Below are 144,179 nucleotides of genomic sequence, written 5' to 3'. Positions count from 1 at the left end.
ACATTCTAGCAACCTTTTATTCGATCAAGATTGGAATTCAGCGTTGTCCCGTTTAGGCGAGAGTCAAGGCAATTCTATCTTATGAGCTTCTACCATTGTTTCGCATTCTTATAAGTCTTACATAGTCGCCACCATTAGGGTGGTCATGAACCATATAAATAAACCTATAAGAATACTTATCTTTCGAGATTAAACGGCGCTAACTTGCTAATGAACGTTCCTCTATTAGGGAGGATTACTCACTAAAACAATAGCTATGTAAAACCAACAATGGAGATCAAATTTCTCTTGATTAAAGCTCATTATTTAAACATGTATTTTGTTTAATCATTTATATTCCATATCTCAATAATGAAATATTACAAATTAAAGTAAAAACTTTAATTAAATTTCAAAATGGAATAATTTTGAAAAATATCTTATTTAAGTTGTTTAGAAAAAATCTAAATACCCAACTTAAAATATTCTTCAAACAATGACTTAATTAAATATTACCAATTAAGTAGTAACCACTTAATTTAGAAGATATTCCATTTTAAGTTCCCATATTTAGAAAATATCAACTTAAAAAATATCTAAAGAATCTTAATAACCAATTCCCAAAATTCCTCAACTTAATTTATAATAGGAAATTCAAAAATATTCAAATCTAAGTTGATTTGATAGATTTAACTAAATCTCAACTTAAATAGGAATATTTAATGAAATTATAAAATTAAGATTCAGAAAGAATTTATATGGTTATAATTCCATATTTAATTAAAAACAAGAAAAATACATATAGCTTTCCAGAATATAACTATTCAAACTATGTTTTTCTTAAATTAATTTCAAGGAAGAATGAAATTAATTATGTTGCTAATCAATCTTTTATTAGGTCAAACTAATATAATTAACCTAGCACAGTTATCCAAATCAGGCAAATGGGCCTTCACAATTGGGGTTGTTCATGTGAGGGGGGGCTGGGTCCAGTATGTCGCACCCACTTCTAAGGCTCCCAACTCTCACACAAGGCCCAAAAGAGAGGAATTTAACCTTAAAATGAATAACTGTTATTAATTGAATAGGCTCACAACTAAATGAGCCTAAATAAAATCTATCAGTTATGATATTTTATTTAGCAACAACCACCTATATGTATCTATAATAGAAATTAAACATATAGGCTCACACAGGCATACACATTTGGATGGATCCTATCATGTTGCTAGGTCATACACAGATGAAAGAAGTTTGTAAAAATTACCTGTTACAAATTATTTACTTGATCTATCGTCAATTGAACCTTTGGTTAAAACTAGATCATCTGATCTATCATCAAGTTAACCAAGGCAATTTAGATCAAGCAATAATAGGTTTTAGAAAACTTACAAACAATCTAAAACACATACTCCTGCAACAAGGTTAGATTTGGATAGTTGGATGTAAGATTTATTTAATTTTAAACATTTATTTCGAAAATAAAATTAAAATTAAACCTACCATTTTGAAAAATTAGGTTTTGGGTAACCTAAATGTCATTTCAAAATAAATTGCTAACTTTCCTTTTAAATTTCATGTTATTTAATAAATTAAATAATAAAATAGAAAATGGTAAATACATACCATTTTCTTGTTTTACAATTTAATTTAATTAAAAAAATAACAAAATTTAAAAGTTAACAAAAATACCTTATTTCCTCTTTTAAAATTATCATGATTATTATGATCTTATTTTAATTAAGGTCAAGTTACCAAAAAAAATTAATATCTGACCTTAAAAAAAAAAAAATAATCAAATTTTAAAGGAAATAAGAAAAAGGTAAGCAAAACATGATTTTTTCCTATTTTCAAAATCAAATTACACTAATATCTAAAATTAATTTTAAAAAATAAAATTAATTTATTTCTGATAATTAGATTTGAAATTTGAAAAACAAAAATCAACATACAAAACTATACAAAAAATCGGAATTTAATTCCATGAAATAGCATGAAAAATCGAAAAAATTGGAAAATTGGATGAACTGTACGGATGGCATGCAGTGCATGGCCATCCGCGCGCGGATCCTGGGTGCTTGACCGAGAAATCACGGCGCAGGAAGGCTGCAAGCAGCCATTCCGCGCGCGTGATGATGTTGCTCGTCACCCCGATTTTTCCAATTTTCAAAAATTCATAACTAATTCAAATTAAATCGAAATCGAGTTCTGTAAAAAAGTAAATTGCTTAGAATTTTCCAAACTATCCAACAAAAATAATTACAGAATAAGAACAGTAACCATTTTTCGCAGAATTCACAAACAACAATCAAACATCAATATGACACTCAAAGCAACATGATACCATCCAAAAAACAAGCAAATCGTTTTAAGTCCAAATTTCTTGCAAGCAAATCAATTACCATGGCTCTGGTGCCAGTTGTTGGAAGTTATTTTACCAGGATCTTAGATCTACTCACAAGTATGTTGATTTAACAACCTAAATATGAACTTCTAAAACGATAGGAAATTAAACACATAAGAGTATCAGAAATCTTACAGTGATTGCAGCGGAATATATGTCTCCTCCCACTCAGATCTCTAACCCTTGATTCCTTTCTGTAGCAGAGTATAATCAAGATCTGAGCCCGATAGTCCTTCTTTGTTGTTTCTGAATTCTACACAGCCTTCCTCACTATGATTGAGGTATTACTTGATGTGTGTGGGCACTACTCTAGCACTTATACATTTTGAAACAGTGAAGGAAGAGAGAGAGAGGGTGGCGGCTCAGAGAGAATTTTCTGAGAGAAAATTCTTTCAGAATAATACTGTGAAAAGGTTGTACAGTTGTGTGCAACTCTGAAGCCTTTGCCTTCTATTTATAGAAGACCACCAAGGGCTATGATTGACATTTGGAATTGAAAAAATCAAAGAGAAAAGGAAGCTAAGTGGCCGGCCTAGGCATTGTGGAAACAAGGCTTGCCACTTTTCCAACTTTCCTTTTCCTACACTGATAGTTTCCTGTTTTGTGAAAAACTGCCAATTCCATTGTTCAACCACATTAATGACAAATCTAATTATTTAATAATTAAAATTAATTATCAAATAATATATTATCATTTATTTTATTAATAATGAAACTAATTAAAGTTTCCTAATTAATAAATATGCCCTTCAAAATCTCTATTTACTGTTTTGCCCTTAATAAGTGATAAATTCTCAAATAGACAAGTCCATCTTGAGAATTTTTAATTGATTAATTAAAATCAATTAAATGAGTCTTGCAAGTAATATCATCTCAACTAGTGAGGGGACCATGGGTCTATATATCCGAGCTTCCAATAAGCAGATCTAGAATTTACCACTTAAATTCACTGACTTATTAATTCTTCGTTGAATCCACACATAGAACTCAGAATTGCACTCTCAGTATATAGAATGCTCTATATGTTCCACCATATAGACACATTATTAGTTATCCATTGTTATAATCCTAATGTGATCAATGATCCTCTATATGGATGATTTACACTGTAAAGGGACTTAAATTACCGTAACACCATACAATGTATTTTATCCTTAAAACACTTAACCCTGTATAAATGATATTTCAACTAAGTGAAATGAGTACTCAATCATTTATCTCGTTTGGTTAAGCTCGAAGGAAATCACCCTTTGCTTACTATTCGCCAGATAGAAGCTATAGATTCCATATTTATGTTAGCACTCCCACTCAATCGCACTACCGTGTTCCCAAAATGTATGTATTGCCCAGACTAAAGATTAAGCTTAACTAACAAATCAAAGAACACGAATAATACTCTTGAAATTAAGCCTAACCATATCAGGATTTCGATCATGTGATCTAGGATCAACTTATGATATTGAATTGAATAGATGTTTACGGTAAGTTTCAAAATCTAATTCAAAGTTCAATATCGGTTTATTCCAATGCATACTCCATGCATCCAACCTGAGCTTTACTTTAACCTATGTTCTGGAAAGAACTTAACATTTCTCCAAATGTAAGTAAACTCTGTTGTAGATTGTCATATCAGTGAAACCTAGTGTTCTGATAAATCTAGGAATACTTTATTCACATAGTCATGTTTATTTTCCACTGTGTTGACAACACAATAAACATGTTCAAGTATGTGAAAGGGGTTTGGATGAATTTATAAATCAAATAGACAAGCAATTGATTAAGTGAACCAAAACATACACAAGTGAATGAAAAATTACTTCTGTTACTTCATTGATATTGAATAATCTAGATTACATTGAAACAGAGTTTTATTTAGGGCATAAAACCCAACAATGATATCACCAACTGGACTACGACTCCAGGCGGCCCTACCGTTTGACTTCGCAGCTTCAAACAATGAGGCCGAATATGAAGCCCTAATAGCAGGACTGAAATTAGCGAAAGCTGTAGGAGCCAAAAGAGTGGAAGTCTATAGTGATTCCTAATTGGCCGTAAACCAGGTATCCAGAGAATACCAAACACGCGGCGAGCGAATGGCCGCGTACGTAACAATAGTCCGGGAACTACTCCACAAGTTCAAGGACTACAAAATAGAAAGAATCCCCCGGGAAAAGAACGCTCACGCGGACTGTTTGGCTAAGTTAGCCTCAGATAGCGAAATCGAAGAGTTGGGGGTAGTACCAGTAGAACGCTTGGCAGAGCCAAGCATCAAAATAAAAGAGATCACAATAACGGTTGGGCAAGAACCCAGCTGGATGGTCCCCATCATAAAATACATAACAAAAGGTGAGTTGCCCCAAGAAAGGGCACTGTCTCGGAAGATTCAGTATCAGGCTCATCGTTATGTAATGATGGATCAAATTCTCTACCGAAGAGGACTCAGCATGCCTTATTTAAGGTGTGTATCGGACCCTGAAGCTAGACAAATCATGCTTGAGGTCCACGAAGGGTTCTGTGGAGATCATACGGGAGGACCCAGTCTCTCAAAGAAAATATTGAGACAAGGGTACTTCTGGCCAACAATGAAAAAAGATTGCATAGACTACGTCCAAAAGTGTGATTCGTGTCAAAGGTTCGTGAACATACCGAGAGCTCCTCCAAATGAAATCACCCTGATGACTAGCCCCTTGCCCTTTGCGGTATGGGGAATAGATCTTATTGGGTCCCTGCCAACAGGAAAAGGAGGAGTAAAGTATGCAATAGTAGCAGTAGACTACTTCACCAAATGGACGGAGGCTGAGCCCATGAAGACAATAACTGCTAAAAAAGCACTGGAGTTTGTTATCAAAAACATAGTGTGTCGATATGGCTTGCCTCACAAAATAGTCTCTAACAATGGAAATCAATTCGATTGTGAGGAATTTACTGACTTCTGCAACCAACACGGAGTAGTGAAAAGCTTCTCCGCGGTGGCCAGACCTCAAACAAACGGTCAAGCGGAAGCAGTCAATAAAATCCTAAAGGTCACCCTGAAGAAAAAGTTGTTGGCCTGCAAAAACAACTGGCCTGAAGAGTTTCCAAGAGTGTTATGGGCCTACCGGACGACCCCCAGAACCACGACCGGTCACTCGCCTTTTTCAATGGCGTACGGTTGTGAAGCGATGGTCCCGATAGAAACGTTATTCCCATCCCACAGAAGAACGACTTACGATCCAGCCACGAATCAAGCTTTGCTTCAAGAAGCTTTGGATCAGGTCGAAGAACTCCGGGATGAGTCTCAAATACGAATGGCAGCTTATCAAAAGAAGGTGACCAAGTATTTTAACTCTAAGGTTAAAAACAGAAAAATTGCTATTGGGGATATGGTCCTAAGAAGAGTCTTCCCAGCCACCCAGGAACCCGGAGTGGGGGTACTTGGGCCAAATTGGGAAGGACCATATGAAATCGAGGACGAAATCGACTCAGGCACTTACAAGCTAAAAAGAATGGATGGAACCATTGTGCCAAGAGCCTGGAATGCCGATCACCTCAGAAAATATTACCAATAGCCAAGATGTAACTTAGACTTTGTTTAAAGAGTTTGTACCGTCCAAATGTATACCTCCTCCACATGTTGAATAAAACTGAGTGCCTTAAAAACAAAGTTTCTATGCCACTCAGGGGGGTACTAGGGTATACCGCACGGACAGACAGAAAACAAACTAAGTAAAATATCCTGACCCAAAGGGCAGGTCAAAAAAAAAGAAAAGTATGCACAAAAATAAAAAGCATAAGTATGAAAATCCTGATCCAAAGGACAGGTCAAAAAAGAGAAATATGTGCGTCAAAAAAGATCACATATAAATATCCTAGTCCCGAAGGGCAGGTCAAAATATATACATATGGCCCGGGGACCGGCCTTAAAAATTGTCTCCCCTTTAAATAAAAAACAGCTACATAAATGTATTGTCTCAAAGTAGCTGTATGTAAACAAATATATATATATAAAATAATAATAATAAGAGAAGTGGGGTGAAATCCTGGTTGTACTGGGTTAATCTCGAAGCGGCTTAATCAATACGCGGAGGGAGACGAGGTCCGATGCGTGCTTCCACCATGGCATCAAGCTTCTTCTTCTTCTCCCGAAATTTGGCGATCATCTCCTCAGGTTTGGGGTAGAAGGTGAGCTTGATATTTTGGTCATTGGTAGACCAAGCCATGAAGACTCCATCATCGAAGCGCTTAGGGCACCGGCCGCAGGAAACGGGAGAAAGAAGTTCAGCTCTTTTTGCCTTCTTTGAGGCTTGTTCCTTGAAGTCCCTGAGCTCCTTCAGCTCCGCGGCTAGAGCGGCCCTGGACTCTAAGTTTGCCTAGTGAGTTTCCTCTAAGGATCTCACCTTGGCAACCATCTCGTCCAAGGCTTCCCTGGCCTCCCGGAGCTCCCGCTTGGCCTTTGTAGTGGCCTCACCTTCCGCCCTCAGCTCCTCTTGGTGCTTGGCCTCCAGCCTGTCTCTCCGCATGGCCTCATCCCGGATCATCGCCTCCGCCTGGGCTTCCCTCTGCTTAGCCTCCTCCTCATTGGCTTTGGCAGCAGCCTCCCGGCGCTCAGCAGCCTCCTGGTAAAGCTGCCTCTCTGTAGTAAGGTCCTGAAGAACCTTCCTGACTTCGCTCATGTCCCCAAAATCAGACAGAACGAAGCCATGGTTGATTATGTTCTTGGAGAGGCGGCCAGCTTCAGCAGCAAGCTAAACAACAATGCAAGTGTAAGAAAGAATCTCCAAAAAAGAATAAGGGGAAAAACAAAGCACTTACTACAGAGAGGGAGTGGCTGAGATCCTAGACTTGGAAGATGGAGTTCAGGGAGGCACAAGTGGCGAACCGTTTAGGCGCGCACCGGGTAAGCTGAGACGCAAACTCGCCAGTCATCTCCGTAGCAAAGGGAGCCAAGGTGGGCCCAAGGAAGCGGCGGAACCAGTCCGATAGGGGGTCCAAATTTAGGTCCCACGGATCCTGGTACTCCGGGTTGTTGATGGTGTCTTGCACCTCAACCCGCAGAACCCTCCTAAGGGCTTCCACCTCAGCAAACCCCCGAGAGTATTCATCCATGGCATAGTTGTGCCTAGCTATCCGGAGCTCCTGTCTCGCCTCGTCTCCAGGAACCAGAGTCAGCACAATGTTGGGAGGGGCAGTATGCTCTTCCATGGGAGAGACCCCACCATCAAGACCGTGGGCCGGAGTATCAGCCCTCCGAGGCCGCTTGGGCTCCTCCTGGGCAATCATTTTGCCTTTACGCTTGCGAATCAGAGCAACTTCTGGCTCTTCTTCACCTTCTTCAACTTCCTCAGGAAGAGCCCGGAGCCCTCCTGCACCTTCTTTAACTTCCTCAGAAAAGCCCCATTGCTTTTCTTGACTTTCTCCCGGCAGCACCTCCTCGTCATCCACTAAATCAATAGTGTCGGGAGGAGCGCTGGAAGAAATCTTTAGAGCAGGGGCCATCGGGGAAGAAGTAAAGGCAGGAGGAGCCTCAGGAGTGTGAACCCCAGCAAGTTCAGCCAAAATGGCGTCCATAGAAGCACCTACTACAACAAAAGAAAGCAAGTGTTAGAACATCCGTGGGAAACCACCAACACAAGATATGGCAAGCAAGCTAGTCCTACCCTGACTCTCTAGTTCGGCCCTAGCAAAGTTTCGAATTTTTACGCTGGCAGCATCATCTCCAAGATAGCTGTCCGAAGGCCGGAACCAGCTGGATGTAATGTAAGCTGAATGACCTAAGGGAACGGGCTCCGGAGGACCAGAACCCATCCGGGACCGACCTAGGAAATCTCCTAGGTTTGAAAAATAAAATTCCTTCAAATGATCCCCCCACCGGGTCGAGGGCATCCTAAACCTATAAAGACGCTCGTCGAACCCTACGGGCCTAAGACTGGCATACTCGCCAACAGAAGGAACATAATGAACTACCAAAGGAGACTTACCGCCGGCGCCGGAAGTGCTGGCACCAGGAGCCCCAGTATTCGGCTCTTGAACCAAAGGCTGTGGCCTGGGAGCCCTTCTCTCCGTTGAATCCCCAATGTGAAGGGGCTTCCCGGCAATCGCCTGACTCCTTCTCTCTACCGGGCTCCCCACGCGAAGTGTCTTCCCGGAAGCCGCCTGGGCCTTAGAGTACGCCTTCTCCTGGGCCTTCCGGTAGAGATACTCCTAGTACTTCCTCTCTGTCGTGGCAATGATCTCGTCCCGGAAGGTCTTCTCCGCGACCGGCGCCCTTACATTGGGACAGATAACCCGGGAAAGGTTAGAGTCCTCCACGGATTGATGCGGAAGGATGAGTTTTGCCTTCCTACAGTTCTCCGTAGTGACCAGACCCCCGACGTCAAGATCGGCCCGGTCGTAAGAGGCAAAGGCCTGGGCTCTCCGAAGAAAGGCCTGAGTAGGTGCAGTCCGTTCATAGGGAGGAATCCTCACCCACTCAGTAAGGAGCTCCGGATGGTCCACTGCCCGGAATCCGGAGGAGAAGAAAAAACGATGGCGATACTCCTTAACGTGAGTTTGCCTGTTATACGGGACCACCCCTTCGTTAGCAGGGTGGGCCCGGAACCCATAAAAACCGTCCTTAAGTTTGTCCCCCCTTCTTGGGGACGGGAACAAGTTCATAAAAATACAAAATTTACGCCGGGCGAGGAGATCCCCATCCCCGGGCGGAATAAAAAATAAATAAGCCTGAAAGCAGGCGGTATGCTTGGGGAATAAGTTGGTATGGCGCAAGGCCGACAAAAACTAAAAAATTAACAAAATAATCCTGAAAGAGGAAGCATGGCCCCAGCCATGAGATGTGTTTGGCTCCAGGCCCGAAGCCGCCGTAGTTGTGGTTGGGCGTCTCCGCGTCGCGAGGTGGCCGATGGTAGGTGCCTAAGGTGGAAGGCTTGATTCCAGCAACCTCCACAATGTTCTCCAACTGGTGGGGACAAGTCAGGGTGGAGTAAAGCTCGGCCGCCTCCCATCCGGTCGCCCGAGACTTACACCCCTCCTGGGCAACGGGTCCCAGGGAGACCTCCTCAAGAGTAGCCATGCACTTACCACTTTTCTTTGATGACTTTGAGCCAGAAGCAGACATTTTTCTATTTTGTAAAAAGAGTAAGATTCCAACAGTTAGGCCCCATACCAAACCCTAAATTAAGAAAAAGGGAATGGGGGTCCCCTAACCGCTGGAAAGAGGCCCCCTCCGGACACGTGTCACACAGGAAACCCTGGAAGGATTCCCTGGACAAGAGTCGGGTGCAATAAATTCACAGAAGACGGCTTTACGCGTTAAAGAAAACAGAAAGGAAAAATTCTGTCCTATGCCCTAAGCAACCACCATACGAAGAACGTATGGCCTTCTACAAAGAAAATGATAACAACAGAGGCGTGACAATAGCAATCCTATCACTAGAGCAGTAAACTCAAACAGACTATATGAAGGATTTAAACACTTGCATACCCAGAAACTTCGAATGCAAACCCAGAAAAGAACAAACAGATAAGTAATAGCATGCCATTCAATAAAGTAAAGGGTGCAAAGAACTTACAATGAAGTGTTGAAACTGGGGGTCCTGCTGAGAGTCGAGTAAAGACAAGAAAGACTGGTAGCAACGAGCGAAGAAGAACTGGGAAAATCGCAAAGTGTTTAAAGGCCTTGTTCTAGGTCTAAGAATTTTCTCTCTAGAAAATTCGAGCAAAGTTGGCAAGAAATGGGAAGTAACCGAAATGAAGAAAAGGTGGTGGCTTTTATAGGCAAAAATACATGAGGAACATGCGTCATCACCTACCAATCGGACGCGCGGGGGGGGGGGGGGGGAAGCGCACGATTCAAATGCTCAAAGATCAACGGACCAGATTGATTTACAATAAAGGGCGGTGGAAACGCTTGAGTATCCGTCTGACACCATTAATGCGCTGTATCAATCAATGGGCGCGAAACGAATCGACCTCTACAAAAAGTGAATCGCTGCATTAAAAGCCATCATTAAATACACCCTCACGCGCTCAAAGCTCGTGCCAGGAAACCGAGGAGTCAACCGGAGGCACTTGAGCAAGCCTTGTTTCATTTTTCAAATAAACAAGGCTTGGGGGGTAAATGTTGCCCCTGATTTTGCCCAATATACGTGGACCAACCAGACAAGGACACGTGGATCAAGCAATTCACAATATTTGCTAAGTGTTCATGCCATAAGGTAGCATCCGGGACGTGGCCCCGGAGAAGGCATATGGAACTCCATATGCTCCTGGAAGCTCATATAACGCTAAGGCATCTCCGCGAGGTGTCAGGCTTCTCCTGAGTAATCAAGTCGCATTAAATGCCGCATGGGAGGAAGCGTGTTGGGACTGCTACACGCAATAAAGTCTGACGGCACAACCTCCAACCAGCAGCGGTACAGTAATGATCATTTAAGTCTAGCGACGGCTACACTGTGAAGAGTCACGTCAATCAAAAGGCAAAAAGGACATTCCACATAAAAACCCTACAGCACCTAGGGATTTGACCATGCATTACCCATGGTATATTCATTGGGAATACCCAACTTTATGGATACTTACAGATACACTTGTAAGGACAATTCTAGGGATTACCCCACCAAAAACACTATAAATACCCCCCTCAAAGCTCATTAAATGGGATCGAGAATCTTAGGCTGCATATAAGCAAGTAGAGTAAATACTCACCAAGAACATTCTCTGTATTTATAAGGGTGAAATTCTCCCAGATATATTCTTTGCATTAAAGACATCCACAAATAACAAAGACTCGTGGACTAAGGCTCATTAACGCTCCAACCACGTAAAAATCTTTCTCTCACTTTCTTACAGCTCAGTAATTTTATAATATTTTATTAGTTGCCGAAAATCTCGATCAACAGAAACAAATATCATAAAAAATGGAAACAACTCACATTGAGAAAAGGAAACACCAAAATTGAAACAATGTAACCTCTAAATGTGAAATAGAAACAACTAGCCTTTAACCTCAAAAATTGAAACAACTAACATTAAAAATGGAAATAATTTAAACTCGAAATAGAAATAATTAGCATTTAATCTCATATATATATATATATATATGTGTGTGTAAAATAGAAACAAATATCATAAAAAATAGAAACAACTCACATTAAAAAATGTAAACAATTCAATCTCGAAAAAAAAAATTCATTTAACCTCGAAATAGAAACTATAGTATATGAAATAGAAAAAACTACCATTTAACTTCATATATTTGAAATGAAAACAAATATAATAAAAAGTGAAAACAACTCACATTGAAAATGGAAACAATTTAACCTTGAAAAATAGAAATAATTTAACCACGAAATGGTTATTATAGTTTATGAAATGGAAACAAGTAACATATAACCCTATATATGTGAAATGAAAACAAATATCATAACAAATGAAAACAACTCACATTAAAAATAGAAACAATAATAATAATAATAATAATAATAATAATAATAATAATAATAATAATAATAATAATAATAATAATAAGTTGTACAAAATGAGATTCAAATTAAAATTTGGCTGAAGCGGATTTCATTGCTTTTGCTGAGAATGTGGGTGGCATGCTAGAGTTTCAAGAGCCTAACAACTACAATATAATATGGAAGCAAGGAAAAGCAATCTTTAGCCATGAATGGGACGGATTTGTTTTAGTTGATATGTAAACCAAGAAATAAAAAAGAATTATTGGGTTCAAGTGGGTTTTGGTATTCATTCCCATATAAACTCTAATCCACTTGTCAAACCAAACTGAGACAAATGCTTTGTCCCATCATCACATATAACTCAGTAAATTTTCAAATCTAATGGCATATATGAGCACAAGTCTTATTCATGACTTTGGAATGAATGAATGATCATAACATTTCTATATGAGCATACTAACAATTTGCATTTGATCTTACATATATAAATATAAAAAACAAATATCATTAAAAAAATATATGTAAAATAAAAACAAATATCATAAAAAATGGAAACAACTTATATTAAAAACGGAAATAATTTAACCTACAAAATGGACACAGCATAATCTTAAAATGGAAACAACTAGCATTATGTGTGTATGAAATGGAAACAAATAGCATTATGTGTGTGAGAGTGTTTAATGGAAGCAATAAAATAGAAAAAATTTAACCTTGAAATATGGAAACCATTTAACCTCAAAATTATTTAACATTGAAATGAAAACTATAGTTTGTGAAATGGAAACATTTTAAACTGAAAAAATAGAAACAATTAAACATCAAAATGGAAACAATTCAATATCAAAATAGAAATTATATGAAATGGAAAACAATGTCATTGAAATAAAACCATTTAATCATGAAATGGAAACAACTAACCAACCAAATAGAAACAACTTTCATTAATGGAAACTATTAACCAACCAAATGAAAACCAATTCTTAATTCTGTTAAGTCGCATTTGATTGGAAGGAATGAAATAGAATGAAAAGTAAACAAGTTTTATTCTATTCCTTTATTTGATTTTATTTTAAAGTATTGAAATGTCGTTTTTATTCTAGTTATATTTTTACTTCTTGCAACCAAACATCACCAAATGAGTATTTGTTATAAGAATTTAACTTAGAGAGAGTAAAGTTAAAATAAAGACTTGGAAGAAATATGAAACTCATACGTTTGAGAGAATTAACATTACTACCTTATTAATTTAAAAAGTGAAACTTAATTGAAAACACAAATTCATCAATTCCAAGTATCATACCAAACGCCCCATTAGTCTATTCTTATGTATTTAATTTCCTTAACTTGTTAGCTAGTCTTACGTGCAAGAGTTTTACTCTCCAAAATCTGTTGCAAAGATTCTTATATTGCCTATATAAAGACTGTACATAATCAATGAAAAAATCGAATCACTTTTCCAAATCTTATATATTACGTTAAACTTTTTAGGATTTAGGGAAAATCCAGAGCACTGCCTGCACTAGACCTTGTCACTTGTTTACAAATAACAAATGCTAATTAGTGATTTCGTTCATTTTAATTAGCGAAACATAATAATAATCCATACGTATTGGGAAAGAAAAACAATCAAGAATGTAAGTTTTACACATCATGTATGATGGAATTTTGGGTCTTTCTACAAGCAACAGGTTTCTTTTCAAAATATGGTTGTAACTTGTACTGTGAATAACTAAATTAGCTGATATACATAGTACATAAACTGGAAACGATCATTCAGTTGATAATCAATTTGTTGTTCTGGAACCACACATGACAGACAAACTGTGTCATTTATACAAATGATCTTCTATACTGCAAAAACAATAACCATAGGCACCTGGCTTTCCTATTTATTTTGAAGGACCACATAATATTAATATGAACAAATGTCAAATATTTAAGACCATCATTGCCCCACCCACTTATGCATATATACCATTCTGCTCATCAAAGTCTTAAGCATCCACCTTGTTTCTAGTCCTTCTATAATGCATGTAAACATATTTTAACTAGATGGATCATGTTCCTCCTCACTAGTTAGCACTTCCACAAATCTATTACAGACTAACCTGAACAAATAATAGATTAAATCCAGAAGCTCATATTGTCAAAAAGCCTTCTTTTCATGGTTCAATATTTCATCTTTCATCAAATGAATATTTCAGAATCCTGCAGTTGAGGAAAAGAAGGGATCAGGGAACATTATATGGATGCTAAAAACTAATAAAGCAGAGTCACTTCTACAATTATATATATAGCTAAAAATGTTTAAACCAATGATATAAGAAAATAGGCAACTTACTAGGGATTGGTCACTGGAGTTAATAACGGTTCATTGAAGAAGAAAGCCTCCAGGTTGGCAATCATAACTGAAGCAGCCTTCTCAAAAGACTCTGGAGTAAGTACAGCAGCGTGTGGAGAAAGAACACAACATTATCCAATTGGAACAGCTCTTCAGGAACATTTGAGGCATTATCATTTTCAAACACATCCAAACCAGCTCCTTTGATATATTCTCCTACCAAACACCTCACCAATTCCTTCTCATTAATAAGAGCACCACGCCCAACGTTAACAATCACTCCCTCCTTTCCCAAAGTAGAAAGAACTTCCTTGTTAACCATATGGTATGTTTCATCTGTCAAACTACAGCACAAGATGATAATAACGTTATTTTCAGCAAGTTCTTTAACATTAGAATAAAAAGAGTATGTAATGGAGGGTTTTTTGCTCTTTGAGTTGTAAGAGATTGTGCAACCAAATGTCTCAAGCCCTTTACCAACTTCACAGCCTATGCTCCCCAATCCAACAATTCCAACACGCTTTCCTCCCAGCTGAAATTTATAACCCTGATTCTTCTTATTAAATTATTATTTTGCAATGATAAAAAAACATAATGTGATACAACCTACAAAATCTAAATATGCCTAAAAGAAAAAGTGGGATTTTATCTAAATATCTTATTCTTGGCTAATCAGAGACTTAATTCTAAGCAATTGTAAATAGTAATTTGAATTGACAAAGTGGAGTTAGCAAAATTCGGTTTGAAAAATCCTTAAATAGTTTGATAAATTCTTAGCTTTTGTTAAATTACAGTAATAAAATATATGGAATATTCTTAACTATTGCATTTTTCCCCCAAAAAAAAAAAAAGTAGTAGTGCTTACCTTGTGACTTGTGAGGAAGAGGAAAATCCCCTTTGACTTTCCAGAACCCATGTCTGATGTAGCAATCGGAGGCAGCTTTCCTAAGCACATCAATCAATAAACCCACGACCATATTAGCCACATCTTTCGAGTAAGCGTTCCCAACATTGGCCACCGAAACCACTCGGGCAAGTCGACCTGATTGACGCCCGCACTGGAAGTCACCACCATTCGCAGTGCTCGAAGCAGTTGGAGTAGGTCGGCGTTGACGGAGGTGGCGTGGCTGGCAATCATCGCTCGGACTGAGATTGCATTTCTCTTCAGAAACTGGTCCAGAGGTAGCTCCGACTCCAACACTTTCACCAATCGAAACTTTTGATCAAACAATGGCAATAAAATAATGGGTAGCGTCTTTACAATCAGTAGGAGTTGGGGCTGATCGTTTGGAAGAGCCATTGAATTTGAAGAGGAAAGAGGAGAGTAAAAACCATAAATTTAGCAACAAAAGCGAAGAGGAAGGAGGAGAGTAAAAATGAATTTGAAAAGTCAATATTTATGTAAATAAAGATTTATAGAATTAAAAATTTTAAAAAGAGAACGTAAAAATGGAAAAAAGTGGTACGTAATTTCCCTAAATTTTATATTTTTTAACAATTAACTACGTGTCAAGTTTTTAATAGTTCACGTGATATTAAAATTATTTTACAATATAAAAAATAATTTAAAAATTATCAAAATAAAAAATATATATCTTATTTATATTTTTCTTTTCTTTTCCTTTTTTTTCTTTTTCATCTGAACTAATTAAGAAAATATATATTCTTGACACTCTCTCTCTCTCCCGATTTCTGATCATCTTCATCTTCTCCATGAAGCGTAGCTAGCTGCCGCCATTGCAATATCTTCTCCTTGAAACCCCGCACCAGTCCCTTGGTTCTGACGGAGAAGGGTTCGTGACATTGGCAGCAAGTTCGTAACGACGAAAGCTTATCGATGATATGGAGAGAACTTTCTGAATCAGATCTGAAGGTAGAAGATAAAGATATATGTTTACGTGTATTTTGCCGTAATTAATTCTTTTTTCTTTATTTATTTATTTATTTTTTTATAAAAATGTAAAAAGTAGAAAGATGTGCAAAAATAAAAACTTATATTTTAAGTCATTTTTGTTGGTGTAATCCTGAGACACAGAAGAGATCATTTGTCTTTTTGGTGAGTGGAGATGGCAGAAGCAAGAGCAACAGGCATGAGACAGTCAGAGGCCTAATTTGCTTTGAAGAAATTGCAGAATGGCTTTGAGGACTCCATCACCTTCACTAGCTCTCCTCTCCTTCGAACAACACGATTTCATCATATGGGAAAACAACCTCACCTAATGTTATTCAGATCGTTTCATCAATCAAAACAAAAGAAAAAGAAAAGTATATCATTTGTTATGAAGCAATTAATAAGTAAGTATTAATGGGGTTTAACAAGACCATACCTCAGTCTGACCATCTGTAAGAATGTATATAACATATGCCTAATCAACATGTAAAGAGTAATGTAAAATGCATTATAAGTAACTACATAGAATGTATATAACACAATACTGTACATACTAATAATATATATACCTTTAATGCTGATAAGTTACTTGAATGGCTTTCCATTCCATAGCAAATAAATGGTTATGAATAGCATATTGTTCATTCCCCTTGCATTGCATACCAAGGCCTCCAATTCCATGTTGCCCCATATCAGGAGACATTAATGAAGAGACAGCCTCAAAAGATGGATGAGGAATTGGAGAAATGGTTTTAAACTCTTTATCCAATTAAACACTGTAAAACAGATATATGGTTCAAGACAAGAGTATTGGATTGCATATCTCCAACCTCAAAGTAATTAATTAGGAAGAGTAGAATAGAGCTTGAATCAGACGACCATAATCTGAGTCTGAATCAACAACATATGAAGAGGCATCTTGAGTACTGCCATTTGAAGCAATTAAAGTTGTATGTGAATTGTTGTTGTTATCATCATTCACTACTAGTCAGTGGAAGACAAGCCTCTTCTTTCTCTCTTCAAGTTGGAAACAATTAGCTCATACTCAATAGTATCTCAAAACTTGAGTTGAGGTGTTCATAGCTAAGCTATATAAAAGTAAGGAACATAAAAAATCATTAGCTTATGTAGTCTTTAAAATATCACTATGGGAATTCCAATTCTGAAAGCACATGAAGGGATTTTAATATGAAAAAAAAATATATAATGTTCAAAAGTGATCAGAGAGAAAAAAAATTCTATAAACAGAATTACAACAGTAAATATTTGATTATTTTACCTATGCCACCATGGAACATGAAATTATAAGAAATCCCAACATAAGATATAGATTTTGTAAAACAACAAATACTTGTATTAAAGTTAAAAGGTACTTGAAAAAACACAATCAGAAACCAATAATCCCAACTAAGCAAGAACTTAATAATTTATTATGGGATAATTGCGGCAAAAGTCCCCAAAAACTTGAGGTTGATGACTAATCGGCATCAACCTCGTCATATTTGTAAGTCCGTTGATACCCAATTTAACAGACTTGTTAAATACTGACAATAATGCCACGTGTTTAAAGATTATTGGGCCAACTCATAATTTTAATTAAAAAATAATTTAAAATTAAAAAAACTAAAATAAATTATTTAAAAAATAATTATTATTTTTTTCTTTTTTTCTTTTTTCTCAATTCTTCTCCGACTATTTTTCCTTTTTCCAGATGGTTTTTCTTAAACTTTTTTTTCCTTCAGTCTTCTTCACACACTATATCACCATGACCATCATAGTACCACCACAACCACGAGTTACGAATTCAATCATCAATTTTTTTTTATAACCCATCAAGAAAGCTGGGTAAAAACTCAGATCTGAAACTGAATCTGTACCAATTTTTTTCAGGAATAAAAATAATTCACATATCTGATAAAATAACATACAATCGAATTCAAAAGCCCAAATCTGTTTTTGGATTCTGCAACTTATATAGAGAAGATTGAATATTTACTTTCATAATTCCAACAACACAATGAATTGTATATCATTCAACCATAGCTATATTTGTTATCTTATTAGCCTTATTCAATCTTTTTTTTATTCAAGTTATCAACCTTATCATGAGTGTGGGTGAATGTGTGTAGTGAAATCAGTTTGCTTCTATATCAGAGCTTAGAAAAAAAACTATTGAAAAAACACAAGAATGACATAGCAAAATCTACTCTATTAATGATAATTCCCTCAGAGCTACTAGATACAGAAACCTTGGGATTCCTTATACAAGAAATCAACATCCCACTTTCTAATTAATCGAAAAGAGAAGATTGAAGATCTAATATTTTTTTTTTCAAAACCCAGAAAATAACCCAGAAAATAAAAAAAAAAAAACCAAACCTGAAATTACACAAATTTGGTACTCACTACCCAGCCCCAATTTCTTCATCCCTCTTCTTGGTGCGGTGGACGTCGACGATGGTGTGGGAGTGGGCTTTAGAGAGTGGTTTATGTTGGTTACAAAGAGCTCATCACTTTCGTCATCCATGGCACTCTCTGTCGACGAGATCTGACCAAAAAAAGTGGACTACCTCCGCTCGCCGTCGATAAGATCTGAACAAATCTACCGCTTCTCTCTCCCGGTGATGTTTGGGCCTTGTGTGTAGCTAAGTCTCACCCGCCATGGCTTCGACTTGGGCGTTTTCAAAGTCCGGCAAGCCAACCTTTAGTGGTGGTGGAAGGCAAGAAAGAAAAAAGATATGAAATAGAGCTTGCAAAAAAAAAAATTTGTTGGTTGAACAAATTTTGGGTTTGTGCCTGCTCAAGGATGATGAAGAAGACTGAGTCAAAGAGAAAATAAATGAAAAAGAAAAAAGAAATAAAAAAAATATTAAAGTTTTTTATTTATTAATTTTTTTTAACTTATTACTTTTATATTTTAGGGGAAAATTAAAAAGAAAAAGGGGATTAAATCTGGTGCGTCCACGTGTCACGTTAGTCATACTAACGGACTGAGTATGAACGGACAAACAACTTTGTCAACCTTGAGTATTTTCACCGTCAATTTTTGAGGTTAATGACTAATCGGCATGAACCTCAAGTTTTTGGGGACTTTTGCCGCAATAATCCCATTTATTATTAATAACTCCTAACTAGCTAACTTGAGTTGAATGAGAAGATAAATTTAAAAGTACTATGCATAATTAAAATGAGAGAGACTACATTATTTAGCCTAAATGATTTTGGTTTCAGTTTTAGCCTTAACGTATGTATCTCAATTGCCTTCATTATTGTTTTTTTGTATTGTTGTGGCCTTTGCTATTTTCTTTTTTATATTTTATCTATTATTTTTATTATATATAGCGTATATTATATTCATTTATTACTTAATTAATGGTAAAAAATTCTTAGACATTTATTACTTATTCTTGCCAGGTAATAATATTTGATGTATACAGGTAATAGTAGAAGAAAAAAAAAATCTCTAAAAAAGAAATAGTAGAAAAGAAAGAAAAAAAAAAAGAAAAATAAATATATATTTTTATGTTTTTTTTTTTGTAATTTTAAAATTTAATTTATTTATAAACATTTATTTACGTATAGCAATTAAATTGTATCATGGTTACACCAAAAATACATAAATAGTCCACCATGACAGTTTGCGTTCCAAAAAATAGATAAAAATATGAAGATGCTAATAGAACCCGAGTTTTGTTGCCAAAAAATAAATTTTGATAGTTAATTACTAGTTAAGATAGAACTTTTAAAAATCTGTTCTCTTTCACCTATTTGGTTCTTCTTCTCTACTACCTTGGCTTTGTCTTTCCTCCAAGCTTGTTGCAAGGTGACGGAACACATTGTTATAATAAACCCGATCACTTTGTGGCATCTATGTTCAAAATAAAATTGTGTCAAAAATTTACTAACAAATGAATCAAATACTTTACAAAAATCTATGTTTTTTATATAATTTTGTTCTTTTAAACAATCTTTTCTTAAAAAAAATAATAAATAAAGAAAATAGTAATAACCTGATTCACCATTGCTTTAAAGTTTTCTAATACTGCTTCTGCATTATTGATTGACAGATCCATCTGAAGAGCCTTAAAAAAACAAAATTTATTCATCAATAATATTTTAAATCTAGAATTATTTCCTTCAAGTAGAGCTTATAATAACAAATGCAAAAGAATAAAATTTCGACTTTAATTATATACATGTATATCTACTAAACAACTTTTCAATTTCGTGATTGAATTGATTATATGATTTAATTTCTTAGAGAATCTATTGGGATTAAATTTAATAACTATAAATACGTGGAACTCTATTCTTAAACAGAGTTCTAATCTCCAATTTTTAAAGCTCATACTTGAGATTCATAGTTAAGTTTAGAGAGAGAGTTCAAGATCATAATGAGTGTGTGTAAAGGAATATAATAGGAGTATCACTCTAGAAGTGATTTTCTATTTCTTTGTAATTATGCACTGTGTTGAGTTGTAATCTTAAGCTTATTCAATTGTATACTATATATTGACTATTCCTAATCAATAAAAGATACATGATTCATTTATTCCCGAGCTAAGTTTTTCTTGTCTAATTTTAATTTTGTGATTGGTTTTAGTTTTGTTTATGCATTCTTGAATATTGTTACTGTTGTAACAATCGATTTTGAAGGTGATCATTCACTACAAAATCTCCAAGGTACCCTATTTCCTTTTAGTTAAGGAATATGTTTAGAGAGCATGATTAAATAATTCTGACTGTCAACTAGCAAACAAACTATTCAAAATTGACAAACCAAACCAACTCAACAAAACTCAAATTATGTCTAAATTTTCTTACAAAATTGATTTTTATTATCAAAACTCAAAACAGGCTGAAGAAGAGATGGATCATGAAGAAAGAGAGTTCACTTTTTTCTTATGTAATTCTAATAATTTTAAAGATCTTTTCATGTATATATATTGAAGATAAGATTATAATATAATTTTACCTGATTTTGTATTAGTGGCCGGAAGGGCATTGAATTTGAAGCAAATGGGTCTTCATTATTCATCAAGAATGGTACTTGAGTTTCATTAGTCACATGATCATCACTAGTATCATATATCAAACCACAAAATCAATATACATATATCATAAAATTATATAATGAGAGAAATTAATTAATAAAATAAACTTACATATTGAGTTGTTGCATGGAATTTGAGATGCCAAGTTGATCAGGATTGTTATTATTAGGAGAATTATTAGAGTCTTCAAATATGTGTTGCATAGTATCACCAACAGCCTCCTCATCAAAAAAAAATAGTTCCTTTAAGAATAATGGTACTTATTAAATCATCATCTTCTGATATTGGCAATAGTTAAAAAGAAACAAAAAATATATTTTTTTATGTCAATTAAATGTGTCATGTGTACACCATAAATACATGAGTAGTCCACCATGGCCGTTAATAGCAAAAAATAAATAAATATATCAAACTGCTAACAGAATACGAGTTTTGTGCCAAAAAATAAATTTTGAGAATTAATTACTAGCAAGGTAGAACTTTTAAAAATCAATTCTCTTTCACCTATTGGGTTCTTCTTCTCTACCACCTTGGCTTTGTCTTTCCTCCAAGCTTATTGCAAGGTGACGGAACACATTGTTATAATAAACCCGATCACTTTGTGGCATCTATGTTAAAAATAAAATTGTGTTAAAAATTTACTAACAAATGAATCAAATACTTACAAAAATCTATGTTTTATATAATTTTGTTCTTTTAAGCAATCTTTTCTTTTAAAAAAATAATAAATAAAGAAAATAATAATAACCTGATTCACCACTGCTTTAAACCTTTCTAATACTGCTTCTGTATTATTGATTGACAGATCCATCTGAGGAGCCTTAAAAAAAAATTATTCATCAATAATCTTTTAAATTCAGAATTTTTTGCTTCAAGTAGAGCTTATAATAACAAATGCAAAAGAATAAAATTTCGACTTTAATTATATATATATTTATATCTACTAAACACCTTTTTAATTTCGGGATTGAATCGGATTTAATTTCTTAGAGAATCTATTGAGATTAAATGTAACAACTATAAATAGGTGTTTTTCTATTCTAAAAGGGAGTTCTGATCTCCAATCTTTAAAGCTCATGAGATTCAGAGTCAAGTTTAGAGAGAGAGTCCAAGATCATAATGAGTGTGTGTAAAGGAATGTAATAGGAGTATCACTCTAGAAGTGATTTTCTATTTCTTTGTAATTATTCACTGTGTTGAGTTTTAATCTTAGGCTTATTCAATTGTGTACTATTGACTATTCCTAATTGATAAAAGATCCATGATTCATTCATTCTCGAGCTAAGTTTTTCTTGTCTAATTTTAATTAAGTTCTAATTTTAATTTTGTGATTGGTTTTAGTTTTGTTTATGCATTCTTGAATATTGTTATTGTTGTAACAATCGGTTTTGAAGGTGATCATTCACCACAAAATCTCCAAGGTACTCTATTTCCTTTTAGTTAAGGATTATGTTTCGAGAGCATGATTAAATAATTCTGACTATCAACTCAGCAAACAAACTATTCAAAATTGACAAATCAAACCAACTCAACAAAACTTAAATTATGTCTAAATTTTCTTATAAAATTAATCTTTATTATCAAAACTCAAAACAGGCAAAAGAAGAGATGGATCGTGAAGAAAGAGAATTCACTTTTTTCTTATGTAATACTAGTAATTTTAAATATCTTTTCAAATATATATATATATTGAAGATAAGATTATAATATAATTTTACCTGATTTTGTATTAGTGGCCGGAAGGGCATTGAATTTGAAGCAAAGGGATCTTCATTATTCATCAAGAATGGTACTTGAGTTTCATTAGTCACATGATCATCACTAGTATCATATATTAAAACACAAAATTAATATATATATATCATAAAATTATATAATGAGATAAATTAATTAATAAAATAAACTTACATATTGAGTTGTTGCATGAAATTTGAGATGCCAAGTTGATGAGGATTGTTATTATTAGGAGAAGTACTAGAGTCTTTAAATATGTGTTGCATAATATCACCAACAGCCTCCTCATCAAAAAAAATAGTTCCTTTAAGAATAATGGTACTTATTAAATCATCATCTTCTGATATTGGTAATAATTGGAAGTTTAATTGCATCGAATTATTATTACTTATTAAATCATCTTCGTAATATAACTCTTCAATTAAACCATCAACATCCTCATAAGGAATAACTTCATTATTTTCCTTATTATCTCATGTTGTTGATGGAAATTGGAAGTTTAATAATTGTTTTTGAAATTCTTCCATATTCATCGTACTGTTAATATACAGATTTGTCTATTTATATACGTAGACTTATTATTGATTTTATTTATAACATAGAGTAATGAGCAAATTCCTAATATACATGATTTGTCTATTTATATACGTAGGCTTATTATTTCTAATTAGTTTTTAAAAGAAGGGTAAATACTATTTTGGACCCTGTGTTTTGCAAAAGTTACAGATTGGACCCTGTGTTAAATGACAAAATGGATCCTGTATTTTCTAAAATAGTAAAAATAGGACCCTGAGCTTAATTTTTGACAGCTTTTTTTTTTAATACAACCAACTTGAAGACAATGCTTAATACGAATAGATACAAAAAATGTAAACAGTTTTGTCATAACACTTTTAGATCGGATTATAATTAAATTTTATTTTGACAAAAAATCAATTCAGGGTCCTATTTATACTATTTTAGAAAATACAAGGTCCATTTTGTCATTTAACAAAACACAGGGTCCAATTGGTAACTTTTGCAAAAGTCCAAAATGGTATTTACCCTTAAAAGAATTATGTTATCTTTTTTGACAAAAAAAAGATTATTATTTTTGAACTAATTAAATGTAAATAAATAAACTAACTCAACATATGCTCAAAAAATAAGAGGGTAGTTTTGTGGGATGAGGAGATCAAGGAGGAAGAAGGTAGTGCAAGAATGCTTGATCGGTGGTTCGAGAGGTAAGACCCACTGTGGTGTTGTGCCATCGTCGGCAAAGCACATAACGAAAGAGAAATTAGTTGTTTCATCGGGTTGTGTTTTGGATCTCCACAGATCACTCCTCAGCGTCTATTATTATTATTATTATTATTATTATTATTATTATTATTATTATTATTATTATTATTGATTTTCTTCATGCTTCTGTCGTTGATTTTCTTTTTTTCATTATCATATGTTGATTTATTTGGATATATTAAAATTTTATTTGGTATCATTAGCAAATGATTTTTTTTCCATGCATATTTTCTTTGATCTCCTAGTTGGAGTCTTTAATTTCGTGTTGCAGAAGTTTAAGCCTTGATCTGATTGGTTTTATTTCCTTATGGATACATTCCAAAGGAAGGGCTTATCGGATTCGGTGATGTATTGGACTTGTGGAGACTCTCAAGCCCCCCGTTGTTGCCGATGATTAAAGGTGGTAGTGAGAGTGGCGGCTTGAGTTGGGGTGTGAATGCGGTGGCGCAAATTATGATTTTGGCAGTAATGGCTGAGATTTTTGCGGCATTGTCATTTAACGTGTATTAATGGCAAAGATTTTTGGAGTTTTAGTTTTTGGGATTGCTTTAATTAATTATTCTTTTTAATTACACGTAATAAATATATATTATTATTTTAGTTTATATTAAATTAAAAAAAATATTAATATGGGAGCTATAGATTCTGAGATATTTTTGGGCTTATTTTGCATTGATTATGTTTTTTTAGTAATGTTTGTTGAGGAGTCAATGATCTTTTTCTAGCATATTTGCATTATTTTTGTTTTTTAATGCATTAAGATTGATTCTAAATTTAAGTTTTGAATCCAATATATTTAAAGAAATGCATTTTTTATATTAATTTTAAATTAATTAATTGTAGTAATAATTATTTATAACATTATTAAATATATGGTAATTGTGGGAGATGTTTAAGAAAATCCTTTACATTTGTTGCATTATTATTTTTCATTTTAGTGATATTAAATGAGACTATTTTCGGCCGTCTCACTGGAGGTAAGGTTCATTCTGGCATTCTTTTATCTTGTTCTCTCTTTAATAAGATTAGAATCAAGTTCTCTTTAGTGTTTTTGTCATTTTTTTCATCAATGAATTCGTGTAGGTTTGTTCTGTTCTAATCAATGTCAAAATATATGGAAAAAATCTTTAAAGTTTTATATGGTGTCGTTTTCTTATAAGATCTACCATCAAGTTTTTTCTTTTGTATTTTAAATTTTGCATATTCTGTTTTTAATTTTATTATTTTTCTTGTATAATCTTGTTTTGATAGTTGTAAGAGGAAAGAGTACGGAGCAAACTATAAAGTTTTCTTCAAAGAATTTGTTGTCCGAAAATTTCTTGTTTCTATAATGTTGAATTGTTATAATGGGATATATTGTAATCTTTTTGTTATTGATTTGTTCTACATTTGCGCCATTTTTATGGCTTTGGCGCCTTAGAAGGCTATAGCGCCTATTATATGGTTGACCCCTAATTATTTAGGGTAGTTGTTTAAAATTTTACGGCTTCTTGTATTGAAAATATAACAAAATGTTGGCACAATAAAATTGCAAAATAAACAAGTTATGCACTAGACAAATTTTAAGTTAAGGTATGATGTAAAGAAATTTTAAAGTGATATTTTAAAAATATTTTCAAGTGAAATAAGGTTTAAGAACGATTAAGTTTAAACGATAATAGTTTTTAGCTATGGTTGGTTCATATTTTTAGGAATTATTAGCAAAAAGGGAAAGTGGTGGAATTTAGTATTCAGATTCTAATATTATTATTTAAAATTAATCAAGTAATTTGAAGAATAATAAATACGAAGATATTGTAATAAAAGGAGGTGGGAATACTAATTGTCAAATGCGAATTTATTGTGTTCAGATATATTTGGGAAGTCAAATTTTATGGAATTTGGTTTGTAATCTATGTCGTATAAGAAGGTATCATTATAAATGTTTTATGGTGATACAATTTTTGGAAGTTTTACAACTTGTCTTTTGGAAATTAAAATAGGAATAATTATATCATAATAACTGAATTGGATTATTTTAAGTAATTTCAATTCAATATAGATTGATTTGATTATAATAAAGTTTTACCATAAATAAATATGTATAATTTTTTTTGGGGGGGATAAGTACAATAAAGAAAATTGTAATATTTTGGAAATACGAACATTAATAATGAATTAATATGGTTGATTTTATTTATTTTGGGAAGGATTATGAAATTAATGGGTCATTAATGCTTAATAATCAAGGTTATTTTGTTTCATTGTATTGAATTACACTAATTATTGATAATCAAGGTAATTGAATACATTATTCGTTGCTTACTTTATTATTGCGATAATTTTCAAAGTAAACTTTTGATATCCTATGGATGGGAGCATTGCAGGTTTTTGTTATTACTAGATTACATATCAAAATTTTTTAGGTTTTAGGGTCTTAGTAAGGGATAGTAATCCTAAGATGATGATGAAGTAAAATACAAGAGTTAAGTTGCCACTAGCCAAAGGGATAGTATTTTATATGGGGATCTAGTTTTTCAATTTTGAGTTTTGAGTGTTTTGATCGGATTGATTATTTTCTAATAAAATTTTTTGGTTTTTTGATTTGTTTTCAGTTTATTCAGATTCGTTAGCTTTGGTGACGGCTATCAACAATGGGGAAATGTATTTCAACAAGTTAGGAGTGTTGTTTGAAGATGTTATAGCTTTATTGTCTAAATTACCGGGGGCAGTTTTGTCCCATGTGGCTCGCTTTGAGAATTTAGCGGCCCATGTGTTGGCAAAGCATGCTCTGCGGTTAGACGATGAGCTATCCTGGTTCGAGGAGGTTCTAGCGCCGGTGGCAGACGTGGGCGTCGTAAATTCATGAGTGATTCTAATCACTTTGTCAAAAAAAAATGTAAATAAATAAAAAATGGGATTTATTTTTTTTTTTAAAATAGATAGGGATTTAAATCCGTTAAGTTTGACTGTTAATTGGGTTTGCCACTATAAATGCACATATGTACACGTATCATATTTTGATTGGTCCTAATAATTTTAATAATTTAAATATTACAAAAATTGTTTTAAAATTAAAAATAAATAAAATAAAATAAGTTATTTCTCTTCTTCTTGGATCTGTGGTTCATCCACCATTACTATCCATGATCGACCCACAATCTATTCCTTTAATCCAAATCAACACCAAAATAAAATTAGAAAACAATTACATTTTCATATCTAACCTAAAAAACCCAAATCAAATAAATAAAACTCTAGATCTCAGAGATCAAAATGGGGACGATTAGTATTGTAGTGTGGTGCTTTGGTTTATCGCAGAGAGAAAGAGTGAAATCAGATTGGTGAGAGAAAAGGGGTTCATCCATGGATTTGGATTTTAGGATATTTTTTTGTTTCTTTTTTATTTATTTATTTAAAAATAAATTTTTATATTGTTTAAATTAAGGAAATTTGCGACAAAAGTCCTCAAAATGTTCACTTTATTACAGATTAGTTTCCAAGCTCGAAAAATAGCGGTTATAGTACTCAAGCTCATGATTTTTATTTGTCCGTTAGTCCCAATTTTAACTGAGCCGTTTATTTTTTAAAAATTGACACGTGTCAAAATATTATTGGTCAAAATGATTATTTTAATTTTAAAAAATAAAAATAAAAATAAAAATAAATGAATTATTTAAAAATAATTTTTTTCTTTTTCTTTTTCTTTCTTTTCTTCTTCTTCGTCTTCTTCTTCTTCTCACTCTGCCAGAAAACCTACCAACCCCCAGCCCTTTCTCTTGGCGTGGAGAAACCCGCCAACCCCCAACCCACATTCAGACCGGTTCCATCGATCCGTTCTACCATGTCTGCTTCGGTGGAATGATCTTCTCCTACCTCGTCGCTCTGCCCGTAAAGCATCACCATCTCGAGCACCAGCAGCACACCAAGGAACACGACCATTGATTCATTCCTCAGGTTTGGGCTTTCTCTTTTTTATTATCAATTCATTATTTGGATGTCTGAATTGGGAAGATTCCATTTTGTTTAGTTTTGTTCGTTTTTAGGGTTTAAGTTTTACTTTATGTGATTTGGAATTTTTTTTTAACTGATGAGATATTCAACAGAAAGGAAGAAGATGACTAAGAAAAAATAAATCAAATAAGATAAATTTATAATTTTAAAATATTTTTTATTTTTTATTTTATTTTAATTATTTTTAATTAAAATTATTATTTGGACCAATAAGGCTTCAACACGTGGCACTCTTGAATAAATTAACAGAGCAGTTAAATTTAGGACTAATGGACTTACAAAGGGTGCGACCTTGAGGACTATTGCCGCTATTTCTCGAGCTTGAGGACTAATCTGTAACAAAGTGAACATTTTGAGGACTTTTGCTGCAAATTTTTCTTTAAATTATTAAAATTGTTAAGGCCAATGAAAACACGTGTACATATCGGTGAACTCAATTGGTATTTAATGGCCAAATTTAACGATGCAGAATTAAAGACAAGAGGGTTTTACAAAAAAAAAAAAAAAGTTAAGTGTATAACAATTAAAAATAGGAAAATTCTACAATGCACCCCTTTAAAATAGATATATTGATGCACTCCTATCTGTTTTAGCTTCTGAAATAATTTTTTATTTAAATTTTTTTTTCTTATGGTCATGTACGTTATAGTTATTTAAGATATCCTGCAAAATTTTAAGAAATTTGAAAAAGTTTAACACGCCGAAAACTATGTTCAAACAGTGTATTGCACTCGTGACTATTTTATTTTATATGCGTGTAAAATCGACTGTTTGAACATTGTTCTCTATATTGTAAATTATTCCGAATTTCTTAAAATTATATAGGATATCTTAAATAGCTATAACATACATGAATATGAAAAAAAATTAGACTAATTTTTTTTTTTCTAAATGCTGAAATAAGTTAAGGGTGCATCAATACATCATTTTTAAGGGGGTGCATTGTAGAATCACCCTTAAAAATATATGGGGGTTTAGCCGCAAATTTCTTTATTTTTTTTTTTAATTTATGTTCACAATAAATTTTAGCTTATGATTAGTATTTAGTGGCCAATAAAAAATTGAGTTGATGACATTATGAGTGTTGATGTACATTGTCACTAGTAAAAATACATATAGAAATTTCCCATACCACATCGTCAAGGTTACAAATTTTAAAAGAGAATCTCAAGTATAAAGGGCGACTTTTGTAATTCCCAATATGAAAAGGAATAATATATATATATTTTTTGAATGGAAAAGTATTTCATTAGATAAAAAGGAAAAAAAAAAAAAAAACTCATCATTCTCTTCTAAAAGACTGAATAAAAGACATGAGTGGTTAAAGTTTGTCGTCGATGAACAACAGTGATATAAGTCTTGTGTCAATATAATTAGTGAATATCTCTTCCACTGCGTCTGTCCTGAAATTATTAGAAGTGTAAATTAAAAAAAAAACAAAATTATAATTTTTATGGAAGCAATAAAAAGGTACACTTTTTTTGTTAGAATTATAAAAAACTATATGTAATATTACCTTATTGTTTATCCATATTGGTTTTGTCTCTGCAATATTCTTGCACGGCGATACAATACATTTTTGTAGTAATCTCGAACACGTTTTGGGACCTATTTTAGAATTGTGTCAAATATTTACTAAGAAATACATCTAGTATTTTATCGAATCTCTATTATATAATTTTTTTCTTTTAAAAGAAAATTAAAAAATAAATAAAATTACCTGATTCAGCACTAATTGAAAGTTCTGTAATACTGCTTCTGCAAAATCGATTGATATTTCCATCTCAGGAGCCTTAAAATAAAACAAATTATTCATCAATAAAATTTCACCTTTTAAATTAAGTGTTTAAAGTAGAGCTTAATAATAAACGCAAGAGAAGGCAATTTCAACTTTTGTTATATTATATAGTATTAGGCATTAGTAACATGTAATGCATGTTTGCTTAAAATTGTATCAAAGTTGTTAACCTTAATTATTAATTTAAATAATAATAATAAAAAGTAAATTTAATACAACTCTTATATTTTTTTAAATATATAAAAGACGATTTTAAATTTATTTATAAAAAATTGTATCTAACTAATTAATTTTATTAAATAATAAATTAAGTAAATAACTAAAATTTTTTGATATAAAGTATGATTAATTATTTGAATAATGTCTAATTTAAATTTATATTAAGATTTATATATAAAAAAATATTTATCTAATTTTGTTGATACTTTTAAATAATTATCTAAATTATATTTTAATAAATAAATTAAATTTAGTCTTAATTTTTTTAAAAAAGAAATAATTAGTTGATTGATTTAACTGTGTTAGTTTTAACCGATTAACGAAAAATAAAAAAATCGTTAAACTAATCATTTTCGTTAAATATTCACATTTAATATAAGACAAATATAATATAATAGTAATAAGTTTAAATAATAATAATAATAATAATAATAATAATAATAATAATAATAATAATAATAATAATAATAATAATATATTTTTAGATATATGCAGTATGTTTAAATTTGAATCACAATATTAAATATTTTTAGATATGTACAGTAAATTTAAATTTGAATCACAATGTTTAAAAAAAGAGCAATTACATAAGCACATTTAAGAGGTTTAGGACTAAACCCTCTCAACTATCATTCCACTTACACTTAATTTTCTAAATTCAAATTTTAGTGGTAAAACCCTCCAAACTATTAAACGGTTAATAAATTTAAAGTGTCATCTATTTTTCACAGTTAATTGCGAACTTGAGGTTGAAATGTTAAGTGTAAGTAAAATGATAACTGGAAGGGTTTAACCGCTAAAAACTCGCACATTTAATATAATAGAGATATAAAGAAGACATGACAACCAAATAATTAGGGTTTTTAATTCCAAAAATACATCTCACCTGATGTTCTATTGGTGGGAAGGACATTAAAGCAGGGGATCATCTTTATTAATTGTTGGAATTTCAGTCCCATGATCATTACTAGTATGAAACCAAAACATTAGTACTATAATTGAAAAAAAATGAATTATATATCATAATTATGAGATAACTAATTAATTAAGAAACTTACTTGTTGAGATTTTGAATGGAATTTGAGAGGCTATGTTGAGAATAATGTGGAGGAAGAGGAGATTCTTTAAAGATGTCTTCCATAATACGACCAACATCATTATTTTCAAGAAAATACTTTGATATATCATCTTCTTCAATATTTGATGTTGGGTATTTGAAGTTTAATAAATCTTCATTTTCTATATCTTTAACATTCTTCCCCTTATTATTATTATTATCATCATTACGAGAAGAATCATTCATCTTCATCCTGATATATAACTAAATGTATCAAGCAATAATAATGTGTTTCGAATAATTAAACACAAACTAAGTTTGTATGTATTTAATTATCTATCGTAAAGTAAAGAAAGAATACAAAAAGTTTAGGTATACTAGTAATTACGTTCTTATATATATATATATATATAGACATTATTATCACTTCCTAATTACATTAGAATTTATATATATACCTGTTCTTTTTTAAGTTAGTTTAAAAATTATTATGTTATCTTTTTTTTTTCTTATGTTACTTTAAGTTAATTAAAATTATTATATGAGGTATATGCGTGAAAGCAATTTACAAAGTAATGATAATTTATTTATTTTTTTTTACGGTAAAATTATTTAAATTTTATATTTTTTAACAATTAATTACATAAACTAATTTTTTAACGGTAAAACTTATCAAACTCACGTGATGGACCACCCACGTATACTCTCATTTACACGTGTCAAGTTTTTAATAGTCCACGTGATATTAAAATTATTTTACAATATAAAAATAATTTAAAAATTATCAAAATTAAAAATATATATCTTATTCATATATATATATATATTTTTTTTTTTCATCTGAACTAATTAAAAAAACATATATTCTTGACACTCTCTCTCTCTCTCTCTCTCTCTCTCTCTCTCTCTCTCTCCCGATTTTTGATCATCTTCATCTTCTCCATGAAGCGTAGCTAGCTGCCGCCATTGCAATATCTTCTCCTTGAAACCCCGCACCAGTCCCTTGGTTCTGACGGAGAAGGCTTCATGACATTGGCAGCAAGTTCCTAATGACGAAAGCTTATGGATGATATGGGGAGAACTTTCTGAATCAGATCTGAAGGTAGAAGATGAAGATGATGAAGATATATGTTTACGTGTATTTTGCCGTAATTAATTATTTTTTCTTTATTTATTTATTTTTATAAAAATGTAAAAAGTAGAAAGATGTGCAAAAATAAAAACTTACTGTTAGAAACTAGTTGCTGCAGAAAATAAAAGGAACGAAGTTACCGAAATAGAATCTGAGTTGAGTCGCGGACTAGGTCGCTCTCTTTAAGTCATTTTTGTTGGTGTAATCTTGAGAGACACAGAAGAGATCATTTGTCTTTTTTTGGTGAGTGGATGGCAGAAGCAAGAGCAACAGGCATGAGACAGAGGCCTAATTTGCTTTGAAGAAATTGCAGCATGGCTTTGGTCACAGTGACTAGCTCTCGTTCGAACAACACGATTTCATCACATGGGAAAACAACCTCACTAATGTTATTCAGATCAATCAAAACAAAAGAGAAAGAAAAGTATATATATCATTTGTTATGAAGCAATTAATAAGTATTAATGGGGTTTAACAAGACCATACCTCAGCCTGACCATCTGTGATGCTAAGAATGTATATAACATGCCTAATCAACATGTTAAGAGCAATGTAAATGGCATTATAAGTAACTACATAGAATTAATGTATATAACACAATACTGTACATACTAATAATATATATACCTTTGATGTTGATAAGTTACTTGAATGGCTTTCCATTCCATAGCAAATAAATGGTTATGAATAGCATATTGTTCATTCCCCTTGCATTGCATACCAAGGCTTCCAATTCCATGTTGCCTCATATCAGGAGACATTAATGAAGAGACAGCCTCAAAAGATGGATGAGGAATTGGAGAAATGGTTTTAAACTCTTTATCCAATTAAACACTGTAAAACAGATATATGGTTCAAGACAAGAGTATTGGATTGCATATCTCCAACCTCAAAGTAATTAATTAGGAAGAGTAGAATAGAGCTTGAATCAGACGACCATAATCTGAGTCTGAATCAACAACATATGAAGAGGCATCTTCAGTACTGCCATTTGAAGCAATTAAAGTTGTATGTGAATTGTTGTTGTTGTCATCATTCACTACTAGTCAGTGGAAGACAAGCCTCTTCTTTCTCTCTTCAAGTTGGAAACAATTAGCTCATACTCAATAGTATTTCAAGTACTATTTGAAGTAAGTTCAAAACTTGAGTTGAGGTGTTCATAGCTAAGCTATATAAAAAATGATTAGCTTATGTAGTCTTTAGAGTAAACGGTACTTCAACTGTACTATGAATGCAGTAATCTCCAAGTAAAGGCATACTGGAAAATGGATTCAGTGTTATTTTGGATGAGTGGCGCTTTGAGCGGGTGGTGTGGTGCCAATAAGATGGCCTAAATTGCCATCTTAACCACAATTATGGTCCAAATCGTCGCTTCAAAGCTATTTACTGTATCTCAATTGTCTTCATTACTGTTTTTTTATTTTTTGTTCTGTTTTTTTATTTTTACACTTCAAAATAGTAATTTTTGCATTTTTACAGAATTTTACATAGAAACTCCTATTGCAACTAGCGCTGTAACCTAAATTGCAACAAAAAATCGTATAGAAATGGCCGCTATTGCAACTAGCGCTGCAACCACTTTAGACACCCAAACTGTAAATTTAAAAAAAATAGTATATGGAGTAATTCTTTTTTTTTTTTTTACTATTTTCCTTTTTATATTTTATATATTCTTTTTAATTATTTTTATTATATATACCCTATATTATATTCATTTATTACTTAATTAATGGTGAAAAATTCTTAGACATTTATAACTTATTCTTGCCAGGTAATAATACTTGATATATACAGGTAATAGTAGAAGAAAAAAAAATCTCCAAAAAAGAAATAGTAAAAAAGAAACAAAAAATATATTTTTTTAATGTCAATTAAATGTGCCATGTGTACACCATAAATGCATGAGCAGTCCACCATGGCCGTTAATAGCAAAAAATAAATAAATATATCAAACTGCTAACAGAATACGAGTTTTGTGCCAAAAAATAAATTTTGAGAATTAATTACTAGCAAGGTAGAACTTTTAAAAATCAATTCTCTTTCACCTATTTGGTTCTTCTTCTCTACCACCTTGGCTTTGTCTTTCCTCCAAGCTTGTTGCAAGGTGACGGAACACATTGTTATAATAAACCCGATCACTTTGTGGCATCTATGTTAAAAATAAAATTGTGTTAAAATTTACTAACAAATGAATCAAATACTTACAAAAATCTATGTTTTATATAATTTTGTTCTTTTAAACAATCTTTTCTTTAAAAAAAATAATAATAACCTGATTCACCACTGCTTTAAACCTTTCTAATACTGCTTCTGCATTATTGATTGACAGATCCATCTGAGGAGCCTTAAAAAAAAATTTATTCATCAATAATCTTTTAAATTCAGAATTTTTTGCTTCAAGTAGAGCTTATAATAACAAATGCAAAAGAATAAAATTTCGACTTTAATTATATATATATGTATATCTACTAAACACCTTTTTAATTTCGGGATTGAATCGGATTTAATTTCTTAGAGAATCTATTGAGATTAAATGTAACAACTATAAATAGGTGTTTTTCTATTCTAAAAGGGAGTTCTGATCTCCAATCTTTAAAGCTCATGAGATTCAGAGTCAAGTTTAGAGAGAGAGTCCAAGATCATAATGAGTGTGTGTAAAGGAATGTAATAGGAGTATCACTCTAGAAGTGATTTTCTATTTCTTTGTAATTATTCACTGTGTTGAGTTTTATTCTTAGGCTTATTCAATTGTGTACTATTGACTATTCAAGCAATAAAGACCCATGATTTATTCATTCTTGAGCTAAGTTTTTCTTGTCTAATTTCAATTAAGTTCTAGTTCTAATTTTGTGATTGGTTTTAGTTTTGTTTGTGCATTCTTAAATATTGTTATTGTTGTAACAATCAGTTTTGAAGGTGATCATTCACCACAAAATCTCCAAGGTACTCTATTTCCTTTTAGTTAAGGATTATGTTTCGAGAGCATGATTAAATAATTCTGACTATCAACTCAGCAAACAAACTATTCAAAATTGACAAATCAAACCAACTCAACAAAACTTAAATTATGTCCAAATTTTCTTACAAAATTAATCTTTATTATCAAAACTCAAAACAGGCAGAAGAAGAGATGGATAATGAAGAAAGAGAATTCACTTTTTTCTTATGTAATTCTAGTAATTTTAAAGATATTTTTAAATATATATATATATATATATATTGAAGATAAGATTATAATATAATTTTACCTGATTTTGTATTAGTGGCCGGAAGGGCATTGAATTTGAAGCAAAGGGATCTTCATTATTCATCAAGAATGGTACTTGAGTTTCATTAGTCACATGATCATCACTAGTATCATATATTAAAACACAAAATTAATATATATATCATAAAATTATATAATGAGAGAAATTAATTAATAAAATAAACTTACATATTGAGTTGTTGCATGAAATTTGAGATGCCAAGTTGATGAGGATTGTTATTATTAGGAGAAGTACTAGAGTCTTTAAATATGTGTTGCATAATATCACCAACAGCCTCCTCATCAAAAAAAATAGTTCCTTTAAGAATAATGGTACTTATTAAATCATCATCTTCTGATATTGGTAATAATTGGAAGTTTAATTGCATCGAATTATTATTACTTATTAAATCATCTTCGTAATATAACTCTTCAATTAAACCACTAATATCCTCATCAGGAATAACTTCCTTGTTTTCCTTATTATCCAATGTTGATGGAAATTGGAAGTTTAATAATTGTTTTTGAAATTCTTCCATATTCATCACCTTAGTAATAGTGTACTAATAAGTTTTACTATATATTTTATTTACGAAAGGTAACTATTATTGATTTTATTTATAATATAGAGTAATTAGCAAATTTCTAATATACAAGATTTGTCTCACTACAACAAATTTATTAATTACCGGTGGAGCCAAACCGCCGGTATTAATTGGTTATTACCGGCGAAATTGGTCATCCGCCGGTATTTTTTTTGAAAATTAAAAAAAAAATTAATATTTAAAAAACAAGGTAATACCGGCGGATCACACTATTACCGGCGAAAATTCCGCCTCTGATTCCTTGGGCGAGAATTTGACCGCCCAAAATTTAAAACAACTATTACCGGCGGATTAGTAGAGGCGGGTTCCGCCGATAATAGTCAGGGGAGTCTGACCGTTGTATTATTACCGGCGAAACCCTTTTATTACCGGCGGGTCCCACCGTTAATTAAATTCTATAAAATATCCCCCCAAGGTTGAAAACATTTTCCATTTTCCTTCAAAAAAAAACCCCACGACTCCTTCAAAGAAAACCCATCCAGCCTTCGGCGCATCCCCCTTCTGCTCCGCCTCCATCTCCGACGCCCATCCCCCTTCTCCTCCTCCATCTCCGGCGCCCATTCCAGCCATTGCAAAGGTAAAGTTTTTGTTATAACATTTTTTTTTTTGCTATATTATTTCGGTTTTAAAATTTTTTTTGTAATTATTTTTTTTGTTATCTTTGGTTTAAGTTTTGGGTAGGAGTATAACAGTTAACGGAGATTTGCAACATCGGAGGAAGAATACAAATTTCTACCAGAAATTAAAGAGGTTGGTGCTTTTAGTTTTCTGTTGGTATTTTATTTTTTGTGTTGTGATTTTTTTTGTAAATGGTATATAAATATATATAAATCTTTGTGTATTGTTGATAGTGTAAGTATAAGTGTATGATTTTTTTTATATAAAATATGCATGGATATCAATTGTATGTTAATATATAATATATGTAATATATACATTATACTTGGAAATATGTGTTTGGAAATATTGTATTTTGTGTTTTGTATATTGTATATTGGATATTGTATTTTGAATATTGTATATACAGTGTATATACTGTATATAATGTATATATACTGTATATATAATATATATAAACAACTTATATAACTTATATATATATAGGAAATTATAAAATTGATATATAATTGATTATTTTTAAAAAAATGTAGTTAAAAAATTAGAATAAATCTTTATTATTGGAAAAAATACTTAGAAGTATAATATTTTTTAACATTAAGTATATAAATGTAAATAAATATAATTAATTTTTATGTATATACAACATAAAAAATAAACTTTTTCATGTAAATTATTAAATAAGATTTTAAAATCTAAATTATAATTTTTTAATAATAAAAATTTAACAACAAAAATTTTATGAAATATATACTTAATAATTAAATATTAAAAATTAATTAAATAATGAAATTTTAACATTAAAATATGTAAAGAATAAATATTAATAAAATAATAATTTTTTTAATTTTAAAAAAATTTAATAAATGAAAATTTTATTATAATATATACTTGAAAAATAAATATAAAAGCAAAAAAAAAATATTTTGATGTAAAGAATTAAATTTTTTTTTTACGATTTTAATTATAATTTTTTTTAAGAAAAAGATTCAATATAGAAAAATATTTTTAAATAATATTTCTTTAAAAAATTAATTAAATAATATAATTTTAACATTAAAATATGTAAAAAAAATATTAATAAAATAAAAATTTTTTAAATATAAAAAAAAATTAATAAATGAAAATTTTATTGTAATATATACTTGAAAAAAAAATATAAAAGCAAAAAAAAATATTTAGATGTAAAAAATTAAAATTTCTTTTACGATTTTAATTATAATTTTTTTTAAGAAAAAGATTCAATATAGGAAAATATTTTTAAATAATATTTTTTTAAAAAAATTAAAAATAGAAAATATATTTAATAAGGAATGTTTTTTTAATAATATATAAATAATTGTGTAAGTATTAAAATAATAATGAAATTTTTTTAATAAAATAGCATAAAATATCATAAAATAGCTTAAAATAGCATAACATTTTATCATTCAATTTTTCTTTATACTATTAAATCTTATGTCTTCATAAAATTTTAGATGACAATCGACAAGTCTTGGACCACTTTGCGAAATCGTAAATGTCCACAATATTGGGATGGTCTAAATGCATTTTTAGAGATGGCCTCGAAATGTAAAGATTGTGATGGTAGAATTAGGTGCCCATGTGTAAGATGTGTGAACAATAGGCTTCAAACTTTACCTGTTGTGAAAGCACATATATTCGATTGGGGTTTTTTTACTGGTTACGAGAAGTGGACTTACCACGGGGAAGCATAATCTAGTGCCACTAATGCAATGAATGACCATGATGCCGCTGATGATGATACTGAAATTGACGAGATGATTCCGATAGTGGATGACTTCCTTCAGCCGTCATTCGAAATGGATGATAATCCAGATGCAAATCAATGGCGCGACGAATTATTTGAAGAAATTGAGGCCGAGTTGTATCCTGGTTGTGATTGGATATGTTCTCTTAACTTTTTGGCAAAGTTATTGCATTTGAAAGTTAGGGGAAAGATTCCTAACAACATATTTGATGAATTACTGAAGTTATTAAAATTTGCTTTTCCAAAGGAAAAGAAAATTCCATCAAACTATTATGATGCCAAGGAAAAATTGAAAAAATTAGGGTTGGGGTATGAGTCAATTCATGTGTGCAAGCACAATTGCTGTTTATTTTACAATGAACATGCAAATGAAGATTCATGTCCAGTCTGTGGCACTAGTAGATGGATAACTTCAGAAAATTTAGGAGCAAAAAAGGTGCCTCATAAGGTGATGCGTTACTTTCCGTTAATTCCACGACTGAAGAGACTGTATACTTCAAGGCATACGAAAAAATACATGGTATGGCACCACAGTGGTAAATCAAAAGATGAGGGTGTGATGCGACACCCTGTGGATGGTGCAGCATGGAAGGACTTTGATGCCAAACATCCTGATTTTGCTAGTGAACCTCGAAATGTTTGTCTCGGTTTAGCTGCCGATGGCTTTAATTCGTTTGGCAACATGAGCCAAGCTTACAGTATGTGGCCTGTAGTTTTGGCGAACTATAATTGTAACGCCCTAATGCTAAGGCACGCTACAGTACTTTTTCAATTATTGTGCAATCTTTGCTAATCAAAGAAATTTCTCAAAAAACGTGTCAAATTAAAACTTTTGTTTTAAATATTAAACTTTGCAATATAATATAATATTTACAGATTCCGAGATCCCGTTTTTAAACTTTGTAAAATTTACTTTTCAAACTATACATTTCAAAATACATAACTTTCAGGTCGCACAGCGACTTTCAAAATACAACTCCCAGATGTCCCGAGACCGAACACTCCAGGTCGCGCTGCTTGACATGTACAATCTCACCCGAGCTCAGGTTCATTCTTGTTCAGCCTTCGCCTTTCCTTTACCTACACATGGAAGCAGAAACTGTGAGTCAACAGACTCAATAAGAAATGCATATAACATACCATATAATTTCAGACCTGTAAATAGGCGCCCATACACCTATTTACAGAGCTTAACAGATGAGTATGAACGTTCAATACCAGGGTACAACCACTATACCACATACACATCGTACCTCACTGTACGAGTGTTGGTAGGGTTTACCCCGAACACTGAGTAACACTGAGTGATGTACCACACACCTTAGCATTTTCCCGTGCCCGTGTTGGTATCACTGTATCGTACTCACAGCCACAATAATCACTATACCAATGCACTCTATAGCTTATTCATACAAGTGTTGGTAGTGCTTAACATAATTCAAGCATGCATATATAAACACATATACACACATTCAGATAATCATATCATACATTATACACAGTTCTTACCTGTTTTCCGAATTCAAGTGTGCTGGCCGACCTGAACGGAATTCACGTGCTAGATGGATGCCCTGATCACAATAATTGCAACACAGATGAGTGACTCGCTAAATCACTTTCCGGGATTTAAACTTGAAACTAAAAGTTTTCCTATCGATAAACTTCATGGCAATACCATAAATATCTCAAAATTGGCCAAAACTAGGGTTCTGGAATTTCCCCCAACAGGCACACCGGTTCCCAACCGGAAATTCGGTTCTGGGTCACCATCCGGTCGACCGGTTGGTACTAGTCCCCCAGAACCGGAATTCCGGTTCTGTGCTGGGAACCCAAAAATCATCCCCCTTAACTCAATTCAATCCCAAATTTTACCAAACTCTCCAGTACACCTATACAATGTATAAACAACCATTTCCAACCAATAAATCACAGAACAAACCAACAAATCAAATCATGCCATTAAAGCTCAAAGCTTGAGTTTCAAAACTCAAGCTTGCTTAAAACTAACATCAAGCAATAAAATCAGCTGCTAGGGACTTCAATCAACTCAAACCAACCCTAGAATTCAAACCCTAGGCACTTCAAACCTTAACAGCCCCTAATTTACAATATCACCATTTCAACCTAACTTAAAAAACTTGAAAACTAAGAAGGGTTCATTGGAACTTACCTTAGATTGATTTTCTTCTTTGAAATCCTTGCTGAAATCCAACAATCAACAACAAACTCCTTTGATTTTGGTCCCAAATTTCTATAGAGAGAAAGAGAGAGGGTTCAAGAGAGTGAAATTCCAATTTTTTTGATTTTTCTTCCAAAGAGAAATGGATTTTCTCTAACTAAACCCTTGCTGAAATTAAAAGCCACTTGTCACCTCCCTAGGCAGCCACTACACTATACCTCAAAAAGACTTAAATGCCCTTAAGGTTAAAATTAAATATTTTCCAAGATTAGGGGTAAAATGGTCAATTCCATAACCCCGCTCAATCCCGATAATTTATTTTCTCTAAAATATTTCCCACTATGAAATAAGGTTCTAAACTTACCCATGTGATCAATCTAGCCATCCATCGCATTTTCCGTTGTCGCCGAACAAAAATTACAAAAATAACATATTTCACATATAAGCTAAATAATACCCCTAGAGTTTAATAAAATCTCTGGAATTGAGAAATTATAACTCTAATATTTATTTCTAAATATTGGGGTCCACAATTAAATTAATTCACAAATAATAATAAAATAATAAAAATTAGTGCTAATTGCCTTTACTAATCCACATTACTAGAGCGGTCATTACAATTATCCCCCCGTTAATGGGATTTCGTCCTCGAAATCTAACCTGAATAGCTCTGGATGTTTAGTCCTCATATCTGACTCCAATTCCCAGGTGGCTTCTTCCACCTTACTGTTCCTCCAGAGCACCTTAACCAGTGCAATAGTCTTGTTCCGAAGAACTTTTTCCTTTCTATCTAAAATCTGTACAGGTTGTTCTTCATAGGTTAAGTCCGGTTGCAGTTCAAGGGCTTCATAACTCAAGACATGAGTCGGGTCCGACACGTATTTCCTTAACATAGAAATGTGAAATACGTCATGAACAGCCGATAATGCTGGTGGTAAGGCTAGCCGATATGCTACCTGCCCGACCTTCTCGAGTATCTGAAATGGCCCAATGAACCTAGGGCTTAGCTTACCCTTCTTCCCGAAGCGCCTAATACCCTTCATTGGTGAAACCCGCAGGAAAACATGTTCCCCTGCCTGAAATGTAACATCTCTGCGCTTCGGATCAGCATAACTTTTCTGCCTGCTTTGAGCAGCAAGCATCCGAGCCTTGATCTTATCAATAGCTTCATTGGTCCTCTGCACTAACTCTGAACCCAAGTACTTCATTTCTCCTGTCTCGTCCCAATGAATAGGAGAACGACATTTTCTACCGTATAACATCTCATAGGGAGCCATCCCTATTGTACTCTGGTAGCTGTTATTGTAGGAGAATTCAATTAAAGGCAAGTACTTACTCCATGAACCCTCAAAGTCCATGACACAAGCTCGCAGTAAGTCTTCCAAGATCTGGATAGTTCTTTCTGACTGACCATCAGTCTGAGGGTGAAAGGCTGTACTAAACTTTAACTTGGTACCCATAGCCTTCTGAAGACTCACCCAAAACTTCGATGTGAACTTTGGATCCCTATCTGACACAATAGATTTAGGGCCTCCATGGAGACGAACTATCTCCTTCACATACAATTCAGCGTACTGATCCACTGAATATGTAACTTTCACTGGTAGAAAGTGAGCTGATTTTGTAAATCTGTCCACAATAACCCATACTGAATCATACATCTCCGTAGTTCTAGGCAAACCAGTTACGAAGTCCATTGCAATGTCCTCCCACTTCCATTCTGGAAGGACTAAAGGTTGCAACAACCCTGCCGGCCTCTGATGTTCAGCTTTAATTTGCTGGCAGGTTAAGCACTTGGACACGTAGTCCACCACATCTCTTTTCATCCCATACCACCAGAAGTAGGGTTTCAAATCTTGATACATTTTGGTGGTTCCCTGATGCAACGAATAAGGCATGGTGTGAGCTTCATCAAGTATCTCTTTCTTAAGCTCACCAACATTAGGAACACAAACTCGAGCTTTGTATAATAACATTCCACTGTTCGAGACTGAAAAGCCTCTAGGCCGACTAGCCATTACTTCGTCTCGAACCTTAACTAGCTCGGGATCTTCCAGCTGTGCCTTTTTGATTCTTTCCAACAGATCAGATTGGAGTGTTAGATTATGTAATTTCCCGACCACAAATTCAATCCCTGCACTAACCATTTTCGAAGCTAGTTGAGGGGCTATCATAACTGTGGTACAAACTTGCCCGGGACCTTTTCTGCTTAAAGCATCGGCCACAACATTGGCTTTCCCGGGGTGATACAGTATTTCGCAATTGTAGTCTTTAACCAACTCAAACCACCTTCTTTGCCTCATATTCAGATCTTTCTGGGTGAAAAAGTATTTAAGGCTTTTATGATCAGTATAAATCTCACACTTTTCACCGTAAAGATAATGTCGCCATATCTTTAAAGCAAAAACCACAGCAGCGAGCTCTAAATCATGAGTTGGGTAACGCTGTTCATAATCTTTCAATTGACGAGAGGCATAGGCTATGACTCTGTCAGCTTGCATCAGAACACATCTCAGACCCTGTCTGGATGCATCACAATAAACCACAAATTTTTCTTGATCTGATGGCAAAGCTAACACCGGAGCTGTTATCAAACGTTGCTTCAACTCCTGAAAGCTTGTCTCACACTTATCTGACCACACAAATCTCTGATTTTTCTTGGTCAATTCGGTTAGGGGCATAGAAAGTTTAGAAAATCCTTCAACGAAACGCCGATAATACCCTGCTAATCCGAGAAAACTTTGAATTTCCGTCACAGACTTGGGCCTCGGCCAATTCTTCACTGATTCTATCTTATTTGGATCAACCATAATTCCATTCTTTCCAACAATATGTCCCAGAAAGGACACCTCAGACAACCAGAATTCACACTTTTTAAACTTGGCATACAGCTTGTGATCCCTAAGTTGCTGTAACACCATTCGAAGATGATGCTCGTGCTCCTCTTCTGACTGAGAGTATACAAGAATGTCATCGATAAACACTATAACGCAGTTATCGAGGAAATCCTTGAATACCCTATTCATGAGATCCATAAAGGCCGCAGGGGCATTTGTCAATCCGAACGACATTACCAGAAACTCATAGTGCCCATATCTGGTTCTAAAAGCAATCTTCGGTATGTCCTCCTCCCGAATTCTAAGTTGATGATAACCAGACCGTAAATCAATCTTCGAAAACACTGTCTTTCCCTGAAGCTGATCGAACAGATCGTCGATCCTGGGCAACGGGTACTTGTTCTTAATCGTCAACTTGTTTAGTTCCCGATAATCAATACACATTCTGAGGGAACCATCTTTCTTTTTCACAAAAAGAACCGGAGCTCCCCAGGGCGATACACTGGGTCGAATAAACCCAATATCAAGCATCCCCTGGAGCCGCAACTTAAGCTCCTTGAGTTCCGCTGGAGCCATCCTATATGGAGCTTTAGAAACAGGTTCGACTCCAGGTGCCAAATCAATTATAAAATCAATCTCTCGCTGTGGTGGCAATCCCTGCAACTCCTCGGGAAATACGTCAAGAAAATCTTTCACCACCCGGACTACCTCAGGCCCAAATGTTTCAGGTCTGCTGGAGTCAAATACAACCGCTAGAAATCCTACACAACCATTGCATAGTAAATCCCCAGCTCCTCAAGCACGTAAAATAACCGGGATTCGAGACCACGAATCCGATCCAACATAAACAAATGGATCTTCACCTTCCGGCTGAAAAGTCACCATTTTACGCCTACAATCTATACTGGCCGAATACTTGGATAGGAAATCCATTCCCAGTATAATATCAAACTCAGTTAGTTTCAATTCTATGAGGTCAGTACTCAATTCCCTATCTTCGATCCTAATTGGCATAGACCTAATGCGCCTATTAGAGATAACCAATTCTCCGCTAGGCATTAGGGTTCTAAACCCTCTTTCTAAAATATCACAAGGCCTACCCAAAAGATCAATTACTCTTGTAGCCACATATGAACGTGTAGCTCCCGAGTCAAATAATACTGTAAATAACAAGTTGTTGATGGGAAGCTGACCTGTCACAACAGAAGGACTGGCTGCAGCATCAGCTTGGGTAATGGCAAACACTCGAGCAGGAACCGGTTTCACTTCAGCTTTCGGCTCCTCTTTCTTTGCCTGGGGGCAATCTTTCTTAAAATGCCCCACCATGCCACACAGGAAGCATGTCTTCCGGTTACACTCTCCCGGATGATGTTTCTTGCACCGTGGACACTCAGGGTAAGAGTAACCCTGGCGTCCTCCTCTGCCTTGGTTCCCACGGAACCGCTTACTTTGCCCCGAACCACCAGAAGCCAGAAAAACTTTTCTTTTCTGCTCAGTGGTGGAATCACCACCATCCCTACCATAAACAGGAGTAGGAACAGTGGGGGTTCCACCAACACTCGGAGTCACTCGGGGCTCCTGAAGGAATTTCACTGCACCCTCGGCTCTCAAAGCCTTTTCAACCATCTCTGCATTCGTGGTTGCTTCAGTGGTAGTAATCACTAGATCATGCCGAATCTTTGCACTCAAACCCGCCAAATATTTTTCTTTCTTACTGAAGTCGGTTGGGACAATCCCAACTGCAAGCTTGGCCAAACGGTCAAACTATGTCGTATACTCTGTAACCGGCATTCCCTCAGTTTGAACCAATTCGGTGAACTCTTTCCGCTTTGCATTGCGGACTGCTTCATTGTAATACTTGGAGTTAAATAATTCCTTGAATTCTTCCCAGGTCATCAGTGTGACGTCTCGAGTGAGGGTTATCAGCTCCCACCACACGAGAGCGTCTTCCTGAAACTGAAAAGTGGCGCAGGTCACCCGGTCATTTCCAACCACTCCCATAAAATTAAGGATGCGTTCAATCACTGAAAGCCACTGCTCGGCCTTCATCACATCAGGGCCTCCTAGAAACACTGGAGGTGCCTGTTTCCGAAATCTTTCATACAACGGCTCCATACGGCTGCCAGCAACAGGTTGTTCTGCTGGCACCGCAGGAACTGCAACGGCCTGAACCACTTGAGGAGGCATGGTAGGAGGACCCTGCTGCCTCAATCTTTGGATCTCTTCATCTTGCTGGCGGATTCTATCTTGCATTTCAGTGAATCTTTGCTCCCAATCAGGAGGAGCTTGAGGTGGATTTATAGGGCGACCACCCTGAGCTCTGCCACGGCCACGGCCGCGACCACGAGGATTTTGACGATTCCCCTGACCGCCTCCGGTCTCAACCATGCCACCCTGACTTCTTGTATTTTGCGGGGTGTCCATTTTATAGGACTTAACCTGCGAATCCATAAGCCAGGCAGGTTAGACATCGATCAAAACTTAACACCGCTCTTAAAGACTTAAAGGCAACACACTTTTATAATTAATTAATTAAAATCTAATATGCTTCCTAACATGCTTTCACATTCATATTTATTTTAAGTACTAAACAAGTACAGGCTTACTGAACCGTGAACCGAGCTTTCTCTGATGAAGATTGTACATGTCTTAGCAAGCTTCGGTAGACAAACCTGGCGGCTCTGATACCAAAATTGTAACGCCCTAATGCTAAGGCACGCTACAGTGCTTTTTTAATTATTGTGCAATCTTTGCTAATCAAAGAAAGTTCTCGAAAAACGTGTCAAATTAAAACTTTTGTTTTAAATATTAAACTTTGCAATATAATATAATATTTACAGATTCTGGGATCCCGTTTTTTAAACTTTGTAAAATTTACTTTTCAAACTATACATTTCAAAATACATAACTTTCAGGTCGCACAACGACTTTCAAAATACAACTCCCAGATGTCCCAAGACCGAACACTCCATGTCGCGCTGCTTGACATGTACAATCTCTCCCGAGCTCAGGTTCATTCTTGTTCACCCTTCGCCTTTCCTTTACCTACACATGGAAGCAGAAACTGTGAGTCAACATACTCAATAAGAAATGCATATAACAGACCATATAATTTCTGACCTGTAAATAGGCGCCCATACTCCTATTTACAGAGCTTAACAGATGAGTATGAACGTTCAATACCAGGGTACAACAACTATACCACATACACATCGTACCTCACTGTACGAGTGTTGGTAGGGTTTACCCCGAACACTGAGTAACACTGAGTGATGTACCACACACCTTAGCATTTTCCCGTGCCCGTGTTGGTATCACTGTATCGTACTCACAGCCACAATAATCACTATACCAATGCACTCTATAGCTTATTCATACAAGTGTTGGTAGTGCTTAACATAATTCAAGCATGCATATATAAACACATATACACACATTCAGATAATCATATCATACATTATACACAGTTCTTACCTGTTTTCCGAATTCAAGTGTGCTGGCCGACCTGAACGGAATTCACGTGCTAGATGGATGCCCTAATCACAATAATTGCAACACAGATGAGTGACTCGCTAAATCACTTTACGGGATTTAAACTTGAAACTAAAAGTTTCCCTATCAATAAAATTCATGGCAATACCCTAAATATCTCAAAATTGGCCAAAACTAGGGTTCTGGAATTTCCCCCAACAGGCAGACCGGTTCCCAACCGGAAATCCGGTTCTGGGTCACCATCAGGTCGACCGGTTGGTACTGGTCCCCCAGAACCGGAATTCCGGTTCTGTGCTGGGAACCCAAAAATCATCCCCCTTAACTCAATTCAATCCCAAACCTTACCAAACTCTCCAGTACACCTATACAATGTATAAACAACCATTTCCAACCAATAAATCACAGAACAAACCAACAAATCAAATCATGCCATTAAAGCTCAAAGCTTGAGTTTCAAAACTCAAGCTTGCTTAAAACTAACATCAAGCAATAAAGTCAGCTGCTAGGGACTTCAATCAACTCAAACCAACCCTAGAATTCAAACCCTAGGCACTTCAAACCTTAACAGCCCCTAATTTACAATATCACCATTTCAACCTAACTTAAAAAACTTGAAAACTAAGAAGGGTTCATTGGAACTTACCTTAGATTGATTTTCTTCTTTGAAATCCTTGCTGAAATCCAACAATCAACAACAAACTCCTTTGATTTTGGTCCCAGCCGAGAGAGAGAAAGAGAGAGGGTTCAAGAGAGTGAAATTCCAATTTTTTTGATTTTTCTTCCAAAGAGAAATGGATTTTCTCTAACTAAACCCTTGCTGAAATTAAAAGCCACTTGTCACCTCCCTAGGCAGCCACTACACTATACCTCAAAAAGACTTAAATGCCCTTAAGGTTAAAATTAAATATTTTCCAAGATTAGGGGTAAAATGGTCAATTCCATAACCCCGCTCAATCCCGATAATTTATTTTCTCTAAAATATTTCCCACTATGAAATAAGGTTCTAAACTTACCCATGTGATCAATCTAGCCATCCATCGCATTTTCCGTTGTCGCCGAACAAAAATTACAAAAATAACATATTTCACATATAAGCTAAATAATACCCCTAGAGTTTAATAAAATCTCCAGAATTGAGAAATTATAACTCTAATATTTATTTCTAAATATTGGAGTCCACAATTAAATTAATTCGCAAATAATAATAAAATAATAAAAATTAGTGCTAATTGCCTTTACTAATCTACATTACTAGAGCGGTCATTACAATAATCTTCCACCTTGGTTATGTATGAAAGACAATAATTTTATGTTGACCATTCTTATTCCTGGAGATAAATCACCCGGAATGGACATAGACGTATTTTTAAGACCCTTGGTGGATGAGTTGAAGGAGTTGTGGGTTAACGGAGTAGATACGAGAGATTGTCGAACCAACACTGTCTTCAAGTTGCGTGCAGCTCTTTTGTGGACAGTGAATGATTTTCCTGCTCGTAGTTATTTGTCTGGTTGGAGTGGTCAGGGATATAAAGCTTGTCCTACTTGCAATGAAGATACATCTTCTATTCGAGTAATTGGTAAGACATCTTACGTGGGTCATAGAAGATTTTTGCCAAATAACCATCGAATGAGAAGGGATACTCAATTTGACGGACAAATTGAGAGAAGACCTCCTCCAAGACGTTTTACTTGTGAAGAAGTATTAGAATAAGTAAACGAACTCCCACCCCACCTCCCTGGAAATCATGAGCTCTTTGGTGGTGTGAAGCGTAGGCGAGTTGCAAAAAATCATAATTGGCGGAAAAAAAGCATCTTCTACGAGCTTGACTATTGGTGTTCAAATATTCTTAAACACAATATGATGTCATGCATGTTGAGAATAATGTTTGTGATAGTTTATTGGGCACAATATTGGACAATGAGAAATCCAAGGACACTACCAATGCAAGACACGATTTAAAGAAGCTAGGCGTCAGAGAATCGTTGTGGATTTATGAAGATGAGAGGGGGAAGCTGTTGAAACCTCATGCACCTTACATGCTTAAACCTGATGACATGATCCAATTTTGTAAATTTATTAAGGATGTGAAATTTCCCGATGGCTTTTGTTCGAATTTGAGAAAAAAAGTAAATGAAAATTTAACAAATGTCATCGGATTGAAGTCACACGACTGCCATGTAATAATGCAACGATTACTGTCTGTTGGTGTTCGCAAGTTTCTCCTGAACGCTATATCGACCACCATCTCTGAACTGTGCAACTTTTCAGGCAAATTTGTTCAAGGACTATAAATGTTAAAGACATGGAGGTTGCTCAACAAGATCTTATTTTAATCTTGTGTAAAAGGGAGTCCATATTTCCTCCTGCATTTTTTGACATAATGATTCATTTGGTCCTTCATTTGCCTGAAGAAGCAATTTTGGGTGGACCTGTTTTTATGAGGTGGATGTATCCATTTGAAAGATACATGAAAAAATTTAAGAACTACGTAGGAAATAAAGCACGTCCTGAAGGGTCGATAGCAGAAAGTTACGTTATTGATGAGGCTTTGACATTTTGTTCAATGTATTTCAAGGGGGTTGAAACAAGGTTTAACCGTCTTGATCGTAATGAAGATGAGGTTGTCCCACGAAAGCTTTCTGTGTTTCAATCTCAATGTCGACCCATTACAAAAGGTAATCTCCGACCACTTGATCGCGCATCTCGTGAACAAATAGAGTGGTATATAATCAACAATTCACCTGAAATTCAAGCTTACTTAGAGTGAGTTTTTTTCTTTATTAATTTTTTTTTCACCTTAACTTTCAATCAATTAATTCAAATCTATTTTATTTTACAGTGAACACTTGGAAGTGATCCGACAAAATTACCCGAATGGAGATCATAATGTTCTACACAAAAAACATTTTCGTCTGTGGTTTCACAAGAAGGTGAATATATATGTGTAGTAAACGTTTATTATCTTAAGTGGTCTTTGTCATTTTCTAATGAGGTACTTATTTTTATAGATATATGACTTGCACAAGTCTGGATCATTAGAGAATGGCAAAGAGTTGCTAGCTTTCGCATTCGGGTCTGATCACTTAGGTACTTACTATGAAGGTTGTATTGTGAATGGAGTTCGATTTATGGCTACCAAAAGAGATGAGAAGAGGAGCACACAAAATAGTGGAGTGTTTGTGGCAGGAACAGAAGGTTTTAATTATTACGGTACACTCACTGAAGTGCTAAAGTTAACCTTCACTGGTGTTTACTCTGTCACATTATTTAAGTGCAAGTGGTACAATACAAATCCAAGACGAAAAAAAACAATCGTCGAGAACCTTATCACTAGTATTAATGTCAGTGGTGTATGGTATAAAGATGACCCATACATACTTGCTAGCCAAGCAAAGCAAGTGTTTTATCTCGATGATTTGTTGAGAGGAAAAAATTGGAAAATAGTTGAGAATGTAAATCACCGACAAATTTGGGACATCGTGGATGATGATGCTAATGTCAAAATTGATTTGGTACACGACACGAACTCATCCAATTTTGTGTTAACAGTTGATCTTGGGGAGTTAATTTTGCTACCTAATCAACGTCCGATGGACATTGGCACTGAACCATGTTCGCCTGTCAACGAAGATGACCGCAACATGGACGACGAAGATGCTACTGAAGAATCTGACGAAGAAATTTTAGTTGACTTTTGTGAAGATGGTGTGAATGATCATTTAGTTAATAATGATAGTGATATGGATGATTAATTTTCAATCATTTTATATTGTAATACATACAATTATTAATTTCAAGTTAATATTTCTTATTTCAAGTTAACTTTATTAGTTTTAAATTATTGTTACTATTACTTATAAATGAAATATTTTTTTTTTCAAAAAAAAGTAATGTCAGCTGATGTATCCACTTATCATGGTGGAGACGGGGGTGGTACCGATCCACCAGACCCTAGTAGGGTACCGCCGACTTGTCAGAGGGCTCCACCGCCAAGAAGAAAGGGTCGTGGGCTTGCTACCAACTTGGATGTTGAACAAAGAAGGCGGGTTCCAGGAAAACCATTACCACTAAAACTTGATGCCGTGACAGGCAAAGTGGTTGGTAAGGAAAATTCAGGTTTTGTACGTCAAATGGGTGTTGAGGTCACAATTACGTTGTCAGGACACTACTTGAATTTTAGTGAAATCCCTCAACACTTTAAAGACCAAATTGTACAAAAAATGAAGGTAAAACACATTAACAAGTTTAATGTTTCAAATATTTAATTTCAATTAATACGTAATTTTTTAACAAATACTATTTGTTTGTAGTATTTGTATGATATTGATCGCCATCCCGAGCCTAAAAGAGTGATGACAACTCTTTATCATGAGATGCAGAGAAGATATTCTGAGAGAAAGAATATCAGGCACACGTGGTTTCAGGAACATTATTCTGGGGATCCAAATGATTTGGCAAGTGTTATTGAAGCAGTTGCTGATCATTGCACTACAGAGAGTTGGAAGCAAATCATTGACTTATTTTTGAGCCCAAAATTCATTGCGCGTTCAAATCAAAACAAGAAAAATAGAGGGGAAATGCAGTATTTGTCAACGCAAGGCTCGAGGTCGATGGCAGCGTCTCGTAATGAACATGTAAGTAAAGTTATCAACTTTCTATTAGCAATTTCTTTTACTAAACACAAACTAACTCTATTTTTAAACAGGACGTCCCTGAAGGCTACGCAATTCATACTTGGAAGAGAGGCCACGCCAGAAAACAAACAGAAGACACTTGGATTACCGAGACATGCAAAGAACTACATGTAAGTTTCAATATGTTTTTTAATAATTTTCTTACAACTAATGCATGATGTTGTTATTGTATTTCTAATATTTTATTTGATCAGGAGAAAATGCTTGAAGAGGTTGCTAGCATGATCGATACAGAAGATGATTCCAGCGATGGGTCTGTTAGCAAATACAAGCAATTGAAAGCTATGAATAAAGTTCTTGGGAGCCGGTCGGACTATCTAAGAGGACTGGGTTATAAATTGAAAGGCAGCTCGACTACAAGTTCTAGTACTCAAAGTTGAACTCAATCACAAGTACCGACTTCATCCGTTACTCTGGAAGATATGGGAGTCTTCGCCGAGTTTATGTTAAAAATGCGTGATAAGATTGATCGATCGGCACCTCCAGTGACGCGTCTCTGCATGACCCGCGGTTTGATAATTTTTTACAAAATTTTTCACCATCACAACCGCAAGGTAGCGCGTCCAATTCAGCCTCCCCTCCAACAACAACAACAACAACCACGATCGCCTCAGCTGCCTCAGTTTTTTCAACAACAACAACAAAATTCTCCCAACATGTCTGCTGGCTCTTCACAATCGCCTCAGTTGCATTACATGTTCGGGCTTCCCTCACAGTCTCCTCCTATTTTTTTTCGGATGCCGCTGGAGGATCTCAGACACAACCTATGGTTGGCAATATTGGAGGCTCACCCCAACAACAATACCCTGTGTACGGTCAATTTGGGTCATTGTTGCAGCAACAACCTGTGTATGGTCAAATGGGAGGATCTCCACAACAGCCTATGTATGGTCGGGCTTTTCGGTGCTCGAGCCGCAACATGAACAAAGAACAACCAATTTTAGTTCGCCCGCATTCTCGACAATATGTGGAGATCTTACCTACGCCGCAGACTGGACAACCTTATTACCCTACCCCGCCTGCTCAATCCCGTGAGAATCTTGATGGTTCAAGACTTAGCTCGAATGCAGATGAATTTTTAGAGTATACTGATTTGAACAATGATAGTTAGGTTTTTTTTAATTATGTCAAGTTTTATGTTTTAAAGTTTATTTAAAGACAATTTCCTAATTTTATTTAAGATAGTATATTTTTTATTGTAATGGACAAATTAATTTTAATGCTTAATTTCTTAATTTTAATGTTTAATGCTTAATTTCTTAATTTTGATGTTTTATTTCTAATTAATAATATATTTATTTATGAAATAATTATTATATATAAAATAATTATTATAATTAATTTAATTATATTAAATAATCAGAATAATATTTTTTTTTAATATTTAAAAATATTATTGCCGGCGGAACAATGATTGGGGTCTGCCGGTATTAATCCATCTGCGTGTAAAAGTGCAGACATTAATACCGGCGGACCCGACCGCTATTAATCCGTCGGTATTAATATTATTACCTTCGAAATACCATTTTTGTCGCCAATAACCACTTATAGCGACCAATTATTACCGGCGGATAATTACCGGTGGAATCCGCCGGTTCTAATTATTACCGGCGGTCTGGCCATTTAATACCGGCGGAGGCATCCGCCGGTAATAGACAAAACTGTTGTAGTGTCTATTTATATACGTACTCTTATTATTTCTAGTTAGTTTTTTAAAAAAATTATGTTATCTTTTCTTTGACAAAAAAAAAAAGATTATTATTTTTGAACTAATTAAATGCAAATGTAGTTATAAAATTAATAAAAAAAATAGGATTTAAATCTCTTTTTTTTTTTAAATGGATAGGGATTTAAATCCGTTTGACTGGAACTGCCAATTGGGTTTGCCACCATATATGCACATATGTACACGTGTCATATTTTGATTGGCCCAAATAATTTTAATTAAATTGTTTTATTCTATATTATTTAGGACATAGTTTATTCAACACTGCATTAGTTCTAAAGCTGATTCAGTAACATTTCATATTTACTTGTTTACTTTAAAATTGAGTTTGTGCCATCTAATAATAGCCTGTACCGGTATGCAGGTGTATTGCTGGAAAGGTCTACGGTTTTCAGCTAGATAGGACTTGGAGGGATTTTCTAAGGTAGGACTAGTTTAACAATTGATCACCGACACATCATCATGTTCAATTAATTTCCCACAAGCCTAAGAAAAAAAAAAGACCCAACTGGATTTCATTACAGTTTACTGACCATGGCGTTGAGGGAGTAGTGCCTGTAGAACTTTTACCACCCGATTTTCGTTTCAAATACCAGTCTAAACCAAATGACAGGGCTAAACGTGCTAAAAAGGAAGAAGCAAAGGGTTCTGCACAGCAAGGGGAAGAAAATGAGGTATAATGGACCCCCATCTTGTTCTTCCCTTGCTTTCTATAATAAGTTTTTTTGCTTAATTTTGTTCTCTCTCACCGGTACAGATCTCAACTCCTGCGAGTGAAAATGATGAAGGAATCAGAGGTGATCTCGAGGCCTCTACAACCCCAATGGATGCTAAACTCCGAAATCGCCGGTGTGACCGACATGGTGTCCCATGGTGCCGGTCCAATGCGGACGAAAACCGAAGCAAAGGTCGACACGGATGCCGATCCAGAGATGGGCCAATTGGAAGCAGATTCTGAGGCAGAGGCGGGGATCATTGAGGGTGAGGTTGATTTAGATGTAGCTTCCTGACTATGCCAACAACAAGTTCGATTTGGAAGAGAACGAACTCATCTTCATTTCCGGAATACCAAGCAAACTTTTACAGCCTTGTAATGCTCCATTCTTAAAGGTATTATAACCAGCTTAGTGAAACTTTAGTGGCTCATTCCTTCAAAGCTGCAAAAATATTTATTTCTTATAGGATCAAATCATTACTTCTTTATACTCTTAGTCAAAACAGTTTTGCTCTTTTTTTTATTTGTGAATTTTGTAGGCTAAAAATGAAATGACCCCTTTTAGTTTTATACATTAGTTATATATAAATATATATTTTAAGAAGAAAAAATCAAGAACTCATCATTAATTTTATAAAAAACTAATTGTGAATTAAATAATAAATTAATAACTAGAAAATAAAAAACTGTATAAAAAAGAAAATAAAACTCATCATTTTTTTTATAGAATAACTGATGAGTGGTTAAAGCTTGTCGTCGATGAACAACAATGATATAAGTCTTGTGTCAATATAATTAGTGAATATCTCTTCCACTGTGTCTATCCTGAAATCATTAGAAGTGTAAATTAAAAAAAAAATAAAATTATAATTTTTATAGAAGCAATAAAAAGGTACACTTTTTCTGTTAGAATTATAAAAAATTATATGTAATATTACCTTATTGTTTCTCCATATTGGTTTTGTCTATGCAATTTTTTTGCACGGCGATACAATACATTTTTGTAGTAATCTCGAACACGTTTTGGGACCTATTTTAGAATTGTGTCAAATATTTACTAAGAAATAAATTTAGTATTTTATCGAATCTTTATTATAAAATTTTGTTCTTTTAAAAGAAATTAAAAAATAAAAAAAAATTACTTGATTCAGCACTAATTGAAAGTTCTGTAATACTGCTTCTGCAGAATCGATTGATATTTCCATCTCAGGAGCCTTAAAATAAAACAAATTATTCATCAATAAAAATTCACCTTTTAAATTAAGTGTTTCAAGTAGAGCTTAATAATAAACGCAAGAGAAGACAATTTCAACTTTTGTTATATTATATAGTATTAGGCAGTATTAGGCATTAGTAACATTGTTTGCTTAAAGTTGTATCAGTTGCTAACTTTAAATATTAATTTAAATAATAATAAAAGGTAAATTTAATACAATTCTTAATTCTTATATTTTGTTAAATATATAAAATACAATTTTAAATTTATTTATAAGAAATTGTATCTAACTAATTAATTTTATTAAATAGTAAATTAAGTAAATAACTAAAAAAAATTTGATATAAAGTATGATTAATTATTTGCATTAATGTCGAATTTAAATTTAAATTAAAATTTATATAAAAAAATAATTATCTAATTTTGTTGATACTTTTAAATAATTATTTAAATTATATTTTAATAAATAAATTAAATTTAGTCTTAATTTTTTTTAAAAAAAAAAAATAATTAATTAATTGATTTAACTGGGTTAGTTTTAACCAGTTAACGAAAAATAAAAAAAAATCGTTAAACTAACAATTTTCTTTAGATATTCACATTTAATGTAAGACAAATATAATATAATAGAGATAAGTTTAAATAATAATAATAATATATTTTTAAATATATGCAGGTTTAAATAAATTTAAATTTGAATCACAATATTTAAAACAAGAGCAATTACATAAGCACATTTAAGAGTTTTTTGTGGCTAAACCCTGTCAACTATCATTCCACTTATACTTAACTCTCTAAATTCAAATTTTAGTGGTAAAACCCTCCAAACTATTCAACTCTTAATAAATTTAAGGTGTTATCTATTTTTCACAGTTAATTGCGAACTTGAGGTTGAAATGTTAAGTGTAAGTAAAATGATAATTGGAAGGATTTAACCGCTAAAAGCTCGCACATTTAATATAATAGAGATATAAAGAAGAGATGACAACCAAATAATTAGGGTTTTTAATTCCAAAAATACATCTCACCTGATGTTGTATTGGTGGGAAGGACATTAAAGCAGGGGATCATCTTTATTAATTGTTGGAATTTCAGTCTCATGATCATTACTAGTATGAAACCAAAAAATTAGTACTATAATTGAAAAAAAATGAATTATATATCATAATTATGAGATAACTAATTAATTAAGAAACTTACTTGTTGAGATTTTGAATGGAATTTGAGAGGCCATGTTGAGAATAATGTGGAGGAAGAGGAGATTCTTTAAGGATGTTTTTCATAATACGACCAACATCATTATTTTCAAGAAAATACTTTGATATATCATCTTCTTCAATATTTGATGTTGGGTATTTGAAGTTTAATAAATCTTCATTTTCTATATCTTTAACATTCTTCCCCTTATTATTATTATTATCATCATTACGAGAAGAATCATTCATCTTCATCATGATAACTAAATGTATCAAGCAATAATAATGTGTTTCGAATAATTAAACACAAACTAAGTTTGTATGTATTTAATTATCTATCGTAAAGTAAAGAAAGAATACAAAAAGTTTAGGTATACTAGTAATTACGTTCTTATATATATATATATATATATAGACATTATTATCACTTCCTAATTACATTAGAATTTGTATATATACATGCTCTTTTTTAAGTTAGTTTAAAAATTATTATGTTATCTTTTTTTTTCTTATGTTACTTTAAGTTAATTAAAATTATTATATGAGGTATATGCGTGAAAGCAATTTACAAAGTAATGATCATTTTTTTTTACGGTAAAATTATTTAAATTTTATATTTTTTAACAATTAATTACATAAACTAATTTTTTAACGGTAAAACTTATCAAACTCACGTGATGGACCACCCACGTATACTCTCATTTACACGTGTCAAGTTTTTAATAGTCCACGTGATATTAAAATTATTTTACAATATAAAAAATAATTTAAAAATTATCAAAATTAAAAATATATATCTTATTTATATTTTTCTTTTATTTTCTTTTTTTTTTCTTTTTTATCTGAACTAATTAAAAAAACATATATTCTTGACACTCTCTCTCTCCTTGAAACCCCGCACCAGTCCCTTGGTTCTGACGGAGAAGGCTTCGTGACATTGGCAGCAAGTTCGTAACGACGAAAGCTTATGGATGATATGGGGAGAACTTTCTGAATCAGATCTAAAGGTAGAAGATGAAGATATATGTTTACGTGTAACATTAATGAAGAGACAGCCTCAAAAGATGGATGAGGAATTGGAGAAATGGTTTTAGTATTGGATTGCATATCTCCAACCTCAAAGCAATTAATTAGGAAGAGTAGAATAGAGCTTGAATCAGACGACCATAATCTGAGTCTGAATCAACAACATATGAAGAGGCATCTTCAGTACTGCCATTTGAAGCAATTAATAAAGTTGTATGTAAATTGTTGTTGTCATCATTCACTACTAGTCAGTGGAAGACAAGCCTCTTCTTTCTTTCTTCAAGTTGGAAACAATTAATTAGCTCATAGTGAATAGTATCTCAAGTAGTGTTTGAAGTAACAGATCCTGTAACTTCAAAACTTTAGGTGTTCATAGCTATATAAAAAATGATTAGCTTATTAGAGCAAACGGTACTTCAACTGTACAATGAATGCAGTAATCTCCAAGTAAAGCCATACTGGATTCAGTGTTATTTTGGATGAGTGGTGTGGTGCGAATAAGATGGCCTAAATTGCCATCTTAACAACATGCTCCAAATCGTCGCTTCAAAGCTATTTACTGTATCTCAATTCCCTTCATTAACTTTTTCTTTTGTCTTGTTTTGGCCCTTTGCTATTTTTCTTTTGGACTTTTTCATCTTTACGTTTCAAAATAGTTTTTTTTTTTTTGGAATTCTACATAGAAATCTCTATTTTAACTAGCGCTGCAACCTAAATCGCAACAAAAAATAGTATAGCAACTCACATAGAAACTACCGGAGAAATCACTTTAAAAATCCAAACCGTAAATTTTAAAAAAAAAAAATTAAAAAAACAGTACATGGAATAATTTCCTTTTTCCTTTTTATATTTTATACATTCTTTTTAATTATTTTTATTATATATACCTAGGGATGCACACGGGGCGGGGAATTAGCGGGGAGTGCTCTCCCCGTCCCCATCCCCGTTAAGGATTTTAATCCCCATCCCCGATTATTCCCCATCGGGGACGGGGCGGGGAATCCCCTAATGGGGCGGGGACGGGACGGGGAATCCCCTATTGTAAAATAAATTTTATTTTAAAAATTTAAATGTATAAAATTATTAAATTACATAAAATATAAAATATTACATATTATTTACTATTCAATATAGTAATTATTATATAAAAACACAACTTCAAAAATTGTAAAAATGATATTAATATACTAAAAAAATACAAACGCATATATAAAATATAAACTATTAATAAAAAAAATAATTAATAAATTAAACGGGTCCCCGTCGGGGCGGGGAGTGTCATCCCCGTCCCCACCCCGTTTAACATTCGGGGACAAAATTTAATCCCCGTCCCCGCCCCGTTCCCCATTTAGACGGGGAATCCCCGCCCCATTAGGGGCGGGTCCCCGTGGGGCCCCATCCTCACGGGGAAAATGTGCATTAATATACCGTATATTATATTCATTCATTACTTAATTAATGGTTAAAAATTCTTAGACATTTATTACTTATGATTGGTAGGTAATAATATTTGATATATATATACAGGTAATAGTAGAGGAAAAAAAATCTCAAAAAAAGAAATAGTAGAAAAAAAAGAAAAAAAAATATTTTTTTATGTTATTTTAAATTTAATTTATTTATAAATATTTATTTACGTTGTTACGAAAATTTTGATTACTACGTAAGTATACGCAATCAAGTAGTATCTCACGCAAGTGAGGTCGAACCACAGGGAATTGGATTAAGTACTACTAAAATATACTTATGATTCTATTTGGTAAAACAATACTTTTTGCAATTTAAAGAAAATAATTCAGAAAATTAAAAAGAATAGATGAAGATTAATCAAGATGAAAGATTAGGGAGGTGAATCATGTTGTTAAGTTACCAACGTTAATACTTAATTGTTATCCTTGTCTTCGTGTGAATGACAGATTATGAATTAACCTAACTCTTTTCAGATCTTTTAGGTTCTAAATCTCATGTTCTCTAATTAACTTCTTAATTAAATCAACATGAAATCAGCATTAAGCAATAATCTAATTGTCACTAAGGCTATGTAAATACTTTCGTTTCACATCAAAACCTAGACTATCCAATTTTAGCATTCTCAATTCTCACTTTTCAGATTTTGAATTGAGATCATTAAACATGTAAAAGGTGATCAAACTTGCACATGGAATTAAACACAAATATAGATAGTATTCACAAACAAGATGGAGGAATGGCAATTATTTATTAACTAGGCATAAACTTAAACAACATTCATCATCCTCCCTTAATGGGAAATTAAGCTCATAAAAACAATAAAAACATCCATGATTAAATCTGAAACAAAACTAAACATAAAAGAAAGAAATAAGGGTAAAAGAAAGAAACTAGAAGGTGATATCGCTCCGGGTCTTCAAGATAGCTTCCTCTCCCCCTTCATCCACTTTTTAGGTCTTTTTCTGCTTAGGGTGACCTTCTGAGTCGTATTCCTTATATAGGGATGAGAGGTGTGCCTCCAATTGAGAGAAAAATCAAAATTAGGTCAAAACCACGACGTCCGTACCTAGTCGCGACTAGCCTTTAAGCTGGTCGCGACTACAGGCAAACCTCGAAAATCAGAGGTTCTGCCGAAATCTCAAAGTCGCGACCAGAGTCGCGACCACAAAAAAGGGTCGCGACCTGGCTCATTGGTGGTCGCGACTACTGATGCCTCTCGAGCAGATTTTTCCAATTTTTTGCCAGTTTGTCCCGTTTTTTCACCATTTGACTGAATTTGAACATTGACACCCCGGAAACCTGAAACAATGAAAATCAAGCGTAAAACCGCTCCAAAAGACACCAATAGACGAGAAAATTCTTACTTTTCAAACCCAAAACATAGGCTAAATATAACCTAACAAAATTCCCCCAAACTAGATTCTTACTCGCCCCCGAGTAAGATAAAAAAAAAAAACTAACTACGCTATCAGATAATCACTACACTGCTGACTCATGCTCTGCTTTCTTCCTTGCAAAAACTAGAATTTCGATCCTACTAACTCTAACAATTAACTCAGATGCTCAATTCATAAGACTATGTATAACCACAAAATTTATTCATATGTGAAACATTGTTATAAAAGTTTTACTCTTTCCAACGATTCCGCCGGCTTAGATAACTCATAAGCTTGCATGCTTACCTTTCTCCACTAATGTTGACAATATCCTTTGGAATCATTAGGTCTTTTCAAGGTTTAGGCATTATGGCTCAGATATTCAGAAATAGACAAAAGACGGTTTTGGCTCAAGATATCATAAGCACACAAACAGAACCCACAAGCTTCTTACTTTTCTTTTTCAAAACCTCATAATGTTCCCGCATTTACCAAGATTGAGAGAAGATATCTCTATTATTTTTCCCAACATCACTGAATTTTTTTTTCAAACACATTCTTACTTTTTATTGTGTTTTTTTTTCATCATTCATATTTCATTTTTTTTTCAGTGACATCGAATTACACATTTTTTTTTCTTTTCTCAATCTTACAAGTTCTTCTCCCTCTAACTATTTTCTCACACTAAATATTTCTCCTCCCCCAAACTAATTATTTAGCTTATGATATCATGCATATAATGGTGAAGAAAAATCAGTAGTATGGTTACAATTTTTTGAAATTTTTCGGATCAATGGGTGAAATTAAAAACATAACGGGTTTAGGCTCAATAGGGTTAACTAGGGATGTATTAATCCGATATGGTAGGCTTGAAAGGCTCAAACTATCCAACAAATGCCTAAGTCATATTCCAATTGAATACTATCAAGGATTTCCTCTCAAAAGAATAAACATACAAGTTCTAAGCTATCCCGTCAATCTTACCACAAACCATAGTAAAATAATTATAACAATTTTCACAGATTGAGTAATTGCAATTATACACAGGTTTCTAAGCATCCAAACTAATCCAAAGAGTTAACAGAATCAAGCACACAGTTATTTTACAATTTCAGATCACATTACACTAATCAGCAGTATACAACTATCCTCTAGCTTATTGTCATTCCTTAACTAAAACAGAAAATTAAAGTGCAGAAAATAAAAAATTTTAAATCTCTCCCCCCAAACTAAATATGACATTGTCCCCAATGTATACAATAAAATGCAGAGAGAAGAGACTTACCTGAGACCCTTTCAGAAAGGGTTAGGTGGACCCTTTTCATCCAAAAGAGCCCTCGTACTAAATGAAGAAAATTGACCACCACTAGTGTTGATTTCAGAGTTTTGCACAAGAGTAAGCTCACCTTCAGAACTACCACACATCAATCTTTTCCAACGACGCTGAATCGTTCGAAGTCACTCTTTAGGCTTTGCTTTCTTCTTATCAGCTTTGACAAAAGACCCCTTCACCATCTCAATCTTGCAACAGGTAGGAATGTCGGTTGGGGCAAAAACATTAAAACTGACCTCTTCATCTTGCACTCGCAACTTTAACTCTCCCTTTTGAACATCTATTAATGCTCAGCCCGTGGCTAAGAATGGTCTTCCCAAAATAATGGGAATAGTTGAATCTTCCTCCATATCAAGGATTAGGAAATCTGCAGGGAAGATAAACTTACCAACCTTCACCAGTACATCTTCAATTATCCCACGAGGATGAGTCAAAGAACGATGCCGGTTGTAAAGTCAACATTTGTAGGCTTTACTTTTCCCAATCCTAGCCTTTTGAAGACAGACAATGGCATTAGATTAATGCTTGCTCCCAGATCACATAGAGCTTTAGTTTCCACCGAACCCCCTATAGAGCATGGAATATTGAAACTACCCGGATCTTTAAGCTTGGGCGGTAGTTTCTTTTGCAAAATGGCGCTACACTCTTCAGTTAATGCCACTGTTTCATAGTCCTCCATTTTTCTCTTCTTAGACAATATCTCCTTCATGAACTTCACATAACGGGGCATTTGTTTCAAGGCTTCAGCAAAAGGAATGTTGATGTGTAGTCTTTTGAAGACCTCTAGAAATTTTGTAAACTGCTTGTCTAGATTGGTCTTTCGAAGTCTCTGAGGATAAGGTATCTTCACATGATGATCAATACTGATTGGTGGAGACTGTTGTGGTGGTGCTGGGCTATCAGTAATCTTCTTATCTGATGATGTTTGAGTTGGTGCTGTTTGATCTTTAATCTCCTCATCCACTGGTTGTATCATCTCAGGCCCGTCATATTTTTTCCACTCCTTAAGGAAATTGCTTTACATTGCTCTTTTCCTTTTGCATCACTAGTGCTAGGAGAATTTCCTTGAGCTTGTTTTGCCACTTGAGTAGCCAATTGTTCCATTTGAGTTTTTAGAGTTTTAATAGAGGCTCTAGTTTCCATCATGAATTGGAGCAATAAATCAGCTTGGATAGTGGAGCCTCCACTAGGACTTTGTTGTTGAAGCTGTTGTTGGTTTTGTTGGGGCTGGTTTCTCTGCTGGTAGAACCCATGTTGGTTGTGCCCATAATTATTGTTTTGGGAATAGTTTCCAATGGCCTTTGCTTGATCCATTGGCAAATCATCCACATCTGCCTGACACTCTGAAAAGTGATGATTGCCTCCACATATCTCACAAACAACTTGGGCTTGTTTAGCTTGCTCTGCGATTAGCTTTGTCAAGGCCTCAACCTGAGCTGTCAGCTTTGTAATGGCATCCACCTCTAGCACGCCAGCTACCTTCTTAGTTTGACTCCTTTCAGTTGGCCACTGTTGATTGTTTAGAGCCATCTCCTCCAATAGATCGTAAGCCTCATTTGCACTCTTTCTCATAAAAGCTCCACCAGCTGCTGCATCTATAAGAGTTCTAGTGTTACCAACTAGCCCGTTGTAGAAGTTATGAACCAACATCCACTTCTCAATACCATGATGAGGGCACTTTCTGATCAGATCTTTAAACCTCTCCCAAGACTCATGGAGAGATTCATTGTCTTGTTGATAGAAGTTGTTGATTTCTCCTCGCAGCTTGGCAGACTTTGCTGGAGGAAAGAACTTTGACAAAAATTTCGTTGCCAGATCATTCCAGGTAGCAATAGAATTGGGTGGTAAGGAGATTAACCAGCTCTTGGCTCTTTCTCTGAGCGAGAATGGAAACAATCTCAGACGAATGGCATCATCACTAACTCCATTAACTTTAAAAGTCTCACAAAGTTCCATGAAGTTCGAGAGATGCAGATTAGGATCTTCAGAAGGGAGGCCACCAAACTGAATTGAGGACTGCACCATTTGAAGTATGGCAGGTTTGATTTCAAAATTATTAGCATGCACTGTCGGTGGCCTGATACATGACTGCACCCCCGTAAGAGTAGGGAGAATGTAATCTCTCAAGCTATGGCCATTAGCTTGATCTTCAACGGCACCACCATTATTACCGTTGTTGCGTCCATTGTTTGCAGCATTAGCGTTGTCAGCCATGATTTCTGATGTTTCAGCAGTTGCTGAAACTCTTTCCTGCCTCTTGTTCCTTCGGTTTCTTCTACAAGTTTTCTCAATTTTAGGGTCAACGGGTAATATAACTGCTTGCCCTTGGCGGCGCATGCACTCAAAATACCTGAAATAGATAAGAACAGTTTTGCAAGAGAAACCTTAGAAATTCAGCAAGAGAAAATATACCAAACTAGAAGTTAGTATAATTTTGTGTAATATTAATCTTTAAACAATTCCCCAGTAACGGCGCCAAAAACTTGTTACGAAAATTATGATTACTACTCAAGTATACGCAATCAAGTAGTATCTCACGCAAGTGAGGTCGAACCACAAGGAATTGGATTAAGTACTACTAAACTATACTTATGATTCTATCTGGTAAAACAATACTTTTTGCAATTTAAAGAAAATAATTCAGAAAATTAAAAAGAATAGATGAAGATTAATCAAGATGAGAGATTAGGGAGGTGAATCCTGTTGTTAAGTTACCAACGTTAATACCTAATTGTTATCCTTATCTTAATGTGAATGACAGATTATGAATTAACCTAACTCTTTTCAGATCTTTTAGGTTCTAAATCTCATGTTCTCTAATTAACTTCTTAATTAAATCAACATGAAATCAGCATTAAGCAATAATCTAATTGTGACTAAGGCTATGTAAATACTTTCGTTTCACATCAAAACCTAGACTATCCAATTTTAGCATTCTCAATTCTCACTTTTCAGATTTCGAATTGAGATCATTAAACATGTAAAAGGTGATCAAACTTGCACATGGAATTAAACACAAATATAGATAGTATTCACAAACAAGATGGAGGAATGGCAATTATTTATTAACTAGGCATAAACTTAAACAACATTCATCATCCTCCCTTAATGGGAAATTTAGCTCATAAAAACAATAAAAACATCCATGATTAAATCTGAAACAAAACTAAACATAAAAGAAAGAAATAAGGGTAAAAGAAAGAAACTAGAAGGTGATATCGCTCCGGGTCTTCAAGATAGCTTCCTCTCCCCCTTCATCCACTTTTTAGGTCTTTTTCTGCTTAGGGTGACCTTTTGAGTCGTATTCCTTATATAGGGATGAGAGGTGTGCCTCCAATTGAGAGAAACATTAAAATTAGCTCAAAACCACGACGTCCGTACCTAGTCGCGACTAGCCTTTAAGCTGGTCGCGACTACAGGCAAACCTCGAAAATCAGAGGTTCTGCCAAAATCTCGAAGTCGCGACCAGAGTCTCGACCACAAAAAAGGGTCGCGACCTGGCTCATTGGTAGTCGCGACTACTGATGCCTCTTGAGCAGACTTTTCCAATTTTTTTGCCAATTTGTCCCGTTTTTTCACCATTTGACTGAATTTGAACTTTGACACCCCGGGAACCTGAAATAATGAAAATCAAACGTAAAATCGCTCCAAAAGATACTAATAGACGAGAAAATGCTTATTTTTCAGACCCGAAACATAGGCTAAATATAACCTAACATACGTATGCCAATTAAATTGTGTCATGTGTACACCATAAATATATAAACAGTCCACCATAACAGTGAACAACAAAAAATAAAAAAAAAATATCAAAATGCTAACAGAACCCGAGTTTTGTCGCCAAAAAGTAAATTTTGAGAGTTAATTAGTAGCAAGGTAGAACTTTTAAAAACCAGTTCTCTTTCACCTAATTGGTTCTTCTTCTCTACCACCTTGGCTTTGTTTTTCCTCGAAGCTTGTTGCAAGGTGACGGAACACATTGTTATAATAAACCCGATCACTTTGTGGCATCTATGTTAAAAATAAAATTGTCTCAAAAATTTACTAACAAATGAATCAAATACTTTACAAAAATCTATGTTTTATATAATTTTGTTCTTTTAAACAATCTTTCCTTTAAATAAATAATAAATAAAGAAAATAATAATAACCTGATTCACCACTGCTTTAAAACTTTCTAATACTGCTTCTGCATTATTGATTGACAGATCCATCTGAGGAGCCTTAAAAAAAACAAAATTTATTCATCAATAATCTTTTAAATTCAGAATTTTTCTTTTCTTTTCAATCTTGCAGGATTTTCTTCCATCTATTTTTCTTCTCACACTAGGTATCTTGGCTCCCCCAAACTAATTGTGTAGCTTATGATATCATAGATAAAATGGTGAAGACAAAATTAGCAGTGTGGACATATATTTTTCGGTTCAATAGATGAGAAAAAAACAGGTTTAGGCTCAAGAGGGTCAACTAGGGATAAAAATTTAATGGTAGGCTAGAAAGGCTCAAACTATCCAACAAATGCCTAAATCATATTCCTATTGAACATTGTCAAAGATTTCGCCTCAAAAGAACAAAACATGCAAGTTCTAAGCTATCTTGTCTGTCAATCTTACCACAAACCATAGTAAAACAATTATAATAATTTTCACAGATTAACAAAATTGCATTTACACACAGGTTTTTAAGCATCCAAACTAATTCAAAGAGTTAACAGAATTGATCACACAGTTATTTTACAATTTCAGAGACACTTTACCATCAACAGCAGCATACAACTATCTTTAGCTTAATTAATCGACTAACAACTAAATAAAAAGACTAAACTAAAACAAAATAACTAAAAAGAACAGAATAACTAAAACAATTAAATTTTTTTTTAATTTCGTGATTGAATCGATTATATGATTTAATTTCTTAGAGAATCTTTTGGGATTAAATGTAACAACTATAAATAAGTGTTTCTCTATTCTAAAAGGGAGTTCTGATCTCCAATCTTTAAAGCTCATACTTGAGATTCAGAGTCAAGTTTAGAGAGAGAGTCCAAGATCATAATGAGTGTGCGTAAAGGAATGTAATAGGAGTATCACTCTAGAAGTGATTTTCTATTTCTTTGTAATTATTCACTGTGTTGAGCATGTAATCTTAGGCTTATTCAATTGTATACTATTGACTATTCCTAATCAATAAAAGATCCATAATTCATTCATTCTCGAGCTAAGTTTTTCTTGTCTAATTTTAATTTTGTGATTGGTTTTAGTTTTGTTTATGCATTCTTGAATATTGTTACTGTTGTAACAATCGGTTTTGAAGGTGATCATTCACCACAAAATCTCCAAGGTACTTTATTTTCTTTTAATTAAGGATTATGTTTTGAGAGCATGATTAAATAATTCTGACTATCAATTCAGCAAACAAACTATTCAAAATTGACAAATCAAACCAACTCAACAAAACTTAAATTATGTCTAAATTTTCTTACAAAATTTTATTATCAAAACTCAAAACAAGCAGAAGAAGACATGGATCATGAAGAAAGAGTTCACTTTTTTCTTATGTAGTTCTAATTATTTTAAAGATCTTTTCAAATATATATATATATATGGGTGACTATTCAATGGTTACATTTTTATTGTAACCATATGGTTACATTTTTTTTTTTAACCTGTAATAGCAGGTTACTAATAGGTAGACTTTCCTTTTTTAGATTTAATTAATTATAATTAACTATTTTCTTAAAATAATTAATTAAATAGTAGACATTCCTTTTTTAGAATTATTTAATTATAATTAATTATTTTCTTAAAATAATTAATTAAATATTTAACAAGACCTCTTTTAGCAATTAATATTTATATTTAAATCCTTACTTGACACAAATTAAAATTCTCTTCTTATAATAAATTTTCACATGATTAATTATTTTTAAATGATATTTAATTATTTTGTAACAATTATATGAACTAAGTATGAGGCCTCAAGCTAATCAATCGATAACAAGCGCAACCATTTTTTTTCTAAAAAATCCTTCAACTTATTTCATTTTTTACTTTTTAAATATTTAAATAAAAAAATTAAATAATTAAGTGTAATAATTTAAAATTAAGATTACAAGTATAATAAAATTTAAATTATGAAATTATATGTATATAATTTTAAATTATAAAAAGTTTTGCTATAAAATTTTAAATAATTTAAGTATAAAAAAATAAATTGCTAAAAGATCCTTATATAGTAATAAATTGCAAAAAATTAATTAATAATTATAATTAATTTAATTTTAAAATATAATTAATCTTAATTAAAGTTTTATAAGAAAATAAATGATTAGGTCACTTTCAGGTTACAAGTTATTTATTATTTATTTTTATTTAATTTTCAAATTAATCACAACCATTTAATAGTAATTCAATAGCTTAAAAAAATGTAACCATGATGGTTACAATAAAAATGTAACCATTGAAACTTCTTCCATATATATATATATTGAAGATAGGATAATAATATAATTTTACCTGATTTTGTATTAGTGGCCGGAAGGGCATTGAATTTGAAGCAAAAGAGTCTTCATTATTCATCAAGAATGGTACTTGAGTTTCATTAGTCACATGATCATCACTAGTATCATATATCAAACCACAAAATCAATAAATATATATATATATCATAAAATTATATAATGAGAGAAATTAACTAATAAAATAAACTTACATATTGAGTTGTTGCATGAAATTTGAGATGCCAAGTTGATGAGGATTGTTATTATTAGGAGAAGTATTAGAGTCTTTAAATGTGTGTTTCATAGTATCACCAACAGGCTCCTTATCATAAAAAATAGTTCATTTAAGAATAATGGTACTTATTAAATCATAATCTTATGATATTGGCAATAATTGGAAGTTTAATTGCATCCAATTATTATGACTTATTAAATCATTATCTTCATGATATAATTCTTCAATTAAACCACCAACATCCTCATCAATAATTACTTCATTATTTTCCTTATTATCCCATGTTGATGGAAATTGGAAGTTTAATAATTATTTTTGAAATTCTTCCATATTCATCATACTGTTAATATACAGATTTATCTATTTATATACGTATGCTTATTATTGATTTTATTTATAACATAGAGTAATTAGCAAATTCCTAATATACATGATTTGTCTATTTATATACGTAGGCTTATTATTTCTAATTAGTTTTTTAAAAAAATTATGTTATCTTTTTTTTTTTTTTTGACAAAAAAAAAAGATTATTATTTTTGAACTAATTAAATGTAAATAAATAAAAAATGGAATTTAATTTTTTTTATTTTAAAAAAAAATAGATAGGGATTTAAATCCGTTAAGTTTGACTGTTAATTGGGTTTGCCACTATATATGCACATGTACACGTATCGTATTTTAATTGGTCCAAATAATTTCAATAATTTAAATATTACAAAAAATTGTTTTAAAATTAAAAATAAATAAAATAAAATAAGTTATTTCTCTTCTTCTTGGATCTCTGGTTCATCCATCATTACTATCCATGATGACCAGCAGCCACAATCTATTACTTTAATCCAAATCAACACCAAAAAAAATTAGAAAACAATTCCATTTTCATATCTATCCTAAAAAAACCCAAATCAAATAAATAAAACTCCAATCCCTCATCTACCTTTCTCTAGCACCGGCAAAGCCCCCACCTTGCGATTAGATCTCTTCCTCGACGATTGCAGATGGTAGGGGACGATTAGTATTGTAGTGTGGTGCTTTGGTTTATCGCACAGAGAAAGAGTGAAATCAGATTGGTGAGAGAAAAGGGGTTCATCCATGGATTTGGATTTTAGGATTTTTTTTTTGTTTCTTTTTTATTTATTTATTTTAAAATAAATTTTTATATTGTTTAAATTAGGAAAATTTGCGACAAAAGTCCTCAAAATGTTCACTTTGTTATAGATTAGTCCCAAGCTCGAAAAATAGCGGTGATAGTCCTCAAGCTCATGATTTTTATTTGTCCGTTAGTCTTAATTTTAACTGAGCCGCTTATTTTTTAAAAATTGACATGTGTCAAAATATTATTGGTCCAAATTATTATTGTAATTTTAAAAATAAAAATAAATAAATAAATAAATCGTTTAAAAAATAATTTCTTTTTTCTTTTTCTTTTTTTTTTTCCTTTTTCTTTCTTTTCTTCTTCTCCGTCTTCTTCTTCTTCTCACTCTGCCAGAAAACCTACCAACCCCCAGCCCTTTCTCTTGGCGTGGAGAAACCCACCAACCCCCAACCCACATTCAGACCAGTTTTATCGATCCGTTCTACCATGTCTGCTTCGGTGGAATGATCTTCTCCTACCTCGCCGCTCTGCCCGTAGAGCATCGCCATCTCGAGCACCAGCAGCACACCAAAGGAACACGACCATTGATTCATTCCTCAGGTTTGGGCTTTCTCTTTTTTTATTATCAATTCATTATTTGGATGTCTGAATTGGGAAGATTCCATTTTGTTTAGTTTTGTTCGTTTTTAGGGTTTAAGTTTTACTTTATGTGATTTGGAATTTTTTTTGAACTGATGAGATATTCAACTGAGGAGATTTTTCTAGGTTCATTTCAAGCTTGAAGGACCGAGAATGGCCGACATCAGGTTTGGGTGTGGCTGTTCGACGAGAGAGAGAGAGAGAGAGAGAGAGAGAGAGAGAGAGAGAGAGAGAGAGAGAGAGAGAGAGAGAGAGAGAGAGAGAGAGAGAGAGAGAGAGAGAGAGAGAGAGGGAGAGGGAGAGAGAGAGAGAGAGAGAGAGAGAGAGAGAGAGAGAGAGAGAGAGAGAGAGAGAGAGAGAGAGAGGGTGGGCTCACGAGATCGGTCAGAAGGGAAAATTGGGTTTTGGGACCTAGGGATCATGAAATTTTGGTCTGGTACAAGTTGGTGTTACATGTTTGTTTTTGGTAGAAAGAAACCCCAAAATAGGTGGGTGACGGCTGGAAAGTTATGAGTTTTTTAGGTATGGGATTCAATCGATTCTGGCCATGGTGGTTGTGGATGTGCGTAGAAGGAAGAAGACGAAGGGAAAAGAGAAGAGAAAGGGTCAGGGTAATTTCTGGGTATTGAAAAGAAGAAAAGAAGAAGATGACAGAAAAAATAAATAAAATAAAATAAATTTATAATTTTAAAATATTTTTTAGTTTTTATTTTATTTTAATTATTTTTAATTAAAATTATTATTTGGACCAATAAGGTTTCAACACGTGGCACTCTTGAATAAATTCACGAAGCAGTTAAATTTAGGACTAACGGACTTACAAATGGTGCGACCTTGAGGACTATTGCTGATATTTCTCGAGCTTGAGAACTAATCTGTAACAAAGTGACATTTTGAGGACTTTTACCGCAAATTTTCCTTTAAATTATTAAAATTGTTAAGGCCAATGAAAACACGTGTACATATCGGTAAACTCAATTGGTATTTAATGGCCAAATTTAACGATGCAGAATTAAAGACAAGAGGGTTTTACAAAAAAAAAAAAAATTAAGTGTATAACAATTAAAAATAGGGAAATTCTACCATGTATCTTTTTAAAATAGATATATTGATGCACCCCTATCTGTTTTAGCATCCGAAATAATTTTTTATTCAAATTTTTTCTCATGGTCATGTACGTTATAGTTATTTAAGACATCCTGCAAAATTTTAAGAAATTTCAAAAAGTTTAACACGCCGAAAACTATGTTCAAACAGTGTATTGCACGCGTGACTATTTTATTTTATATGCGTGTAAAATCAACTGTTTGAACATTGTTCTCTATATTGTAAATTATTCTGAATTTCTCAAAATTTTATAGGATATCTTAAATAGCTATAACATACATGAATATGAAAAAAAATTAGACTAAATAATTTTTCTGAATGCCGAAATAAATTAAGGGTGCATCAATACATCCCTTTTAAGGGGGTGCATTGTAGAATCACCTTTAAAAATATATGGGGATTTAGTCGCAAATTTCTCTATTTTTTTAATTTATGTTCAGAATAAATTTTAGCTTATGATTAGTATTTAGTGGCCAATAAAAAGTTGAGTTGATGACATTATGTTATGAGTGTTGATGTACATTTTCACTAGTAATAATACATATAGAAAATTTCCATACCACATCGTCAAGGTTACAAATTTTAAAAGAGAATCTCAAGTATAAAGGGTGACTTTTGTAATTCCCAACATGAAAAGGAATAATATATATTTTTTTGAATGGAAAAGTATTTCATAAGATAAAAAAGAAAATAAAACTCATCATTCTCTTCTAAAAGACATGAGTGGTAAAAGCTTGTCGTCAATGAACAACAGTGATATAAGTCTTGTATCAATATAATTAGTGAATATCTCTTCCACTGTGTCTGTACTGAAATCATTAGAAGTGTAAATTAAAAAAAACAAAATTATAATTATAATTAGTGATATAAGTCTTGTGTCAATATAGTTTTCGGCGACATATTCTTGTCCAGTGCCTTGTACTATTCAACTATCTTAAGGTAATAGCAATTTTTGCAATGATCTATTTCAGTTCTTATATGCACTTAGTAGTAGACACTAACTCTCATTTGCCACTAGGCCCCAGGTAAAAGTGAAAAAGATTTGCCCTCTGAGAGTATGGTAAATACTATAATGCATTTGTTTTAGCAAGTTATACAAGCATTTATTTTTTGTTCAGTTCATTTTGTTCATGCTGCATCGAAGAAAGAAAATGAGTTAAATTGAGAGTTTTGTGTCATTAATACTTTTTTACTGTACAAGTTAGGTATCTTTTTATGAAGCTATCTTACTGTGCACTAGGCTAAACTATGATATTTATCACTTATTTTATTTGAGCATGAAGGTTCGATTAGTTTCTTTCCCTTAATAGGAAAGTTTATGCCTATTGAAAGGTCATTTTTATTTGGAGTTTTATGCCTATGAATACAGATTTATGTGAAGACACAACTGTAAAGATTAATTTTAACAACTTGACGTTGCTTCCAGAAAGAGGAAATAAAATGATCATACGAGGAGCATGTTAAAAAGCTGCTTGAGATGACTCCACCAAACCAAAGGGTAAAGATTTTCTTCATAAAGTTGATCGAGCATATACTCAGAACGTGAAAAGAATTGGGTGAGAATGTCTCAGATGCCTCATTTTCTCTTGCTTAGACTTTTAGAAAGAAAATTGATTGTTGTTATGAAGCTTAATTTATTTACGAGTTATCTTTTTGTGCTTATTAGGAAGCGTGATGGCTGTCCCCCATTTGAAAAACAACCTATAGAGAAGAAAGTTGTCCAAGATGGAGCTAAGAAACGGTATGCAAGTCCACAAATTTCAGTCCTTAATTATCCTATAAAGCACTTGTCTATTTGTTACTAGCTAAGGAGTTTTTTATTTTTATTTTATAATATAATGTATATACAGTACATAGTATATATCCTATCCTATTAAGGCATTCTGTGTTGGAGAGACTCTTTAGCTATTTACTTACGAGTAGTGATCATTTTATTTGAGATGGGTATGTCTTATATGTTATTTGAGAGACTCTTTAGCTTTGTAGGTGACAGAACTGGGGAATATCCCTCCTACTGGAGTATATGGAATGAATGGAATTGTGGGTCTCTTCGTGGCTAAAATTAAAAATGAATATATTCCTAGTCCCTAGCCTTGTGTTTTACTTCTCTGTACTTCTGTATAATTTGTTTTGTCTCCTCATAAGTCATAAATTGGTTTATTTATTTTTATATCCATCTAAAATTGATAAACCAACATGCTTCTTGATTATATTTCTTTCTTTCTTATGTGTTTGAAATATGTTTGTTTATATATTCTTCAGTAGGCCAAGGTGGAGACTTGGAAATAAAGAACTTATTAAGTTTCTGGTATACTGTTGTATTAGTGTAACTTGTTTCCCTGTATGCTATCTTACATTAGTCTTGGTGTTCTTCAACTCTGTTGTACTACTTCTAGTATTTTCGGTTATTTGTGTCAGGTGTATATGCAGAAGTTAGTTAATAGGTTTGATCAGTTAAGTCTGTTAGAGTCTTGTTTTCTTTACTCGGTTTGTAATGAGGTCCAGTATATATAATGCTGGCCTCTACCCTGTTTCTTTTCAATTCAATTTTTCTTTCTTCTTCTGTCTAAACATTCTTTTTACATTTCTCAATATGGTATCAGAGCGGGAAAGATAGGCTTTCCCGTCCGATCCTCCCAGCTGCTGTGTCTTCTTCTCCGGCATCGTTGTGTACCTCCCGATCTTCTTCTCCGATCGTGTTCTTTCTCTGAACATTGATTCCGCACAATGGCTACAGATGAAAATCAAACCAGTATTCCCTCTGATGTTACAGATCTTGGAAATCCCTCAAATCGAGCTAATCAAGGTCTTCAAATCACTTCCAGCAAGAATCCATTGGAGGATCCAGCCAGCCCTTTCTTTCTTCACCATGGTGACAATCCAGGGAACGCTTTGGTGTCTCAACCACTTACTGGACAGGACAACTACGTCTCATGGAGCAGGGCAATGCAGCTCGCGATTTCTGTCAAAAACAAAATCGGATTTCTCGACGGTTCAATTCCTAAACCTTCTATTTCTGATCAAAGTCTTTATAATGCTTGGTATCATAATAATAACATTGTGATATCTTGGATCTTAAATTCGGTTTCCAAAGAAATCTCATCAAGTATTCTTTATGATGAATGTGCATCGAGTATTTGGAATGATCTAAAGACTCGTTTTCATCAGAAAAATGGTCTTCATATATACAATTTGAGAAAAGATCTCATGAATCTTAAACAAGAAAATCAGACCATAAGCATTTACTTTACTAGGCTTAAAACAATATGGTATAAGAACTAACAAATTACAGGCCTTCATGCACTTGCAATGGATGCACTTGTGGAGGAGTCAAGAGACTTCAAGATCATTATCACATGGAGTACATCATGTCGTTCTTGATGGGACTCTCGGATTCATTCTCTCAAGTTAGGGGCAGCATACTTCTCATGGATCCTCTACCCGAAGTGAATCGTGTGTTTCATCTTGTTACTCAAGAAGAACAACAAAGAGGAACAGCCTCAAATATCAACAACAATAACTCGGCCATGGCGTTTGCATTCCAAGGGGACAAAAGAGGGAACCAAAAGGATGATAGTCAAGTTGGAAAATCACATCCATCCAAAAGAAATCGTCCCTACTGTACTCACTGCAACATACATGGTCATACCATCGAAAAGTGCTATAAAATCCATGGATATCCCCCGGGTTTCAACAAGCAAAACAAATCTAAGGAGGCAGCTACGAACCAAGTGCAAACTGGGGAAGAAAACATCTCTGCTGCAACTGAAAATCACGCTATTCTCCCCCAACTCTCCTCGGCACAGTACCAGCAACTTCTGAACTTACTCGCCTCTCAAACTAATGGTATGAATGGTAGTGATCCTAGTACTTCAACAGGTAATACAGGTATCATTCTATCACACCATTCAAGTTCCCCTTTTCTAAATTCCTGGATAGTTGACACGGGAGCTACTAGACATATATGTTCTGATATCAAAATGTTTCAATGTATATGTAAGACAACACCAACTAAAATAATTCTTCCAAATAATGATAGTGTTAATGCGAATCAAAGTGGATCTGTTGTTCTAGGAAACAACATTGTCTTGACCAATGTTTTATATGCCCCACTTTTCAAATACAATATCATCTCTGTAAGTTACCTCACTAAGAATTCTCCAATTTCTTTTTATTTCACTGCTGATGAGTTTACAATGCATGACAAAACCAGCAAGAGGACGATTGGAAGAGGTAGTAATGTCAAAGATCTATACATTCTTGATACTACACCAAGTCCATCTCAAGTCTTCTCTGTCTCAGATGAAGTTTGGCACTCGCGGCTTGGACACTTATCAAATAAACGACTGAATCTACTTAAAAATACTCTCAATTGTAACATGTCCGATTTGCATAAAACTTCTCCTTGCTATATTTGTCCTATTGCTAAACAAAGAAAACTCCCTTTTCCAAATAGCAATACGGTTTCTAATAAAATCTTTGATATTGTTCATTGTGATGTTTGGGGACCATATCATGTTGTATCACACACTAATCACAGATATTTTTTGACTTTAGTTGATGATTTTTCCAGATTCACATGGATATTTTTGATGCAACACAAATCTGATGTTAACTTCATTTTGCCTCAATTTCTGACCTATGTTCAAACCCAATTTAAGCAGGTTTTTAAGGTGTTTCGTTCTGATAATGCACCAGAACTGGTGTTTAAGGATTTATTTTCTAAACATGGCATTCTACATGAGTTCTCATGTGTTGAAACACCTGAGCAAAATGCAATTGCTGAAAGAAAACATCAGCACCTTCTCAATGTTGCACGATCTCTCTATTTTCAGTCTCGAGTTCCTATTAAATTCTGGAATGAATGTGTATTGACAGCAGCTTATATAATAAATCGAACTCCTACACCCTTGTTGAACAACAAAACTCCATATGAATTGCTTTTTGATAAGTTGCCTAGCTACCAACATCTCAGATCTTTCGGATGTCTGGTTTTTGCTTCAACTTTATTAAATCAGAGAAACAAATTCTCTCCAAGAGCCCGTACTTGTGTCTTTATGGGATACCCTCAAGGTGTAAAAGGTTACAAGCTCTATGATATAAATAATAAACAAATGTTTGTGTCTCGAAACGTTGTGTTTCATGAAAACATTTATCCTTTTCAAAAACTAAATAATGAGAATACTAATATTGATCCTTTTTCTCTTAATATAATTCCTCTTTCTGTAACAAATGACATGTCTGGTTGTGAGTACCCCACAGGTTCTAACAATGCTTCAAATGGTGCAAATCGCATAGAAGATATCAGCAATAATTCAGATCAAACTGAGGCAGAACCCACTCCCATTGGTACACCAGCAGTTCCACCACATCAAGTTACTGTCCCCACGATTACACCAGAATTTTCACCTGCACCAGAAGCTTCATCACCACAAATATCTCAGGACCTTCCAAGAAGATCGAGTAGACAATCCAAACCACCTGGCTACTTAAAAGATTTTGAATGCTACTCACTCATCCAAGATCATTCTTCAACTCCACATAAGATTGATAAATTCATTTCATATTCTAATTTATCTGAAACTCACAAAGCTTTCATCCTTGCAGTTTCGTTCAACAAAGAGCCAAGATCTTACTTTGAAGCCATACAAACCTTGGCTTGGTTGGAAGCAATGCAATGCGAGTTGAAAGCACTTTCAGACAACAAAACCTGGTCTATAGTTCCTCTTCCAGCCAACAAAAGAGCTATAGGATGTCGCTGGATTTATAAGATTAAATACCATAGTGATGGGAGCATAGAAAGGCTAAAGGCTCGTCTTTTTGCCCAAGGTTACACGCAACAAGAAGGGCTAGATTTCTTTGATACTTTCTCTCCTGTTGCAAAGATGGTCACCCTTAAATTACTCCTTGCTATATCTACCATTAAGAACTGGCACATTTTACAACTCGATGTTAATAACGCCTTTCTTAATGGAGATCTTAACGAGAAAGTTTACATGGAAATACCACAAGGTCTGACCCTACCTTCTTCTCTTAATGCAGGAACAAAAATGGTATGCAAATTACACAAATCGATCTATGGCCTGAAGCAATCTTCCAGACAATGGTACAAGAAGCTATCCGATGCTCTTCTCCAAGAAGGATTCAAGCAATCTCAAGCCGATTATACTTTATTCACTAAAGGATCCGAAGACTCTTTCATAGCTCTTCTGGTGTACGTAGATGATAGCATCATTATCGGTCCCAATATATCCAATCTACACCAGCTACAGAATTCTCTACATCAAAAATTCAAACTCAAAGCTCTTGGAGACCTCAAGTACCTCCTCGGTTTTGAAATTGCCCGTGCTAAGGAAGGATTATTTCTTTGCCAAAGAAAATACACACTCCAATTACTTGAGGATTCAGGTTTCATAGGCAGCAAACCCAGCAAAACACCCATGGATCCTAAGCAAAAACTTAACAATGATGAAGGAGAAAGTTTGACCAATCCTTCTCATTATCGACAACTTGTTGGGAAGCTTCTCTACCTAACCTTGTCAAAACCTGATATTACTTATGTTGTAAACACTCTCAGCCAATTCATGGCGAACCCTCGCACCACTCATCTTCAAGCAGTTCATCACCTCCTAAGATACATCAAAGGCAATCCTGGACAGGGGCTGCTCTATTCAAGAAATTCTTCACTACATCTTCGTGGCTTCTCCGACTCAGATTGGGCATCTTGCCCCATCACAAGACGATCTACAACTGGTTTTTGCATCTTCCTTGGAGATTGCCTCGTTTCTTGGCGCACAAAGAAACAACCAACTATTTCAAAAAGTTCAGCTGAAGCTGAATACCGAGCGTTGGCTGCTACCACTAGTGAAGTCACTTGGCTGCAATACCTCCTAGAAGACTTCCACATCCCTCAACCTCATCCCGCATTCATCTATTGCGACAACAATTCAGCCATTCATATCGCAAACAATCCCACTTTCCACGAAAGAACGAAGCACATAGAACTAGATTGCCACTTTATCCGTGACAAAATCACTAATGGATCCATCCGACTCATTCCTATTTCCACTACTCTACAACTTGCTGATGCCTTCACCAAGCCACTCTCTTCACCAATTCTGCATTCACATGTCTCCAAGATGTCAGTGTACGACATACACTCTCTATCTTGAGGAGGGGGTATTAAGTTTCTGGTATACTGTTGTATTAGTGTAACTTGTTTCCCTGTATGCTATCTTACATTAGTCTTGGTGTTCTTCAACTCTGTTGTACTACTTCTAGTATTTTCGGTTATTTGTGTCAGGTGTATATGCAGAAGTTAGTTAATAGGTTTGATCAGTTAAGTCTGTTAGAGTCTTGTTTTCTTTAGTCGGTTTGTAATGAGGTCCAGTATATATAATGCTGGCCTCTCCCCTGTTTCTTTTCAATTCAATTTTTCTTTCTTCTTCTGTCTAAACATTCTTTTTACATTTCTCAATAGAACTCTCTCAATTGTGGAAATGGTCAGATCAGAATCCGGTGTGTTATCTTGGCTTTCTAAAATGATTTTATTAACACTAACATTTGCCAGGATGTGAACTTAATTATCTTCCAAGTAACACTAGAAGTGGAATTATTTCATAGTGTCATAACTATCTTTGATGTGTAAAGTTAAATCTTTTCTTTTGTTAATTTAGAAATGAGAATCCTAGCAATATATATAATAACAGTAACATAATTCTCAGTTTTAATTCCTTTAATCTTTTAGGGGAATGAAAAGAAATTCCCTTGTATTTGTAAAAGAGAATATTAATACAAATCATGAGAAAATAATAATAAGGTAATGATTACTTAAATATACTTGTTTTTTCCCTCTATTTTCTTGTCTCCAATTTTCTTCCACTAACTATACTTGGATAATTTTGACTACAATTCATTTTAGAGTTTTGAAAGTAACAAAAATCTGTTAGATATGAAGTTTACAAAACAGATTTTACTCCTAAGTCCTTGTATTTAACTTAGTACGAAAATTTTATATAAACTGAAATCAATGATTTTTTTTTTAAAATGAAATCAATGAATTTTTATATTTTATTTTTAGAAACCAATAATTTATGTAAGTTACCAAATTCCAATCTAATTATCCCAATTATGGAATACTATAGACCTTACAAGCTTGTAGTTTTTGCGGAAGGGCATGAAACAGAAGTAGCATAATTTTCTTTTCATTATTCCCAGGTTATTTGCTGAACGTTTTGATCATTGACATTTTCGGAATGCTTTAACGGATCCTCAACGTGTTCAGACTCCTTCCATTGCAGAATACTGGAAGCCATTCGCTGAAGATGTGAGCACCTTCAAAATTTTATTTACTTGTTGATGAGCCATTTGACAAACTTTAAACTCGTTTATGTTCTCTCATAAGCATATGTTGGTTATTGGTTTTCATATATCATAATCCGTATCTGGTTAAATCTTCTGGCATTACTAAATAAAATAAATTCTTCAAATTACAGATGGATCCTGCTGCTGGGATAGAAGCTGAATATCACCATAAAAACAACAGGGTGCGTAATTAACTTTTGTGGTGATTAGTTAGTTTGTTTCAGTGTTAATTATTTTTATTCTATATTATTTAGGACATAGTTTATTCAACACTGCATTAGTTCTAAAGCTGATTCAGTAACATTTCATATTTACTTGTTTACTTTAACACGGAGTTTGTGCCATCTAATAATGGTCAGTACAGGTATGCAGGTGTATTGCTGGAAAGGTCTACGGTTTTCAGCTAGACAGGACTTGGAGGGATTTTCTAAGGTACGACTAGTTTAACAATTGATCACCGACACATCATCATGTCCAATTAATTTCCCACAAGCCTGAGAAAATCAAATGACAGGGCTAAACGTGCTAAAAAGGAAGAAGCAAAGGGTTCTGCACAGCAAGGGGAAGAAAATCAGGTATAATGGAACCCCATCTTGTTCTTCCCTTGCTTTCTATAATAAGTTTTTCTGCATTTGCTGTGTTCTCTCGTTAACGTCTTCTAATTTTGTTTTCTCTCACCGGTACAGATCTCAACTCATGCGAGTGAGAATGATGAAGGAATCAGAGGTGATCTCGAGGCCTCTACAACCCCAATGGATGCTGAACCTGAAATCGCTGGTGTGACTGACATGGTGTCCCAAGGTGGCAGTCCAATGCCGGACGAAAACCAGAAGCAAAGCTCTGACACAGATGCCGGTCCAGAGATGGGCCAATTGGAAGCAGATTCTGAGGCAGAGGCGGGGATCATTGAGGGTGAGGTTGATTTAGATGCAGCTTCCTGACTATATATGCCAACAACAAGTTCGATTTGGAAGAGAAAGAACTCGTCTTCATTTTCGGAATACCAAGCAAACTTTTACAGCCTTGTAATGCTCCATTCTTAAAGGTATTATAACCAGCTTAGTGAAACTTTAGTGGCTCATTCCTTCAAAGCTGCAAAAATATTTATTTCTTGTAGGATCAAATCATTACTTCTTTAATGCTCTTAGTCAAAACAGTTTTGCTCTTTTTTTATTTGTGAGTTTTGTAGGCTAAAAATGAAATGACCCCTTCTAGTTTTATACATTAGTTATATATAAATATATATTTAAGAAGAAAAAATCAACAACTCATCATTAATTTTATAAAAAACTAATTGTGAATAATAAATAATAAATTAATAACTATAAAATAAAAAACTGTATAAAAAAAAAAATAAAACTCATCATTTTTTTTATAGAATAACTGATGAGTGGTTAAAGCTTGTCGTCGATGAACAACAATGATATAAGTCTTGTGTCTATATAATTAGTGAATATCTCTTCCACTCTGTCTGTCCTGAAATCATTAGAAGTGTAAATTAAAAAAAAACAAAATTATAATTTTTATAGAAGCAATAAAAAGGTACACTTTTTCTATTAGAATTATAAAAAATTATATGTAATATTACCTTATTGTTTCTCTATATTGGTTTTGTCTCTGCAATATTGTTGCACGGCGATACAATACATTTTTGTAGTAATCTCGAACACGTTTTGGGACCTATTTTAGAATTGTGTCAAATATTTACTAAGAAATAAATTTAGTATTTTATCGAATCTTTATTATATAATTTTGTTCTTTTACAAGAAAATAAAAAAATAAAAAAAATTACCTGATTCAACACTAATTGAAAGTTCTGTAATACTGCTTCTGCAGAATCGATTGATATTTCCATCTCAGGAGCCTTAAAATAAAACAAATTATTCATCAATAAAATTTCACCTTTTAAATTAAGTGTTTCAAGTAGAGCTTAATAATAAACGCAAGAGAAGGCAATTTCAACTTTTGTTATATTATATAGTATTAGGCAGTATTAGGCATTAGTAACATTGTTTGCTTAAAGTTGTATCAGTTGCTAACCTTAAATATTAATTTAAATAATAATAATAAAAGGTAAATTTAATACAATTCTTATATTTTGTTAAATATATAAAATACAGTTTTAAATTTATTTATAAAAAATTGTATCTAACTAATTAATTTTATTAAATAGTAAGTTAAGTAAATAACTAAAAAAAATTTGATATAAAGTATGATTAATTATTTGCATTAATGTCGAATTTAAATTTAAATTAAAATTTATATAAAAAAATAATTATCTAATTTTGTTGATATTTTTAAATAATTATCTAAATTATATTTTAATAAATAAATTAAATTTAGTCTTAATTTTTTCTTAAAAAAAAAATTAATTAATTGATTTAACTGTGTTAGTTTTAACCCGTTAACGAAAAATTAAAAAAAAATCGTTAAACTAACAATTTTCTTTAGATAGATATTCACATTTAATGTAAGACAAATACAATATAATAGAGATAAGTTTAAATAATAATAATAATAATATATTTTTAAATATATGCAGGTTTAAATAAATTTAAATTTGAATCACAATGTTTAAAACAAGAGCAATTACATAAGCACATTTAAGAGTTTTTTGTGGCTAAACCCTGTCAACTATCATTCCACTTATACTTAACTCTCTAAATTCAAATTTTAGTGGTAAAACCCTCCAAACTATTCAACTCTTAATAAATTTAAGATGTTATCTATTTTTCACAGTTAATTGCGAACTTGAGGTTGAAATGTTAAGTGTAAGTAAAATGATAATTGGAAGGGTTTAACCGCTAAAAACTCGCACATTTAATATAATAGAGATATAAAAAAGACATGACAACCAAATAATTAGGGTTTTTAATTCAAAAAATACATCTCACCTGATGTTGTATTGGTGGGAAGGACATTAAAGCAGGGGGATCATCTTTATTAATTGTTGGAATTTCAGTCCCATGATCATTACTAGTATGAAACAAAAAAATTAGTACTATAATTGAAAAAAAAAAAAAGTGAATTATATATCATAATTATGAGATAACTAATTAATTAAGAAACTTACTTGTTGAGATTTTGAATGGAATTTGAGAGGCCATGTTGAGAATAATGTGGAGGAAGAGGAGATTCTTTAAAGATGTCTTCCATTATACGACCAACATCATTATTTTCAAGAAAATACTTTGATATATCATCTTCTTCAATATTTGATGTTGGGTATTTGAAGTTTAATAAATCTTCATTTTTTATATCTTTAACATTCTTCCCCTTATTATTATAATTATCATCATTATGAGAAGAATCATTCATCTTCATCATGATAACTAAATGTATCAAGCAATAATAATGTGTTTCGAATAATTAAACACAAACTAAGTTTGTATGTATTTAATTATCTATCGTAAAGTAAAGAAAGAATACAAAAAATTTAGGTATACTAGTAATTACGTTCATATATATATAGACATTATTATCACTTCCTATTCCTAATTACATTAGAATTTATATATATACATGTTCTTTTTTAAAAGTTAGTTTAAAATTTATTATGTTATCTTTTTTTTTTCTTATGTTAATTAAAATTATTATCTGAGGTATATGCGTGGAAGCAATTAACAAAGCAATGATCATTTATTTTTTTTTTTACGGTAGAATCACTTAAATTTTTTTGTATTTTTAATCTAATTTTTTTTTTCAAATATACGCTAATATTAAAATATGAGCACAATTATATTTTGTTTTGCAAAATTAGGTGGGATGACGTCATTCCTATACAGGCAGCGAGCATGACGTCATTCCCCGGTGAAGTCTCCGATTGGAGAGTGTACCATTGGGGAGCGAGGGGACTATCTGGTGGCACACGCTTGGGGATCTCTTGAAGATCAAACGATAGCGTTCCTAAGGAGCTTTCGGTAACGGTAATGGTGGTAACGATCTTGTCGTTTTTTGTTGTTTCTTTCTTGATTTCTTCTTCTGTCCAAACGGAGACTTCCAGATTGGTTGAGTTAAGTCCGTCTTTGTTGAAAGCGAGCTCTGTTTTTTAATTTTGATCGAGTGAGTTCCGATCACGAGTTTGGCGTAAACAGAGGAATTAGCTATGGGCTTTGCTTTCAGAACTCGAACATAGAGAAAGGGCATTCGTTCGATGAGGTCGTAAGCGCTGTGACTTCGGTCACTGGCTATGGATCGAAGCTTGTGATCCATTACAGTCAAAGTCCCACCACCACCATTAATTTCCATAAATTCAAAACTTTTTCTCGAAATTGAAATACACAAGAATGTAAGCACTGGTTGTATTACATATGGGAACAATCGCTGATTTTGATCCACCACAAAGCACCATGTCCTGCAAAATTTGCCAAAACTAGACTAGAGACTCCACATGGGTTCTTACAATGCAGAAATTGAAAAATGTCAAAACATTCTGCTAAGACACAAAACAACATAGAATCTCAATCCAACTGAGAGTAAAAAGGTGAGAACTTACTGCATTACCACCAAGAATTTTTGCTCTGTGGGGGCTTATTTATCATTAAAAAATATTTATACTGTAGGAATTTACTTGGTGAAATTCCAAGTTTAACCTACACCACTCAAGAAATTTGTCAAAAACGACAGGGACAAACTTGTCCCAGAAATTTTCAAATTAAAACCCCAATCAACGACAAAGAAACCTTGGTCGTTTCTCCTGCACGACAATGGAACTTGTCGTTCTCGCCTACACGACAGATCGTTTGATTCAAAACGATCTGTCGTTCTCCTTAGAATAAAACCAAGAGGAATCAGAGCTAACCCTAGCTCATTTCCTCTCTTCGAACCTTCGAGAGTCTCAGAACTCTCTCTCTTTCTCTCTGCCTTTCTCTCTGGTTCTCAAACCCTAGAACCAGAGATCTCCCTCGATCTCTTGATCGATCTAACCCAGAAACTCACCCAGAAACACCACACAACACATACACAAAGATATAACAACAAATAGTAGGGTTAGAGAGAAAAACAAACACCAGAAGTATAGAGGTTCGCCCTAGAAATTAGGGGTACATCCTCTGATGAGCTCGCCTTGAAGATCGACCTCAGATCTTGCACTATGATGAATGAATATTACAACAGGTAAGAAATCCAAGTCACAGATCGACTGGTATTTCTTAGGTTTTCTCTCTTTTGTTTTTCTGTGTTTATTTCTGTCTTATTTTCTGATTTCTCACACTAACTCTCTTCTGTTTCTTGTGCATGTACTTGAAACATCATCTGGAGCTGGAAACCTTCACAGATCTGGTAACCTAGGGCTTTAGCTTCTGGTATATCTCATCTCTTCTCTTCTGTTCCTTTTTATAGTTTTAGTTTTAGAGTTGATCACAGAACTAGGAGTTAGTTACAACTTCGGTTGTAACTAACAGCTAGTTCTTGATCCACTAGAGGCAAAGCCACATAGGATTTTTTTTTTTTCTTTTCCTGTTGTATTCTGTTTGTGCTTTTATCTGTATTTTTCACTTCATCTTGTAACACAGTAATAATAAATATTACAGTGAGATCTAATTTAACAATTTCCACCTTAGATCTCATCTGTAATGTTTATTATCATTGTGCTTCGTCTTCAAGGGTCTTAGCTCATAGTGGTAGTGGTCATCCACCACTACCAACCCCTAACAAGTCCAAGCAGTGCTTGAACTTGGTTAAGGGTAGCACCTTAGTACCGATATCAGAAGGATTCTCTTCAGTGGGAACTTTCTCTATCTGTACAGCCTTCTGTGTCACTTTATCTCGTATAAAGTGATACTTGATTTCCACATGTTTGGTTCTGTCGTGAAAGACAGGATTCTTACACAAGTGGATACAACTCTGGCTATCTGAATAGATTGTAGGTTCTTCATCTAGGAGTTTAAGTTCATCTAGTAGTCCTTTAAGCCAAATGGCTTCTTTAATAGCCTCTGTCACAGCTACATACTCAGATTCTGTTGTAGATAAAGCTACAACATGCTGCAGTTGTACTTTCCAGCTGATACAATTACCCCATAGTGTAAAGAAATAGGCAGAGGTAGATTTTCTACTATCTCTGTCACCTGCATAGTCTGCATCACTGTACCCAGTGATCATTCTGCTGTTGTCCCTTCTCTTGTAGTTTAATCCCACTTCTGTAGATCCCAATAAGTATCTTAGTAACCATTTCATAGCCTCCCAGTGTTGTTTACCTGGGTTAGCCATGTACTTACTTAGTACACTAATGGCATAGGCTAAATCAGGTCTGGTACTGACCATTAGGTACATCACAGATCCCACTGCACTAGAATAAGGCACTTCACTCATAGATTCCTTCTCAGCTGTAGTTTTAGGGCATTGGTCTTTGCTTAGATAGTACTGATTAGTCATAGGTTGCTTAGTTTGCTTTGCATTAGTCATAGAGAAATTCTCTAAGACTTTCTTAATGTAGTTTTTCTGATGTAGCCTTAGTGTCCCATGCTCCCTGTCCCTAGAGATGTTAATGCCTAGGATCTTAGCAGCCTTGCCTAAGTCCTTCATCTCAAATTCTTCCCTTAGCCAACCTTTCATTAGGTCAATCCTGGTCCTTTCCTTGCTCACAATGAGCATGTCATCTACATACAGCAGTAAGTAGATGACTTCATCAATCTTAGTGCCTTTGTAGTATAGACAGGTGTCATAATAGCTCCTAGAGAACCCCTTCTTGATCATGAACTCATCAAACCTTTTGTTCCATTGCCTTGGTGACTGTTTAAGTCCATACAGGGACTTAATCAGTTTGCAGACCAAGTCTTCTTTGCCTTTTTCCTCATATCCTTTAGGTTGTTGCATGTAGATTTCTTCCTCAAGTTCCCCATGTAGAAATGCAGTAGTTACATCCATTTGATCAACTTCTAGGTCAAATTGAGTAGCTATGGTAAGTATAATTCTGATGGTTTTATACTTAGCCACAGGTGAGAATATCTCATTAAAATCAATTCCTTCTTTCTGTGTAAATCCTTTAGCCACTAGTCTTGCCTTAAACTTCTTAGGATCTGTCTCAGTAAGTCCTTCTTTGTGTTTGAAAAGCCACTTGCATGAAACTATGCTCTTTCCTTTAGGTTTCTTCACTAGTATCCAGGTTTTGTTCTTTCTCAGAGATTCCATCTCTGTGTCCATTGCCTTGGACCATTTCTTGGCATCTTTATCAGTCATAGCTTCTTCATAGGACTTAGGTTCTGTCATTTCCACTCCCATAGCACAGAAAAATGCATAGGCTAGCACTTCTTCCCAAGCTGTGAAGCTGAATCTCTGTGTAGGTCTAGGAACCCTTCTAGTTCTGTCTCTGGTCAGTTGGTAATCTTGTATTGCCTCATTTTCTTGTCCTTCTTCAGTAATAGGTTCCACCTGAATGTTGTCATCCTGAACTTGGTCATTTCCTTCCAAGTTTTCATCTCCCTGAGTATTTTCCACCTATTCTAGTTCCACCTGAACAGTATTAGGTTGAGTGTTCCTTGTTTGCATGTCCACAGATGTGCCTGCAGGGTTAGTGTCTAAAGTAGGACTAGATATTGCATTATTATTAGTAATACAAGGAAATAAATCTTCCTTAAAAACAACATCCCTACTATTTATAGCTTTAAACCCTTGTTTCTCTCTTACCCATAATCTGTAGCCTTTAGTGCCTTCAGGATATCCAAGAAACACACATTTGAGAGCTCTAGGCTCTAACTTACCAACACTCTGATGTGCATAGGCTGCACATCCAAATACTCTTAAGTTTGAGAGATCAGGAGGCTTACCTGACCAGATCTCCTCTGGTGTCTTGAAATCAATGGCACTGGATGGACTTCTGTTCACCAGGTAGGCTGCTGTTAACACAGCTTCTCCCCAAAAACCTTTTGTAAGTCCAGATTGTAATAGTAGGCATCTGACCTTGTTCATCAAGGTCCTATTCATCCTCTCAGCTACCCCATTCTGTTGAGGAGTGATTCTCACAGTTCTGTGCCTTTGAATTCCAATAGAGCCACAATACCTGTTAAATTCATCACTGCAAAACTCTAAGCCATTGTCAGTCCTTAGGGTTTTAACCCTTTGATTAGTTAAATTTTCCATTAGGGTTTTCCATTGTATGAATTTAGATAAAGCCTCATTTTTATGTTTGAGTAAAAATACCCAAACTTTTCTAGAATGGTCATCAACAATAGACATAAAATACACATTTCCACCATGTGTTGGAGTTTTCTCTGGTCCCCAAAGATCAGAGTGAACATACTCCAATATGTGCTTAGTTTTATGAATACCTGTTTTAAATTTTAGTCTATGATGTTTACCTAAAACACAAGATTCACAGAAGTCAACTTTGCTTACTCTGTCCTTACCCAGTAGCCTTTGATCACTCATAATCTGTAGGCCTTTCTCACTGATATGCCCCAGCCTTCTGTGCCATAGAACAGCTTTTAGGTCTTCTGGATTGCTAGTGACTGCATTGTTGCAGTGAGTCACTGGTTCTCCATCTAAGTAGTATAACCCTTCATGTTTGTGGCCTTTGATTATTGTCATAGCACCTTTACTTAGCTTCATTGAACCTGCTTCAATTTTGCTAACAATACCCATGTCATCTAGAACACTTATAGAAATTAAATTTCTAGCAAGATTAGGGACATACCTTACACCAGTTAGGGTTCTGACAATTCCATCAAACATTTTGAAACTTACATTACCTGAACCTTCTATATTGCATGTGTTGTTATTTCCCAGAATTACTTTGCCACCATTAGAATTTCTGTAATCAGTTAGGATTTCTCTAGAATTTGTCATGTGAAAAGTGCACCCAGAATCCAAAATCCAGTCATCTTTGAAAGATGTAGATGCAACATAGACTTCACCACTATCATAGCCATCTGAGTAGTTTGCTTCTTGTTGCTTGTCATTTTGCTGTTTGTTTTGATCTGATCTTTCTGAGAACCTGCCTCCTTTCTTGTTCTTGTATTTGTTGTTGTAGAAATAGCAGTCTTTCTTGTAGTGTCCAGGTTTTCCACAATAGAAACACCCTGTAGAATCACCAGAATCTCTTGATGGTGATCTACTCTTTCCTTTGTTTGAGTTTCTATGATGATGTGCACTATTACTTCTACCCCTGTTATGGTAGGGTTTCTTGTGAGATGGCCTTCCCCTACTTAGGTTCATTTCACCATGTCCAGAATTGGATTTTTCACTCTTCATCTCTAAGTCTTTAGATTTTAGGGCTGAAATGACTTCATCAAGTGTGATTGAAGTCCTTCCATACTTGATTGCTGTCTTTACCTCTCTGTATGAATCAGGCAATGAATTCAAAATGATTATTGCCTGATTTTCATCACTTAGAGCTTCATTCTCTCCTGAATTTGCCAATTCAATGTGCATTCTGAGAAACTCATCAAGGTTCTGATCTAGGGTCTTAGTGTGACTCATCTTAAACCCAAAGATTCTCTCCTTTAGGTAGATCTTGTTAGTAAGGGACTTCTGTTGGAACTGTTCTTCAAGTTTCTTCCAGATCTTGGCAGGAGTCTCTTCTTTATCAACCAATCTGATAATTGCATCAGAAAGATTGAAAATTATAATTCCAGTAGCTGTTTCTAACAGCTCTTCTTGTTGAATCTTTGAAGTGTTGTCTGGCCATTCAATAGGGTCTTCAAGAACCCTAAGTAGTTTCTGTTGAGCCAACAGAGATCTGATCTTTCTTCTCCAGATCCTGTAATCACCAGATCCATCAAAACGATCAATGTCAACCTTGATATTGCTCATGTTAGAAAAAAAAAATCAAAATTAAATTGAGATGAGTTTAGAAAGATTGATTTATTTTCAGTTTGTGGAATTTCCACAGGTTTCCCACTGTCCACAATTTCTTGTTGTATTTCTTCTTCTTCTCCCAGTCTTTGTCACTTTCTTGATTCTTTCTTGAGTTGATTAAAGCTTGAACCAAAGCTCTGATACCACTGTAGGAATTTACTTGGTGAAATTCCAAGTTTAACCTACACCACTCAAGAAATTTGTCAAAAACGACAGGGACAAACTTGTCCCAGAAATTTTCAAATTAAAACCCCAATCAACGACAAAGAAACCTTGGTCGTTTCTCCTGCACGACAATGGAACTTGTCGTTCTCGCCTACACGACAGATCGTTTGATTCAAAACGATCTGTCGTTCTCCTTAGAATAAAACCAAGAGGAATCAGAGCTAACCCTAGCTCATTTCCTCTCTTCGAACCTTCGAGAGTCTCAGAACTCTCTCTCTTTCTCTCTGCCTTTCTCTCTGGTTCTCAAACCCTAGAACCAGAGATCTCCCTCGATCTCTTGATCGATCTAACCCAGAAACTCACCCAGAAACACCACACAACACATACACAAAGATATAACAACAAATAGTAGGGTTAGAGAGAAAAACAAACACCAGAAGTATAGAGGTTCGCCCTAGAAATTAGGGGTACATCCTCTGATGAGCTCGCCTTGAAGATCGACCTCAGATCTTGCACTATGATGAATGAATATTACAACAGGTAAGAAATCCAAGTCACAGATCGACTGGTATTTCTTAGGTTTTCTCTCTTTTGTTTTTCTGTGTTTATTTCTGTCTTATTTTCTGATTTCTCACACTAACTCTCTTCTATTTCTTGTGCATGTACTTGAAACATCATCTGGAGCTGGAAACCTTCACAGATCTGGTAACCTAGGGCTTTAGCTTCTGGTATATCTCATCTCTTCTCTTCTGTTCCTTTTTATAGTTTTAGTTTTAGAGTTGATCACAGAACTAGGAGTTAGTTACAACTTCGGTTGTAACTAACAGCTAGTTCTTGATCCACTAGAGGCAAAGCCACATAGGATTTTTTTTTTTCTTTTCCTGTTGTATTCTGTTTGTGCTTTTATCTGTATTTTTCACTTCATCTTGTAACACAGTAATAATAAATATTACAGTGAGATCTAATTTAACATATACATATATTATAATTACTCTTACTAAACTTATTTAATTTTGTGGGGGTTTTTCTACTATTTTAATCTATAGTTATGAAATTAAAAAATTACATTTAATTTTTTAAAAGGCAGTATTTTTGTTAGTGGGGGCTATAGCCCCCACATCATTCAAAGTGGGTCCGTCCCTGTTACCACTGGTAATATGATGTGCTGCATTCAGTATACAAGAATTGCTAGTTGCACAAGCTGCTGATATTGAGTAGTTTGGTCCATTCCAGCCCTGAAATTTTTGGCAACCTTAATTACAATGTGTACAAGTTTTGTATTTTGTCTGCCATGAGACTTGAAGCGGGGACGTTATAATAATAATAATATATTTTAAGATATATGCAGTACGTTTAAATTTGAATCACAATACTAAATATTTTTAGATATGTACAGTAAATTTAAATTTGAATCACAATGTTTAAAAAAAGAACAATTACATAAGCACATTTAAGAGTTTTTTGTGGCTAAACCCTGTCAACTATCATTCCACTTATACTTAACTCTCTAAGTTTAAATTTTAGTGGTAAAACCCTCCAAACTATTCAACTCTTAATAAATTTAAGGTGTTAATTATTTTTCACAGTTAATTGCGAACTTGAGGTTGAAATGTTAAGTGTAAGTAAAATAATAATTGGAAGGGTTTAACCGCTAAAAACTCGCACATTTAATATAATAGAGATATAAAAAAGACATGACAACCAAATAATTAGGGTTTTTAATTCAAAAAATACATCTCACCTGATGTTGTATTGGTGGGAAGGACATTAAAACAGGGGGATCATCTTTATTAATTGTTGGAATTTCAGTCCCATGATCATTACTAGTATGAAACCAAAAAATTAGTACTATAATTGAAAAAAAAAATGAATTATATATCATAATTATGAGATAACTAATTAATTAAGAAACTTACTTGTTGAGATTTTGAATGGAATTTGAGAGGCCATGTTGAGAATAATGTGGAGGAAGAGGAGAATCTTTAAAGATGTCTTCCATTATACGACCAACATCATTATTTTCAAGAAAATACTTTGATATATCATCTTCTTCAATATTTGATGTTGGGTATTTGAAGTTTAATACATCTTCATTTTTTATATCTTTAACATTCTTCCCCTTATTATTATAATTATCATCATTATGAGAAGAATCATTCATCTTCATCATGATAACTAAATGTATCAAGCAATAATAATGTGTTTCGAATAATTAAACACAAACTAAGTTTGTATGTATTTAATTATTTATCGTAAAGTAAAGAAAGAATACAAAAAATTTAGGTATACTAGTAATTACGTTTTTATATATATAGACATTAGAATAATTATCTTTTTTACCCCCTGTACTTATGACACTATACTATTATGCCCCTTAATCTATTCAGCTTGTTACAAATAGTCCTTGTATAATTTTATATGCATACATTTAGTCCTTCTGTTATTTTGTTTAAAAATACCGTTTGTATTGATGATGTGGTATTATAACAAAGGATAGAGTAGTAATTTCATCTATTTTTAGAGGGAAAATTGACTATGAGGTGGCATAATAACTGACAATGAAAGATGATTAAAAAATGATTTCATAACCTTTTAAAAAAATTTAATAAAAATAATTTTATTAAAATAATTCCAATCGTTTTTTAGCAGTTCAAATTAGAAAAATGTGTAAAATTAGGATTCTACAGTATTTGAAGAGATGGATATCACTAGAAAGAACATGGGATTTTTGGAAAATTAAGGTAATGATATTCTATTTTTTGGGATGTTATTTTTCATTTTTTTTTTCCTGTGATTGTAATTTTTATGACTTGTAAGTTATTTTCCTAATGGTATATAATTTTTCAACTACTATCTATGTATAATGCCACATTATTAATTTAACAGTCAACTTTAGTCAATTTTAACAGAATGAGATAGAAGGATTATACTATTCCAACTGATATATTTTAGGGGTATTTTTAACTACACTTATACATTAAGGGGCATCATAGTATAGTGTCATAAGTACAGGACTAAAAAAGCTAATTATTATAGACATTATTATCACTTCCTATTCCTAATTACATTAGAATTTATATATATACATGTTCTTTTTTAAAAGTTAGTTTAAAATTTATTATGTTATCTTTTTTTTTTCTTATGTTAATTAAAATTATTATCTGAGGTATATGCGTGGAAGCAATTTACAAAGCAATGATTATTTATTTATTTTTACGGTAAAATCACTTAAATTTTTTTGTATTTTTAATCTAATCTTTTTTCAAATATACGCTAATATTAAAATATGAGCACAATTATATTTTGTTTTGCAAAATTAGGTGGGATGACGTCATTCCTATACAGGCAGCGAGCATGACGTCATTCCCCGGTGAAGTCTCCGATTGGAGAGTGTACCATTGGGGAGCGAGGGGACTATCTGGTGGCACACGCTTGGGGATCTCTTGAAGATCAAACGATAGCGTTCCTAAGGAGCTTTCGGTAACGGTAATGGTGGTAACGATCTTGTCGTTTTTTGTTGTTTGTTTCTTGATTTCTTCTTCTGTCCAAACGGAGACTTCCAGATTGGTTGAGTTAAGTCCGTCTTTGTTGAAAGCGAGCTCTGTTTTTTAATTTTGATCGAGTGAGTTCCGATCACGAGTTTGGCGTAAACAGAGGAATTAGCTATGGGCTTTGCTTTCAGAACTCGAACATAGAGAAAGGGCATTCGTTCGATGAGGTCGTAAGCGCTGTGACTTCGGTCACTGGCTATGGATCGAAGCTTGTGATCCATTACAGTCAAAGTCCCACCACCACCATTAATTTCCATAAGTTCAAAACTTTTTCTCGAAATTGAAATACACAAGAATGTAAGCACTGGTTGTATTACATATGGGAACAATCGCTGATTTTGATCCACCACAAAGCACCATGTCCTGCAAAATTTGCCAAAACTAGACTAGAGACTCCACATGGGTTCTTACAATGCAGAAATTGAAAAATGTCAAAACATTCTGCTAAGACACAAAACAACATAGAATCTCAATCCAACTGAGAGTAAAAAGGTGAGAACTTACTGCATTACCACTGGTAATATGATGTGCTGCATTCAGTATACAAGAATTGCTAGTTGCACAAGCTGCTGATATTGAGTAGTTTGGTCCATTCCAGCCCTGAAATTTTTGGCAACCTTAATTACAATGTGTACAAGTTTTGTATTTTGTCTGCCATGAGACTTAAACTAAGTTGATCTTTTGTTACCAAGTCTATAGCTAGTATAGCAGGGCCCATGTTGGTTCCTTTTATGTAAAAGGAACAGTAAAAGGATTTATCTACAAACTTAATGCTTCATTTGCTTCAGTAAAAACTTAATAAAACAAAGAAAAAACAATAACAATAAAAAATGGCAATAGAATTTAAAATGTGAAGTCGTAATTGAAACTAGGTGGAAGGCTCCACTGGGCCCACGTTTTGTTTATAATGGAATACCCGACCATATATATATATGACACTTTATTAATTAATTTAGTTTAGTTTAATTATTAGTTATCTTTCTTAGTTCTCTATACCAAATTGAATAAGAAAAATATTGTAATTAACAAGTGTGATTTTATTTGTTTTGGAAAGAACACTGTTACAGTGTGAAATTTATAGATATGCATCTAATTATATATTTATAGTATGGTGAAAAATTGAAGACGGAGGGAAAAAATCAGCGATGAATCGGTGGTAATACACAGTAGAGATTCGGGAATGGGAATCGGGGAATGGGAATGGAGTTGAAATTTGAAGTTGAAAAATAAAATAATATAAACCAAATATCATAAAAAATAAAAATAACTAGCATTGAAATTGGAAAGAATTTAACCTCGAAAATAGAAACAACCTCACCTAATGTTATTCAGATGGTTTCATCAATCAAAACAAAAGAAAAAGAAAAGTATATATATCATTTGTTATGAAGCAATTAATAAGTAAGTATTAATGGGGTTTAACAAGACCATACCTCAGCTTGACCATCTGTAAGAATGTATATAACATATGCCTAATCAACATGTTAAGAGCAATGTAAATGGCATTATAAGTAACTACATAGAATTAATGTATATAACACAATACTCTACACTCCACATACTAATAATATATATATATATACCTTTGATGCTGATAAGTTACTTGAATGGCTTTCCATTCCATAGCAAATAAATGGTTATGAATAGCATATTGTTCATTCCCCTTGCATTGCATACCAAGGCCTCCAATTCCATGTTGCCCCATATCGATCAGGAGACATTAATGAAGAGACAGCCTCAAAAGATGGATGAGGAATTGGAGAAATGGTTTTAAACTGTTTATCGAATTAAACACTGTAAAACAGATATATGGTTCAAGACAAGAGTATTGGATTTCATATCTCCAACCTCAAAGTAATTAATTAGGAAGAGTAGAATAGAGCTTGAATCAGACGACCATAATCTGAGTCTGAATCAACAACATATGAAGAGGCATCTTCAGTACTGCCATTTGAAGCAATTAAAGTTGTATGTGAATTGTTGTTGTTGTCATCTTCAGAATAAAGCAAGTGATCAAAATACTCATCCATCATTCACTACTAGTCAGTGGAAGACAAGCCTTTTCTTTCTCTCTTCAAGTTGGAAACAATTAATTAGCTCATAGTGAATAGTATCTCAAGTAGTGTTTGAAGTAAGTTCAAAACTTGAGTTGAGGTGTTCATAGCTAAGCTATATAAAAAATGATTAGCTTATGTAGTCTTTAGAGTAAACGGTACTTCAACTGTACTATGAATGCATGCAGTAATCTCCAAGTAAAGGCATATTGGATTCAGTGTTATTTTGGACTCGGTCCTGCCTCTCAGTTCCAATGAGTGGCGGTTTGAGCGGGTGAATTTTATGTTGTTAAGATCTCAATTGCCTTCATCACCGTTTTTTTTGTTTGTAATGTTTTGGCCCTTTACTATTTTCCTTTTTATATATTATATATTCTTTTAAGGGTTATTTACAAAAATATGGGAAAATAAAGATGTGTTTTGATATATATGGCATAAAAACTTAATCACTCTAAATATGGCATTTTTTTAAAAAAACTTACAAATATGGGAAAAAGTCATAAGGAATGCCATAAAAAACTTTAAATTTGTGTTTCTTTTTATTATTATTTTTTTTTAAAAAAAATAAAACACTAAAATAAATAAAAAATGATCTCAACTGTAGATGTTATTTTTTTTTTCACAGAAATTAAACTTGTTTTTTATTTAAACTACTATTTATTTTTTTTTCTTTATTTTTTTGTTAAAAACTAATTATTTCATTAAAAGCAGCAGAAAAAAAAAAACCAGTTTCATCAACATCATCTTGAAAAAAAAAACAATATAAAAAATATAATCTAAAAATAATACAAAGTTTAAAAATTAGTTTCATCAACATTGAAAGAAACTAATAATTTCATTAAAAGAATAAAAAAATAGTTTAATTATGTTATTACAAATTTTTTATTTTAAGTTACTTTTTTATTATTTTGTTACTAGGTTTGAAACTTACACTTATATTTTGTTTTTAATATTGGTATGCATGGTATGTTGTTTTGATTATATTTGTGATTTGTGTTTTTTTTTTTTGTATTTTTGTGTGTGTGTATTTTTTTTTATTTGATTGTCTGATGAAACTGGTTTCAGTTAACTTTATAATTAATATTTATATTTTGTTATGATTTTTTATAGCGTCAAAACTGGTTTCACAGGTCGAAACTGGTTTTATAGGTTTTAACTGTTCTATAATGAGGTTGCTCTATTTTTATGATATTATTGTATTTTTTTTAGTTTGTATAAAACTAGTTTTATTATTGTATGATATTTGAACAAAAATTTTTATTTTATTTTAAATAATCAGTTTCTGACACACATATTATTTTCATAACTGGTTTTTTAAGTAACTAGTTTTCATAACTGATTTTTTTATTGTTGTTCACAATTGAGTTTAAAGTTTCAATTTTTTATTTGAATATTTCAAGAAACTGGTTTTTATTTGTTTGTTTTACTAACTGGTTTCTCATATTCTACTATTTTTTTTTTGTTATTCTTTTATGATTTTTATAGCATTTTTGTTTCTTTAATTTTCTTTGTTTCTTTGTTATATTTGCTACATAATATATGTTTTAATCAATTCTATTTTTTGAGCAAGCAAATAAAAATTAAATGTCAAAATAAAGAATGAAGTTAGAAGTTTGATTATTAGGTATTGATATAATATTTATATGTTCAAAACTGATTTTTAAATTTAGTATCGTTTGTAAAAGATTAGTTATTAGGCATTGTGTATATTTCATTATGTTATTGATGAAACTATTTTTTTCCTATTTTAATGAAATAATCAGTTTCTTTTAATATTGATGAAACTGGTTTTAAAGTTAGTATCGTTTTTAGATTGTAATTTTTTTCATTATCTTGTTGATGAAACTATTTTTTTTTTATTCTTTTAATAAAATTATTAGTTTCTTTCAATGTTGATGAAACTAGTTTTTAAAGTTTGTATTCTTTTTCAGATTATGATTTTTTATATTGTTTGTTTTTTCATGATGATGTTGATGAAACTGATTTTTTTTTTCTGCTGTTTTAATAAAATAATTAGTTTTTAACAAAAAAAAAATAGTAGTTTAAACAAAAAAAAAAAAGTTTAATTTATGTAAAAAAATAAGATACAAAAATGTACACTAATTATATATATTCATAGGTTTTTACTATTCTGTAATGAGGTTGCTCTATTTTTGTGATATTATTGTATTTTTTTTAGTTTGTATAAAACTAGTTTTATTATTGTATGATATTTGAACAACAATTTTTATTTTATTTTAAATAATCAGTTTCTGACACACATATTATTTTCATAATTAGTTTTTTTAAGTAACTAGTTTTCATAACTGGTATTTTTATTGTTGTTCACAATTGAGTTTAAAGTTTCAATTTTTTATTTGATTATTTCAAGAAACTGGTTTTTATTTGTTTGTTTTTATTTTGATTGTTTTACTAACTGGTTTCTCACATTGTACTGTTTTTTTTTTTGTTATTCTTTTATGATTTTTATTGCATTTTTGTTTCCTTTTTTTTTTCTCTTTGATTTTAATTTATGTTTCTCTTTGGTATATTTGCTACATAATGTATGTTTAAATCAATTCTATTTTTTGAGCAAGCAAATAAAAATTAAATGCCAAAATAAAGAATGAAGTTAGAAGTTTGGTTATGAGGTATTGATATAAAATTTATATGTTCAAAACTGGTTTTTAAATTTAGTATCTTTTGTAAAAGTTTAGTTATTAGGCATTGTGTATTTTTCATTATGTTATTGATGAAACTATTTTTTTTTCCTATTTTAATGAAATAATCAGTTTCTTTTAATATTGATGAAACTGGTTTTAAAGTAAGTATCTTTTTTAGATTGTAATTTTTTTCATTATCTTGTTGATGAAACTATTTTTTTTTATTCTTTTAATAAAATTATTAGTTTCTTTCAATATTGATGAAACTTGTTTTTAAAGTTTGTATTCTTTTCAGATTATGATTTTTTATATATTTTTTTTTCATGATGATGTTGATGAAACTGGTTTTTTTTTCTGCTGTTTTTAATAAAATAATTAGTTTTTAACAAAAAAAATAAATAGTAGTTTAAATAAAAAAAAAACAAGTTTAATTTCTGTAAAAAATGAGATACAATAATGTACACTAATTATATATATTTATATATATACAAAGAAAAAAATAGTTTGAGAAAAAAAAAAAAAAGAGAGAGAGAGACTCAAAAAGAAATTAGAAAAAAAAAATAAAAAAGAAAATTAGAGAGAGAGAAGAGAAAGAAAGAAAAAAAAAAGTCAGCAACTGAAATTATAAATGTAATGTTTGAAAAAAAAAAAAGTTAGTATTTGGTGTAAATTTTCCAAATAAAAAGAAACCCTAAAATGTAAATGTAAAATAAACTAAAAAAAAATAAAATTAATTATGTTAGAAACAAAAACATGAAATATGGGTATGGATAATAAGTTTACAAAAATATGGCATATCAAATACCATAAAAAGTCTTAATTGTGAAAAAATGCCATAGAAGAGTGGCAAACCTATAAATGCCATATTTTTGTAACTTTTGTACAAAATCCCATATTTGATGTAATTTTCACTTCTTTTAATTATTTTTATTATATATACCGTATATTATATGTATTTATTACTTAATTATTGGTGAAAAATTCTTAGACATTTATGCCAGTTTGCTATATGCAGGTAGAAGAAAAAAAAAATCTCTAAAAAAGAAATAGTAGAAAAGAAAATATATATATATATATATATATTTGTTATTTTAAATTTTATTTATTTACGTTTGTCAATTAAATTGGGTCATGTGTACACCATAAATACATGAACAGTCCATCATGACCGCTAATAGCAAAAAATGAATAAAAATATCAAAATGCTAACAGAACCCGAATTTGGTCGCCAAAAAATAAATTTTAAGAGTTAATTACTAGCAAGATAGAACTTTTAAAAATCAGTTCTCTTTCACCTATTTGGTTCTTCTTCTCTTCCACATTGGCTTTGTCTTTACTCCAAGCTTGTTGCAAGGTGACGGAACACATTGCTATAATAAACCCGATCACTTTGTGGCATCTATGTTGAAAATAAAATTGTGTTAAAAATTTACTAACAAATGAATCAAATACTTACAAAAATCTATGTTTTATATAATTTTGTTCTTTCAAACAATCTTTTCTTTTAAAAAAATAATAAATAAAGAAAATAATAATAACCTGATTCACCACTGTTTTAAACCTTTCTAATACTGCTTCTGCATTATTGATTGACAGATCCATCTGAGGAGCCTTAAAAAACAAAATTTATTTATTAATAATCTTTTAAATTCAGAATCTTTTGCTTCAAGTAGAGCTTATAATAACAAATGCAAAAGAATAAAATTTCGACTTTAATTATATATATATGTATATCTACTAAACAACTTTTTAATTTCGGGATTGAATCGGATTTGATTTCTTAGAGAATCTATTGAGATTAAATGTAACAACTATAAATAGGTGTTTTTCTATTCTAAAAGGGAGTTCTGATCTCCAATCTTTAAAGCTCATACTTGAGATTCAGAGTCAAATTTAGAGAGAGAGTACAATATCATAATGAGTGTGCGTAAAGGAACGTAATAGGAGTATCACTCTAGAAGTGATTTTCTATTTCTTTGTAATTATTCACTGTGTTGAGTTGTAATCTTAGGCTTATTCAATTGTGTACTATTGACTATTCCTAATTGATAAAAGATCCATGATTCATTCATTCTCGAACTAAGTTTTTCTTGTCTAATTTTAATTAAGTTCTAATTTTAATTTTGTGATTGGTTTTAGTTTTATTTATGCATTCTTGAATATTGTTACTGTTGTAACAATCGGTTTTGAAGGTGATCATTCACCACAAAATCTCCAAGGTACTCTATTTCCTTTTAGTTAAGGATTATGTTTCGAGAGCATGATTAAATAATTCTAACTATCAACTCAGCAAACAAACTATTCAAAATTGACAAATCAAACCAACTCAACAAAACTTAAATTATGTCTAAATTTTCTTACAAAATTAATCTTTATTATCAAAACTCAAAACAGGCAGAAGAAGAGATGGATCATGAAGAAAGAGATTGCACTTTTTTCTTATGTAATTCTAGTAATTTTAAAGATCTTTTTAAATATATATATTGAGGATAAGATTATAATATAATTTTACCTGATTTTGTATTAGTGGCCGGAAGGGCATTGAATTTGAAGCAAAGGGATATTCATTATTCATCAAGAATGGTACTTGAGTTTCATTAGTCACATGATCATCACTAGTATCATATATTAAAACACAAAATTAATATATAGATATCATAAAATTATATAATGAGAGAAATTAATTAATAAAATAAACTTACATATTGAGTTGTTGCATGAAATTTGAGATGCCAAGTTGATGAGAATTGTTATTATTAGGAGAAGAACTATTAGAGTCTTTAAATATGTGTTGCATAGTATCACCAACAGCCTCCTCATCAAAAAAAATAGTTCCTTTAAGAATAATGCTACTTATTAAATCATCATCTTCTGATATTGGTAATAATTGAATAACTTGGTTATTTTCCTTATTATCCAATATTGATGGAAATTGGAAGTTTAATAATTGTTTTTGAAATTCTTCCATATTCACCTTAGTAATAGTGTACTAATAAGTTTTACTATATATTTTATGTACGAAAGGGAACTCTATTATTGATTTTATTTATAATATAGAGTAATTAGCAAATTTTTAATATACAAGGTTTGTCTATTTATATACGTACTCTTATTAATTCTAGTTAGTTTTTTTAAAAAATATGTTATCTTTTTTTTTTTGACAAAAAAAAAGATCGGGATTTAAATCTCTTTTTTTTAAATGGATAGGGATTTTGCCACCATATATGCACATATGTACACGTGTCATCATTTTCACTCTGAATCTGATTTATGCTCCTTTTTGAATGCCTTGGTTATCTCATATCCACAGGAACCAATGGCAAATATCCAAACACAGCATAACCCTTCTGCGTCAAATCCTATACAGTATGGTTATACTTCTCCGACCACTGAGCTGCCGTCGGTGCCGCCTTCTCAGCCACCTGGTGAATGGCCGGGTACCTGTTTACAAAATGCTTGAGTCTTCTCCGCTGCCTTAACTGTCAAATAATGAGCTTTGTAAACGATCGATCTGCTTAGCCAATGGTGGCGCATGCTTATCAAACTTGTGTGTAGCTTCGTCTACCTGTCATAGTGAATCCACTTCTTAATTTGAGATTGAGCAAAGGGAAAACCTAATAAACACCCAATTCACATATATCATCACAATATTTTCGTTTCAAATAAGCTTAGTAATCAAGATCAAGATCAAGATCTCTCTCTATCTTTCTGTACATAGAGCACCAGAAAACTTTTCTTATTCATGTTTATATATGCTAACGCAGGAAACGAAGGTCGAAAAAATAGATCAGACTCAAAGAATCGTTGATAAGATTCTCGGAGCTGAGTAATATCAGATATTGAATAACAAAAAGTATTTTCTTGGAGCTCTTAAGATTGATTTGGCCTGAAAAATTGTAAAGAAAGATTTAAGAAGAGATTACACGTGTCATTATTCCTTCTTTTAGCTCTCCGCGTGTCTACCGCCACGTGTAAACCTTTTTTTTTTTTTTTTTTTTAAAGGATATTTATCGATTGATTAGATGAAATGATAGCATTTTTTTTTCTATATGGTTAAATTTAAAGATTTTTGTCCAATTTTAGTAAAAAAATTTTAACATAGATAAAAGTTTAGAGGACCTGATTTACTACATATCAAAGTTGTAGTGATATAATTTGGTAGATATCAAAATTTGGGGAGCATGTTTTAGTACGTAAACAATCACTGAAACAATAAAAATGAATGAAAAATAGTTTAGGGAAATTTTTAACGCCAAAAAAAATTCAAAGGACATGATTTGGTACATATCAAAGTTCGGGGAAGAAAAATCATAATTAGCCAAGTCAAAATATACACAAATTGTTTATTAATTTTCCTAAAATAAATTAGCTCTTACTTATATATAAGTTTGTGCTTTATTAATTCTAGTATATATGCACATATGTACACGTGTCATATTTTGATTGGCCCAAAATTAATACATATTTTGTTTTCTCTCACCGGTACAGATCTCAACTCCTGCGAGTGAAAATGATGAAGGAATCAGAGGTGATCTCGAGACCTCGACAACCCCAATGGATGCTGAACCTGAAACCGATGGTGTGACTGACATGGTGTACCAAGGTGGCAGTCCAATGCCGGACGAAAACCAGAAGCAAAGCTCGACACAGATGTCGGTCCAGAGATGGGCCAATTGGAAGCACATTCTGAGGCAGAGGCGGGGATCATTGAGGGTGAGGTTGATTTAGATGCAGCTTCCTGACTATGCCAACATCAAGTTCGATTTAGAAGAGAACGAACTCATCTTCATTTCCGGAATACCAAGCAAACTTTTGCAGCCTTGTAATGCTCCATTCTTAAAGGTATTATAACCAGCTTAGTGAAACTTTAGTGGCTCATTCCTTCAAAGCTGCAAAAATATTTATTTCTTGTAGGATCAAATCATTACTTCTTTATGCTCTTAGTCAAAACAGTTTTGCTCTTTTTTTATTTGTGAGTTTTGTAGGCTAAAAATGAAATGACCCCTTTTAGTTTTATACATTAGTTATATATAAATATATATTTAAGAAGAAAAAATCAAGAACTCATGATTAGTTTTATACAGTTTGTGTTCCAAAAAATAGATAAAAATATCAAAATGCTAATAGAACCCGAGTTTTGTGGCAAAAAATAAATTTTGATAGTTAATTACTAGTTAAGATAGAACTTTTAAAAATCTGTTCTCTTTCACCTATTTAGTTCTTCTTCTCTACTACCTTGGCTTTGTCTTTCCTCCAAGCTTGTTGCAAGGTGACGGAAAACATTGTTATAATAAACCCGATCACTTTGTGGCATCTATGTTCAAAATAAAATTATGTCAAAAATTTACTAACAAAATGAATCAAATACTTTACAAAAATCTATGTTTTATATAATTTTGTTCTTTTAAACAATCTTTTCTTTAAAAAAAATAATAAATAAAGAAAATAATAATAACCTGATTCACCGCTGCTTTAAAGTTTTCTAATACTGCTTCTGCATTATTGATTGACAGATCCATCTGAGGAGCCTTAAAAAAACAAAATTTATTCATCAATAATATTTTAAATCTAAAATTATTTGCTTCAAGTAGAGCTTATAATAACAAATGCAAAAGAATAAAATTTCGACTTTAATTATATACACGTATATCTACTAAACAACTTTTCAATTTCGTGATTGAATTAATTATATGATTTAATTTCTTAGAGAATCTATTGGGATTAAATTTAATAACTATAAATAGGTGGAACTCTATTCTAAAACGGAGTTCTAGTCTCAAATTTTTAAAGGTCATACTTGAGATTCATAGTTAAGTTTAGAGAGAGAGGTCAAGATCATAATGAGTGTGTGTAAAGGAATATAATAGGAGTATCACTTTAGAAGTGATTTTCTATTTCTTTGTAATTATTCACTGTGTTGAGTTGTAATCTTAAGCTTATTCAATTGTATACTATATATTGACTATTCCTAATCAATAAAAGATCCATGATATTCCCGAGCTAAATTTTTCTTGTCTAATTTTAATTTTGTGATTGGTTTTAGTTTTGTTTATATGCATTCTTGAATATTGTTACTATTGTAACAATCGATTTTGAAGGTGATCATTCACTACAAAATCTCCAAGGTACTCTATTTCCTTTTAGTTAAGGAATATGTTTAGTGAGCATGATTAAATAATTCTGACTATCAACTAGCAAACAAACTATTCAAAATTGACAAACCAAACCAACTCAACAAAACTCAAATTATGTCTAAATTTTCTTACAAAATTGATTTTTATTATCAAAACTCAAAAAAGGCTGAAGAAGAGATGTATCATGAAGAAAGAGAGTTCACTTTTTTCTTATGTAATTCTAATAATTTTAAAGATCTTTTCATATATATATATATATTGAAGATAAGATTATAATATAATTTTACTTGATTTTGTATTAGTGGCCGGAAGGGCATTGAATTTGAAGCAAAGGGGTCTTCATTATTCATCAAGAATGGTACTTGAATTTCATTAGTCACACGATCATCACTAGTATCATATATCAAATCACAAAATCAATATATATATATATTATAAAATTATATAATGAGAGAAATTAACTAATAAAATAAACTTACATATTGAGTTGTTGCATGAAATTTGAGATGCCAAGTTGATGAGAATTGTTATTATTAGGAAAAGTATTAGAGTCTTCAAATATGTGTTGCATAGTATCACCAACAACCTCCTCATCATAAAAAATAGTTCCTTTAAAAATAATGGTACTTATTAAATCATCATCTTCTGATATTGGCAATAATTGGAAGTTTAATTGCATGGAATTATTATTACTTATTAAATCATCTTCGTAATATAACTCTTCAATTAAACCACCAACATCCTCATCAGGAATAACTTCATTATTTTCCTTATTATCCCATGTTGTTGATGGGAATTGGAAATTTAATAATTGTTTTTGAAATTCCTCTATATTCATCGTACAGTTAATATACAGATTTGTCTATTTATATACGTAGGCTTATTATTGATTTTATTTATAACATAGAGTAATTAGCAAATTCCTAATATACATGAACGTAGGCTTATTATTTCTAATTAGTTTTTAAAAGAATAATTATGTTATCTTTTTTGACAAAAAAAGATTATTATTTTTGAACTAATTAAATGTAAATAAATAAACTAAGTCAACATATATATGCTCAAAAAATAAGAGGGTAGTTTTGTGGGATGAGGAGATGAAGGAGGAAGAAGGTAGTGCAAGAATGCGTAAGACCCACTGTGGTGTTGTGCCGCAAAGCACATAACAAAAGAGAAATTATAAGTTGTTTCATCGGGTTGTGTTTTGGATCTCCAGAGATATCACTCCTCAGCGTCTATTATTATTATTATTATTATTATTATTATTATTATTATTATTATTATTATTATTATTATTATTATTATTATTATTATTATTATTATTATTGATTTTCTTCTCTTTTGTCGTTGATTTTCTTTTTTTCATTATCATATGTTGATTTATTTGGATACATTAAAATTTTATTTGGTATCATTAGCAAATGATTCTTTTTCTATGCATATTTTCTTTGATCTCCTAGTTGGAGTCTTTAATTTCGTGTTGCAAAAGTTTAGGCCTTGATCTGGTTGGTTTTATTTCCTTATGGATACATTCCAAAGGAAGGGCTTATCGGATTCGGTGATGTATTGGACTTGTGTTGCCGATGATTAAAGGTGGTACTAGTGAGAGTGGCAATGCGGTGGCGCAATTTATGATTTTGGGCTGAGATTTTTGCAGCATTGCCATTTAACGTGTATTAATGGCAAAGATTTTTGGAGTTTTAGTTTTTGGGATTGCTTTAATTAATTATTCCTTTTAATTACACGTAATAAATATATATTATTATTATTTTAATTTATATTAAATTAAAAAAAAATATTAATATGGGAGCTATAAATTCTGAGATATTTTTGGGCTTATTTTGCTGCATTGATTATGCTTTTTTAGTAATGTTTGTTGAGGACTCAACGATCTTTTTTCTACCATATTTGCATTATTTTTGTTTTTTTAATGCATTAAGATTGATTCTAAATTTAAGTTTTGAATCCAATATATTTAAAGAAATGCATTTTTTATATTAATTTCAAATCAATTAATTGTAGTAATAATTATTTATAACATTATTAAATATATGGTAATTGTGGGAGATGTTTAAGAAAATCTTTTACATTTGTTGCATTATTATTTTTCATTTTAGTGATATTGAATGAGACTATTTTCGGCCTGCTCACGGAGGTAAGGTTCATTTTGGTATTCTTTTATCTTGTTCTCTCTTTAATAAGATTACAGTTAAGTTCTCTTTAGTTTTTTTGTCATTTTTTTTCATCAATGAATTCGTGTAGGTTTGTTCTGTTCTAATCAATGTCAAAATATATGGAAAAAATCTTTAAAGTTTTATATGGTGTTGTTTTCTTATTAATAACTAAAAAATAAAAAACTGTATAAAAAAGAAAATAACACTCATCATTTTTTTTATAGAATAATGATGAGTGGTTAAAGCTTGTCGTCGATGAACAACAATGATATAAGTATTGTGTTAATATAATTAGTGAATATCTCTTCCACTGTGTCTGTCCTGAAACCATTAGAAGTGTAAATTAAAAAAAAAAAACAAATTATAATTTTTATAGAAGCAATAAAAAGGTATACTTTTTTTGTTAGAATTATAAAAAACTATTTGTAATATTACCTTATTGTTTCTCCATATTGGTTTTGTCTCTGCAATATTGTTGCACGGCGATACAATACATTTTTGTAGTAATCTCGAACACGTTTTGGGACCTATTTTAGAATTGTGTCAAATATTTACTAAGAAATAAATCTAGTATATTATCGAATCTTTGTTATATATTTGTTCTTTTAAAAGAAAATTAAAAAAAAAAATTACCTGATTCAGCACTAATTGAAAGTTTTGTAATACGGCTTCTGCAGAATCGATTGATATTTCCATCTCAGGAGCCTTAAAATAAAACAAATTATTCATCAATAAAATTTCACCTTTTAAATTAAGTGTTTCAATTAGAGCTTAATAATAAACGCAAGAGAAGGCAATTTCAACTTTGTTATATTATATAGTATTAGGCAGTATTAGGCATTAGTAACATTGTTTGCTTAAAGTTGTATCAGTTGCTAACCTTACATATTAATTTAAATAATAATAATAAAAGGTAAATTTAATATAATTCTTATATTTTGTTAAATATATAAAATACAGTTTTAATGCATAAGCAAAAGAATCTGCACAGCAAGGGGAAGAAAATCAGGTATAATGGAACCCCATCTTGTTCTTCCCTTGCTTTCTATAATAAGTTTTTCTGCATTTGCTGTGTTCTCTCGTTAATGTCTTCTAATTTTGTTTTCTCTCACCGGTACAGATCTCAACTCCTGCGAGTGAAAATGATGAAGGAATCAGAGGTGATCTCGAGGCCTCTACAACCCCAATGGATGCTGAACCTGAAACTGCTAGTGTGACTGACATGGTGTCCCAAGGTGGCAGTCCAATGCCGGACGAAAACCAGAAGCAAAGCTCTGACACAGATGCCCGTCCAGAGATGGGCCAATTGGAAGCAGATTCTGAGGCAGAGGCGGGGATCATTGAGGGTGAGGTTGATTTAGATGCAGCTTCCTGACTATGCCAACAACAAGTTCGATTTGGAAGAGAACGAACTCGTCTTCATTTCCAGAACACCAAGCAAACTTTTACAGCCTTGTAATGCTCCATTCTTAAAGGTATTATAACCAGCTTAGTGAAACTTTAGTGGCTCATTCCTTCAAAGCTGCAAAAATATTTATTTCTTGTAGGATCAAATCATTACTTCTTTATGCTCTTAGTCAAAACAGTTTTGCTCTTTTTTTATTTGTGAGTTTTGTAGGCTAAAAATGAAATGACCCCTTTTAGTTTTATACATTAGTTATATATAAATATATATATTTAAGAAGAAAAAATCAAGAACTCATCATTAATTTTATAAAAAAACTAATTGTGAATAATAAATTGTATCATGGGTACACCAAAAATACATGAATAGTCCACCATGACAGTTTGCGTTCCAAAAATAGATAAAAATATCAAAATGCTAATAGAACCCGAGTTTTGTGGCAAAAAATAAATTTTGATAGTTAATTACTAGTTAAGATAGAACTTTTAAAAATCTGTTCTCTTTCACCTATTTGGTTCTTCTTCTCTACTACCTTGGCTTTGTCTTTCCTCCAAGCTTGTTGCAAGGTGACGGAACACATTGTTATAATAAACCCGATCACTTTGTGGCATCTATGTTCAAAATAAAATTGTGTCAAAAATTTACTAACAAAATGAATCAAATACTTTACAAAAATCTATGTTTTATATAATTTTGTTCTTTTAAACAATCTTTTCTTTAAAAAAGAATAATAAATAAAGAAAATAATAATAACCTGATTCACCACTGCTTTAAAGTTTTCTAATACTGCTTCTGCATTATTGATTGACAGATCCATCTGAGGAGCCTTAAAAAAACAAAATTTATTCATCAATAATATTTTAAATCTAGAATTATTTGCTTCAAGTAGAGCTTATAATAACAAATGCAAAAGAATAAAATTTCGACTTTAATTATATACACGTATATCTACTAAACAACTTTTCAATTTCGTGATTGAATTAATTATATGATTTAATTTCTTAGAGAATCTATTGGGATTAAATTTAATAACTATAAATAGGTGGAACTCTATTCTAAAACGGAGTTCTAATCTCAAATTTTTAAAGGTCATACTTGAGATTCATAGTTAAGAGAGAGTTCAAGATCATAATGAGTGTGTGTAAAGGAATATAATAGGAGTATCACTGTAGAAGTGATTTTCTATTTCTTTGTAATTATTCACTGTGTTGAGTTGTAATCTTAAGCTTATTCAATTGTATACTATATATTGACTATTCCTAATCAATAAAAGATCCATGATATTCCCGAGCTAAATTTTTCTTGTCTAATTTTAATTTTGTGATTGGTTTTAGTTTTGTTTATGCATTCTTGAATATTGTTACTATTGTAACAATCGATTTTGAAGGTGATCATTCACTACAAAATCTCCAAGGTACTCTATTTCCTTTTAGTTAAGGAATATGTTTAGTGAGCATGATTAAATAATTCTGACTATCAACTAGCAAACAAACTATTCAAAATTGACAAACCAAACCAACTCAACAAAACTCAAATTATGTCTAAATTTTCTTACAAAATTGATTTTTATTATCAAAACTCAAAAAAGGCTGAAGAAGAGATGTATCATGAAGAAAGAGAGTTCACTTTTTTCTTATGTAATTCTAATAATTTTAAAGATCTTTTCATATATATATATATATATTGAAGATAAGATTATAATATAATTTTACTTGATTTTGTATTAGTGGCCGGAAGGGCATTGAATTTGAAGCAAAGGGGTCTACATTATTCATCAAGAATGGTACTTGAATTTCATTAGTCACACGATCATCACTAGTATCATATATCAAATCACAAAATCAATATATATATTATAAAATTATATAATGAGAGAAATTAACTAATAAAATAAACTTACATATTGAGTTGTTGCATGAAATTTGAGATGCCAAGTTGATGAGGATTGTTATTATTAGGAAAAGTATTTGAGTCTTCAAATATGTGTTGCATAGTATCACCAACAACCTCCTCATCATAAAAAATAGTTCCTTTAAAAATAATGGTACTTATTAAATCATCATCTTCTGATATTAGCAATAATTGGAAGTTTAATTGCATGGAATTATTATTACTTATTAAATCATCTTCGTAATATAACTCTTCAATTAAACCACCAACATCCTCATCAGGAATAACTTCATTATTTTCCTTATTATCCCATGTTGTTGATGGGAATTGGAAGTTTAATAATTGTTTTTGAAATTCTTCCATATTCATCGTACAGTTAATATACAGATTTGTCTATTTATATACGTAGGCTTATTATTGATTTTATTTATAACGTAGAGTAATTAGCAAATTCCTAATATACATGAACGTAGGCTTATTATTTCTAATTAGTTTTTAAAAGAATAATGATGTTATCTTTTTTGACAAAAAAAGATTATTATTTTTGAACTAATTAAATGTAAATAAATAAACTAAGTCAACATATATATGCTCAAAAAATAAGAGGGTAGTTTTGTGGGATGAGGAGATGAAGGAGGAAGAAGGTAGTGCAAGAATGCGTAAGACCCACTGTGGTGTTGTGCCGCAAAGCACATAACGAAAGAGAAATTATAAGTTGTTTCATCGGGTTGTGTTTTGGATCTCTACAGATATCACTCCTCAGCATCTATTATTATTATTATTATTATAATTATTGATTTTCTTCTTCATGCTTTTATCGTTGATTTTCTTTTTTTCATTATCATATGTTGATTTATTTGGATACATTAAAATTTTATTTGGTATCATTAGCAAATGATTCTTTTTCTATGCATATTCTCCTAGTCGGAGTCTTTAATTTCGTGTTGCAGAAGTTTAGGCCTTGATCTGATTGGTTTTATTTCCTTATGGATACATTCCAAAGGAAGGGCTTATCGGATTCGGTGATGTATTGGACTTGTGTTGCCGATGATTAAAGGTGGTAGTGAGAGTGGCAATGCGGTGGCGCAAATTATGATTTTGGGCTGAGATTTTTGCGGCATTGCCATTTAACGTGTATTAATGGCAAAAATTTTTGGAGTTTTAGTTTTTGGGATTGCTTTAATTAATTATTCCTTTTAATTACACGTAATAAATATATATATTATTATTATTATTTTAATTTATATTAAATTAAAAAAAATATTAATATGGGAGCTATAAATTCTGAGATATTTTTGGGCTTATTTTGCTGCATTGATTATGCTTTTTTAGTAATGTTTGTTGAGGACTCAACGATCTTTTTCTACCATATTTGCATTATTTTTGTTTTTTAATGCATTAAGATTGATTCTAAATTTAAGTTTTGAATCCAATATATTTAAAGAAATGCATTTTTTATATTAATTTCAAATCAATTAATTGTAGTAATAATTATTTATAACATTATTAAATATATGGTAATTGTGGGAGATGTTTAAGAAAATCCTTTACATTTGTTGCATTATTATTTTTCATTTTAGTGATATTGAATGAGACTATTTTCGGCCTGCTCACGGAGGTAAGGTTCATTTTGGCATTCTTTTATCTTGTTCTCTCTTTAATAAGATTACAGTTAAGTTCTCTTTAGTTTTTTTGTCATTTTTTTTCATCAATGAATTCGTGTAGGTTTGTTCTGTTCTAATCAATGTCAAAATATATGGAAAAAATCTTTAAAGTTTTATATGGTGTTGTTTTCTTATAAGATCTACCATCAAGTTTTTTCTTTTGCATTTTAAATTTTGTATATTCTATTTTTAATTTTATTATTTTTCTTGTATAATCTTGTTTTGATAGTTGTGAGAGGAAAGAGTACGGAGCAAATATAAAGTTTTCTTCAAAGAATTTGTTTTCCGAAAATTTCTTGTTTCTATAATGTTGAATTGTTATAATGGGATATATTGTAATCTTTTTGTTATTGGTTTGTTCTATATTTGCGTCATTTTTATGGCTTTGGCGCCTTACAAGGCTACAGTGCCTATTATATGGTTGGCCCCTAATTATTTAGGGTAGTTTGTTTAAAATTTTACGGCTTCTTGTATTAAAAATATAACAAAATATTGGCACAATAAAATTGCAAAATAAACAAGTTATGCACTAAACAAATTTTAAGTTAAGGTATGATGTAAAGAAATTTTAAAGTGATATTTTAAAAATATTTTCAAGTGAAATAAGGTTTAAGGAGAATTAAGTTTAAACGATAATAGTTTTTAGCTATGGTTGGTTCATATTTTTAGGAATTATTAGCAAAAAGGAAAAGTGGTGGAATTTAGTATTCAAATTCTAATATTATTATTTAAAATTAATCAAGTAATTTGAAGAATAATAAATACGAAGATATTGTAATAAAAGGAGGTGGGAATACTAATTGTCAAATGCGAATTTATTGTGTTCAGATATATTTGGGAAGTCAAATTTTATGGAATTTGGTTTGTAATTTATGTCGTATAAGAAGGTATCATTATAAATGTTTTATGGTGATACAATTTTTGGAAGTTTTACAACTTGTCTTTTGGAAATTAAAATATGAATAATTATGTCATAATAACTGAATTGGATTATTTTAAGTAATTTCAATTCAATATAGATTGATTTGATTATAATAAAGTTTTACCATAAATAAATATGTATAAAAATTATTTTTTTGGGATAAGTACAATAAAGAAAATTGTAATATTTTGGAAATGCGGACATTAATAATGAATTAATATAGTTGATTTTGTTTATTTTGGGAAGGATTATGGAATTAATGGGTCATTAATGCTTAATAATCAAGGTTATTTTGTTTCATTGTATTGAATTACACTAATCATTGATAATCAAGGTTATTGAATACACTATTCGTTGCTTACTTTATTATTGCGATAATTTTCAAAGTAAATTTTTGATATCCTATGGATGGGAGCATTACAGGTTTTTGTTATTACTAGATTACATATCAAAAATTTTTAGGTTTTAGGGTCTTAGTAAGGGATAGTAATCCTAAGATGATGATGAAGTAAAATACAAGAGTTAAGTTGCTACTAGCCAAAGGGTTTCCCTTTGGCTAGTTATAGTATTTTATATGGGGATCTAGTTTTTCAATTTTGAGTTTTGAGTGTTTTGATCGGATTGATTATTTTTTAATAAAATTTTTTGGTTTTTTGATTTGTTTTCAGTTTATTCAGATTTGTCCCATGTGGCTCGCTCTGAGAATTTAGCGGCCCATGGCTTGGCAAAGCATGCTCTGCGGTTAGACGATGAGCTATCCTGGTTCGAGGAGGTTCCAGCGCCGGTGGCGGATATGGGCGTCGTAAATTCATGAGTGATTCTAATCACTTTGTCAAAAAAAATGTAAATAAATAAAAAATGGGATTTAATTTTTTTTTTTAAATAGATAGGGATTTAAATCCGTTAAGTTTGACTGTTAATTGGGTTTGCCGCTATAAATGCACATATGTACACGTATCATATTTTGATTGGTCCAAATAATTTTAATAATTTAAATATTACAAAAATTGTTTTAAAATTAAAAATAAATAAAATAAAATAAGTTATTTCTCTTCTTCTTGGATCTGAGGTTCATCCACCATTACTATCCATGATCGACCCACAATCTATTCCTTTAATCCAAATCAACACCAAAATAAAATTAGAAAACAATTACATTTTCATATCTAACCTAAAAAACCCAAATCAAATAAATAAAACTCTAGATCTCAGAGATCAAAATGGGGACGATTAGTATTGTAGTGTGGTGCTTTGGTTTATCGCAGAGAGAAAGAGTGAAATCAGATTGGTGAGAGAAAAGGGGTTCATCCATGGATTTGGATTTGGATTAGTATTATTTATTTATTTATTGAAAAATAAATTTTTATATTGTTTAAATTAGGAAAATTTGCGGCAAAAGTCCTCAAAATGTTCACTTTGTTACAGATTAGTCTCCAAGCTCGAAAAATAGCGGTGATAGTACTCAAGCTCATGATTTTTATTTGTCCGTTAGTCCCAATTTTAACTGAGCCGTTTATTTTTTAAAAATTGACACGTGTCAAAATATTATTGGTCAAAATGATTATTTTAATTTTAAAAAATAAAAATAAAAATAAATTATTTAAAAATAATTTTTTTTTCTTCTTTTTTTTCTTTTTCTTTCTTTTCTTCTTCTTCGTCTTCTTCTTCTTCTCACTCTGCCAGAAAACCTACCAACCCCCAGCCCTTTCTCTTGGCGTGGAGAAACCCACCAACCCCCAACCCACATTCAGACCGGTTCCATCGATCTGTTCTACCATGTCTGCTTCGGTGGAATGATCTTCTCCTACCTCGTCGCTCTGCCTGTAGATCATCGCCATCTCGAGCACTAGCAACACACCAAGGAACACGACCATTGATTCATTCCTCAGGTTTGGGCTTTCTCTTTTTTTATTATCAATTCATTATTTGGATGTCTGAATTGGGAAGATTCCATTTTGTTTAGTTTTGTTCGTTTTTAGGGTTTAAGTTTTACTTTATGTGATTTGGAATTTTTTTTGAACTGATGAGATATTCAACAGAAAGGAAGAAGATGACTAAGAAAAAATAAATAAAATAAAATAAATTTATAATTTTAAAATATTTTTTAGTTTTTTTTTTTATTTTAATTATTTTTAATTAAAGTTATTATTTGGACCAATAAGGCTTCAACACGTGGCACTCTTGAATAAATTAGTGGAGCAGTTAAATTTAGGACTAACGGACTTACAAAGGGTGCGACCTTGAGAACTATTGCCGCTATTTCTCGAGCTTGAGGACTAATCTGTAACAAAGTGAACATTTTGAGGACTTTTGCCGCAAATTTTCCTTTAAATTATTAAAATTGTTAAGGCCAATGAAAACACGTGTACATATCGGTAAACTCAATTGGTATTTAATGGCCAAATTTAACGATGCAGAATTAAAGACAAGAGGGTTTTACAAAAAAAAAAAAAAGTTAAGTGTATAACAATTAAAAATAGGAAAATTCTACAATGCACCCCTTTAAAATAGATATATTGATGCACCCCTATCTGTTTTAGCTTCCGAAATAATTTTTTTTTCAAATTTTTTCTCATGGTCATGTACGGTATAGTTATTTAAGATATCCTGCAAAATTTTAAGAAATTTGAAAAAGTTTGACACGCTGAAAACTATGTTCAAATAGTGTATTGCACTCGTGACTATTTTATTTTATATGCGTGTAAAATCGACTGTTTGAACATTGTTCTCTATATTGTAAATTATTCCGAATTTCTTAAAATTTTATAGGATATCTTAAATAGCTATAACATACATGAATATGAAAAAAAAAATTAGATTAAATTTTTTTTCTAAATGCTGAAATAAGTTAAGGGTTCATCAATACATCCCTTTTAAAGGGGTGCATTGTAGAATCACCCTTAAAAATATATGGGGGTTTAGCCGCAAATTTCTCTATTTTTTTAATTTATGTTCACAATATATTTTAGCTTATGATTAGTATTTAGTGGCCAATAAAAAATTGAGTTGATGACATTATGAGTGTTGATGTACATTGTCACTAGTAAAAATACATATAGAAATTTCCCATACCACATCGTCAAGGTTACAAATAAAAGAGAATCTCAAGTATAAAGGGTGACTTTTGTAATTCCCAATATGAAAAGGAATAATAAATATATTTTTTGAATGGAAAAGTATTTCATTAGATAAAAAAGAAAAAAAAAACTTATCATTCTCTTATAAAAGACTGAATAAAAGACATGAGTGGTTAAAGCTTGTCGTCGATGAACAACAATGATATAAGTCTTGTGTCAATATAATTAGTGAATATCTCTTCCATTGTGTCTGTCCTAAAATTATTAGAAGTGTAAATTAAAAAAAAACCAAAATTATAATTTTTATAGAAGCAATAAAAAGGTACACTTTTTTTGTTAGAATTATAAAAAACTATATGTAATATTACCTAATTGTTTCTCCATATTGGTTTTGCCTCTGCAATATTGTTGTACGACGATACAATACATTTTTGTAGTAATCTCGAACACGTTTTGGGACCTATTTTAGAATTGTGTCAAATATTTACTAAGAAGTACATCTAGTATTTTATCGAATCTCTATTATATAATTTTTTTCTTTTAAAAGAAAATTAAAAATTAAATAAAATTACCTCATTCAGCACCAATTGAAAGTTCTGTAATACTGCTTCTGCAAAATCGATTGATATTTCAATCTCAGGAGCCTTAAAATAAAACAAATTATTCATCAATAAAATTTCACCTTTTAAATTAAGTGTTTAAAGTAGAGCTTAATAATAAACGCAAGAGAAGGCAATTTCAGCTTTTGTTATATTATATAGTATTAGGCATTAGTAACATGTAATGCATGTTTGCTTAAAATTGTATCAAAGTTGTTAACCTTAATTATTAATTTAAATAATAATAATAAGAGGTAAATTTAATACAACTCTTATATTTTTTTAAATATATAAAATACTGTTTTAAATTTATTTATAAAAAATTGTATCTAACTAATTAATTTTATTAAATAATAAATTAAGTAAATAATTAAAAAAATTTGATATAAAGTATGATTAATTATTTGAATAACGTCTAATTTAAATTTAAATTAAGATTTTTATAAAAGAAATAATTATCTTATTTTGTTGATACTTTTAAATAATTATCTAAATTATATTTTAATAAATAAATTAAATGTAGTCTTAATTTTTTTAAAAAAGAAATAACTAATTGATTGATTTAACTGTGTTAGTTTTAATCGATTAACGAAAAATAAAAAAATCGTTAAACTTACTATTTTTGTTAAATATTCACATTTAATATAAGACAAATATAATATAATAGACATAAGTTTAAATAATAATAATAATAATAATAATAATAATAATAATAATAATTGTGACAGTCAGTAGTCTCGTGATCCGTAAGGGGAAATACCGGGTAAGCTGTGCAATCCCACATCGCCTGGGGAAGGTCAAGTGGGATGATTCTGAGACTGTGTAGGTATGGGACTGCACAGTTGAAGAGAGCTTAAATGGATTGATTGGTACTACCTATATCAACAAGGTGCATCTTGTTTTTCGGTAGCCCATCTCGAAAGAACTCCACAGTTAAGCGTGCTTGGCCTGGAGTAATTTTAGGATGGGTGACCTCCTGGGAAGTTTTCCCAGGATGCGTGTGAGTGAGGACAAAGCACGTTGGAAACACTCGTGTTGGTCTGTAGTGTCAGTCATCAATCCATGAAGCAGCCAGAGTAACGTACTCGTGTATAAGAGCCATTCATTTCGTGGGTGTAAGGACCCAATGGAGGCTTGAAGCGGGAACGTTACAAATGGTATCAGAGCCTTGACCCAGGCGGAAGTGTGGTCAACGAGGACGTCGGACCCCGTAAGGGGGGGTGATTGTGACAGTCAGTAGTCCTGTGATCCGTAAGGGGAAATACCGGGTAAGCTGTGCAATCCCACATCGCCTGGGGAAGGTCAAGTGGGATGATTCTGAGACTGTGTAGGTATAGGACTACACAGTTGAAGAGAGCTTAAATGGATTGATTGGTACTACCTATATCAACAAGGTGCATCTTGTTTTTCGGTAGCCCATCTCGAAAGAACTCCACAGTTAAGCGTGCTTGGCCTGGAGCAATTTTAGGATGGGTGACCTCCTGGGAAGTTTTCCCAGGATGCGTGTTAGTGAGGACAAAGCACGTTGGAAACACTCGTGTTGGTCTGTAGGGTCAGTCATCAATCCATGAAGCAGCCAGAGTAACGTACTCGTGTATAAGAGCCATTCATTCTGTGGGTGTAAGGACCCAATGGAGACTTGAAGCGGGGACGTTACAATAATAATAATATATTTTAAGATATATGCAGTACGTTTAAATTTGAATCACAATACTAAATATTTTTAGATATGTACAGTAAATTTAAATTTGAATCACAATGTTTAAAAAAAGAACAATTACATAAGCACATTTAAGAGTTTTTTGTGGCTAAACCCTGTCAACTATCATTCCACTTATACTTAACTCTCTAAGTTTAAATTTTAGTGGTAAAACCCTCCAAACTATTCAACTCTTAATAAATTTAAGGTGTTATTTATTTTTCACAGTTAATTGCGAACTTGAGGTTGAAATGTTAAGTGTAAGTAAAATAATAATTGGAAGGGTTTAACCGCTAAAAACTCGCACATTTAATATAATAGAGATATAAAAAAGACATGACAACCAAATAATTAGGGTTTTTAATTCAAAAAATACATCTCACCTGATGTTGTATTGGTGGGAAGGACATTAAAACAGGGGGATCATCTTTATTAATTGTTGGAATTTCAGTCCCATGATCATTACTAGTATGAAACCAAAAAATTAGTACTATAATTGAAAAAAAAAATGAATTATATATCATAATTATGAGATAACTAATTAATTAAGAAACTTACTTGTTGAGATTTTGAATGGAATTTGAGAGGCCATGTTGAGAATAATGTGGAGGAAGAGGAGAATCTTTAAAGATGTCTTCCATTATACGACCAACATCATTATTTTCAAGAAAATACTTTGATATATCATCTTCTTCAATATTTGATGTTGGGTATTTGAAGTTTAATACATCTTCATTTTTTATATCTTTAACATTCTTCCCCTTATTATTATAATTATCATCATTATGAGAAGAATCATTCATCTTCATCATGATAACTAAATGTATCAAGCAATAATAATGTGTTTCGAATAATTAAACACAAACTAAGTTTGTATGTATTTAATTATTTATCGTAAAGTAAAGAAAGAATACAAAAAATTTAGGTATACTAGTAATTACGTTTTTATATATATAGACATTAGAATAATTATCTTTTTTACCCCCTGTACTTATGACACTATACTATTATGCCCCTTAATCTATTCAGCTTGTTACAAATAGTCCTTGTATAATTTTATATGCATACATTTAGTCCTTCTGTTATTTTGTTTAAAAATACCGTTTGTATTGATGATGTGGTATTATAACAAAGGATAGAGTAGTAATTTCATCTATTTTTAGAGGGAAAATTGACTATGAGGTGGCATAATAACTGACAATGAAAGATGATTAAAAAATGATTTCATAACCTTTTAAAAAAATTTAATAAAAATAATTTTATTAAAATAATTCCAATCGTTTTTTAGCAGTTCAAATTAGAAAAATGTGTAAAATTAGGATTCTACAGTATTTGAAGAGATGGATATCACTAGAAAGAACATGGGATTTTTGGAAAATTAAGGTAATGATATTCTATTTTTTGGGATGTTATTTTTCATTTTTTTTTTCCTGTGATTGTAATTTTTATGACTTGTAATTTATTTTCCTAATGGTATATAATTTTTCAACTACTATCTATGTATAATGCCACATTATTAATTTAACAGTCAACTTTAGTCAATTTTAACAGAATGAGATAGAAGGATTATACTATTCCAACTGATATATTTTAGGGGTATTTTTAACTACACTTATACATTAAGGGGCATCATAGTATAGTGTCATAAGTACAGGGACTAAAAAAGCTAATTATTATAGACATTATTATCACTTCCTATTCCTAATTACATTAGAATTTATATATATACATGTTCTTTTTTAAAAGTTAGTTTAAAATTTATTATGTTATCTTTTTTTTTTCTTATGTTAATTAAAATTATTATCTGAGGTATATGCGTGGAAGCAATTTACAAAGCAATGATTATTTATTTATTTTTACGGTAAAATCACTTAAATTTTTTTGTATTTTTAATCTAATCTTTTTTCAAATATACGCTAATATTAAAATATGAGCACAATTATATTTTGTTTTGCAAAATTAGGTGGGATGACGTCATTCCTATACAGGCAGCGAGCATGACGTCATTCCCCGGTGAAGTCTCCGATTGGAGAGTGTACCATTGGGGAGCGAGGGGACTATCTGGTGGCACACGCTTGGGGATCTCTTGAAGATCAAACGATAGCGTTCCTAAGGAGCTTTCGGTAACGGTAATGGTGGTAACGATCTTGTCGTTTTTTGTTGTTTGTTTCTTGATTTCTTCTTCTGTCCAAACGGAGACTTCCAGATTGGTTGAGTTAAGTCCGTCTTTGTTGAAAGCGAGCTCTGTTTTTTAATTTTGATCGAGTGAGTTCCGATCACGAGTTTGGCGTAAACAGAGGAATTAGCTATGGGCTTTGCTTTCAGAACTCGAACATAGAGAAAGGGCATTCGTTCGATGAGGTCGTAAGCGCTGTGACTTCGGTCACTGGCTATGGATCGAAGCTTGTGATCCATTACAGTCAAAGTCCCACCACCACCATTAATTTCCATAAATTCAAAACTTTTTCTCGAAATTGAAATACACAAGAATGTAAGCACTGGTTGTATTACATATGGGAACAATCGCTGATTTTGATCCACCACAAAGCACCATGTCCTGCAAAATTTGCCAAAACTAGACTAGAGACTCCACATGGGTTCTTACAATGCAGAAATTGAAAAATGTCAAAACATTCTGCTAAGACACAAAACAACATAGAATCTCAATCCAACTGAGAGTAAAAAGGTGAGAACTTACTGCATTACCACTCAGTGACGACTCAGAATTTTTGCTTTGTGGGGCTTATTTATCATTAAAAAATATTTATACATATATTATAATTACTCTTACTAAATTTATTTAATTTTATGGGAGCTTTTTCTACTATTTTAATCTATAATTATAAAATTAAAAAATTACATTTAATTTTTTAAAAGGCAGTATTTTTGTTAGTGGGGACTATAGCCCCCACATCATTCAAAGTGGGTCCGTCCCTGTTACCACTGGTAATATGATGTGCTGCATTCAGTATACAAGAATTGCACAAGCTGCTGATATTGAGTAGTTTGGTCCATTCCAGCCCTGAAATTTTTGGCAACCTTAATTACAATGTGTACAAGTTTTGTATTTTGTCTGCCATGAGACTTAAACTAAGTTGATCTTTTGTTACCAAGTCTATAGCTAGTATAACAGGGCCCATGTTGGTTCCTGTAAAAGGAACAGTAAAAGGATTTATCTTTTTGTAGGAAGATCTTAATGCTTCATTTGCTTCAGTAAAAACTTAATAAAACAAAGAAAAAACAATAACAATAAAAAATGGCAATAGAATTTAAAATGTGAAGTCGTAATTGAAACTAGGTGGAAGGCTCCACTGGGCCCACGTTTTGTTTATAATGGAATACCCGACCATATATATATATATGACACTTTATTAATTAATTTAGTTTAGTTTAATTATTAGTTATCTTTCTTAGTTCTCTATACCAAATTGAATAAGAAAAATATTGTAATTAACAAGTGTGATTTTATTTGTTTTGGAAAGAACACTGTTAAAGTGTGAAATTTATAGATATGCATCTAATTATATATTTATAGTATGGTGAAAAATTGAAGACAGAGGGAAAAAATCAGCGATGAATCGGTGGTAATACACAGTAGAGATTCGGGAATGGGAATCGGGGAATGGGAATGGAGTTGAAATTTGAAGTTGAAAAATAAAATAATATAAACCAAATATCATAAAAAATAAAAATAACTAGCATTGAAATTGGAAAGAATTTAACCTCGAATATAGAAACAACCTCACCTAATGTTATTCAGATCGTTTCATCAATCAAAACAAAAGAAAAAGAAAAATATATCATTTGTTATGAAGCAATTAATAAGTAAGTATTAATGGGGTTTAACAAGACCATACCTCAGCCTGACCATCTGTAAGAATGTATATAACATATGCCTAATCAACATGTTAAGAGCAATGTAAATGGCATTATAAGTAACTACATAGAATTAATGTATATAACACAATACTGTACATATTAATAATATATATACCTTTGATGCTGATAAGTTACTTGAATGGCTTTCCATTCCATAGCAAATAAATGGTTATGAATAGCATATTGTTCATTCCCCTTGCATTGCATACCAAGGCCTCCAATTCCATGTTGCCCCATATCGATCAGGAGACATTAATGAAGAGACAGCCTCAAAAGATGGATGAGGAATTGGAGAAATGGTTTTAAACTGTTTATCGAATTAAACACTGTAAAACATATATATGGTTCAAGACAAGAGTATTGGATTTCATATCTCCAACCTCAAAGTAATTAATTAGGAAGAGTAGAATAGAGCTTGAATCAGACGACCATAATCTGAGTCTGAATCAACAACATATGAAGAGGCATCTTCAGTACTGCCATTTGAAGCAATTAAAGTTGTATGTGAATTGTTGTTGTTGTCATCTTCAGAATAAAGCAAGTGATCAAAATACTCATCCATCATTCACTACTAGTCAGTGGAAGACAAGCCTTTTCTTTCTCTCTTCAAGTTGGAAACAATTAATTAGCTCATAGTGAATAGTATCTCAAGTAGTGTTTGAAGTAAGTTCAAAACTTGAGTTGAGGTGTTCATAGCTAAGCTATATAAAAAATGACTAGCTTATGTAGTCTTTAGAGTAAACGGTACTTCAACTGTACTATGAATGCATGCAGTAATCTCCAAGTAAAGGCATATTGGATTCAGTGTTATTTTGGACTCGGTCCTGCCTCTCAGTTCCAAAGAGTGGCGGTTTGAGCGGTTTGGGCGGGTGAATTTTATGTTGTTAAGATCTCAATTGCCTTCATCACCGTTTTTTTTGTTTGTAATGTTTTGGCCCTTTACTATTTTCCTTTTTATATATTATATATTCTTTTAAGGGTTATTTACAAAAATATGGGAAAATAAAGATGTGTTTTGATATATATGACATAAAAACTTAATCACTCTAAATATGGCATTTTTTTAAAAAAACTTACAAATATGGGAAAAAGTCATAAGGAATGCCATAAAAAACTTTAAATTTGTGTTTCTTTTTATTATTATTTTTTTTTAAAAAAAATAAAACACTAAAATAAATAAAAAATGATCTCAACTGTAGATGTTATTTTTTTTTCACAGAAATTAAACTTGTTTTTTATTTAAACTACTATTTATTTTTTTTTCTTTATTTTTTTGTTAAAAACTAATTATTTCATTAAAAGCAGCAGAAAAAAAAAAACCAGTTTCATCAACATCATCTTGAAAAAAAAAACAATATAAAAAATATAATCTAAAAATAATACAAAGTTTAAAAATTAGTTTCATCAACATTGAAAGAAACTAATAATTTCATTAAAAGAATAAAAAAAATAGTTTAATTATGTTATTACAAATTTTTTATTTTAAGTTACTTTTTTATTATTTTGTTACTAGGTTTGAAACTTACACTTATATTTTGTTTTTAATATTGGTATGCATGGTATGTTGTTTTGATTATATTTGTGATTTGTTTTGTTTTTTTTTTGTATTTTTGTGTGTGTGTATTTTTTTTTATTTGATTGTCTGATGAAACTGGTTTCAGTTAACTTTATAATTAATATTTATATTTTGTTATGATTTTTTATAGCGTCAAAACTGGTTTCACAGGTCGAAACTGGTTTTATAGGTTTTAACTGTTCTATAATGAGGTTGCTCTATTTTTATGATATTATTGTATTTTTTTTAGTTTGTATAAAACTAGTTTTATTATTGTATGATATTTGAACAAAAATTTTTATTTTATTTTAAATAATCAGTTTCTGACACACATATTATTTTCATAACTGGTTTTTTAAGTAACTAGTTTTCATAACTGATTTTTTTATTGTTGTTCACAATTGAGTTTAAAGTTTCAATTTTTTATTTGAATATTTCAAGAAACTGGTTTTTATTTGTTTGTTTTACTAACTGGTTTCTCATATTCTACTATTTTTTTTTTGTTATTCTTTTATGATTTTTATAGCATTTTTGTTTCTTTAATTTTCTTTGTTTCTTTGTTATATTTGCTACATAATATATGTTTTAATCAATTCTATTTTTTGAGCAAGCAAATAAAAATTAAATGTCAAAATAAAGAATGAAGTTAGAAGTTTGATTATTAGGTATTGATATAATATTTATATGTTCAAAACTTTTAAATTTAGTATCGTTTGTAAAAGATTAGTTATTAGGCATTGTGTATATTTCATTATGTTATTGATGAAACTATTTTTTTTTTCCTATTTTAATGAAATAATCAGTTTCTTTTAATATTGATGAAACTGGTTTTAAAGTTAGTATCGTTTTTAGATTGTAATTTTTTTCATTATCTTGTTGATGAAACTATTTTTTTTTTATTCTTTTAATAAAATTATTAGTTTCTTTCAATGTTGATGAAACTAGTTTTTAAAGTTTGTATTCTTTTTCAGATTATGATTTTTTATATTGTTTGTTTTTTCATGATGATGTTGATGAAACTGATTTTTTTTTTCTGCTGTTTTAATAAAATAATTAGTTTTTAACAAAAAAAAAATAGTAGTTTAAACAAAAAAAAAAAAGTTTAATTTATGTAAAAAAATAAGATACAAAAATGTACACTAATTATATATATTCATAGGTTTTTACTATTCTGTAATGAGGTTGCTCTATTTTTGTGATATTATTGTATTTTTTTTAGTTTGTATAAAACTAGTTTTATTATTGTATGATATTTGAACAACAATTTTTATTTTATTTTAAATAATCAGTTTCTGACACACATATTATTTTCATAATTAGTTTTTTTAAGTAACTAGTTTTCATAACTGGTATTTTTATTGTTGTTCACAATTGAGTTTAAAGTTTCAATTTTTTATTTGATTATTTCAAGAAACTGGTTTTTATTTGTTTGTTTTTATTTTGATTGTTTTACTAACTGGTTTCTCACATTGTACTGTTTTTTTTTTTTGTTATTCTTTTATGATTTTTATTGCATTTTTGTTTCCGTTTTTTTTTCTCTTTGATTTTAATTTATGTTTCTCTTTGGTATATTTGCTACATAATGTATGTTTAAATCAATTCTATTTTTTGAGCAAGCAAATAAAAATTAAATGCCAAAATAAAGAATGAAGTTAGAAGTTTGGTTATGAGGTATTGATATAAAATTTATATGTTCAAAACTGGTTTTTAAATTTAGTATCTTTTGTAAAAGTTTAGTTATTAGGCATTGTGTATTTTCCATTATGTTATTGATGAAACTATTTTTTTTTCCTATTTTAATGAAATAATCAGTTTCTTTTAATATTGATGAAACTGGTTTTAAAGTAAGTATCTTTTTTAGATTGTAATTTTTTTCATTATCTTGTTGATGAAACTATTTTTTTTTTATTCTTTTAATAAAATTATTAGTTTCTTTCAATATTGATGAAACTTGTTTTTAAAGTTTGTATTCTTTTCAGATTATGATTTTTTATATATTTTTTTTTCATGATGATGTTGATGAAACTGGTTTTTTTTTCTGCTGTTTTTAATAAAATAATTAGTTTTTAACAAAAAAAATAAATAGTAGTTTAAATAAAAAAAAAAAACAAGTTTAATTTCTGTAAAAAATGAGATACAATAATGTACACTAATTATATATATTTATATATATACAAAGAAAAAATAGTTTGAGAAAAAAAAAAAAAAAAAGAGTGAGAGAGAGACTCAAAAAGAAATTAGAAAAAAAAAAATAAAAAAGAAAATTAGAGAGAGAGAAGAGAAAGAAAGAAAAAAAAAAGTCAGCAACTGAAATTATAAATGTAATGTTTGAAAAAAAAAAAAGTTAGTATTTGGTGTAAATTTTCCAAATAAAAAGAAACCCTAAAATGTAAATGTAAAATAAACTAAAAAAAATAAAATTAATTATGTTAGAAACAAAAACATGAAATATGGGTATGGATAATAAGTTTACAAAAATATGGCATATCAAATACCATAAAAAGTCTTAATTGTGAAAAAATGCCATAGAAGAGTGGCAAACCTATAAATGCCATATTTTTGTAACTTTTGTACAAAATCCCATATTTGATGTAATTTTCACTTCTTTTAATTATTTTTATTATATATACCGTATATTATATGTATTTATTACTTAATTATTGGTGAAAAATTCTTAGACATTTATGCCAGTTTGCTATATGCAGGTAGAAGAAAAAAAAAATCTCTAAAAAAGAAATAGTAGAAAAGAAAATATATATATATATATATATTTGTTATTTTAAATTTTATTTATTTACGTTTGTCAATTAAATTGGGTCATGTGTACACCATAAATACATGAACAGTCCATCATGACCGCTAATAGCAAAAAATGAATAAAAATATCAAAATGCTAACAGAACCCGAATTTGGTCGCCAAAAAATAAATTTTAAGAGTTAATTACTAGCAAGATAGAACTTTTAAAAATCAGTTCTCTTTCACCTATTTGGTTCTTCTTCTCTTCCACATTGGCTTTGTCTTTACTCCAAGCTTGTTGCAAGGTGACGGAACACATTGCTATAATAAACCCGATCACTTTGTGGCATCTATGTTGAAAATAAAATTGTGTTAAAAATTTACTAACAAATGAATCAAATACTTACAAAAATCTATGTTTTATATAATTTTGTTCTTTCAAACAATCTTTTCTTTTAAAAAAATAATAAATAAAGAAAATAATAATAACCTGATTCACCACTGTTTTAAACCTTTCTAATATCAAGCTTCTGCATTATTGATTGACAGATCCATCTGAGGAGCCTTAAAAAACAAAATTTATTTATTAATAATCTTTTAAATTCAGAATCTTTTGCTTCAAGTAGAGCTTATAATAACAAATGCAAAAGAATAAAATTTCGACTTTAATTATATATATATGTATATCTACTAAACAACTTTTTAATTTCGGGATTGAATCGGATTTGATTTCTTAGAGAATCTATTGAGATTAAATGTAACAACTATAAATAGGTGTTTTTTTATTCTAAAAGGGAGTTCTGATCTCCAATCTTTAAAGCTCATACTTGAGATTCAGAGTCAAATTTAGAGAGAGAGAGTACAATATCATAATGAGTGTGCGTAAAGGAACTTAATAGGAGTATCACTCTAGAAGTGATTTTCTATTTCTTTGTAATTATTCACTGTGTTGAGTTGTAATCTTAGGCTTATTCAATTGTGTACTATTGACTATTCCTAATTGATAAAAGATCCATGATTCATTCATTCTCGAACTAAGTTTTTCTTGTCTAATTTTAATTAAGTTCTAATTTTAATTTTGTGATTGGTTTTAGTTTTATTTATGCATTCTTGAATATTGTTACTGTTGTAACAATCGGTTTTGAAGGTGATCATTCACCACAAAATCTCCAAGGTACTCTATTTCCTTTTAGTTAAGGATTATGTTTCGAGAGCATGATTAAATAATTCTGACTATCAACTCAGCAAACAAACTATTCAAAATTGACAAATCAAACCAACTCAACAAAACTTAAATTATGTCTAAATTTTCTTACAAAATTAATCTTTATTATCAAAACTCAAAACAGGCAGAAGAAGAGATGGATCATGAAGAAAGAGATTGCACTTTTTTCTTATGTAATTCTAGTAATTTTAAAGATCTTTTTAAATATATATATTGAGGATAAGATTATAATATAATTTTACCTGATTTTGTATTAGTGGCCGGAAGGGCATTGAATTTGAAGCAAAGGGATATTCATTATTCATCAAGAATGGTACTTGAGTTTCATTAGTCACATGATCATCACTAGTATCATATATTAAAACACAAAATTAATATATAGATATCATAAAATTATATAATGAGAGAAATTAATTAATAAAATAAACTTACATATTGAGTTGTTGCATGAAATTTGAGATGCCAAGTTGATGAGAATTGTTATTATTAGGAGAAGAACTATTAGAGTCTTTAAATATGTGTTGCATAAGATCACCAATGTACCTCCTCATCAAAAAAAATAGTTCCTTTAAGAATAATGCTACTTATTAAATCTATCATCTTCTGATATTGGTAATAATTGAATAACTTGGTTATTTTCCTTATTATCCAATATTGATGGAAATTGGAAGTTTAATAATTGTTTTTGAAATTCTTCCATATTCACTTTAGTAATAGTGTACTAATAAGTTTTACTATATATTTTATGTACGAAAGGGAATTCTATTATTGATTTTATTTATAATATAGAGTAATTAGCAAATTTTTAATATACAAGGTTTGTCTATTTATATACGTACTCTTATTAATTCTAGTTAGTTTTTTTAAAAAATATGTTATCTTTTTTTTTTTGACAAAAAAAAAGATCGGGATTTAAATCTCTTTTTTTTAAATGGATAGGGATTTTGCCACCATATATGCACATATGTACACGTGTCATCATTTTCACTCTGAATCTGATTTATGCTCCTTTTTGAATGCCTTGGTTATCTCATATCCACAGGAACCAATGGCAAATATCCAAACACAGCATAACCCTTCTGCGTCAAATCCTTTACAGTATGGTTATACTTCTCCGACCACTGAGCTGCCGTCGGTGCTGCCTTCTCAGCCACCTGGTGAATGGCCGGGTAGCTGTTTACAAAATGCTTGAGTCTTCTCCGCTGCCTTAACTGTCAAATAATGAGCTTTGTAAACGATCGATCTGCTTAGCCAATGGTGGCGCATGCTTATCAAACTTGTGTGTAGCTTCGTCTACCTGTCATAGTGAATCCACTTCTTAATTTGAGATTGAGCAAAGGGAAAACCTAATAAACACCCAATTCACATATATCATCACAATATTTTCGTTTCAAATAAGCTTAGTAATCAAGATCAAGATCAAGATCTCTCTCTATCTTTCTGTACATAGAGCACCAGAAAACTTTTCTTATTCATGTTTATATATGCTAACGCAGGAAACGAAGGTCGAAAAAATAGATCAGACTCAAAGAATCGTTGATAAGATTCTCGGAGCTGAGTAATATCAGATATTGAATAACAAAAAGTATTTTCTTGGAGCTCTTAAGATTGATTTGGCCTGAAAAATTGTAAAGAAAGATTTAAGAAGAGATTACACGTGTCATTATTCCTTCTTTTAGCTCTCCGCGTGTCTACCGCCACGTGTAAACCTTTTTTTTTTTTTTTTTTTTTTTTTAAAGGATATTTATCGATTGATTAGATGAAATGATAGCATTTTTTTTTCTATATGGTTAAATTTAAATATTTTTGTCCAATTTTAGTAAAAAAATTTTAACATAGATAAAAGTTTAGAGGGGCGCGATTTACTACATATTAAAGTTGTAGTGATATAATTTGGTAGATATCAAAATTTAGGGAGCATGTTTTAGTACCTAAACAATCACTGAAACAATAAAAATGAATGAAAAATAGTTTAGGGAAATTTTTAACGCCAAAAAAAATTCAAAGGACATGATTTGGTACATATCAAAGTTCGGGGAAGAAAAATCATAATTAGCCAAGTCAAAATATACACAAATTGTTTATTAATTTTCCTAAAATAAATTAGCTCTTACTTATATATAAGTTTGTGCTTTATTAATTCTAGTATATATGCACATATGTACACGTGTCATATTTTGATTGGCCCAAAATTAATACATATTTTGTTTTCTCTCACCGGTACAGATCTCAACTCCTGCGAGTGAAAATGATGAAGGAATCAGAGGTGATCTCGAGACCTCGACAACCCCAATGGATGCTGAACCTGAAACCGATGGTGTGACTGACATGGTGTGCCAAGGTGGCAGTCCAATGCCGGACGAAAACCAGAAGCAAAGCTCTGACACAGATGTCGGTCCAGAGATGGGCCAATTGGAAGCACATTCTGAGGCAGAGGCGGGGATCATTGAGGGTGAGGTTGATTTAGATGCAGCTTCCTGACTATGCCAACATCAAGTTCGATTTAGAAGAGAACGAACTCATCTTCATTTCCGGAATACCAAGCAAACTTTTGCAGCCTTGTAATGCTCCATTCTTAAAGGTATTATAACCAGCTTAGTGAAACTTTAGTGGCTCATTCCTTCAAAGCTGGAAAAATATTTATTTCTTGTAGGATCAAATCATTACTTCTTTATGCTCTTAGTCAAAACAATTTTGCTCTTTTTTTATTTGTGAGTTTTGTAGGCTAAAAATGAAATGACCCCTTTTAGTTTTATACATTAGTTATATATAAATATATATTTAAAAGAAAAAATCAAGAACTCATCATTAGTTTTATACAGTTTGTGTTCCAAAAAATAGATAAAAATATCAAAATGCTAATAGAACCCGAGTTTTGTGGCAAAAAATAAATTTTGATAGTTAATTACTAGTTAAGATAGAACTTTTAAAAATCTGTTCTCTTTCACCTATTTAGTTCTTCTTCTCTACTACCTTGGCTTTGTCTTTCCTCCAAGCTTGTTGCAAGGTGACGGAAAACATTGTTATAATAAACCCGATCACTTTGTGGCATCTATGTTCAAAATAAAATTGTGTCAAAAATTTACTAACAAAATGAATCAAATACTTTACAAAAATCTATGTTTTATATAATTTTGTTCTTTTAAACAATCTTTTCTTTAAAAAAAATAATAAATAAAGAAAATAATAATAACCTGATTCACCGCTGCTTTAAAGTTTTCTAATACTGCTTCTGCATTATTGATTGACAGATCCATCTGAGGAGCCTTAAAAAAACAAAATTTATTCATCAATAATATTTTAAATCTAAAATTATTTGCTTCAAGTAGAGCTTATAATAACAAATGCAAAAGAATAAAATTTCGACTTTAATTATATACACGTATATCTACTAAACAACTTTTCAATTTCGTGATTGAATTAATTATATGATTTAATTTCTTAGAGAATCTATTGGGATTAAATTTAATAACTATAAATAGGTGGAACTCTATTCTAAAACGGAGTTCTAGTCTCAAATTTTTAAAGGTCATACTTGAGATTCATAGTTAAGTTTAGAGAGAGAGGTCAAGATCATAATGAGTGTGTGTAAAGGAATATAATAGGAGTATCACTCTAGAAGTGATTTTCTATTTCTTTGTAATTATTCACTGTGTTGAGTTGTAATCTTAAGCTTATTCAATTGTATACTATATATTGACTATTCCTAATCAATAAAAGATCCATGATATTCCCGAGCTAAATTTTTCTTGTCTAATTTTAATTTTGTGATTGGTTTTAGTTTTGTTTATATGCATTCTTGAATATTGTTACTATTGTAACAATCGATTTTGAAAGTGATCATTCACTACAAAATCTCCAAGGTACTCTATTTCCTTTTAGTTAAGGAATATGTTTAGTGAGCATGATTAAATAATTCTGACTATCAACTAGCAAACAAACTATTCAAAATTGACAAACCAAACCAACTCAACAAAACTCAAATTATGTCTAAATTTTCTTACAAAATTGATTTTTATTATCAAAACTCAAAAAAGGCTGAAGAAGAGATGTATCATGAAGAAAGAGAGTTCACTTTTTTCTTATGTAATTCTAATAATTTTAAAGATCTTTTCATATATATATATATATATTGAAGATAAGATTATAATATAATTTTACTTGATTTTGTATTAGTGGCCGGAAGGGCATTGAATTTGAAGCAAAGGGGTCTTCATTATTCATCAAGAATGGTACTTGAATTTCATTAGTCACACGATCATCACTAGTATCATATATCAAATCACAAAATCAATATATATATATATTATAAAATTATATAATGAGAGAAATTAACTAATAAAATAAACTTACATATTGAGTTGTTGCATGAAATTTGAGATGCCAAGTTGATGAGAATTGTTATTATTAGGAAAAGTATTAGAGTCTTCAAATATGTGTTGCATAGTATCACCAACAACCTCCTCATCATAAAAAATAGTTCCTTTAAAAATAATGGTACTTATTAAATCATCATCTTCTGATATTGGCAATAATTGGAAGTTTAATTGCATGGAATTATTATTACTTATTAAATCATCTTCGTAATATAACTCTTCAATTAAACCACCAACATCCTCATCAGGAATAACTTCATTATTTTCCTTATTATCCCATGTTGTTGATGGGAATTGGAAATTTAATAATTGTTTTTGAAATTCCTCCATATTCATCATACAGTTAATATACAGATTTGTCTATTTATATACGTAGGCTTATTATTGATTTTATTTATAACATAGAGTAATTAGCAAATTCCTAATATACATGAACGTAGGCTTATTATTTCTAATTAGTTTTTAAAAGAATAATTATGTTATCTTTTTTGACAAAAAAAGATTATTATTTTTGAACTAATTAAATGTAAATAAATAAACTAAGTCAACATATATATGCTCAAAAAATAAGAGGGTAGTTTTGTGGGATGAGGAGATGAAGGAGGAAGAAGGTAGTGCAAGAATGCGTAAGACCCACTGTGGTGTTGTGCCGCAAAGCACATAACAAAAGAGAAATTATAAGTTGTTTCATCGGGTTGTGTTTTGGATCTCCAGAGATATCACTCCTCAGCGTCTATTATTATTATTATTATTATTATTATTATTATTATTATTATTATTATTATTATTATTATTATTGATTTTCTTCTTCATGCTTTTGTCGTTGATTTTCTTTTTTTCATTATCATATGTTGATTTATTTGGATACATTAAAATTTTATTTGGTATCATTAGCAAATGATTCTTTTTCTATGCATATTTTCTTTGATCTCCTAGTTGGAGTCTTTAATTTCGTGTTGCAAAAGTTTAGGCCTTGATCTGGTTGGTTTTATTTCCTTATGGATACATTCCAAAGGAAGGGCTTATCGGATTCGGTGATGTATTGGACTTGTGTTGCCGATGATTAAAGGTGGTACTAGTGAGAGTGGCAATGCGGTGGCGCAATTTATGATTTTGGGCTGAGATTTTTGCAGCATTGCCATTTAACGTGTATTAATGGCAAAGATTTTTGGAGTTTTAGTTTTTGGGATTGCTTTAATTAATTATTCCTTTTAATTACACGTAATAAATATATATTATTATTATTTTAATTTATATTAAATTAAAAAAAAATATTAATATGGGAGCTATAAATTCTGAGATATTTTTGGGCTTATTTTGCTGCATTGATTATGCTTTTTTAGTAATGTTTGTTGAGGACTCAACGATCTTTTTCTACCATATTTGCATTATTTTTGTTTTTTTAATGCATTAAGATTGATTCTAAATTTAAGTTTTGAATCCAATATATTTAAAGAAATGCATTTTTTATATTAATTTCAAATCAATTAATTGTAGTAATAATTATTTATAACATTATTAAATATATGGTAATTGTGGGAGATGTTTAAGAAAATCTTTTACATTTGTTGCATTATTATTTTTCATTTTAGTGATATTGAATGAGACTATTTTCGGCCTGCTCACGGAGGTAAGGTTCATTTTGGTATTCTTTTATCTTGTTCTCTCTTTAATAAGATTACAGTTAAGTTCTCTTTAGTTTTTTTGTCATTTTTTTTCATCAATGAATTCGTGTAGGTTTGTTCTGTTCTAATCAATGTCAAAATATATGGAAAAAATCTTTAAAGTTTTATATGGTGTTGTTTTCTTATTAATAACTAAAAAATAAAAAACTGTATAAAAAAGAAAATAACACTCATCATTTTTTTTATAGAATAATGATGAGTGGTTAAAGCTTGTCGTCGATGAACAACAATGATATAAGTATTGTGTTAATATAATTAGTGAATATCTCTTCCACTGTGTCTGTCCTGAAACCATTAGAAGTGTAAATTAAAAAAAAAAACAAATTATAATTTTTATAGAAGCAATAAAAAGGTATACTTTTTTTGTTAGAATTATAAAAAACTATTTGTAATATTACCTTATTGTTTCTCCATATTGGTTTTGTCTCTGCAATATTGTTGCACGGCGATACAATACATTTTTGTAGTAATCTCGAACACGTTTTGGGACCTATTTTAGAATTGTGTCAAATATTTACTAAGAAATAAATCTAGTATATTATCGAATCTTTGTTATATATTTGTTCTTTTAAAAGAAAATTAAAAAAAAAAAATTACCTGATTCAGCACTAATTGAAAGTTTTGTAATACGGCACACGAGAATCGATTGATATTTCCATCTCAGGAGCCTTAAAATAAAACAAATTATTCATCAATAAAATTTCACCTTTTAAATTAAGTGTTTCAATTAGAGCTTAATAATAAACGCAAGAGAAGGCAATTTCAACTTTGTTATATTATATAGTATTAGGCAGTATTAGGCATTAGTAACATTGTTTGCTTAAAGTTGTATCAGTTGCTAACCTTACATATTAATTTAAATAATAATAATAAAAGGTAAATTTAATATAATTCTTATATTTTGTTAAATATATAAAATACAGTTTTAATGCATAAGCAAAAGAATCTGCACAGCAAGGGGAAGAAAATCAGGTATAATGGAACCCCATCTTGTTCTTCCCTTGCTTTCTATAATAAGTTTTTCTGCATTTGCTGTGTTCTCTCGTTAATGTCTTCTAATTTTGTTTTCTCTCACCGGTACAGATCTCAACTCCTGCGAGTGAAAATGATGAAGGAATCAGAGGTGATCTCGAGGCCTCTACAACCCCAATGGATGCTGAACCTGAAACTGCTAGTGTGACTGACATGGTGTCCCAAGGTGGCAGTCCAATGCCGGACGAAAACCAGAAGCAAAGCTCTGACACAGATGCCCGTCCAGAGATGGGCCAATTGGAAGCAACATTCGAGGCAGAGGCGGGGATCATTGAGGGTGAGGTTGATTTAGATGCAGCTTCCTGACTATGCCAACAACAAGTTCGATTTGGAAGAGAACGAACTCGTCTTCATTTCCAGAACACCAAGCAAACTTTTACAGCCTTGTAATGCTCCATTCTTAAAGGTATTATAACCAGCTTAGTGAAACTTTAGTGGCTCATTCCTTCAAAGCTGCAAAAATATTTATTTCTTGTAGGATCAAATCATTACTTCTTTATGCTCTTAGTCAAAACAGTTTTGCTCTTTTTTTATTTGTGAGTTTTGTAGGCTAAAAATGAAATGACCCCTTTTAGTTTTATACATTAGTTATATATAAATATATATATTTAAGAAGAAAAAATCAAGAACTCATCATTAATTTTATAAAAAAAACTAATTGTGAATAATAAATTGTATCATGGGTACACCAAAAATACATGAATAGTCCACCATGACAGTTTGCGTTCCAAAAATAGATAAAAATATCAAAATGCTAATAGAACCCGAGTTTTGTGGCAAAAAATAAATTTTGATAGTTAATTACTAGTTAAGATAGAACTTTTAAAAATCTGTTCTCTTTCACCTATTTGGTTCTTCTTCTCTACTACCTTGGCTTTGTCTTTCCTCCAAGCTTGTTGCAAGGTGACGGAACACATTGTTATAATAAACCCGATCACTTTGTGGCATCTATGTTCAAAATAAAATTGTGTCAAAAATTTACTAACAAAATGAATCAAATACTTTACAAAAATCTATGTTTTATATAATTTTGTTCTTTTAAACAATCTTTTCTTTAAAAAAGAATAATAAATAAAGAAAATAATAATAACCTGATTCACCACTGCTTTAAAGTTTTCTAATACTGCTTCTGCATTATTGATTGACAGATCCATCTGAGGAGCCTTAAAAAAACAAAATTTATTCATCAATAATATTTTAAATCTAGAATTATTTGCTTCAAGTAGAGCTTATAATAACAAATGCAAAAGAATAAAATTTCGACTTTAATTATATACACGTATATCTACTAAACAACTTTTCAATTTCGTGATTGAATTAATTATATGATTTAATTTCTTAGAGAATCTATTGGGATTAAATTTAATAACTATAAATAGGTGGAACTCTATTCTAAAACGGAGTTCTAATCTCAAATTTTTAAAGGTCATACTTGAGATTCATAGTTAAGAGAGAGTTCAAGATCATAATGAGTGTGTGTAAAGGAATATAATAGGAGTATCACTCTAGAAGTGATTTTCTATTTCTTTGTAATTATTCACTGTGTTGAGTTGTAATCTTAAGCTTATTCAATTGTATACTATATATTGACTATTCCTAATCAATAAAAGATCCATGATATTCCCGAGCTAAATTTTTCTTGTCTAATTTTAATTTTGTGATTGGTTTTAGTTTTGTTTATGCATTCTTGAATATTGTTACTATTGTAACAATCGATTTTGAAGGTGATCATTCACTACAAAATCTCCAAGGTACTCTATTTTCTTTTAGTTAAGGAATATGTTTAGTGAGCATGATTAAATAATTCTGACTATCAACTAGCAAACAAACTATTTAAAATTGACAAACCAAACCAACTCAACAAAACTCAAATTATGTCTAAATTTTCTTACAAAATTGATTTTTATTATCAAAACTCAAAAAAGGCTGAAGAAGAGATGTATCATGAAGAAAGAGAGTTCACTTTTTTCTTATGTAATTCTAATAATTTTAAAGATCTTTTCATATATATATATATATATATTGAAGATAAGATTATAATATAATTTTACTTGATTTTGTATTAGTGGCCGGAAGGGCATTGAATTTGAAGCAAAGGGGTCTACATTATTCATCAAGAATGGTACTTGAATTTCATTAGTCACACGATCATCACTAGTATCATATATCAAATCACAAAATCAATATATATATTATAAAATTATATAATGAGAGAAATTAACTAATAAAATAAACTTACATATTGAGTTGTTGCATGAAATTTGAGATGCCAAGTTGATGAGGATTGTTATTATTAGGAAAAGTATTTGAGTCTTCAAATATGTGTTGCATAGTATCACCAACAACCTCCTCATCATAAAAAATAGTTCCTTTAAAAATAATGGTACTTATTAAATCATCATCTTCTGATATTAGCAATAATTGGAAGTTTAATTGCATGGAATTATTATTACTTATTAAATCATCTTCGTAATATAACTCTTCAATTAAACCACCAACATCCTCATCAGGAATAACTTCATTATTTTCCTTATTATCCCATGTTGTTGATGGGAATTGGAAGTTTAATAATTGTTTTTGAAATTCTTCTATATTCATCGTACAGTTAATATACAGATTTGTCTATTTATATACGTAGGCTTATTATTGATTTTATTTATAACGTAGAGTAATTAGCAAATTCCTAATATACATGAACGTAGGCTTATTATTTCTAATTAGTTTTTAAAAGAATAATGATGTTATCTTTTTTGACAAAAAAAGATTATTATTTTTGAACTAATTAAATGTAAATAAATAAACTAAGTCAACATATATATGCTCAAAAAATAAGAGGGTAGTTTTGTTGGATGAGGAGATGAAGGAGGAAGAAGGTAGTGCAAGAATGCGTAAGACCCACTGTGGTGTTGTGCCGCAAAGCACATAACGAAAGAGAAATTATAAGTTGTTTCATCGGGTTGTGTTTTGGATCTCTACAGATATCACTCCTCAGCATCTATTATTATTATTATTATTATAATTATTGATTTTCTTCTTCATGCTTTTATCGTTGATTTTCTTTTTTTCATTATCATATGTTAATTTATTTGGATACATTAAAATTTTATTTGGTATCATTAGCAAATGATTCTTTTTCTATGCATATTCTCCTAGTCGGAGTCTTTAATTTCGTGTTGCAGAAGTTTAGGCCTTGATCTGATTGGTTTTATTTCCTTATGGATACATTCCAAAGGAAGGGCTTATCGGATTCGGTGATGTATTGGACTTGTGTTGCCGATGATTAAAGGTGGTAGTGAGAGTGGCAATGCGGTGGCGCAAATTATGATTTTGGGCTGAGATTTTTGCGGCATTGCCATTTAACGTGTATTAATGGCAAAAATTTTTGGAGTTTTTGTTTTTGGGATTGCTTTAATTAATTATTCCTTTTAATTACACGTAATAAATATATATATTATTATTATTATTTTAATTTATATTAAATTAAAAAAAATATTAATATGGGAGCTATAAATTCTGAGATATTTTTGGGCTATTTTGCTGCATTGATTATGCTTTTTTAGTAATGTTTGTTGAGGACTCAATGATCTTTTTCTACCATATTTGCATTATTTTTGTTTTTTAATGCATTAAGATTGATTCTAAATTTAAGTTTTGAATCCAATATATTTAAAGAAATGCATTTTTTATATTAATTTCAAATCAATTAATTGTAGTAATAATTATTTATAACATTATTAAATATATGGTAATTGTGGGAGATGTTTAAGAAAATCCTTTACATTTGTTGCATTATTATTTTTTATTTTAGTGATATTGAATGAGACTATTTTCGGCCTGCTCACGGAGGTAAGGTTCATTTTGGCATTCTTTTATCTTGTTCTCTCTTTAATAAGATTACAGTTAAGTTCTCTTTAGTTTTTTTGTCATTTTTTTTCATCAATGAATTCGTGTAGGTTTGTTACAATTTCTAATCAATGTCAAAATATATGGAAAAAATCTTTAAAGTTTTATATGGTGTTGTTTTCTTATAAGATCTACCATCAAGTTTTTTCTTTTGCATTTTAAATTTTGTATATTCTATTTTTAATTTTATTATTTTTCTTGTATAATCTTGTTTTGATAGTTGTGAGAGGAAAGAGTACGGAGCAAATATAAAGTTTTCTTCAAAGAATTTGTTTTCCGAAAATTTCTTGTTTCTATAATGTTGAATTGTTATAATGGGATATATTGTAATCTTTTTGTTATTGGTTTGTTCTATATTTGCGTCATTTTTATGGCTTTGGCGCCTTACAAGGCTACAGTGCCTATTATATGGTTGGCCCCTAATTATTTAGGGTAGTTTGTTTAAAATTTTACGGCTTCTTGTATTAAAAATATAACAAAATATTGGCACAATAAAATTGCAAAATAAACAAGTTATGCACTAAACAAATTTTAAGTTAAGGTATGATGTAAAGAAATTTTAAAGTGATATTTTAAAAATATTTTCAAGTGAAATAAGGTTTAAGGAGAATTAAGTTTAAACGATAATAGTTTTTAGCTATGGTTGGTTCATATTTTTAGGAATTATTAGCAAAAAGGAAAAGTGGTGGAATTTAGTATTCAAATTCTAATATTATTATTTAAAATTAATCAAGTAATTTGAAGAATAATAAATACGAAGATATTGTAATAAAAGGAGGTGGGAATACTAATTGTCAAATGCGAATTTATTGTGTTCAGATATATTTGGGAAGTCAAATTTTATGGAATTTGGTTTGTAATTTATGTCGTATAAGAAGGTATCATTATAAATGTTTTATGGTGATACAATTTTTGGAAGTTTTACAACTTGTCTTTTGAAAATTAAAATATTAATAATTATGTCATAATAATGAATTGTATTATTTTAAGTAATTTTAATTCAATATAGATTGATTTGATTATAATAAAATTTTACCATAAATAAATATGTATTAAAATTGTTTTTTTGGGATAAGTACAATAAAGAAAATTGTAATATTTTGGAAATGCGGACATTAATAATGAATTAATATAGTTGATTTTGTTTATTTTGGGAAGGATTATGGAATTAATGGGTCATTAATGCTTAATAATCAAGGTTATTTTGTTTCATTGTATTGAATTACACTAATCATTGATAATCAAGGTTATTGAATACACTATTCGTTGCTTACTTTATTATTGCGATAATTTTCAAAGTAAATTTTTGATATCCTATGGATGGGAGCATTACAGGTTTTTGTTATTACTAGATTACATATCAAAAATTTTTAGGTTTTAGGGTCTTAGTAAGGGATAGTAATCCTAAGATGATGATGAAGTAAAATACAAGAGTTAAGTTGCTACTAGCCAAAGGGTTTCCCTTTGGCTAGTTATAGTATTTTATATGGGGATCTAGTTTTTCAATTTTGAGTTTTGAGTGTTTTGATCGGATTGATTATTTTTTAATAAAATTTTTTGGTTTTTTGATTTGTTTTCAGTTTATTCAGATTTGTCCCATGTGGCTCGCTCTGAGAATTTAGCGGCCCATGGCTTGGCAAAGCATGCTCTGCGGTTAGACGATGAGCTATCCTGGTTCGAGGAGGTTCCAGCGCCGGTGGCGGATATGGGCGTCGTAAATTCATGAGTGATTCTAATCACTTTGTCAAAAAAAATGTAAATAAATAAAAAATGGGATTTAATTTTTTTTTTAAATAGATAGGGATTTAAATCCGTTAAGTTTGACTGTTAATTGGGTTTGCCGCTATAAATGCACATATGTACACGTATCATATTTTGATTGGTCCAAATAATTTTAATAATTTAAATATTACAAAAATTGTTTTAAAATTAAAAATAAATAAAATAAAATAAGTTATTTCTCTTCTTCTTGGATCTGAGGTTCATCCACCATTACTATCCATGATCGACCCACAATCTATTCCTTTAATCCAAATCAACACCAAAATAAAATTAGAAAACAATTACATTTTCATATCTAACCTAAAAAACCCAAATCAAATAAATAAAACTCTAGATCTCAGAGATCAAAATGGGGACGATTAGTATTGTAGTGTGGTGCTTTGGTTTATCGCAGAGAGAAAGAGTGAAATCAGATTGGTGAGAGAAAAGGGGTTCATCCATGGATTTGGATTTGGATTAGTATTATTTATTTATTTATTGAAAAATAAATTTTTATATTGTTTAAATTAGGAAAATTTGCGGCAAAAGTCCTCAAAATGTTCACTTTGTTACAGATTAGTCTCCAAGCTCGAAAAATAGCGGTGATAGTACTCAAGCTCATGATTTTTATTTGTCCGTTAGTCCCAATTTTAACTGAGCCGTTTATTTTTTAAAAATTGACACGTGTCAAAATATTATTGGTCAAAATGATTATTTTAATTTTAAAAAATAAAAATAAAAATAAATTATTTAAAAATAATTTTTTTTTCTTCTTTTTTTTTTTCTTTCTTTTCTTCTTCTTCGTCTTCTTCTTCTTCTCACTCGCCGTAAAACCTACCAACCCCCAGCCCTTTCTCTTGGCGTGGAGAAACCCACCAACCCCCAACCCACATTCAGACCGGTTCCATCGATCTGTTCTACCATGTCTGCTTCGGTGGAATGATCTTCTCCTACCTCGTCGCTCTGCCTGTAGATCATCGCCATCTCGAGCACTAGCAACACACCAAGGAACACGACCATTGATTCATTCCTCAGGTTTGGGCTTTCTCTTTTTTTTATTATCAATTCATTATTTGGATGTCTGAATTGGGAAGATTCCATTTTGTTTAGTTTTGTTCGTTTTTAGGGTTTAAGTTTTACTTTATGTGATTTGGAATTTTTTTTGAACTGATGAGATATTCAACAGAAAGGAAGAAGATGACTAAGAAAAAATAAATAAAATAAAATAAATTTATAATTTTAAAATATTTTTTAGTTTTTTTTTTATTTTAATTATTTTTAATTAAAGTTATTATTTGGACCAATAAGGCTTCAACACGTGGCACTCTTGAATAAATTAGTGGAGCAGTTAAATTTAGGACTAACGGACTTACAAAGGGTGCGACCTTGAGAACTATTGCCGCTATTTCTCGAGCTTGAGGACTAATCTGTAACAAAGTGAACATTTTGAGGACTTTTGCCGCAAATTTTCCTTTAAATTATTAAAATTGTTAAGGCCAATGAAAACACGTGTACATATCGGTAAACTCAATTGGTATTTAATGGCCAAATTTAACGATGCAGAATTAAAGACAAGAGGGTTTTACAAAAAAAAAAAAGTTAAGTGTATAACAATTAAAAATAGGAAAATTCTACAATGCACCCCTTTAAAATAGATATATTGATGCACCCCTATCTGTTTTAGCTTCCGAAATAATTTTTTTTTCAAATTTTTTCTCATGGTCATGTACGGTATAGTTATTTAAGATATCCTGCAAAATTTTAAGAAATTTGAAAAAGTTTTACACGCTGAAAACTATGTTCAAATAGTGTATTGCACTCGTGACTATTTTATTTTATATGCGTGTAAAATCGACTGTTTGAACATTGTTCTCTATATTGTAAATTATTCCGAATTTCTTAAAATTTTATAGGATATCTTAAATAGCTATAACATACATGAATATGAAAAAAAAAAATTAGATTAAATTTTTTTTCTAAATGCTGAAATAAGTTAAGGGTTCATCAATACATCCCTTTTAAAGGGGTGCATTGTAGAATCACCCTTAAAAATATATGGGGGTTTAGCCGCAAATTTCTCTATTTTTTTAATTTATGTTCACAATATATTTTAGCTTATGATTAGTATTTAGTGGCCAATAAAAAATTGAGTTGATGACATTATGAGTGTTGATGTACATTGTCACTAGTAAAAATACATATAGAAATTTCCCATACCACATCGTCAAGGTTACAAATAAAAGAGAATCTCAAGTATAAAGGGTGACTTTTGTAATTCCCAATATGAAAAGGAATAATAAATATATTTTTTGAATGGAAAAGTATTTCATTAGATAAAAAAGAAAAAAAAAACTTATCATTCTCTTATAAAAGACTGAATAAAAGACATGAGTGGTTAAAGCTTGTCGTCGATGAACAACAATGATATAAGTCTTGTGTCAATATAATTAGTGAATATCTCTTCTATTGTGTCTGTCCTAAAATTATTAGAAGTGTAAATTAAAAAAAAAACCAAAATTATAATTTTTATAGAAGCAATAAAAAGGTACACTTTTTTTGTTAGAATTATAAAAAACTATATGTAATATTACCTAATTGTTTCTCCATATTGGTTTTGCCTCTGCAATATTGTTGTACGACGATACAATACATTTTTGTAGTAATCTCGAACACGTTTTGGGACCTATTTTAGAATTGTGTCAAATATTTACTAAGAAGTACATCTAGTATTTTATCGAATCTCTATTATATAATTTTTTTCTTAAAATTAAAAATTAAATAAAATTACCTCATTCAGCACCAATTGAAAGTTCTGTAATACTGCTTCTGCAAAATCGATTGATATTTCAATCTCAGGAGCCTTAAAATAAAACAAATTATTCATCAATAAAATTTCACTTTTTAAATTAAGTGTTTAAAGTAGAGCTTAATAATAAACGCAAGAGAAGGCAATTTCAGCTTTTGTTATATTATATAGTATTAGGCATTAGTAACATGTAATGCATGTTTGCTTAAAATTGTATCAAAGTTGTTAACCTTAATTATTAATTTAAATAATAATAATAAGAGGTAAATTTAATACAACTCTTATATTTTTTTAAATATATAAAATACTGTTTTAAATTTATTTATAAAAAATTGTATCTAACTAATTAATTTTATTAAATAATAAATTAAGTAAATAATTAAAAAAAATTGATATAAAGTATGATTAATTATTTGAATAACGTCTAATTTAAATTTAAATTAAGATTTTTATAAAAGAAATAATTATCTTATTTTGTTGATACTTTTAAATAATTATCTAAATTATATTTTAATAAATAAATTAAATGTAGTCTTAATTTTTTTAAAAAAGAAATAACTAATTGATTGATTTAACTGTGTTAGTTTTAATCGATTAACGAAAAATAAAAAAATCGTTAAACTTACTATTTTTGTTAAATATTCACATTTAATATAAGACAAATATAATATAATAGACATAAGTTTAAATAATAATAATAATAATAATAATAATAATAATAATAATAATTGTGACAGTCAGTAGTCTCGTGATCCGTAAGGGGAAATACCGGGTAAGCTGTGCAATCCCACATCGCCTGGGGAAGGTCAAGTGGGATGATTCTGAGACTGTGTAGGTATGGGACTGCACGATTGAAGAGAGCTTAAATGGATTGATTGGTACTACCTATATCAACAAGGTGCATCTTGTTTTTCGGTAGCCCATCTCGAAAGAACTCCACAGTTAAGCGTGCTTGGCCTGGAGTAATTTTAGGATGGGTGACCTCCTGGGAAGTTTTCCCAGGATGCGTGTGAGTGAGGACAAAGCACGTTGGAAACACTCGTGTTGGTCTGTAGTGTCAGTCATCAATCCATGAAGCAGCCAGAGTAACGTACTCGTGTATAAGAGCCATTCATTTCGTGGGTGTAAGGACCCAATGGAGGCTTGAAGCGGGAACGTTACAAATGGTATCAGAGCCTTGACCCGTGCGGAAGTGTGGTCAACGAGGACGTCGGACCCCGTGGCGGGGGTGATTGTGACGGTCCGCAGTCCCGTGATCCGTAAGGGGAAATACCGGGTAGCTGTGCAATCCCACATCGCACAGGGAAGGTCAAGTGGGATGATTCTGAGACTGTGTAGGTATAGACTACACAGTTGAAGAGAGCTTAAATGGATTGATTGGTACTACCTATATCAACAAGGTGCATCTTGTTTTTCGGTAGCCCATCTCGAAAGAACTCCACAGTTAAGCGTGCTTGGCCTGGAGCAATTTTAGGATGGGTGACCTCCTGGGAAGTTTTCCCAGGATACGTGTTAGTGAGGACAAAGCACGTTGGAAACACTCGTGTTGGTCTGTAGGGTCAGTCATCAATCCATGAAGCAGCCAGAGTAACGTACTCGTGTATAAGAGCCATTCATTCTGTGGGTGTAAGGACCCAATGGAGACTTGAAGCGGGGACGTTACAATAATAATAATATATTTTAAGAT

At 31.6% G+C, this 144,179-nt stretch overlaps 3 long non-coding RNA genes, 1 other non-coding gene and 1 pseudogene across 4 annotated transcripts; 4 read left to right on the top strand and 1 right to left on the bottom strand.

Moving 5' to 3' along the window:
* Positions 1 to 13,515: 13,515 nt before the first annotated feature.
* On the bottom strand, positions 13,516 to 15,598 carry LOC115712509 (glyoxylate/hydroxypyruvate reductase HPR3-like; annotated as a pseudogene).
* A 38,261-nt stretch (positions 15,599 to 53,859) lies between these two features.
* On the top strand, positions 53,860 to 54,325 carry LOC133029330 (uncharacterized). The gene is made up of 3 exons (XR_009683472.1): positions 53,860 to 53,920; positions 54,021 to 54,170; positions 54,254 to 54,325. It is a non-coding gene; the product is annotated as an uncharacterized LOC133029330 (long non-coding RNA).
* Positions 54,326 to 63,488: 9,163 nt separating this feature from the next.
* Positions 63,489 to 63,595, top strand: LOC133033812 (small nucleolar RNA R71). The gene has a single exon (XR_009685874.1). It is a non-coding gene; the product is annotated as a small nucleolar RNA R71 (small nucleolar RNA).
* Positions 63,596 to 79,651: 16,056 nt separating this feature from the next.
* LOC133033606 (uncharacterized) lies at positions 79,652 to 102,591 on the top strand. The gene is made up of 4 exons (XR_009685751.1): positions 79,652 to 79,727; positions 79,897 to 79,947; positions 80,138 to 80,340; positions 102,458 to 102,591. It is a non-coding gene; the product is annotated as an uncharacterized LOC133033606 (long non-coding RNA).
* A 4,657-nt stretch (positions 102,592 to 107,248) lies between these two features.
* LOC133033605 (uncharacterized) lies at positions 107,249 to 107,879 on the top strand. The gene is made up of 2 exons (XR_009685750.1): positions 107,249 to 107,286; positions 107,398 to 107,879. It is a non-coding gene; the product is annotated as an uncharacterized LOC133033605 (long non-coding RNA).
* The last annotated feature ends 36,300 nt before the right edge of the window (positions 107,880 to 144,179 follow it).

This window comes from Cannabis sativa, chromosome 1 (assembly GCF_029168945.1).
Source record: "Cannabis sativa cultivar Pink pepper isolate KNU-18-1 chromosome 1, ASM2916894v1, whole genome shotgun sequence".
Classification (NCBI taxonomy): domain Eukaryota; kingdom Viridiplantae; phylum Streptophyta; class Magnoliopsida; order Rosales; family Cannabaceae; genus Cannabis; species Cannabis sativa.
The sequence above is the reverse complement of the archived record's forward strand: the minus strand, read 5'-3'. Positions and strand labels throughout refer to the sequence as shown.